At 37.5% G+C, this 117182-nt stretch overlaps 11 protein-coding genes, 1 non-coding gene and 1 pseudogene across 16 annotated transcripts; 7 read left to right on the plus strand and 6 right to left on the minus strand.

Moving 5' to 3' along the window:
- Nucleotides 1–2097: 2097 nt before the first annotated feature.
- LOC127971898 (sideroflexin-1) lies at nucleotides 2098–10344 on the plus strand. The gene is made up of 11 exons (XM_052575226.1): nucleotides 2098–2241; nucleotides 4968–5143; nucleotides 5240–5410; nucleotides 5547–5645; nucleotides 5755–5830; nucleotides 5985–6070; nucleotides 6459–6586; nucleotides 6833–6882; nucleotides 7079–7128; nucleotides 7229–7276; nucleotides 7378–10344. The coding sequence occupies exons 2-11, from the start codon at nucleotides 4974–4976 to the stop codon at nucleotides 7472–7474; spliced, it is 975 nt and encodes a 324-aa protein (XP_052431186.1). The 5' UTR covers nucleotides 2098–2241; nucleotides 4968–4973; the 3' UTR covers nucleotides 7475–10344.
- A 4397-nt stretch (nucleotides 10345–14741) lies between these two features.
- Nucleotides 14742–21103, plus strand: LOC127971897 (septin-8-B). Of its 2 annotated transcripts, none has more exons than XM_052575224.1 (10): nucleotides 14742–14880; nucleotides 17040–17154; nucleotides 17239–17434; nucleotides 17519–17705; nucleotides 17781–17942; nucleotides 18078–18174; nucleotides 18566–18734; nucleotides 18856–18988; nucleotides 19777–19955; nucleotides 20416–21103. In XM_052575224.1, exons 1-10 carry the CDS (start codon nucleotides 14851–14853, stop codon nucleotides 20417–20419), a joined length of 1272 nt encoding a protein of 423 aa, XP_052431184.1. In that variant the 5' UTR covers nucleotides 14742–14850; the 3' UTR covers nucleotides 20420–21103. The 2 variants fall into 2 exon arrangements, with proteins under 2 accessions (XP_052431184.1, XP_052431185.1); XM_052575225.1 differs by having other exon boundaries at nucleotides 14863–14880; nucleotides 17040–17150.
- Nucleotides 21104–22892: 1789 nt separating this feature from the next.
- LOC127971652 (palmitoyltransferase ZDHHC5-B) lies at nucleotides 22893–34002 on the minus strand. 3 transcript variants are annotated; one of them, XM_052574828.1, is made up of 13 exons: nucleotides 33603–34002; nucleotides 30963–32208; nucleotides 30759–30880; nucleotides 29732–29889; nucleotides 29460–29632; nucleotides 29258–29360; nucleotides 29048–29139; nucleotides 28841–28955; nucleotides 28479–28587; nucleotides 27848–27969; nucleotides 25563–26311; nucleotides 25222–25244; nucleotides 22893–24795 (listed from the first exon to the last, which is right to left on the minus strand). In XM_052574828.1, the coding sequence occupies exons 2-12, from the start codon at nucleotides 31097–31099 to the stop codon at nucleotides 25223–25225; spliced, it is 1902 nt and encodes a 633-aa protein (XP_052430788.1). In that variant the 5' UTR covers nucleotides 31100–32208; nucleotides 33603–34002; the 3' UTR covers nucleotides 22893–24795; nucleotide 25222. The 3 variants fall into 3 exon arrangements, with proteins under 3 accessions (XP_052430788.1, XP_052430786.1, XP_052430787.1); XM_052574826.1 differs by lacking the exon at nucleotides 25222–25244 and having other exon boundaries at nucleotides 33603–34001; XM_052574827.1 differs by lacking the exon at nucleotides 25222–25244 and having other exon boundaries at nucleotides 27848–27954; nucleotides 33603–33999.
- Nucleotides 34003–34083: 81 nt separating this feature from the next.
- LOC127971714 (polyribonucleotide 5'-hydroxyl-kinase Clp1-like) lies at nucleotides 34084–37229 on the minus strand (annotated as a pseudogene).
- A 571-nt stretch (nucleotides 37230–37800) lies between these two features.
- On the plus strand, nucleotides 37801–39327 carry selenoh (selenoprotein H). The gene is made up of 5 exons (XM_052574923.1): nucleotides 37801–37962; nucleotides 38300–38426; nucleotides 38575–38717; nucleotides 38824–38947; nucleotides 39033–39327. The coding sequence occupies exons 1-4, from the start codon at nucleotides 37941–37943 to the stop codon at nucleotides 38925–38927; spliced, it is 396 nt and encodes a 131-aa protein (XP_052430883.1). The 5' UTR covers nucleotides 37801–37940; the 3' UTR covers nucleotides 38928–38947; nucleotides 39033–39327.
- A 453-nt stretch (nucleotides 39328–39780) lies between these two features.
- LOC127971716 (macrophage migration inhibitory factor) lies at nucleotides 39781–41717 on the minus strand. Its single transcript, XM_052574924.1, has 3 exons — nucleotides 41492–41717; nucleotides 40254–40426; nucleotides 39781–40047 (listed from the first exon to the last, which is right to left on the minus strand). The coding sequence occupies exons 1-3, from the start codon at nucleotides 41597–41599 to the stop codon at nucleotides 39981–39983; spliced, it is 348 nt and encodes a 115-aa protein (XP_052430884.1). The 5' UTR covers nucleotides 41600–41717; the 3' UTR covers nucleotides 39781–39980.
- Nucleotides 41718–42030: 313 nt separating this feature from the next.
- LOC127971713 (zinc finger protein 2-like) lies at nucleotides 42031–47509 on the plus strand. The gene is made up of 4 exons (XM_052574922.1): nucleotides 42031–42735; nucleotides 42940–43124; nucleotides 44059–44155; nucleotides 45905–47509. Exons 1-4 carry the CDS (start codon nucleotides 42441–42443, stop codon nucleotides 46774–46776), a joined length of 1449 nt encoding a protein of 482 aa, XP_052430882.1. The 5' UTR covers nucleotides 42031–42440; the 3' UTR covers nucleotides 46777–47509.
- Nucleotides 47510–48005: 496 nt separating this feature from the next.
- On the plus strand, nucleotides 48006–50385 carry LOC127971666 (short coiled-coil protein B-like). The gene is made up of 4 exons (XM_052574850.1): nucleotides 48006–48096; nucleotides 48514–48617; nucleotides 49089–49169; nucleotides 49289–50385. Exons 2-4 carry the CDS (start codon nucleotides 48599–48601, stop codon nucleotides 49429–49431), a joined length of 243 nt encoding a protein of 80 aa, XP_052430810.1. The 5' UTR covers nucleotides 48006–48096; nucleotides 48514–48598; the 3' UTR covers nucleotides 49432–50385.
- Nucleotides 50386–50726: 341 nt separating this feature from the next.
- On the minus strand, nucleotides 50727–63493 carry LOC127971665 (alpha-1,3-mannosyl-glycoprotein 4-beta-N-acetylglucosaminyltransferase B). The gene is made up of 15 exons (XM_052574849.1): nucleotides 62904–63493; nucleotides 62316–62468; nucleotides 62111–62242; nucleotides 61343–61476; nucleotides 60545–60591; nucleotides 60340–60453; nucleotides 60185–60260; nucleotides 59988–60102; nucleotides 59425–59555; nucleotides 59214–59321; nucleotides 57832–58025; nucleotides 56802–56880; nucleotides 55371–55446; nucleotides 52587–52699; nucleotides 50727–51317 (listed from the first exon to the last, which is right to left on the minus strand). The coding sequence occupies exons 1-15, from the start codon at nucleotides 62986–62988 to the stop codon at nucleotides 51300–51302; spliced, it is 1575 nt and encodes a 524-aa protein (XP_052430809.1). The 5' UTR covers nucleotides 62989–63493; the 3' UTR covers nucleotides 50727–51299.
- Nucleotides 63494–66153: 2660 nt separating this feature from the next.
- Nucleotides 66154–89691, minus strand: LOC127971664 (matrix metalloproteinase-17-like). Its single transcript, XM_052574848.1, has 18 exons — nucleotides 89608–89691; nucleotides 87966–88309; nucleotides 86849–86981; nucleotides 86602–86755; nucleotides 86359–86467; nucleotides 86093–86270; nucleotides 85304–85480; nucleotides 85089–85215; nucleotides 84586–84656; nucleotides 84199–84348; nucleotides 83348–83608; nucleotides 82788–83227; nucleotides 81810–81970; nucleotides 81551–81693; nucleotides 81389–81453; nucleotides 81197–81307; nucleotides 66579–66683; nucleotides 66154–66314 (listed from the first exon to the last, which is right to left on the minus strand). The coding sequence occupies exons 2-12, from the start codon at nucleotides 88131–88133 to the stop codon at nucleotides 82881–82883; spliced, it is 1875 nt and encodes a 624-aa protein (XP_052430808.1). The 5' UTR covers nucleotides 88134–88309; nucleotides 89608–89691; the 3' UTR covers nucleotides 66154–66314; nucleotides 66579–66683; nucleotides 81197–81307; nucleotides 81389–81453; nucleotides 81551–81693; nucleotides 81810–81970; nucleotides 82788–82880.
- A 2132-nt stretch (nucleotides 89692–91823) lies between these two features.
- On the minus strand, nucleotides 91824–91895 carry trnaa-ugc (transfer RNA alanine (anticodon UGC)). The gene has a single exon. It is a non-coding gene; the product is annotated as a tRNA-Ala (tRNA).
- Nucleotides 91896–92102: 207 nt separating this feature from the next.
- Nucleotides 92103–99575, plus strand: LOC127971958 (SUMO-interacting motif-containing protein 1-like). Its single transcript, XM_052575304.1, has 10 exons — nucleotides 92103–92454; nucleotides 94988–96220; nucleotides 97266–97516; nucleotides 97743–97812; nucleotides 97921–98084; nucleotides 98218–98310; nucleotides 98495–98626; nucleotides 98771–98915; nucleotides 99014–99098; nucleotides 99227–99575. Exons 1-10 carry the CDS (start codon nucleotides 92326–92328, stop codon nucleotides 99448–99450), a joined length of 2526 nt encoding a protein of 841 aa, XP_052431264.1. The 5' UTR covers nucleotides 92103–92325; the 3' UTR covers nucleotides 99451–99575.
- A 2788-nt stretch (nucleotides 99576–102363) lies between these two features.
- LOC127971659 (CCR4-NOT transcription complex subunit 6-like) lies at nucleotides 102364–113213 on the plus strand. 2 transcript variants are annotated; one of them, XM_052574836.1, is made up of 12 exons: nucleotides 102364–102531; nucleotides 103561–103682; nucleotides 103804–103990; nucleotides 104712–104797; nucleotides 104880–104984; nucleotides 105795–105863; nucleotides 105948–106105; nucleotides 106502–106656; nucleotides 106784–106938; nucleotides 108273–108506; nucleotides 108920–109122; nucleotides 109462–113213. In XM_052574836.1, exons 2-12 carry the CDS (start codon nucleotides 103571–103573, stop codon nucleotides 109672–109674), a joined length of 1677 nt encoding a protein of 558 aa, XP_052430796.1. In that variant the 5' UTR covers nucleotides 102364–102531; nucleotides 103561–103570; the 3' UTR covers nucleotides 109675–113213. The 2 variants fall into 2 exon arrangements, with proteins under 2 accessions (XP_052430796.1, XP_052430797.1); XM_052574837.1 differs by having other exon boundaries at nucleotides 108276–108506.
- Nucleotides 113214–117182: the final 3969 nt, after the last annotated feature.

The raw sequence follows: 117182 nt of genomic DNA on the forward strand, positions 1-117182 counted from the left end.
ATTTTTTAAGCTTGCTAATATTGTTTTATGAGTCTCCTAAAAAAAGGTTTACATGCATGCAGGGTCAAAAAAAAAACATTAGTTTTCTCAAAAATAGATTTAACTTTACCTAATTTTTAAATGATTCGTAAAGGACTGGTGCGAAGCAGTTCAAAGAATCAGTCTCTCTCTGAGCCCTCACTGCTGTGATTGGTCAGATGGCGCAGTCCTTTGTGATTGGTCCAGATTCAGATAGATTGGCTCTGGATTGGTCTACCGCGTACAGCGCGTCTTTTTTTTTTCACTCAAACTTGACATTTTACAGTAATCAGGGGGTGAACACAAATGAAAAGAGATACAAAATTACAATGAAACAGAGAGCAAAGAAACAATTTTTATTACATAAAAAGTTGAAATGTTTACATACATTAATGCACTTAACAGTTTTCTTTTTTTTTTTCAAACTGTAAATAGACTTTAGGTATTGTTTTTAAAAATGACTAACAATGGTTTATAATTGCTGTACTTGCATTTATGTATACTAAACTTTGCCAACAAAAGTAAAAAAATAATCAAATAATATTCCTTATGGAATGACATGTCATAACTGAAAAAAATAAATAAAATAAAACATTTTCAATACAAAGTTGAAAGCTGGGAATGATATGATCCATAACAACTGAGCAGAAATTGATTGCGTAAGGACAACTCCAAAAAAGAAAAAAAAAGAAAAACATTTCTGTAGGTAGACCACAAAATGTAGGATACATAGTCTATTGATATAACCGTTAAATCTGTTTACAAGGAAATAGTTACTGGGGTAATATTTATAAAAGAGTCTAAAATAAATTTCTTTGTGATTAAATATTTATGAGGTAATTTCCAGATTTTATGCCATATCAAACCATCAACACAGCTATTCCAGAAATTTACAATAGAAGGTCTAGAGACAACATCCCGTTGTCATCCCAATGTCTATCATTGTGTTTAACAGAGGAAGAAAAAACTCAAACTCGTCCAACAGCAGAGCCAACAGCATAAAAAACAATGTAGAAAACAGCTCACAGCGCGTGTCAGAAACTAAACGGCCATTGCAATGACGGTATGACAGCTCTGGAGCCTTTCATAGACTGTGATCAATGCATAGAAAAGATGGTATCGATTATATTCTTCCAATTCGAGCCGGAGTCTGATGATAAAACAGTTGAACTGGCTGAATGACAAGAGACTGATTTGTCAGCAGGATTGGAGCAGGACGTTCTCAGTGGTGATCAATGTCAAGTTTTAACAAGTTTGTGGTGATTATACATCAACATAATGTTAACCACACAGAAATGTTTCTGTTTGTAGGCGGGCAAGTTGGTGAAGTTGAACATGGGCAGACATTATGCAAATGTGTTACTTTGTGACGTAGAGCCGTAACATAATTTATCGTCCACTGTCTCCATCACAATTTATATGGTTTATGTTCACACACAGCTACATGACACATTGCATGAAAGGTTATATTTGAAAAGGCATAATGGGGCACTTAAACTCTAATTGTACAAATGAATACCCTTAAAGAGACTTTGATTGTAGCTAGCCTATTGATGAATCTATCAATCACCCTCCTCGATTAAAAAGAGTTTCATTAGCTCCAAGAAATAATTGGCATTTCAAAAAGGTCTTTGTTTTCTTTCTCTCTGTCTTTCTTTAGAGATTTAATAAAACATTTTTTTAAGTGTTCATTACAATCCCTCTGTATGACATACAAAATACACGTAAGAGCATTTATTTATTTGGTGAACACAAAATTCCCACAGGTAGACAATTAAATAAAAATGAATGTCATAAAAACTGAAGACTGAAGCTCATTAAATTTCATAAATCTATAAATTAGCATTCCTTTGATTTCATGACAAAATCTTTCGTTGACTGACTAATTGATTTATTATATATATATATATATATATATATATATATATATATATATATATATATATATATATATATATATATATATATATATATATATATATATATATATATATATATATATATGACTCGAATGTTACCATGTCACAAATATTTTCCAGCTATTGAAAACTTTTATTTTGAATTATCATCAGCGTCTCTGGTTGGCTGGGAGAAGAGGGTGGCCTTTACTGCAGCGTTCTTCACCTTCATTCGTAAATACCAAATTAGCCTCAGTGCGCGAGACTGATATCTGCTGCGGTGTGCTGTGATTTGGTCTGACGGCGAGCTTTGCACTGTTGCACTGTAAGTAACATTATAGATCTCCACGGATGCCATTGTCAAGATATGTTTTTTCTGCCTTTTTGCTGGCTGTATTAGTATGTAAAAGCTTATGCTGCCAGTAAGTGGATTTGTGATGTGGCATCCAGAGGTTGATAAAGAGGTGCACATCTGGAGTTGTACAGATCGTTTTAAAGAAAAAACTAACATTGATTGAGATGTTCATCACATGGAGCTATATTTGTTAACATGATATTTAAGCATAACATAATTCATATTTGGATTTATGACATATTGAAAACCCCAGTGGAAGCCACCTAACCGGTACTGACTGGTTTTGAACCATTCTTTGCCATTGAGCTATAGTGATGAAATTCTTACAATTGATTTTAAAACGAGACACCATATAAATCATGCCATTTATACTACAGTGTTTGCTCTTTAAACAGCATCACCGTTTTAACACATAAAATATTGCCTATGAATTAAGATGTGTGCATGTATAATATTACAATGCTATTGAAAAAACACAGAATATTATATATTATCATTAATGCATAGAATTGGCCAAGAAATGGGCTGTTTGGGGAAAGTGTCATAAACACGGTTTCTCTGTTCAAAGTTCAGTTCAGATCAAGAGGCTCGTGCACCGGTCAGTGTCTTATCACTGCAATCCTTATTAGTGTGCACGCGCTGTTCTGCTGTTTTCATTGTAGGAAAACGTAAAATGTAGTCGCTTTGTTGCGATGTCCGAACCGTGAATCAATTGTTCTTTTGAGTCGGCTCTTTGTTTTAGCGGATCTGTTGAGTCTGTACCATACAGTCTATTGTCTGTACACGCAAGCAGTTTGAAAGATCGTTCACAAAAATGACTGAACGATTCGTTGACGGATCGAATTGAATCCGCCAGAATCATAGACAGTAAAAGGGTCGGAATCAACTGACTCAGTGAACCGATAATCATCTCTTCTCTTGTCAAATAAAAACTTATTGGCAAATAGAAGAAAACGTTACATAAAACGTAAATCGATTTTTTTTTTAGCATTTTACGTTGGTTTCACTTAAATGCTTGTTATGGAAATACGCTACGATAATAAATATAAATTGAATTAATATAAATAAATATAAATAATATAAATAAATAAATAAATATACATTGAATTACATAAATACCATATTTAATACAACAAAATCGAATTAAAACGTTATATAAAACCATGGCTACATATCTAAACGTTTCTGGGCATTTAAATTGTCACAGTCTGGGATGTATGGCTGAATTCCTGAATTATTTTCGAACCGGTTCTTTGAAATGAACTCGGCACGGACTCGCCTGAGAATCAACTGAGTCGAGCTTCCCATCACCATTGAAACGCTCCGAAAAGCCAAAGCATCAAGTGATATGAACATGATTTGATTTAAAAAGACACGGGCCCATTTTGTAGCTGTCAGCAGAGAAAAGCCTTATTTATATTCGTCGCTATATCCGTCGTTGGTGCATTGTCAAGATAAAACGTCACCAAGCTGCAAGCGCGTGATTTATTTCATTTATTCAATTATGTCAATGTGAATGCTTTTAATTGCCAAATGAACATGCAAATAAATGGTTAAATTCCGTTATCTAAACTCAACCTTTAGTTGGTTTTCTAATCGTTATTGGAAAGGCATGGTTCAAAAATAGTAACTTCATATAATTTAAAACCATGTGATTTTCTTTCTTTAATGGAAAACAAAAATTGCAGTCTCAGCCTCAGTAATCTTGATATTCATTGTACGGAAAATAATGCAATCAACGTGAATGTTGACAAAGACTGTCAGAACTTCACACAAACTCTGTCTAACATATTTTGTCTTTCACAGAAGATGAGAAAAAATGAGAATGAGTAACTGATGACATTATTTTGAGAGAACAAAATATTTATCAGGATGAATCCCCTTCCCTGAGACTCAGTTCATACTCTGGCATTTTAGTCAGTTCTGTACAGAAACAAAGGACATGTACTGTATACAGAGGCGCTGTTTTATATGGGGACTAGCAGCACCTTATGTCGTTTTCTCTGGTTGGCTGGTCATCTGTGTCTTTAGTTACATGCTTATTCAGCGGTGGTTAAATCAGTAGAGGAATGTCATGTGCAAGCTTTATTCAGTTGTTTCTGTGGGGGGAAAAATTCTAAAAATGACTTTTGATTCACTAGATGTTATTTCACTATATTGTTTTTACCATATAATAAATATATAAAATATAATATATATAAAAAATATAGTAAAACTGAATGTTTGACCAGAGATTACAATTCTGTTTACATTACCGTTCAAATGTTTTAGAAATTACTTTTATTCAGTAAAGATTCATCAATGATTTAACTCTCTATTCATCAAATAACCTTGACAAAAAATTAAGCAGCACCACTGTTTTCAACATTAATAATAACAAGAAATGTTTCATTTTAGAATGATTTCTGAAGGATCATGTGACACTGAGTAATGACAGTAATGGAGTAATGACAATTGAAAATTCAGTTTTGATCACACGCATAAGTTACATTTTAAAATGTATTCAAATATAAAGCAGTTTTTTTAATATTTTTTATTCTTATGATATTTTACAATATTACTGTTTTATTGTATCTTGAAACAAGTAAATATCTTTCCATGCCCAAACTTTTGAACAGTACTGTACTTCCCTTCAAAAATACCTTTTGTGTTAAAAGATCAAGAAAAGTGTTTTTAACAGTATAATATCTTCACAGTGTACCATGGCAGCTGAGTGTACCATCTCCACCTCCATTAACATTAAAGAGCCACGCTGGGATCAGGGAACATTTGTGGGTCGAGCAAAGCATTTCTTCACTGTCACAGACCCGAGAAACATCCTCCTGTCCAATGAACAATTAGAAAAAGCGCGTCATATTATTCTGGATTACAAGTAAGATTCTAATCTGCATTCATGTGCTTTTCGATAGCATTCATGCTACAAAGTTTTTAAAAAAAATAGTAATCTTCCATTTTCCTCTCATTGAAGAAAAGGGGTGGTAACACCAGGTCTCACAGAAGACGAGCTATGGAGGGCCAAGTATGTTTTCGACTCAGCATTCCATCCAGACACTGGCGAGAAAATGCTCCTGATTGGTCGCATGTCTGCTCAGGTCCCCATGAACATGACCATCACTGGATGCATGATGACGTTCTACAGGTAAATTTGGTGGTTGGCTGGTTTGCTGTGTAATCCAAGCACTCTTGTACAGTAGCTATAGGACTTCTTTTGAACAGTAATTGATTTGCCTACATGTGATGCTGAATATTTATAAAAAAGAATTCTTGCTTTTTAGAACGACTCCAGCGGTTCTGTTTTGGCAGTGGATCAATCAGTCTTTTAATGCAATAGTCAACTACACCAACAGGAGCGGAGATGCCCCCATCACAGTAAAGTATGAGGACTTCAGATCATGCATATCAACATATTTTGCATTTATCTTGTGCTCTACTTTGAACTGTTTTGCAATATCCCTAAATTCCTAATACATTGTGTTCTTGCAGCCAGCTTGGCACAGCATATGTATCAGCCACTACTGGAGCCGTGGCTACTGCGTTAGGACTTAATGCATTAGCAAAGGTAATGGTCTTGGTTTCTAAAGTTTATGGACTGTAACTCTTTCACTGCAAAGTAATAAATAGAGTGTTTACTGCTCAGTGCTCACTCTTTGTGTTCATGTAATAATCCATATTCATGTTTAAACTAAAAATGATTTAATCCCACTGTCTTTCAGCATGTGTCTCCGCTCATAGGACGCTTTGTTCCTTTTGCTGCTGTAGCTGCTGCTAACTGTATTAATATTCCACTCATGAGACAACGGTAAATAATTACCTAAAACAAATCATGCATAAAGAGCTTTGAGCTGATTTCACTAGGGCTGCTCAGAATTGGTTTGTTCGTTAGTCATGAAATACTGGAATTACACAAAATGTGTATGTGAATATTCTATATATAGTTCAAACCTTTTGAATGTTTTTGAAAGAACTCTTATGCTCACCAATTTATTTGATCAAAAATATAGTAAAACGTTGTGAAATATTACTCGAATCGCTTTATTTTTCATGATTTTTTGATGAATATAATGGTCAAAAGAATGTTTTTTTTTTTTTAAATCTGCTGACCCCAAATATTTGACCAGTAGCGTATACTGTGTGCACAGTATAACAGACATGAATTGATGTGAGCTACGTTGTTATGTTTCAATCAGGGAACTCAAACATGGCATTCCAGTAACAGATGAGAACGACAACCGGTTAGGAGAATCTTCAAAGGCAGCTCAACAGGCCATCACACAAGTGGTGGTTTCCAGAATCCTCATGGCCTCTCCGGGAATGGGTTCGTTTATTACAGTACAACGGACTTCGCAACTATATTTATCAAATTATGCATGTACAGTGACCTCCAAAAGTCTGAGACCACACTCTGGAATCTATTTTAAACCTAGAAATAATGTTTAGGAATTAAGTCCCTCTCTGTAGGTTTTATGCAAATGCAATATGTTCATTCATCAAAGTGCATATTTGTTAAGGACACTGTAATTACAAATAAATAATCGATAATTCTAATTATTTCTTCCTATAGCAATCCCTCCATTTTTAATGAACTCTTTGGAAAAGAAGGCCTTCCTCAAGGTAATTTCAAACTTACATTATACATATTTTGTTAGCATGGCTGAAAATCGCAATGAAAGCTATTTAGCCTTAAGCAGAGAACATATACACCCGACAACAGTGTCCGGTCTGCTTGAATGCATTAGCCCTTAAAATGGCCCCATAGAATCAAGGGCTTTGTTGCCAGGTTGATTTTCTCCCCTTTCATTTTTCTCAGAGGTTTCCGTGGATGAGTGCACCCATTCAAGTTGGCTTGGTTGGGTTTTGGTGAGTTGCCAAAGATAGACTGATGGTCTAATAAACAGTTATTTCCTGAAAGGGATTCCAGAATTTGTGACCCACTCTTTTGTACATTCTTTCTTCTTAGCCTTGTGTTTGCAACCCCATTGTGCTGTGCGTTATTCCCACAAAAGAGGTGAGAACATTTTCTAAACAGTTTGAATCTTTTCTGAATAACTCTATTGGTTTTATGAATCATTCTGTTGCGTTTCATAATGAAATGCATCATCCATGCAGTTCAATGGCAGTGAGCCGTTTGGAAGCCGAGCTGCAGGAGAAGATTCGAGCCAGTCATCCTGGAGTAGAGACAGTCTACTTCAACAAAGGACTGTAAAAACAAACGTTGGTGAATCTGCTCTCTACTGTAATGGTTTCACGTCCATCTAAAACATCTCTTTGTTTGCCAAAGTTCACCCGTTCCTTTCCAGGACGTCCCAACTCATTTGTCATTTTGTAAGATGTTTTTACAGTTTTGACTGTTTTTGCTGATCTTTGCCAATCTTTTCGTCTGACGTGTATGACGGTGCACACTACTCTACATACATGTAGCATTGTTGTTGTTTTTTTCTCAATATTTGAAATAATTTGGTTTGCTGCCAGATTATTCCATGTGCCATTCAATGTCATTTTCAGTAAGGATCAAAGATGGCTGGTGTTGATCTTGTTTTTCTTTTCCTTGAGTCTGTATTGCATTGTTATTGTCAGTATTTTGTCTTTATCTCTTCATGAGGGTTTGCAGTTTATGCGTTACTGCCAAATTACATTTCAGATGCAAGCAAAATCAAGGGACCTCTTAATGACAACAGTGCAATCCGTTGAAAACGTTGCCAAATACAAACCTCTGCTGCGCATTTCCTTATACGCAGGTTTAATAAACCACAGCATGGGTTTTAAGAAGAGTTTGATCTATTTTACTATCCTCAGTTTTTGAGTTTAACTAGGGTGTTATACATGAATAGTGTGTATGTTCGTGTAAGTTCTTCTGCCTGCTGACAGTGCATGAACAAATTTTGTAAGTGAAAATAGAGTGAGTTTCAAGTTCAGTGTGTTCTCATTGACTGTTCCAAAGTCCACTCCTCTGGCAGTTCAAGGTAACACATTGCTTTTCAATGCAAACTTATCAAACCTGCATCTGTTTTCTGTTTTATGAAAGGCCATTTACTTCAGTCTTTTCCATATTGCCATATTTTGTTACGTTTAAGGTAACACAAGGATCTCCATTAAACCTACAGGAATAATATGTAACAGTATATAGGTTAATGACTAATGGAAGGTAATGTGTCATTTTCTTTATCTTTTAAAGAAAAGACACAATCCAATAGTATTTTTTCTTTTTTTTAAGCTAGTATGATTTTTTCCTTTAATGAAGTGCTACACAGCCTTTTACGTAAATCCTGTTCTTGTTTGCCATCTACACTACATGACCAAAGGACATGGACAGTTCTTTTGAATTAACATGTTTGGCTATTTCAGTATTTAATGCAACTGCAAAAAGACACTCTATCTAGAAATTTTTATTTTAATAATCTAAATTATTCCATCAATTCATGTCTTGTGAAGTGAAAAGCTGCATGTTTTTAACTAAACCATTGCTTCAGGATGACTTTTTCACTTGAGAAAGCATTATTATGGATAAAGACTATTACAAACACACAGATTTTGGCTTCACAAGACGTAAATGGATGTACTGGAGTCATTTGGATTACTTGTGCATTATTGTGGTGTTTTTATCAGCTCTCATTCTGACGGCACCCATTCACTGCAGAGGTTCCTTTGGTGAGCGAGTGATAATGCAAAAGTTTTCCAAATCTGTTCCAATGAAGAAACAAACTACATCTTGAATGGCCTGAGGAGGAGCAAATGTTCATTTTTGGGTGAACTATTCCTTTAATTGAACTGCATACAGTGATATTCTAGTATGTTCAACTTTATGCTCAAAGTCCATAAAGAACTGACTTGCCACCTTTTTTGAAACAAGATGATTGGCCTACACAAAGCCTCGTCCTTTAGGATGAACTAGAACATAGACAGTTCCCATCACAGCGTCCATGTTCCAAAAGCCAAGGTTGTCCTAGAAGAGTTTGGAGCAAATGGATCAAATCAAATAATGCTTTTAGTTTAAAGTGACATATGGTTATGTGTTTGGATGCCCATGTATTTTTTGCTATTTTTATGTATTTTTAGATTTATTGATGTTCATCTTTGTTAATTTTCTGTTTAATTGAATAAGTCTCCATGTGGTGAAGTATTTAAATATGTTTAATATGTAACCTATTCAACAGGTTAGGTGTCTGTTGAGCGCTCTGTTCTTTGTTGTTGATGTGCCACATTTGTTCAGTTCATGAATGTAGTGTTGGCAGTAATGAAATCAAACTGAAATATGTATATTTCCGTGGATAGACCGCTGGTTCTGTTGGTTGCCACTCTTTGTTTTTGTTTTAATTGTGACAAAAGCACAACAGTCCTTGTTCTTCGAGATTCCCTGAAGGTTTTCAATATTATGTTTCATGTATCTTTGTGAAAGATGATGGGTCGTGGGATGTGTTTATAATAATGTGTTTAATGTGTCCCAAATACATCACTAACATTTGCAGGGCCTGGGACAAATGTTTGTTGTCCCCCTCAGTGAAGGCTCTTGGTGCTCAGATCTTTGATCATTCCTATTCCATTTGAGATCTGTGATAGTTAAAGGATCTTATATAATTGAACTGAATTCATAACTGATGTTTCAAACATCTGCTGGTTTGTTCAGGGGAATCACAACAGCAATGTAGCCACAAGGATCTTTAGAAAGGAATTTACAGCACATCTCTTATTTGTAATCATTATAAGGTAGACTTTATTATTATTGGCTACAAAGTGTAATACAGTGTTGTCCTGGACAAGAAAACAGTCCCTTTTGCGTTGAATACATCAGCATAATACTGTTTGTTTCCTGATCCCATATTATGTTATCAATCAATATAGCTCAAGGCATCTGTATACTTGGAACAAAATAGCAATATTCTGACTCAATGGTCTGCTCTTCACATGAACAAGTCGCTCTGATTTGTATAATGATTTGTTTACAGTGAATACGATGGGTGTATGATTTTCAAGATGAATATTTAAAAAATGTTTCTTCTTTTACAGTGCAGCCTTCTGTTTAGATTACACTGTACTCTGTGGATTACCTAAATGAAATAAAGAGTATTAAGCAATGGATCGATTTTGTGGCCTGTCCTCTTAACTATATTGTTTGGTGTATCACACTAGAGGGTTGCTCAGTTTCCTCAGTATGAATGAACAGAAATGCATTCAGTTCCCTTCAACTGGTTGTTGTGCCATTCATCATATTCTGCGCTTATGTCACGCTTCAAAATAAATGTCATTGCATGACCATATATATATATAAGTTTAAATCAAATCATAAAATAATATACTAGTTGGCTTCGAACAGTAGTTCATGTGATGAACCTCTTTTAACTTGAGGGAAACCAACATGCCTCTTTTTATTCGCAAACATTTTTGGAAGAAAGAAAGGTAGTTAGAAAAGTTTTAAAATCTTTTATCTGAAGGTTCTGCTATATCTTTGTCTTTAAAATTCATAACTTTTAAATATGACCCAAGTGTCTTCTGTTACTAATTATAGGTAAGGGGTAGGCCTATAAATAACAAGGGGGAAGGGCGACACATACTGGACATACTTGGAACTCAGCCCTTCTGCTGTGTACTGTAGACACAACATTAGACTAACACAGAATCTGAAGATGATAATTGTTTGAACCATTTCGAAGCCTCTGTGTTTAACACACACAAACACGATAATATATATCATATAATTAATATATAAATATATTTAATAAAAATGAAACAATCATGTGAAATTGAAGTGCAGACTTTAAGTTTTAATTCAAGGGGTTGAACAAAAACATCACATAAAACGCTTAGGAATTACAATAATTTTTTTTTTTTTTTTTTTTTTTTTTACTGTCTTAAGTCAAGGACATCAATCACCAGGCTTCATTTTTACTTCAGCTGACTTCAGTTATTGATTGTTTGTGGATCTTTCTTCCTTTAGTTTTGTCTTCAGCATGTGAAATTCAGGGTTGAGACTGTGAAAGAGTTTTTCTTTCCCATGGTCACATTGTCCTCTATGGAAATGCAGCCCTTTTTAAGTTGCAATGCTCTCCAATCCAACTGTTGATTTGACCGCTCTGAATGTTCCTGCTATCTCTCTGATGGATTTGTTTTGTTTTTGAAGCCTAACAATTGTCTTTCACCTGCAAGGAGAGCTCCTTTGACTCCATTATGTGGGTTCACAGCAGCAGCTTCCAAATGCAAATAGCAAAGAATCAACTCCAGACCTCCTACCTACTTAACTGATTCAGAAATAACGAAGAAATAGCGCATCTATAAAATGGCTTTTGAGTCAACTGTCCAATTACTTAAGGTTCTTTGAAAAAGGGGAGAGGTAAAGAGCTGTAATTCCTTAAAGGGGGGGTGAAATGCTATTTCATGCATACTGAGTTTTTTACACTGTTAAAGAGTTGGATTCCCATGCTAAACATGGACAAATTTTCAAAAATTAAGTTGTACGTTTGAAAGAGTATTTTTGTTCCAAAAATACTCCTTCCGGTTTGTCACAAGTTTCGGCAAGTTTTTTTCGAGTATGGCTCTGTGTGACGTTAGATGGAGCGGAATTTCCTTATATGGGTCCTGAGGGCACTTCTCCCAGAAGAGCGCGCGCTCCTGTATAGCAGCGCACTGAGAGCACAACAGACGTTCACTGATCAGAGCGAGAGCGTTGCGAAATGTCACAAAAGGAGTGTGTTTTTGGTTGCCAGGGCAAGACAACCCTGCACAGATTACCAAAAAAAAAAAAAAAAAACTGCATTAAGGGACCAGTGGATGGAGTTTATTTTAACAGAGCATCGATGGAGTTGTGCAAGTGTTTTTGTTTGTTCCCTGCATTTCGAAGATGCTTGTTTTACAAACAAGGCCCAATTTGATGCCGGATTTGCATATAATTTATTTCTTAAGGATAATGCAGTCCCAACGAAAAAGGGTCACAATCGTGTGTTGGAACCGCAGGCGGTGAGTAAAACTGCTTCAAATATCTCTGTGTTGTTAACTTAGCTATCGGCGGATAAGCACATCAAGTAAACAACATACGATGTTGTCATCAAACTGCACTTTCCACATGTACAGCTTAAAAAAAAAAAAAAGACGACATAAAGTGGAACTTAGTCATTTTCCAAAACCGCTAAGCAAATATATACAGTTTCAGTACATACCACATAGAGACATCGTTGCTGATGCTGCTCTTGTTAAATTTCCAGAGATGTATAAAGTACTAGAGAACATACTTGAGTAAAAGTACAAGTGCTCTATCAAAAAAGTGACTTGAGTAGAAGTAGAAGTGCTCTTTAAGCACCACACTTAAGTAGAAGTACTAAAGTATTCAACATTTTTTGTACTTAAGTATTGCAAGTAGTCTATTTTAAAATTTACTACTCAAGTACTGAAAGTAAAAGTAGAAGTATTGTGTTATGTAGCTTTTAAAGAAAATAGTCAAAAGTTTGAACACATTGTTTTTACTATTTCAAATGATTAACCTAAAGGACAATAACAATTCCTTTGACTGTAACTTCTTGTAAACAAAAAACGGTTACTAGGGTTAGTTAGCCCAAAATTATGTCATTAATAACTTACCCTCATGTTGTTTCAAACCCCTAAGACATCAGAGGGTCATTTAGAATTTTTTGAAGCATCGAAAATACATTTTGGTCCAAAAATAGCAAAAACTACGACTTTATTCAGCATTGTCTTCTCTTCTGTGTCTGTTGTAAGACAGTTAAAAAACAAAGCAGTTTGTGATATCTGGTTCGCGAACGAATCATTCGATGTAACCGGATCTTTTTGAAACAGTCCACCAAATCGAACTGAATCGTTTTAAACAGTTCGCGTCTCCAATACGCATTAATCCACAGATGAATTAAGCTGTTAACTTGTTTAATGTGTCTGACACTCCCTCTGAGTTAAAACAAACCAATATCCCGGAGTAATTCATTGACTCAAACAGTACACTGACTGAACTGATGTGAAGAGAGAACTGAAGATGAACACCGAGCCGAGCCAGATAATGACTCGTTCACGAGTCAAGAACCGTTTCTGTCAGACGCGTCCGATTCGTGAACCGAGGAGCTGATGATACTGCGCATGTGTGATTTAGCGTGAAGCAAACCGACACACAGAGCGTCTGAACCGAACTGTTTTCTTTTGGTGATTGATTCTGAACTGATTCTGTGTTAATGTTATGAGCCCAAGTGCAGTCAACGCCAGTGACGCCATTGCATCGAGCGCAAAAGAATCGGTGAACTGTTTTCTTCAACTGGTTTATTGAATCGAACTGTCAGAAAGAACTAACGTTACTGGTCATCCGAAAACCGATGCAACCGGTTCTTGACTCGTGAACGAGTCATTATCTGGCTCGGCTCGGTGTTCATCTCTCTCTTCACAGGCAGTTCAGTCAGCACGCGCAGTCTCGCTTGATTCGCTCAATGATGTGCCAGCTTCATCAAACCTGCCATCTACAGTTCTGGCAGTGGTTTGTAATGGAATGATTCGTAACATTTTTATAATTGTAACGAGTAACGATGCAGCACATAAAAAAAAATATCGGAGTAAAAGTATTAAACTCAGCGAAAATATGTACCGAAGTAAAAGTGGAAGTAGGAGAAAAAAATAATACTCTAGTAAAGTACAGATACCGCCTTTTAGTACTTAAGTACAGTAGTGAAGTAGTTCTACTTCGTTACTATACATCTCTGTAAATTTCAGCCTCTGGATCTAATTCTGGATCATAAATAAACGGCTGAATCTGACTGTTAGCCATGGTTTGTTTTGGATGATGGTTTTTTCCTCACGGTAATGTCACTCAGACGCTCTCAACGCAAAAGCCTACTAGCCCTCGTGATTCTTTAGCTCCGCCCACACGTCACGCCTCCTGCCGCTCATGTTTTTCCGGGAAAAGTCGGTACAGACTATCTTTCTCTTATGAATATAATAAAACTAAAGACTTTTTGGAGTTATGAAGGATGCAGTACTACTCTATAGGTACTCAAGATTAACAGGATATTGAGTGAAAACGAGCATTTCACCCCCCTTTTAACCTTTTATTTTGCAATTGTTATAAGAATACTCTCAAATTAAAGTTTAGAGTGTGCACTTTAAGCCCATATTCATTATATAACTGTAACTTGAATTATGTTTTGGTCAACAGCTAAAATAATAAAATTGTGCCTGTGTCATAGATATAAGATTATTGATAATATAATAATACATATTAAATTAAATACATTTATTTTCATTAGTTGGTTAGTTTAAAATGAAGAAACAGGTAGTTTAGGTAACTACATCTACTGAGAACCTTGTCCAGCACTGAGATGTAGGCTACTTGATTTGACACTTGAGAGAGACACTAAACCCGAAGAAGTCTTTTCTGAATCAAGTGTGTTTGTAAGTGTAGGAGGAGGAGTGAACGTACGTGGGCAACCCGGACAGCACTTTAATTCAGCCAGAGGGTGTTTCCATCAAGTGGCCATATTAGAATTAGAGAGAGAGAGAGAGAGAGAGAGAGAGAGAGAGAGAGAGAGAGAGAGAGCGCGCACGGACGTCAGCGCAATAAATGAAAGCATACTGTCAGTGCTTTCTATCGCATTAATCTGCATGGCTGCCACAGATGTAAACATATATCCTGTAAGTTTTTTTGCCTTTTATATTTACTGCATATTATTTTTCTAAATATGGTATGCATATTCTTAATAAAGTTGCAATGTGAGCAGCAAGAGGTAGGAAGACTGGATTAGTTGGTCAGAGATGATTCAAACTTTTGCATATTTCATAATTTGCCTGTATTTATGTGCTAATATGTGCAGTAAATTTGTTGATTGCAATGGATTTTTTTGTGTGTGTGTGCATATGCTTGTAATTTATATTTATAGTTTAACATTGGGGTCTTTCTCTGGTTAAATCCACTGTCAAAGTCATTTCAAGCTGATTAGCTCTTGTAAGTAGATCAGCTTTGGTTCTTCAGGTCTTCTTCAGTCAACATGCATTCCATGTCTGTAACGTTTTTACATTTGTGCTAGATTATCATCCTAATACTGTTCATTTACGATTTTAAAATGCCTTTTAACTTGTTGCATTTGTAAACCCGTCCCTTAAAGGATGTTTCCTAGGGCAAAAGCAGTGGAAGCCTTCAGTTAGTGAGAAACACAGGCTGCATAAAGAGTCCTTTGTGCCCCAGTGTGTGTGTTAAGAATACTGGGGCAGTGGAACAGATGAAGGCTGTGTGAAACACTTCCTTGTGTTTGTACAGAGTGAGGAGCTCTGAATACCTCAGCATGCTGCTTTTCTCTGTGATCGAGACTCAAACCCGGGTTCATGCATACCAATATGCTCAGTTACTTTCAAACTGACATGGATCAGCTTTTCCGCTTTGATGATCAGTATCTCCCATGAACTAATAGACACACTGGACTTATATTTGTGACGGAGCACTGAAAATATTTTGAAATATTATTACAATTTAAAAACAAACATTTTCATTTGAATATATTTTAAAATGCAATTCATTTGTGTGATGGCAAACTGAATTTTTAAAAAGCACTCTTAAAAATAAAGGTGCTTCATTATGCAAGTGGCAAAAGAAGATTTCTTTTAGATTATAAAAAGTTAAGAAGGAGATGGTTCTTTAAAGAACCTTTGTCTTAATGGTTCTTTGTCGAACCAAAAATGTTTCTTCTGTGGCATCGCTGTGAAGGACCCTTTTTTTAAGAGTGAGTCTTCAGTTTCACACGATTCTTCAGAAATCATTCTAATATGCTGATTTGATATTTCTATCCATGTTGACAATAGTTGTGCTGTGTGATATTTTTGTGAAAACTGAGATACATTATATTTACAGGATTCTTTGATCAATAAAAAGTTCAAAAGAACATAATCCATTTAAATAGAAATCTTATGAAATTACAAATGTCTTTATCTGCCAATATCTCTAAAACAAATTATTCCAACTGCAAAAATTTGAACACTAGAAAATATGTGATATATTATTAGATTTAATATTAAATATAATTGTACTGTTAAGGAACTTACTTAGGCAAACTTCAATACGTGTATATATTTACTGTTTAATTGATTATTAATAGGGGTGCTCCGATCACGATCGGCCGATCGTTATGCGCATCTCGTCAGTAAAGCCGGTTTTCTAATGAGCCGTTAATTCCATCAGGTGCGTGATTTCACATAGAGTAGCTGTTACTACACAGAGCCGTTGTTAATAGAGAAGATGCGCAAATCCACTTCATTTTCAGCGTTTTTTGGTGCATCTTCTCTATTAACAACGGCTCTGTGTAGTAACAGCTACTCTATGAGAAACCACGCACCTGATGCAATTAACCGCTGATTAGAAAACCGGCTTTACTGACGAGATGCGCATTAACGATCGGCCGATCGTGATCGGAGCACCCCTAATTATTAAATAATACAATGAATAATACTTTAAAAAGACAGAATTTAACTGCACTTTAACTTAAAGGAATACTCCACCACAAAATGAAAATTTTGTCATTAATCACTTACCCCCATGTCGTTCCAAACCCGTAAAAGCTTCGTTCACCTTCGCAACACAATTCAAGATTTTTTGGATGAAAACCGGGAGGCTTGTGACTGTCCCATAGACTTTTTAAGTGTTTTTGCAAACAAGTTTAGGCCTAAATGTTTTTGATAAAAAATTTAATCCACTATAATATAATTTTGTACATTGAACATTTTTACAAAGGCACTTGTAATGACACGCTCAAAAAGTCCTGCTATGTCATGTCAAACTTGTTTTCGCTGTTGTCATTTCTCAGAGTGAGGAGATGAGGACTCTCTCTCTCAGCGGTCATGTGGGTTTTGACAGTCTTCCTGATCAGCTGGTCAGCAAATCAGTGAGCCAAGGATTCAGCTTCAACATTCTCTGCGTAGGTGAGGATAAAGTGCTTTTAAGCTTCTGCAGACCTGGTAGGTAAATAATCAAATCGATACAAAAGACTGTGCCCTCTCTTACAGGTGAAACTGGCATAGGCAAATCTACATTAATGAACACACTATTTAACACAACGTTTGAGAACGAAGAGGCCAGTCACTTCAAGAATGGTGTGCATTTGCGCCCCAGAACATACACCCTGCAGGAAAGCAATGTGGATTTACAGCTAACAATTGTAGACACTGTGGGATTTGGCGACCAGGTTAATAAAGAAGAAAGGTAATACTTGAAACTCAAGTTAAATATAATGAGTAACCCGCTGACATTGATAATGAAATACTAAAGCTTCTTGTTTCTCTGCAGTTATAAACCCATTGTGGACTACATTGATGCTCAGTTTGAAAACTTCCTTGAAGAAGAACTTAAAATTAAACGTTCCCTTTATAACTATCACGATTCACGCATCCACATCTGCCTCTATTTCATTGCTCCCACCGGTCACTCGCTGAAATCTCTGGACTTAGTTACCATGAAGAAGCTGGACAGCAAGGTACAGTGTTCACAAAGTTTATGTTATATATAATCTACCTCATCGTATTCATCCATATTTTTCCTTCCCAAACAGGTCAACATTATTCCCATCGTAGCGAAGGCAGACACTATATCCAAGAGCGAGCTTCAGAAATTTAAGATCAAGATCATGAGCGAACTGGTCAGCAATGGTGTTCAGATCTACCAGTTCCCAACAGATGATGAAGCTGTGGCTGAAATAAACTCTTCTATGAATGTAAGAGAAGCTTGAGTAAAAATAGATGAATTAATATCAGATATGATGTTTTGCTATTGATCCGAACAGACACACACTACAGTATATGCTCTTACACTGGCATCTTTAATGTTGCACCATTGACTTGTGTTGCAGGCACATCTCCCTTTTGCTGTGATTGGAAGCAGTGAAGAGGTTCAAATTGGGAACAAAATGGTGCGGGCCAGACAGTACCCATGGGGAGTGGTGCAGGGTAGGTATTGCTGCTAATAGTACATAGTACATAGAATAAATTTTTTTCTTTTCTTCAGTTGTTGGTCCCCATTGACTTTCATAGGGAAAGAAATTCTATGGAAGTCAATGGGGTCCATCAACTGTTTGATTACCAGCATTCTTCAAAATATCATATTTTATGTTCAGCATAAGATAGAAACCTATACAGATTTTGAATGAGATGAGGTTGAGTAAATGATGACAACATTTTCAAACAAAACTATTCTTATAAGAACACAGTATTTCTGTTTAGACAGTGCCTCCTGTAGTTTAACATTAGCGCAAAACAAGCAGCAAACTGTATCTCGATTACATCATGAGAACTACACCAGATTATTGGGGAAGGTATGATTTCTGGGCTTTGTCCTCAGTGGAGAACGAGAGTCACTGTGACTTTGTAAAGCTGAGAGAGATGCTAATTCGTGTCAACATGTTGGACCTGAGAGAACAGACCCACGCCAGACACTATGAGCTGTACCGCCGCTGCAAACTGGAGGAGATGGGCTTCAAAGACACCGACCCTGACAGCGAACCCTTCAGGTACTGCGACGACTTCTCAACAAGAACATGTAATAAAACAGGAAGTCAATTCATATGAAAAATTGCATAGTCGTCACAGTCATGGCATCAAGTGAGCGGAAACATCTGTCCTCACATACAGTCTGCAGGAGACATACGTGGCCAAGAGGAGGGAATTCATTGGTGAGTTACAACTCAAGGAGGAGCAGATGAGACAGATGTTTGTCAACAAAGTGAAGGAGACAGAAGCTGAACTAAAAGAGAAGGAGAGAGAGGTAAGAACCACTATTTATTTTTTTATGGAAATACATTTTCAAGGCATAATTTCAAGACAGTATGTAATTTGTACTAGCCTTAATCTAATAGAAATGGTCATGTAAAACTACATTATATCTGCCTGTAATGCAGACATTGCTTTAGGTTGAAATAATAATAAAAAAGTAATATTTGTCAGTTTTCATTAAATAAATTTAATTTTGTCCCCTTTGATTGACAAAATATTTAAAAACTTGTGCATTTTATTTAAAAGTAAATATTTAAATACTTGTCACTTTTTATTAAAATTTGAAATAAAAACACTTACATACAAAACATACTTTTTAATTAAATAAACTAAAAAAAAATAATAGTTCAATAGTAAGTTTTTTACTTTAACAGTAACAAAATCTATTTAAAAATGTTTTTATTAACTTGAAATGAATTCACTTTATTTGAATAATAAAATATTTAATTAAATACTTGTCACTTATTATAAAAAAAATAATATTTAAATATAGCATTTTAGTAAATAATAAAATCGAAAACAAAACGGATAAAAACATGTCACCTTTTATTTAAATATGCTTAAAATATTTTTTAAATATACAATAAACCCTTTATGATTAAAGTAAATACAGTGGCAAGTATTTCAGCACTTGTGTTGATCGTTTAAATAATAATGGAATTAAAATATTAAAATAATTAAAACAAGTATTTCAGCACTTGTGTTAATCGGTTAAATAATATTGGAATAAAAATAAATCAAATGAAATAAAATACTGAGTATCTTGTTCTGTATTCCCAGCTGCATGAGAGATTTGAGATGTTGAAACGTACACATCAGGAGGAGAAGAGGAACCTGGAGGAGAAGCGTAGAGATTTAGAGGAGGAAATGAACACCTTCAACAGGAGGAAAGTGGCTGCTGAAACCCTACAGTCTCTTCAAGGCTCCTCTGCCCTCAAAAAAGACAAAGAGAAGAAAACGTAAGCCTTCTCCTCCTCCCTTTCCCCCCATTTCATCCTCTGAGACTATCTGTTCCCATCTCGGGTAGTCACCGTCTGTGTATGAGACTGATCTGTGTCTGCATTCACAAACGTCTGAGGTCTTTTTGTTTGTCTGAGTTTGGCTGACCGTCTTTGCTTCTTCTGGGCTCTGATGCCAGGGCAGAGGATACTGGGATAGAAGAGCTTCAGTGCTGTAATATTAAAGCACGCTAGACAGGATCTTGGCATGTTTAAGGAGAAAGAGATAGATGATGACACTAGTTGCCTGGTACCACCAGCTGCCAGATCAGCATGCATTTACGCCCCCTGTTTAAGTGTGTTTTTCATTTTTTTTGCACTCAGTTTGAATAAAATGAGTCTTTGATTGCTTGAAATATGTGTAAGCGCTCTTGGTTGGTAATATTATTTTTATAATCTAGCTGATTTGATTTCTTTTCAGTTAATTGGCGACCCATCAGCATCAGTAACTGCTTAGTCATTTTACATTGACACCAGCTTGCCATGCCTTCAGGTGATGGTTACAGGTAAAACGAGCTCAGTTCAGACTGTGATGATCCACTGATGTGTACTTGATTCTTCTGGATTTACTTTTTTATTAAAGGGATAGCGGTTCATCCTAAAAATGACATTGTTATAAATGATTCACCGTCATATTGTTCCAAACTCGCATGACTTTCTTTCATCTGTTTGTTGAACATAAAATATTTTGTGAAGATATTTTTGTCTATAAAATGGACCTTAATGATATGCAGAGGAAAAACAAGTTGAAATTGCATGCAGGTGAATAACTGATGACATAAATGTAATTTTTTTGCATGACGTGTTTTTAAATAATATTGTATTGTAGTGGTTTGAATAACTTTGTCATTGTCTTAAATTAATACGGAACTTGACTATGATAACTGGACTTTTAACATATAATTTAGACTTTTATAAATGAATGTATTTTCCTCTAAGCAGTTTTACCAGATTGAAAAGCCTGTATATAATGAATCGTTTTGTATTAACCAGAATAATTATGATATTTTTAAATGATAAATATCTTTGCTGATGTTATGGCTTGCCTCTGCTACACAAATACAAATGTACATTTTTCAGTTGAAAATTAAAAATGCTTTTAAAGTTTATTTCGTTTTTTGTATTACTCACTTGCTGTCTTCTAGAAATAAATATGGAAATAAATACATGTGAGAATAAAATGTAAAAATGGCTACATATAACAAGTATAACATATAACACATACATATAACAAGAAATATCGATTTCTTTATTTCCCTATTATTACATTTATGCAGGTTTGGGCTTCCATCTAAAATAACCACTTAATAATGTTTCCCCTACAATCAATTTAATTAAAGCGGAGGGTGAAATGCTATTTCATGCATACTGAGTTTTTTACAATGTTAAAGAGTTGGATTCCCATGCTAAACATGGACAAAGTTTCAAAAATTAAGTTGTACGTTTGAAGGAATATTTCTGTTGAAAAAATACTCCTTCCGGTTTGTCACAAGTTTCAGAAAGTTTTTTTCGAGTATGGGTCTGTGTGACGTTAGATGGAGTGGAATTTCCTTATATGGGTCCTAAGGGCACGTCTGCCGGAAGAGCGTGCGCTCCTGTAGAGCAGAGCACTGAGAGCACAACAGACTTCACTGATCAGAGCGAGAGCGTCGCGAAATGTCACAAAAGGAGTGTGTTTTTGGTTGCCAGGGCAAGACAACCCAGCACAGATTACCAAAAAAAACAGCATTAAGGGACCAGTGGATGGTTTATTTTTACAGAGCATCGATGGAGTTGTGCAAGTGTTTTTGTTTGTTCCCTGCATTTTGAAGATGCTTGTTTTACAAACAAGGCCCAATTTGATGCTCTGGATTTGCATATAATTTATTTCTTAAGGAAAATGCACTCCCAACGAAAAAGGGTGACGATCGTGTGTTGGAACCGCATGCGGTGAGTAAAACTGCTTCAAATATCTCTGTGTTGTTAACTTAGCTATCGGCGCGTAAGCACATCAAGTAAACAACTTGCGATGTTGTCATCAAACTGCACTTTCCACATGTACAGCTTAAAAAAAAAAAAAAAAAAAAAAAAGACGACATGAAGTGGAACTTAGTCATTTTCCAAAACCGCTAAGCAAATATACACAGTTTCAGTATACCACATAGAGACGTCATTGCTGCTGCTGCTCTTGTTAAATTTCAGCCTCTGGATCTGATTCTGGATCATAAATAAACGGCTGAATCTGACTGTTAGCCATGGTTTGTTTTGGATGATGGTTTTTTCCTCATGGTAATGTCGGTACAGCTTCCAGACGCTCTCAACGCAAAAGCCTACTCGCGCTTGTGATTCTTTAGCTCCGCCCACACGTCACGCCTCCAGACACTCGTGTTTTTCCGGGAAAAATCGGTACAGACTATCTTTCTCTTATGAATATAATAAAACTAAAGACTTTTTGGAGTTATAAAGGATGCAGTACTACTCTATAGGTACTCAAGATTAAGAGGATATTGAGTGAAAACGAGCATTTCACCCCCCCTTTAAGAGTAAATATTTGAAAGAATCAGAAAAGAAAAAAAAAATCATTCTTTTTGAAACCAGTGCCTGGTGCCTCCTTATGGTGTGGTTTTTGCTTTAGTTCATTTCTTGAGGCCTCTGTCTGCATATTGCTTGACCTCAGAAAGGTACAGAAGCAGAAGATTTGGATCAGCCTTAGTGGCTTTTGCCAAAGGATTACCATGTGTACTTAACCAAATCCCAAAAGTACTTAAACCACAAGTTGCTGATGTCGTTTGCAGATGGTGCTTGATATGACTTAAACAGGTGCCTGTACTGAACGTTTAATTTACACTTGAAACAGCCTCTGATTATCAGACACATCAGGACAAAATAGTACCGAAATAAAGAATGAGGAAACTCAGCTCATGTTCATTCTGTTGTTTATTGTTCTGTTGAAAACGTGTTGCTCATGTGACTCAGAGTCAGCGGCATTAAAGGAATACAGAAGGGTTAAACGAGTCTGCATTCTTACCCAACACAACAATCCTCTATCTGTCATCTCTAGGAGCAACTATGCAGACTGAAACACCCTTGAAAACAGTTAAAAGGCATCATAAGGCCATGGTGGAAATGATGAAAGATATAAAATAAAATAATAAAAAAAACGTTTATCTTACACTGACCGGTCCTCAGATCTCAAAAAGCAGACAAAAGACGTGACCGACCTCTGATCTGAAACAAGCGGATAGTTGGAATGTGCTCTTGTACAAAAGTCAGGTAAGTTCAAATAAAATTTCATACTCATTCTCTCACATTGAAAAATACAATCAAACTTATATATCTATGAGGAGACAATCACTGTACTCTGGCTGTTTATTTGAACCAATGTCCAGTAAAAAAAAAAAAAAAAAAGTTAAAACAAAAGACAATTTTTAAAATCGATGTCCCCATCTATATGATGGTGAATCCAGCATGTACTTGCACTGGCTAAATAAATAAACTCTCTTGTGATTGGCTGACCATTTGTCAAGAGGGTGTGGCTCTTGATTGGTGGACACGCCGACACATTGTTACAATTTGCATACAATATATTCAGTACTTAATGTAAATAATCTTTCGCTTAATATTTTGTGCTCTAGTAACTTGTGTCTTTAGACACATTCACTCCTACTTGACGAGTGTGCTATCTGTCAAACAGACCGAGTTTCTTTGGCTGACAACTTCATCTGGCTGATGCAGCCATATAAATCTGACAAACACTATCCAACCTAAAACAAACATCATATATGCCTGCATCTTAATATTATCTTCTTTATCAAACTTAATACTTATATATCTGTACCTGTATAAAATAATAATAGCAAAAAAGAAGAAAACGTTCACCCAAAAATGAAAGTTATGTGATCAGCAGCACACATGAACGTTTTCAAACTTGTCACAACAACTGTTGCATTTTGCATCTATCAGCTGTCATATGACTTTACAACATTTTATTTTCTTATTTTAAACCATTTTAAGTCATGTTTCCCCAAAGTGGTTGAGAACCACTGTTTTAGAAGACTTTCGAAGTTCTATTGACCAGATTTATGGCCTTTTTTTGGAGCAGGAAAGTATGTGGACACAATTGTCTGTAAAAGAGCAGCATTAACATTCATTAAAAAATCTAGTCAGTAATATGGGTTTGGAAAACGATGACAGAATTTTCATTTTTGTTGAACGGTCTCTTTAGGGGTTTGAAAAAGCGTGCTATGGAATATGCAAGACTGAACAGTGATTCATGTAGTCATATTTTCAAATACTTATTGGCTGACAGCTGAGAGGCTTGTGGTTTCTGTTGACGTTATTCTGAACGAGGCATCAGTGTGTCTCACATGGTCCCGCCTGCTAAGGCTGAATGGTCATTGATCATTGGACAGTCATGCATAAAAATCGGAAGGGAATACATTGAAGTACCAAATGATTCTTTAAATAACTAAGAAAGTCTTAGGGATTTGTGTACCATATCGATATTCAGAAAACGGATAAAAGAAGATTTGTCTTCACTGGTCCATGTTCTCAGTGTACGTCCTTCATAGTGACTGATGAAGCTTGACTGGGAAACACGATTTCTTCTTGTAGTCTTTTTTGCATGTTTGGTTGAGCAGCTTTACATCCGTCTGGCTGAAGCTCAAAAGGGCAAAAACTGCAGAATGAATCCTGATTCTCTTTTGTCAGTCACACTGAAATCCCATAGGTCGTTCCTCCAACACCAGTCACTTTCTTCACCCCTCCTACAGGTTTGTGTGAGGGGGTGTTATGATTGGCCACATTTTGTTTAATAGTCGAGCTGAATGTTTGAGGGGAAAAAACAGATAGAAATAGGTTAACCTAAATACGATGCATGTGAAAAAGGTGGATGCATTGAAAGTGTTCTAGGAATTATACAGTTTGTTTAAATGCAACAGACACAACCCAAGCAAGACATGCGCAAACTAAGTTTGAAGTCAATATGAATCGACATACACAAGCCATTTTATTTCCATAATGTCATGAAATGATTTTATCTGGATATGTTTGGAAGCTCAAAGTTAATGCGTGTGTTAAGCTACATTTACAGTGACTTTTTCCTTCAGATGACTTTTAAAACTACAAATTTATTTTGTCGTCTTAGCTTCCTAATTTTTTTTCACGTGCACTTATGTAAATCTAGTAATGCGATTAAAATAATGTATATATCAGTTTCATGTTGACTTTAAAACAAAATGAGACAAACCTTAGCACAGAGACAGAGTCATCCTTATGGCCACAAGGCAGGAGGAGGGGAGGGCAGAAGAAAGCAGATGAACGTAAAGAAAGAGAACAGAGAAGGAAAAAGAACAGAAAGATGGAGGGTGTGTACAGAAATTCAAGGGACAGCAGAGTGGCCATGGGTTGCAGGAAGAAAGAGACAGTGTTACTGAACAAAGAGAAGAAGAGAGACCAAATCAAATGAATACAAACACGAACACTGGACCTCAATGTTCTACTTGACCATATCACACACACACACACAGGCGTGCAGGTTTTTCTGATGGGGGAAGAGAGAGACGGCTAAAATCTGCAGGCATTACTCACTTCTGCATCGGAGTCCCGCCCCCTGAGCTAGAGGGGCGGTGCTGTAATTCGGCGCCACCTGCATAGGACAATGATTTGCCCAAAGGTGTATGGCCAGGGGCGGGCCCAGGAGGAGGGGAGCCCAATGAGCGAGCCCGAGGAGAAAGGGGCGGAGCCCGAGAAGGGGGTGAGCTTGTTGGGCGCAGGAAAGCTCTGTTGGGGGAGGGTCTTAGGGGGGCAGGGCAGGCCTGGAGAGAGCCCTCCCTCTGCTGAGCTGACAGGAAAGGGGACGTGTACCCTGAAATAGGCGGGGCCCCCGCTGCTGTGCTAAGAGAGTGCGGAGGGTGTGGTCTGGGCGGGGACAACTCGTGAGCAGCAGACTCAAACTCCGGGCTTTCGGAGTGTGTCAGCAGACTTTCGTATGACAAGCTGCCGTTGCGTGTCTGATTGGCTAAACTCTTGTAGCTAGTGGAGGTCGTACCCTCAGAGATGAGAGGCCCGAGGGCATTGTGGGCTGTATGGGCGGAGCGAAGACTTGAGGAGCAAGAGGCTGCTGCTGATTGGAGTAGGGTGTCGGTAAAAGATGGGTAGGATCGCCCACCGAATGTAGAGGCCCCACCCAGGCCCCCCGAGCCTGCTTTACCTCCCTCCCCTCCCCCACGGCACCCTGCACCCCCTCGGCTTGACAAACTGGGGTCTGAGCGGTAGCTGGGCTGCCCAGTGGTGACGGGGACAGAGGGAGACTCGGTCATACTGTTCCCTCGACTCATCTGAGAGGAAAAAGAGAGAAAGAAACGTTCCCAGGAGCTGAGGCATCACCACAGACATGAAAGATGGAACACAACTTAAAGTTTGAGGAAACCACACCGTATAAAGGGACGTATGGAGTTCCTAAGGGGACATGGTGATGGACAAAATATAAGATTGGTGGACAAACTATATTTCAATGCTTCTGCATTCACTTCCAAAACTTTTTTGTTTGCTCGCAAAAATTATCATGGAAAAACTATCAAAACTATCACTGCATTCCTAATAAGACAAATCCACGACAAGAACAATCATGGCCGCCATATTGAAGAGCAGTTCCAATCCAAAGAGCTCACACTGGTCAGGGCCCAGCTGAATGAAGGATTTCGAAACCTTTGCTGCCATCACTCTTTGCACAGGTTTAACTGTGCAACTATGGCACCTCCTAAATTGGCTCTGCAAGATGATACAGAACTGCATTCCAAGCAACAGATTTTTGGTATCCTTCCTCCTTTTAAAGCTGTAACTCTGGAGGGTAAACCCTATGAACCTTCAATACTATGACTGAGGTGAGACCCTTGAGCAAGGCACCAAACTCCCAACTACGCCCCAGGTGCCGCAGCACTGGCTGCACACTGCTCTGGGTGTGTGTTCACTGTGTGTGTGTGTGTGTGTGTTCACTTCTCACTGTTGTGTGTGTGCACTTTGATGGATTAAATGCAAAGTACAAATTTCAAGTATACTTGGCCACCATACTTGGCCACACGTCACGTTCCTTCCCTTACCTCAAGAGTATTTGTGAGCAAATGCAAAGGTTTTTGGTCGAATGCAAACGTGAATGCAAAAGCAGCAAAATGTAATTTTTCCACTATTTTTTTATTTTTCTGACATTTAAAAAAAATATTTAATACAGTTTCTAAAAAACTTTTTTTTCCCCACTTACCATACAAACCTCCAAAAACTGGAAAGTGTGGTGAACGACTGCAACAGTTTTGCTAGGAAACTCAAAAGTTTCTTGGGGGAGTGCAAAAGCATTGCAAATAAAAAAAAAAATGTGAATGAACAAAAACTTTGAAACATTTTTTTCTCATATTTTCTCCCATCTCATATTTTTTCCATCACCATGTCCCCTTAGGGGGCTCAGTAGGACTGTATGAATGCACATAAATTATGCTTAAAACATCAAGGAGAATTTGACACTAAATTCATGCCATTTTTACAGAATGGATGAAGGAAAGGGAAGGATTCAAGTTATGCTTCAGAACGAGAGGAAAACAGCAACAGGAAAGAGTCCAGCTTGAATCAAACGCAACAACTGCAGAGTCAAAATGACGAAACACAAGAGCAAGGTGCAAAACACACCATAACAATGGATATTTCACATTTAAACTTACTCGCTCACTGACTGCCAGTGATTTCAGATATTCAAGAAAAATAATAAAAGGATTCAATGCAAAAAGAAAAAAATGCAATGCAAACCTCAAGTGCAGTAGATTACGGTTGTATACGTTTCAGTACCTGACCTTGCCTGTATTTGTGGATACTGCACTCAGACTTACCTTGCTGGAATGTGTTGAGGCCGTGTGGTTTTTTCCTGGACTGCTGTAGGCCGGCCTGTATTTATACAATGAAGGTGTGGGTGGAGCCTCGGTCAGCAAGCTGCACTCTGATTGGAAGAAAGCTAAATATTTATTTGAATATTTATAATATGGCCCATATAGATTAAAAATTCTTTTAGAAATTATAAAATGAATACAACTACACTGAATTTCTTTTAAAGATATTTGCTTTGCATTGCTCATTTGTAGTTACTTTAAGGTATTTTTTTTATTACCTTATGTCCAAAACTGTAATTTTACAAACATAAATAATATATATATATATATATATTTTTTACACCTTGTTGCAATATTTTACAAAAAAATAAATATTGAATTTATTTGGTAAAAATCCCATGTTATAAAAGATGAAGTGCTATGCAGGCTATTTAAGACAATACTGGCTGGTTAGAAGGCAATGCTGAAATAAAATGCAAAATGTTTGCCCTCTATCTTTACCGTACCCACATCTCAGACCTCAAATACATAAAATATGACCATTTAAGATGACCTTAGCATCTATATGCTTCATAACAGCCCAAAAATGCTGTAAATGATCTGACAGTTATAAAATGTCTGTGTATGCACTAACCTTCATTTTGTGTGTGAGGCATCCCAGGGTATCTGTGCTCTGGTTTAGGTGGTGGAGGGGGATCAGCATCAGTGGACTGACTCTCCATTATCTCCAAACTACTTTTAGACTGAAGTGTACACGCACACAAACACACACACACAGAGCAACTCTTAAAATAGCCTACTCATCTAAAGGGATTTTACAAACCTACTCTTATCTGAGATATTTCACATATATGTTAACAAATTGCAATTTTTTTTTTTTTTTTTTTTTTTGTGCTGTGTAAATGGTATTACAAACCTAATCCACTTGGACAGTTCTGCCACTGCCAACCATGACAGTTAGCATAAAAAACTAAGTGTATGATAATGTGTTTGTACCTGTTGGATGCCATTATCCACAGCTTTAGCTTCTAGTTGGGCTTCTGACAGAGGGGGCCGCAGGAATGGTGGCTGGACCTCAACAGAATGAGGCTTTCGCAAGCGACCAAGATACCTGTACAAAAACGTGCGTATAGAATTAGAACTTTAAATCCAAACCGATCTCCAAAACACATCTTTATGGGTTATGAAGTAAGATTTGTGAACCTGGGAGCCTGTGAACCACACAGCACGTGTGCAATGTTTTTTAAGCACCCGTGTGTGAAGGGGTTAACGCCACCCCTGAACTTCCCAGTGACCTGAGGGTGAAGAGAGAACATTTGAGAACACACCCTTAGAAATCAGGCAGACCAATTAACATCATTCTGTTTGACCAAACACATACAATGTGGACAAGGGACACACCCGAACACACACCTGTTCGTTGGTTGTTCTCCCTCTGGCAACAAGCACAATGTGGAACCCAGTGAGTCCCGCAACCGGGACGAAAAACAGACCAGACACACACATCACCGCCATACTGAGTAGTGCATTAAGGATACCAGAGAACAATGAAGAGGTTGATGTGCATCCATGAGATTACATGCATATATGAGTGCGTTATGTACGTAAAGGATACGTGACTCCAGAGTCCACCTGGTCCAGATGTTTAGTGTGATGGAGGATGTACAGCAGACTGAAGCCAAACACATTCATAATGTGAGTAGTGAGCGAGAGCAGGAACAGAAAGAAATAACGATAATTCCTTCTGCCAATGCAGTTATTCACCCATGGGCAGTGGTGGTCAAACTCCTAAACACAAACACACATGCGTGACAAAAGAGGTCAAGGCTCAAATCGAAACACTTAAAGGGTTTGTTTAGTGTGAACCTATGACGAATGTGCATGTACCTCCACACAGTTGTCACACACGGAGCAGTGTGAACAGCGCGGTGGTCTGTAAAAGCGACATGTAGAGCACCACTTCATCCGCACCTGAATGCCCCTCACCTCCACCGTCTTATAAAGCGGAGCCCGGAAATCATCCTCTTTGTCCTCATCTTCTTCAGCTGCGAAACATACAATCTCATAAAAACTGCACATTATACTGTACAGCACCACAAAAATATAAGAAAAGTATATTGTGCATTTAAGAAAATTAAGTCTAATTTGAGCACCAATGAGGTTTCATTTATATGATACTTACGACATGTGAAAGTAATGTTTATTTTAATGAATATTTTAACGTGCATAAAAATGTAATTGGAAAATATGCTACTGATCAAACGTTTGGGGTCTGTAAAATTTGTAATGTTTTCATTACGGTGACGGTGTAAAATATTACAATTTAAAACATTTTATTTTTCTTTATGTAATACATTTATTTGATGGCAAAGCTGAATTCTTCAGTGTCACATGATCCTTCAGAAATCAATACGCTGATTTGTTCCTCAAGAAACATCATCAGTGTTGAAAACCGTTGTGCTGTTAATATTTTTTTGGAAGCCATGATACATTTAAGATTCTTAATAAATATCTTCATAAATAAGCATGGCATTTATATGAAATAGAAATCTTTAGCAACATTATAAATGTCTTTTCTGTCACTTCTGATCCATTTAATCTGTCCTTGATTCATTTCCGAAAAAAGTTTTTCCTGACTCTTAACTTTTAAACAGCGGTGTACATTTGATCATACTGTTTTTACTGATAATAGGAAAACACTTTTTGGGTAATAACTATGATAACTGCTATTAGTAAATTAATATAACATAAATACTGATATAGATCTATCAGAGGAAACTTAATTATCATTAAACTAATTTCGCAATCTTTAAGATCGTGTATAAAGGATATTTCTCCTCAGCCCCCTTCAAAAAACGAAGTAGGATTTACTCACGTTTTCCCAGTCTAAACTTCATAAAACATAAGTGTGTACCTCTAGGAAAGATACCGGGGTCCATGAATGTGGCCATACAGAAATTGGCCAGTGTGAAGAGGAAGACCACAACATTATAGAGCGGAATGGAGGAGGAGAACCGCTCTGCCAGCCACGGACATCTGCACAGAGATGCCTCACATCACACTTACAAATATATATATTTATTCGACTTCTGTTTTAATGTATTTAGGTTCTACTCACGTGAAACAAAGAAACAGCGTCGAGGCCCCCACAAGGAAGGCGGTTGCTGCGGACACAGGCACATAGTGACTGGGGCGGAACGGGCGGGATGGGGAGGGGTATCCCAGAGCCCCGTCCACACTGAGACCCACAGGCATTTGGAGGCGTCAAAAAAAAAAACTGGGGACCAGGGGGAGGCGTCAGAGAGCGAAGGAAAGTCGTCTCCCACCTGAGTGAGGATGGTGTGTAGCCATGGATTTAGTGAAACAGATTATGTTCTCATAAATCAAGGTGCAATTCTTTCCAAAAAACAAACGTTAACATACAATAGTGCAGATGTCTTTTTGTATACGTCTGTGCTGATACATAAAAAATATATGACTAAATAGATACACATAATACGCGATTCTATGACTTTACTGTAATACAAAAATATCTCTAGTTTGATTAAAAATAAGTTCATATGGCTTGAATGTAACAAGATTTGGTCAATAAAAAGGAAAATCAAGTGCCAGCAAAGCTCTTTTAGTGCAAATCTCCGGGAAGCCCCATGTTAGATCAGAAAGAACTCAAAGGAAGCAGCAACTTGAGTTGAGGCAGTCACACAGTACTCGCTCAGAGACCGGTCTCCAATCTCTCAAAGCATCACAGCAGATGAGTGCATGCGAGCATGACGTCAGACTACAGAAAGAAAAAGAAAAAAAAATCTGTTTTGATGGGAGGTGAAAAAAAAGTATAAGGAGAAAAAAAAAAAAAAAACTACAAGACAAACTATACGACTCTCTTTCTACAGTCTCAGTGGAGTCTGGATTCCCTCCGGAACATTCAGTCTAAGAAAAGATCGTAATTACGAGTACAAAATATGAAACGGAGCTCTTGATGTCCTTGTGTCCTAAATGAGAGCTCATTCTCCACTCTGAGGTGATCTACGCTCACACTTTGATGAGAGACAAACTGGCAGAAAAACACGGTTCACAAAGTCACATGAATCTTGCAAGTGCAGATATCCACATGATAACTTGTGTTTCAGACGTCCATGTGTGAAAAATGTACGCCCATGCCAGAGTACGTGTCCACCATCACAACTGCACACGATCTGTTTGTGTCCGTGGTTGAAAACTTCTGGTTGTGGTAACTCATGAGTGTGCAAAAACATTTTAACCCTGCATAGCGTCCCATGAGGCCTTTCTTCCTCACAAGGATGAGATTGACGCGTCTAAAATGCCGCCCTCCTCTGTTCTGATTCCTTAACAGGCCTGATCAGTATCTGTAAGAAGAAAAGATAATTAAAGATGTATAGAAGCACTCATGACCTGATCTTACACATTCTTTAAGTTCTCCATACTGGTTCCAAGCAGCCCATATCATACGAATGATCACATGAACTAGGGCGAAACAAAGCAATGAATTGTGAAACCTTCATCTGTGTACACACACATCGTGTTGAAACCCGATCATGCTTTTGCTGCCCTGTCACAACTTCTCACTCACCAGGAAAGGGTGTGCCTCTTTTTTTTTTTTACTGTATCCTCCACCAGGTTTTGTGTATACAATACAACCCCATCTTCCATTTACAATCCCATTTTCTCCTTGGGTTTGCAGTCACAATGACCACACAGTGACCTTGAGGCTCGCATACACAAGCCGTATTACACCACTCGTAATCTCCTTTTCTTGTAGCTACTCCTGCTCTCTTCATTCACAGTGCCAACCTGAAAACTAATTCACTTCACATGGGAATTATATATAGATTTGGTCAATTCATAAACATGTTCAATCATATCTGAACATCAACTTTTAATCAATGATGAACTGGATGATGGATGTCAGATGATATCTGATTGGACCAAATAATCAGTAACAATCTGTAAATGATGCTAGTATGTCACTGAACCACAATTGTCATTTTAACAATTTAATAAGATAATAAAAAGTGACTTTATTGCTTTTAGTTGTCGTTTTTTTTTTTTCAAAGGAAAAAATCTCGCGATGGTGTTTATAAGTCAAGTTAAGTTATATAGATGAATACAGTGTATTTTGAGGAAGAATAAATCAACATTTAAAAGCCTTGTGAGATGCTTATCTACACAGACAGCATTTCAAGGCATCATATGTGGATTGCACGCACTACAATGGCCAAAGATTATGTCTAAGAAGGCAACTCATTAGGTGACAGCAATTCACTACAGCAAAAACACAAACCAAACGGGTTAGCTGAATATCAAAGAATAAACGATTTAAGACAAAAAGGCAAAATGTGAGTCAAAACCACTACGTTTGTGTCCGATTTTTGTTGTTAGCTTATCATCTCAGGTATTAATATCGTCCTCCAAAACACTCCCTAACGAGGTAAAACATGACGATTTGGATTACAAAAAAAAAACAAGAATGCTGCATATTGATTAATAAGTAGCAAAATTACCTTATAAACCACACCAAAATAACATATTTTAACTTTTCCCTTAGTGTATTCCGTTCCATCTTACTAGGCCGCATCGTGAAGCCTCGGACACCAATTGTTAGAGCGTCCACTGAAGTAATCTCAAATGCGGCCAAATCGATTCGATGCCGAAACAGAGCAAAACCAAACAGCGACCTGCCTAAACGCATTTACACAAACAACACCTCTATTATGAATGTCATCCACTTGTATATACTCACTCAGTATCGGTTATCCCGAATGTTTACGTGCTTTAAATGGCTGGCGTTTATTCACACATCCTGCGATTTTGAAACTCGGTGTGTTTTCTGCATCCCGGCCCGGGGCAGCGGTATTATCTGATGGGAGAGGAGATTCAGCTCTCTCTATCCTCTCTCTCCCTTAATCTCCATGTCTTTCCACGGCCTGGGAAACGGCTTTTGATCTGTGTACGCCCGGGGCTGAAAACTCCCCAAGTCGTTTATCCGATGCAGAGTCTGATAAGCCAAAAATAAACCCTTAACGAGGCATCATCATCATGTTATTCGACCGCAGCATCGTTTCAGGACACCGGTATAAGACATGCAGAAAAAGATCCGGAATAGATTCTTGTCTACACAATATATAGCGTGCCAAAATAATTAATTGCGCAATTTGTTTGATCAAAGGAAGTAATTTAAATTGAAAGAAAAAAAATGGCATGCAGAATGACTTGTAGTCAAACAGGTTTCAGTTTGTTTTATTGTTTGTTCAGAAGGACAGATGAAATTTCAGTTGAATTTATATATAAAATAAATAAATAAATAAATAAATACAGAAGCTTTTACTTATATACATAATAATTAAAATGTGTCCTTTAAAATATTATACACACCTATAAATATTTTGTAAGAACTTAACAAATGTGAAAAGATATGTCCGTTTGAGCAGAGATCTCTGCTAGACTTATATGCGTCTATTTAAGGTCGATGAAACGAATGTCCATAATGAGCAGAGTGTGTCGCGGCAGGGGTCTGGGCGCTGGTGAGAGTACAGTCATCACCTGAGTTTGTGTGTCCACCGCTGTCACAACTACGAAGCCACACACAGGACTCTCTAAAATCCCCCTGCTCTGTCCTGCACCCACCTCGGCATCATCATCCACTGAACTCACACTGAGCACATGGTGGGTTAAATCCCTGCCAGGGCTGACTGGGACGAGTTTGAGCTGGGTGTCATCCTGGGACATACCCAGAGGGAGACAGGAGTCTGGAATTGAGGGTGCACCGATCTTGTAAATACGCACATCTGAAAAGCGCACATCAAAAGCATGAGGATAAAAGGAAGATCCACGGAAGCCGTAGAAGTATTCCCGGATCTTTTCATCCCGTGACTCTCGGCGGCAGTCCTTGGAGTGCTCCACCACGCCAGACTTTGGCAGGAGGACGACACGTACGAAGTGTGCAGGTCACGTTTAAGCTCATTATAGAGACGCTCCTGGTCCAGGACTATAACAACATCCACCTGGAAAGCTGAGGCGCAGTGGACCAGAGCCTGGTAGCCTGAACCTTTGACCCAGCCACAGGTGTTGATTATACAGCCACCCACACTAGCCTTGCGGTTCACCTCACAGCGCTGAGAAAACACTTCTGCAAGACTGGAAGTCAGCTACACACCCAAAGAGAATAGAAGAGACTCATTATTACACATTTTATCAATATGTCTGGATGATTCATACTGAACCAATTAAAGTCAACATGAAACAGCATTCACAACCCAGTTTACATCTGTAATCTAACATACACAAATTTCTTAGGCTCAGCAAGGCTGCATAATTGTAAAAAAACAAAACAAAAAAAACAAACAGTGAAGTATTATTACAAATTAAAATGACTAATAATAAATATTTATTCATGTGATGCCAAAGCTGTATTTTTAGCAGTAATTACTATAATGTTTCAGAATCATTCTTACATGATAATACAGTTCTCAAGAAATGTATTAGCAATGTCAATGTTGAAAACAGTTATGCTGCATAATATTTTAGGGAAAACTATGATGCAGTTTTTATTTTCAGGATTATTTGAACTATTGGATTATTAAAAAAAAAGCAACATTTATTTGAAATTATTATTATAAATTATTTTATTTTAGCGCAGCAGTGTTAGTCTTTAGTGTCGATTTTGATCAATTTAATTCATCTTTGCAGAATAAAAGTATTATTTCGTAAAAATTAAAAATTAGGAAAAGCACAAAAGCTGCACAAAATATTGAAGGTTTGACCAAAAAAAAAAAAAAAAAAAAATCACACTAAAAAAAACAACAACAACAAAACAATAGAAATGGTAATATTAAAAAAGTTACTAATGTTTTATTATGCATGAATACTGAAAGTCCATTTCATTTTTTTTAAATTTAGAATGACATGCACTGATGGACCAAGAATATACATGAAGTGTAAACACTTTCACTCTAGTAATACCAATACCATCGGTGTCATGTCATCATGCAACTGGTGAGTATTACTTCTTCAGTTCCTGCTACATAAAGTGACTTTATTGTTTTAGTGTTAACAATTGCAGAAGAACAAGACATTAGAGCTGCATTAAGAAAAGATTAATGCATCTGCTCCTACTTATTGATTAAACAGTGCCAGGATAGTTTGGAACTTTCAATTTTGTGCCAAGCTCAATCTGTTCAAATAATTTATAGGCCAAAGCTCAGTTTATCATTGAAGTGTAAAGCCAACACTCCCTTAAGCGCAATTTTGTCATTACCTTGTTGTAAAGTTTGATGTTTGTTCCTGGTGTGGTAGAGCCAAAGTGAAAGACAAGCGGAGCCTGCACAGAGAAACCTTCTTCTACATCAGCAGGACGCTCGATGCACAGAGCTGACATAGTTCCAGGCACAGAGACCTATAGACCAGAACAATTAAACATGCATATAACGCATCATGGCTCACAAGCCTGTAATGTTTAGCCGATGTTGCATTGATCATCCAGGCCTAATTTACTTACGCTACTCTGGCCGACATCCAGTTCGACCAGCGTAGGCCTTCGGCCCAGTCGCACAGCATAGTTCAGCAACACTCGACATACTGTTGACTTTCCCACATCAGTTGGTCCAACAACCATTACCTACGACAACAAAACATGTTTAATTTGTTATATTAAATATACATTACTGTTCAAAAGTTCATAAGGAGTTTGTAAAATATTTTTAATGTTTAATTTATTATCTTACACTCACCATGGCTATATTTATATTATATTATTATGATATTTTTTTTTATTCCTGTGAGGGCAAAGCTGAATTTTACAAGCCATTACTCCAGTCTTCAGTGTCACATCCTTGAGAAATCATCCTAAATACTCTGATTTGTTGCTGGAGTGTTTTTTGTGTGTGTGTCTTCAAAACAGTTGTGCTTAATATTTTTGTAGAAAGTGTGATTTTTTTTTTACGATTATTTAATGAATAAAATGTTAAGAGAACAGCATTTATTTCAAATGGTTATATTTTATAACTTTAAAAATATATTTTTACTGTAATTTTTTGTTCAATTGAATGCATAGTTGTTATAGCTAAGTAAAAGTTTTTTTTTGTTTGAATTGATTTAGCATTCCATGCCATTATATACATCCACTGTCACTGTTAACCTCCCTCACCTCCGTCTTGCCTGACAGAGACACACTGCAGCCTTGCCAGGTGAACACAGCAATCTTAGAGCCTGGCCCAAAAGTGTACCTCTTATTTCGGTTCAATTCGGATCCGAACACCTCTGCCAGACCGGACAACAGCTCGAGCTGGACTCGTTCTCCTGCTTCGACCTCAAAACGCAGTTCTGTCTCTTTCTCCAGGTCAAACCGCGTACCTGAGGTGCCAGTGGTGCCCGACGAGCTCATGCCCTCCTCCGCTGACTTTTCTGAAGCTTCTGCAGTCATGGCTGTGATAGACAGAGAACTAGGATGTTCAGAAACGGGAATATAGATAGGTACTTGTATTCTTTAAGATGAGAAAATAATAAATTATGTACTTTACCTGTTTTAATTCGCTCCCTTTGTAATTTACCTCGGCAAATAACTGTTACCGTGTTTTATTTAGATGACCGGTGTGTTAAATAAGTTCAGATAATATTATCTTGTTGACGTTGGCCTGCTTAATATATAATTGGAGGTCGGACGTTGCAAATAATATTATTAAATATACCATAACATGCCTAGAAATTTAAACTAAGTTATGCCCTTTTATATGGGAAATTATTCCTCCTTTCTTCACACAGTAGTAATGCTGTCGTCGTGTCGCGTGTAGATGATGTCATGTAGGGGTTCACCAATGACCAACAAGATCTATGGTTTTGACTCTGAAGTTGTATCTGTGATTATTTTAACTATATAACAGCGATTACAAAATGTATGTGCTGTTTTGACGTTTTTATTACTGAGTTTTCCCCCTGTCTGTGTTTTTGTTTAAAAGATTAGTTTAATGATCTGGTACAGATTACAGACAAGAATCTTTCCACACCAAAAGGTGGCAGTGTTTTGTCTCACTTTTTTTCTTTTAATAAAACCCGCCAAACTCTCTTCACGTCATGTGTTGCAGAAATGGCGACTCGAGCCAAATCAGGTGCGTTGCACGTTTGGAAACTTTTGTGTAGTACTCTATAACGGAACGAGTTTCTGTTAACTAAGTTAGTTATTATTAAATATCCTCAGTAGCCTTATATATAAATATGTTGCATTATGAGTTTTCGTATTTGTTCCGTTATGTGTCTTCAGTGGGAGTCAAGCTGCTTGTTTATGGTCATGCCTTTCAGTTTGTGATTTATACATTTCAAATTAGGAGGCTATGTCTTTTATAAAATCCTTGAAATGCAAAAACAACCAAATAAATACCCTCTCCCCCTGGTTATATATCATCCTATATATGCAAAACTACAACTCTGATGCACTTTAATATGCAGGTCGTGGTAGGAAACGGAAGAGTGACGTGGATGCAGAAGCAGCTGCAGTGGTGGAGAAGAAAGAAAAACTTGATGGAGATGACAAAAAAGATGAAGAAATGGGACAAAGGATCGTCATTGAGCATTGGTGAGGACACACTGAAAATGTGTTCATGCACGGTTTGTTTAACAATTTTTGTGAATTATTTAGATTTTTTTTATAACAACAACATTTAAAGAGGTAAAAATGTAGTTACATAAATATGAGACTCACTTATAATTGAATCATTTTACAGCAAAAGCTGACGGGTCTATGGGCGGAATGCTGAAGGTGTGCGTGAGGCACTTGCAGCTTCGCACCCTGAACTTTGTGTGGTGCTCAATCCTCAGAAACCTCGGAGGAACAGCTTTGAGATCATGCTGATGGAGGGAGACAAAGGTTAGACTGCCATGGAAAGAAACCCAACCGAGTAACACGATTCAATTTATGGTTGTCTGAAGAATTATTTATGTATACTGCTTCTGTATTTCTTTCTCTTGAGCAGAGGTTGTTTTGTGGTCTGGCATTAAGAAGGGTCCACCACGCAAACTAAAGTTTCCCGATCCCGCTGAAGTGGTTTCTGCTCTGAAGGAAGCGTTGAAGAGCTAGTAGAGGTTATAAGGAGACGGGTGAGTCTGTTGTTCCTTAACTTATAGGCTAATAGCTTTGTAAATGGCAGTAAAATTAATCTTCCTAATTATTTTCTCCCTCTAGTCAGTCATCTTTGTTCCTGGACACTGGATGCATAATGATGTAAATGGACTAATGGGAAAATGTCCCCGTCTGTTTTCTGATGATCAGCTCTGTTGTTCCAGACCGGATATTTGATCTCGCCTTGTTTCTTCTGTTAAACTCTCCAAGTGTTTTTCATGTTCTTTTCTGACATGATTACTTTTACATTTCTAGTTCCTGTCTCTGTACTCGCTGTTAATGTTTGGTTAATCACTTTTATACTGTTTATGTGCATTATTATGATGCTTAGTCAAAAATAAAGTCTAGAGTATAGTTACATGTTGTGGCTAAAGTTTTTATCAATTCAAACAGATTTGTGGTCTGTCTGCCTCTCTCTTTATTTATATATTTATATAGAATCACCACTGTGCCTTTTAGTAATTTTACTTTCAAAATGCATTTGCTTTTTGTGCGGATTTCTCAATGTTTTTGCTAGGCTGGTTATAAAATCAAAGTATAGAAACAGGTCAGTATTGTACCTTGGTGTGACCGTAGTCTTAATAGCACATAAATTATGACTTCAATATTAAGTTAAGCCTAAAACAAGACTTTCCAAATTTACCATTTTGCCTCATCTAATATTAAGCTACGTCATTTGCCCAGTATGTTATGGTATCCTTTAGTTTTGCATATTTTAATTTTATAGGCTGTAACCAATACAATTTCAGCATTATGATTTCCTAAACATGTGCTTTAAAGAGGAATGTATATCAAAACCTTAACACCTCAATAACAGTTGAAAGAAAACTTTATTGTCAAAGCAAGAGGTTGTCTGCTGTAAGCAGTAAGTGCTGTGTGTTAAGATTTAACTGATAGCATTATGCTTTGTACACTTTGTATGACTAATAGCATTATGCTTCCAAAAGCTTTTCTCTGAATAGAGCTGGAATAGAAACGGCAGCCTTATATCAGGCCATAAATCCATACTCTTTATCCAAAGGTGGTGCTGTTCCAAGCCACATTGGCTGCATCCATATCAACAAAGTTTATATAGATCCTGAAAAACAATACAAGGTTTTACTTAAATAGACATTTGACACACACAAAACATAATATGAAGAGTATATCTTAATATGTATGCATGCATATGCATATTAACAACTAAAATATAATTCAAAATTGATTTGCGAACTGAAACTTAATTGGTAAAAAATATTCTGGTAAATGCAAAACAATGTAGCCAGGTGTAATGTATGGGTTAACCTGTCGGGTGAAATCCCAAGGTGTTTGTTGAGCAGGCCCATAAGAAGTTTGGAATATTTCTTATTTTGTGCCCCCCCAATCTTTCCAATGCTGGTGAGAGAGCAGAGTGCGCATGGATCTCCTTTGCCCCCAAACATCATCATCTGATCTGGGTTGATGTGTATGGCTATGTACTGTCACAAAGAAATACAAAGAGACTCACACAAGGGTCCATAATTAAATTTATGCATTTAGCAGATGCTTTTATCCAAAGCGACTTACAGTGTATTCAGGCTATCAATTTTTACCTATCATGTGTTCCCGGAGAATCAAACCCCCAACCTTGTGCTTGATAGCGCAGTGCTCTACCAATTTAGCTACAGGAGCACAATTACAATTAATCTGAACAGGATTTTTATTTAGATTTATTCACAAATCTGACCGAGTTGTTCTGAGTGCCTTCTAGAGTCAACTAACAGACCCATTTTCACACTAAAAATTATTTCAGTATGGTGTAATGGAAGTGCAGATTTGGTTTATTACAGGGTTCCTCCAATCATGTCACGGAGGGCCAATGCTCTGCAGAGTTCAGCTCCAACACTGATCAAACCTACCTACCTGTGAATTTCTTTGGATCCTAAAGACATTGATTAGCATGCTCGGTATGTTTGATTAGGGTAAGAGCTAAACTATACTGGAAAGTGGATCTCGTGGGCCAGATTTGAGAATACCTGGTTTATTATAAGCTTCCAAATGACTTGTTTTTTTTTATGAATCAACACGGCTCCAAAACACTGAACTGAAATACACATTACTGTAATACTTAATAAAATGCAAAGGGTGCCAGCAAATTGATTTTTTTGAACGTTTTAGACTCAAATATAATGTCACACGTGTGATCTGGGATAACGCGGTCACGTAATTGCGTCATGACGTAAAGGAATCACTGAATCGTTTTTGAACTGGTCTGTGGTTGAAAAGCATGTTTCACGGAAATGAGTCTGTCTTCCCAGCACTATTAAGCTTAAACCGAGACAAATAATAATGATGATGTATATTTGCTGCCTAGATCTCTTTACGTTTAAGACAATGAAAAATCCAAACTTAAGCTACAGCTAAAAGGATAACTGTAGATTAAGTCTCATGTATGAATCATTAAACTGAGATTAATAATTTACGGTTTCATTTCCATATTCTATGCAGACTAATATAAAAAGTCATACGATTTGTAGTAAATGTGAGAGATGCAGTGTGCTCACCTGCGCGGGTTTCCCCATCGCTTTGGCGAGCTCCTGCGTGGCCTCCGAGAGCAGCTCAGCAGGAACCGCGTCCTTAGACACGTTTGTGTTCACCACGAACATCGGCATGACTGCAACGGAGAAGATCGCTCTTACTGTAAAACAGCGTAAACTGGAAGGATCAGACGTGAGCTCGGGTTGAATAAGGTAAGTAACGGCGGTGCCACTGTGCCAGTACTACTTCTATGCTACCGTAAAACACCATATGACAGTACAGCCCTGTTAGCAGACCACAGTTGCTCGGCTTGAGGCAGAAGCATTGCACAACCAGAGACCGTTCCCAGAGCCTTAAATATATATATATATATATATATATATATATATATATATATATATATATATATATATATATATATATATATATATATATATATATAATCTACCAGCAGGGTAGCCAAAGCTAGCTAGGCAAACCTTTTGTAAGTCTACTTTTACGGTAATTACGGTATCTCTGCGCATGCGCAGAAAGCGACATCCGGAAATAATATTGTAGGCGAGAATTAAAACCTCTTGAGTTGAGAGGGGTGGTCGCGACTCGGAAAAAACTGTGCCGCTATTAGCGCATAAACACTCCGAAAACATGAGCACGGAGCATTTTTAGCCGTCGACTAGATTTATGCAGTAATCTAGAGTGGAATTTCATCTTTTAAGGGTTTGATTTGTGTGATCGCGAGCGATAGAGGAACAGGGTTCATTCCATTGGCTTTGTACAAAGTTGGGTTACTTCGGGTGACAGCCGTTGCCATAGTTGATGTCAGGTTATAACCATATGCGCAATAAAATTATGTTTTGTTATTGCACAGCGGATGCGTAAAACCATGAAGTGTGTCTGGTGTTGATATATGGCGTAACATAGTGTTATCGGGGACAACTTTATGTATTATTTGTGCGACTGAAAACTAGTGAAACCATGGCGGAATCGGTCAAGACCTTTCAAGCGCACCTGACTGCTGTCATGGACAGTTTGGTCCGCGCATCAGTGTGCGAGATCACCAAACTCTTCCAGGACACAGTGAACGACTACCTGGTGGAAATCTCGCTGAACAGAAAAGAGAACGAAGCGTTGAAATTGAGACTGAGGCTGACTGAGAATAAACTGAGAAACGAGCGCAAATATGGCATGGGCTGGGCGGCCAGTCGGCGCGCGGCTGGTCTGCTCGGCGCGGACGATACGGTGCGCAAAGCGCGCAGAACGGATCTCCAAAGTAAGCGCACTCTCCAACTTGCATTCAGTGTATGACGCTGTTATTTTATCGTGCATTTTTCCTGCCTTTGAGTGGGAAACCATAATGGCGACCTGCTCCTCAGTTCTCAGGTTTCTTTTTCCTTCCTCTCCTCCTCTTTTGCATTCCTCCCTCCCCCTCCTGTTCTCCTCTCTCCTCTCCCCCCCTCCCATTTTTCTCTCTCAGGAGGCAAGCAGGGGAAGGAGTGGAGTGCTGATGCGTGGGAGGAGGGGACTGGAGGAGTGAGAGATGACAGGAGGGACATGTTCCGTGTCCATCTGCCAACTGGAGGAGGTGGAGGTGGGGAGGAGGAGGAGGAAAGGATCTGCGTCTCTGGGGAGAGGAATGAGGTGGCCAGCATTAAAGAAGAGGTGAGTAGCCAATCGGATGTGAGGAAACAGCTGCAGGGAGCAGAGGGGAGAGAGGAGATGCAGAAGGGCTACGGACAGGAGAAGGACCTGAAAAGAAAAAACCCTTTATGCAAAAGCAAACTGATTTGAAAGTATATTTTGGTAGATCAAACATCAAACATTACAACTCAAGTGTTATATCAATTACAATTCACTTTTTTTCACTCTTTCCCTCTATATTGACATTATGATATATAAAAGGATTGTTCACCCAAAATTAAAAATGTCATCATTCATCCACCCTCAAGTTGTTCCATACCGGTGCAAATGCCTTTTTTCTGCTGAACACTGAAGAAAATAATTTAAAGAATGTGGGTAACCAATCATTTGATAGTAAAAAACAGTAGACATCTATGGCTACCATCAACTGTTTGATTACCTACATTCTTCAAAATATATTCTTCAACAACATCTAGAGGGTGAATAATTGATGACAGGTGAATTGATTTTCATTTTTGGGTGAACTATACCTTTAAGAGTATTTCATAAAATACGCATGTCCTTGTTGACTTGTAATACTGTAAGAATACATTTACTTCTAATTTCAACACTTTTATGGTGATCAGATCACAAGTGGACAGTGTTCATTACCAGTGTAAACCAGGTCAATGCATTTTATAATTTAGTTGCTCAAATCACAATTAGTCAAAAACACATAAGTTTGCATCACTAAAGAACTACCTGCTTACTTGTCAATCAAAATAAACCCCTTTATTGCATTAAAAAAAGTTTAGATTTTATAAAAACAGCACATATGTAACATAAGGTTACGATCACCTCAGGTCTGCCTAAAATGTTTATGTGTTTTAAAATAAATATTTTAATGTTAGCAAGGAGAATTTATTTTACACCTTATGTTCTCGTTCTTTCTGCTTCTGTGGGCTGATGGATAAAGGTGGAAGGCTACAGATCAGACTCCCTGAGGCTGTTGCAAGAGGCTCTTCAGATGAACCAAACTGAAAGCAGCCCTCCCTCCCCCGGTCCCACCCACGGTGAGCACTGCAGTGCTTTGTTCAGGAAAACAGCTAATCATTTCTTTGTGATTGTGAGCATCAACAGTTAAAGGAATAGTTAACTTAAAGAGCATAATTCTGTCATTAGTTCCTCAACTTTGTGTTGTTTTTTTCAGTGAAACGCAAGGAGAATTTTTGAAAACTGTACTCAGTTTTTCATACATATACAGTACATTGGACCCACGACTGTCAAGTTCCAAAAGAGGTGACTAGTTTTACATTAAAGGAATAGTTCACACACAAATGAAAATTGTTATTCACTCACCATCACATCGTTCCAAACCTGTGTGACTTTTCTTCTGTGGAACATGAAAGAAGATATTGTGAACAATGTTGAAGTCAGTGGGAACTGAAACCATTTGCTTACTAACATTATTAAAAATGTCTTTGAAGTTCTGCAAAAAAAAAAAAAAGAGTAACCAGTTTGGAAGGGTTGATGAATTAAAGGGGGGGTGAAATGCTCGTTTTCACTCAATATCATGTTAATCTTGAGTACCTATAGAGTAGTACTGCATCCTTCATAACTCCAAAAAGTATTTAGTTTTATTATATTCATAAGAGAAAGATAGTCTGTACCGATTTTTCCCGGAAAAACACGAGCGCCTGGAGGCGTGACGTGTGGGCGGAGCTAAAGAATCACGAGCGCGAGTTGCGTTGACAGCGTTTGGAAGCTGTGACAGCTGTGAAGGCTGAAACTGAACAAGAGCAGCAGCAGCAAGGACTCGCTCCGAGCGGGGCTCGAACCCGGGTCTCCGATGGGAGGCGGACGCACTAACAAGGAGGCAGAGATATTTTAAGCAGTTTTACTCACCGCCTGTGGTTCCAACACACAATCGTGACCCTTTTTCGTTGGGATTGCATCATCCTTAAGAAATAAACGATACGCAAATCCGTCGTCAAACTGGGCTTTGTTTGTAAAACAAGCATTTTAGAAATGCAGGGAACAAACACAAACACTTGCACAACTCCGTTGATGCTCTGTAAAATTAAACTCCATCCACTGGTCCCTTAATGCTGTTTTTTCTTTGGTAATCTGTGCAGGGTTGTCTTGCCCTGGCAACCAAAAACACACTTCTTTTGTGACATTTCGCGACGCTCTCGCTCTGATCAGTGAAATCTGTTGTGCTCTCAGTGCTCTGCTATACGGGAGCGCGCGCTCTTCCGGGAGAAGTGCCTCAGGACCCATATAAGGAAATTCCGCTCCATCTAACGTCACACAGAGCCATACTCGAAAAAAACTTTCCGAAACTTGTGACAAACCGGAAGGAGTATTTTTGGAACAGAAATACTCCTTCAAACGTACAACTTAATTTTTGAAACTTTGTCCATGTTTAGCATGGGAATCCAACTCTTTAACAGTGTAAAAAAACTCTGTATGCATGAAATAGCATTTCACCCCCCCTTTAAGTTTTCGTTTTGCACACAAAGCCATTGTATTGATACTGTTCTTGTATGTTTTTGGGAGCTTGACAGCTGTGGCCTCTATGAACTGCTAATGTAAAACAAAAGTGTGTAATTTCAGCTTTGCGCACCAATAAATTACATTTTGAAAAATCTTCCAAGCAGAAAGCTGTAGTAATGATATTTCACAATATTAATGTTTTTACTGTATATCTGAACAAATAAATCCAGCCTTGGTGAACTTAAGAGACTTCTAAGCATTTCTAGCATTTTAATTGTAAGGTAAAAATTAAGTTCTTTTATCTGATGTCTAATTACTGTTTGCAGGAGAAATGGGCCCTGCTTCTGCTGGTCCTGAATCCGCTGCTGCTGAGGTGTGGGAGGAGCAGCCGGCCTTGTCAGAGGAGCCAGTGACCGGTGGAGACGAGCTCAGCGGACTTGAGACGGCCCTCAAGGCGGAGCGTGAACGTGAGGAGGCGGAGTCTGGCCTGGGTAGCCCGTCTCAGGAGACGTGTGGATCTGAAGGTGTGGCATTCATCGGACTAGACGGTTTATGTAGCTCTCAGCAGGCAATGTCGTCCTCGTCACATAGAGCAGACCCTGCTGAACTACAACTCCCATCAGCCCCTGCAAACAAGGAAGAGGAGTCAGGAGGAGAGAGCGGGGACATGCTGCACTTCTGCACACGCTGCGGCAGCGGCTTCAGTTCCACATCTGACCTCATGAAACACTCTTGCCCTGCAGTCGAGGAGCAGCCCTATCAGTGCTCCGTGTGCGGGAGAGCATTCAGCCACGCCTGGAGCCTTAAGAGCCACGAATGCATCCAGGCGGGCGAGCAGCTGCACCACTGTGAACTCTGCGGCAAACGCTTCACGCACTCACGGTCCCTCGAGCGCCATCAGCTGGTTCACACAGGAGAGCGGCCCCACAGGTGTCCGCAGTGCGGCCGCAGCTTCAGTCGTCTCGGGAACCTGGAGAGGCACCAGCGCATCCACACTGGTGAAAGACCGTATGAGTGCGGCACATGTGGGAAACGTTTCAGTCGAGTGGAATACCTCAAACGACATCAGCACACCCACATTAGCGATATGATGATGAAACTCCCACCGCTGCGAAACTCTCACCACTGCTCTCAGTGCAACCAAACATTCAGTGATCCTGAGCAGTTCAAGCAGCATCAATGTCCATACAACACATAATGTTATTCAGTGTTCATGAGAATCTCCTAGACCCTAACTAGAACCCACAGCACTCGAAAGACCTCATTCTTCATAATTCTTAACTTTTTGTATTTTCTTTTAGCATCTCACCACATGCTTTTGCCTTCAATGAACCCAAAATCACTGACTTGCACCAAGAACTTCAAAGCAATGCCCATGCTGTGCAATATTTTAAAGTGAAATTTAATATTTATTATTATTATTTAGAAATGGTCTACTCATTATTCACAGTGAATATATATAAATCACCTCCGTTTCAATTCCAACAGTTTATCAACGCAGGTAACTCTATTTTTGTTATGCCAGGCTCCTTTATAACAGGCTGTGAATTTTTTTTTTTTTTTGAGAGCAAAGACATTTACAGAAGCTTGTTGTTTTTAATAAATGACAAATACTTATTCATGCATTCTTTTTCCTCTCATAGTGTTGTTTTCACTCATTTTTTTAATTCAAAAAAGAAGTGAGATATAAGTTGTCATGAGAATTGCCTTTTTGTCTTGTTGTTTTCAATTTACTCAGTGATTACATTCTGTGTTGTAACATTAATAAATCCCTTCCAGATGCATACTCTTATAGCTTGTCTTTATACCTTTGTATGTTTATTTGTTTGTTCATGATAAACTTAAGTTTAAAATTATATTTATAATATCATAATTTGGATCTATGCTGTAAGTTATTATCATGCAGAGATAATGGAATATTTGCAAGAAATATGAATAAATGAAATAAAATACAGATGAAAGGCGTTTGTAAAAGCTTATTGATATTTTATGTTAGTGGATTTTATGTTGTTAGCTCTACCAGTACGCTCTAAAAACTAAGGATTGTCTTCAATTCTGTTCCGACTGATTAAAAAAAAGAAATTGAACAAACCGTTCAGTCTAATTCAGAGGTGCTCGCGATGATTTTTAGAAAACGCAGCTCCAAACTTGTTGCGCACCAGTACAGCTTTTTCATTGAAAGAATACAAACTTGACAACTAAATAAATAAAAATAATAATCAGACGAATAAACAAACAGAAATAAGTGGTCAAATCCAGTACAAAAAGTGTCGAGTGTTTTCATAGCTTTCTTTTTATATTTTACTGAGGTCATATATTCAAGTAATTTTACATTTCAAGTTCACTTTTAATTATATTCCTAGCTTATGAATATAATTCAATGTGTAATAAAACATACATTTCTTTTGTGGGATCTAAAGGGTTAATGCACAATCCATGACGTCAGACTAGAGAAGACGTCTCTTTAGAGTGGGACATCTTCTGCCGGTGTTCTGTGGTCTGATTTCTCATTGCAGAGGTTTGGATGCTTTTTATACGATTTATTTTTATTTAATGGATTTATACATGTATAATTTAAAGCGAAGGACACGAACTGTGCTTCAGCTGGGAGTGTAATGGGCAGTGTATTGGTTTGTTTACCTCATCAGCTGTGTCAGCTAACCGCAGCTGAACTGAGTAACGTTAACGTTAGCATCTGTTTAAAGATAAGATATGAAACTATTTCGCACTTTATTCTGCTTACTTTGACTTAGGCCAGCTACAAATTTACGTAATACTGTCATGTTATATAAGATATACAATCACAGTGCACAGTAACAGTTACAATGAGCATTCTATCCAGTCAAAAGTGTAGCCCCCAGCATTGCAGCACCAATGAAGACTCCACATTATGAATGGAAACCTCTCTGCAAACTCCCGGTCTGTGTCTTTACAGTTTCCATCAGGCCTTGCCCTGATCCCGAAGTGTGTTCACAAGAGTCGCAGCCCTGCATTTCAAACCAGAAGACGAGTATTTCGCCATGAACTCTGACATGGATGGTGAGACACTGGAATCTGCAGCACACAGCACATCTGCAGATTGTCTTTGTGAAACTGACAGTTGATAAGTAACGTTACAGACTGATTCAAAAATACATTATTTAACATAATAGATAACTTGTGGAGACCCCCCCCCCCCCTCCTTCCGAAAGCAAGTTTTAAATACATAATATTTTGCAATGTACAGCATTAATAGTGAAATAGAAATAGTTGTGTATGATCACCCTCAAATTGTTTTATTTTATATTCCATGGTGATTAAATGCCAAGTATAGCTAACCACTTTGCTATGTTCGATGAACAGGCAACAACAAAAAGGCAAAACCAAAATAAATGTATAATGTCTTGTTATCTGAACACACGCCTTTTCCAACATTAGTCATTACTTTCTTTCTTATTAATAATAAGCGTTAAGGACTTTTTCAGTAACTCTGAGATTGCACAGTGTGTAACTCTTAAGTTCATCTTCCAGGTGACATTGAAAACCAGGTGGAGTTAGAGGAGAAGACCAGACTTATAAACCAGGTCCTTGAGTTGCAAAATACTCTTGAGGGTAAGTAACCCATGCTGCATGTTTTGTCACATAATGTTAACTTATGCTGGGTTCTTTAACCTTTTATTATATTATATACTAAGCATTCATTTCTGTCTTTCTCTTTCTTGCTTTGACAGATCTCTCAGCTCGGGTGGACGCAGTAAAAGAAGAAAATCTGAAGTTAAAATCAGAGAATCAGGTTCTTGGGCAGTACATTGAGAACCTCATGTCGGCATCTAGCGTGTTTCAGACCACTGACTCCAAGAGCAAACGGAAGTGAGAGGGCATCCTCTCTCTCAGAATCCCTCGTGTAGACGCCATCCCCACGCAGATAAACCGTTGCTCATTTAAACGTTTTTGTTCCTTATGCCACTAAAATTATAAGTGTTTACATTTATTTTATTTATCAGTATTAATGTTCTTTAACGTTTCATCTTCAATTTTATTAAACATATTACATACCAAATCATTTTAGAAAGATATTAACTTGTTAAACTAAAGGCCCGTTCACACCAAGCACGATAACTATATAGATAACGATAAAGATATAGTTCTAAAAATCGTTCTCAATATTAAAAGATTAGCAGAGTCCACACTTCAATTATAACGATAAAGGCATAGAGAAACGGTATCGTTGGAATCATTTTCAGAATGATTTTTTTCCCAGCTGATGAACGATATAAATATTCACATCCAATCAGAATCCATCCTGATGTAACGAGCTCGAGGATTTAAAGCGGCAGTCGTACGTGCACTCAGAATAAACAGACGATATCGTTCGCTTGTGTGGACGCTAATATCGTTATCTTTATAGTTATCGTTCTTGGTGTGAACGGGGCCTTGTTTTTTTAATGTTCAGACAGGGTATGAAATTAATATTATTTGTAATATTTTAACAATTGTTTTGTCTCACTAAACAAATTGATAATTGATCAAATATGTATTTAATATTTTTGCTTTTTAGATGAGGGTAGGGCTGTGATGCCATGACAGTTGCAGTTTGTCTGTATCAGTACCGATTATACTCCTGTTGAGAGAGAATATTTCAGGGCATTCTGATCTGGGAATGAAATTTCGACCCTTTCCTTGGTGCTATCAACAGAAGGGAGTTCTCTGGCATGTGTCACATCTGTGCCTCTGAATATCTCAATGCATTTGTTGTGTTTGAATGTGTAGAATCTTACCATTGTGTGGCATCACAAATGCCAGGTTGAATTAAACAAATCTAATTTGCTGTGCTGCGAGTCAGTCTTTAGGCCCCTGTGGTGGTTTGCTTCTCTGGGATTCAAGTCTACACGTATTCCACCGGAGTTTGGAGGATTGCTCCAGCTGCTCTCGTGAGAGGAGTGAGGAATGGAGTCTCATAGAGTAGCATTGCCTTTTTCTCCTCCACTATTGCTTTAAATTGTGAATCTGCATCTGAATGTGTGTCTCCGTCTTTCACAGGGTTACCAGAGGTGTTCGGAAAGACAAACCAACTAGTGTTTAAGCATGCAGTAAGAGTAAACAAACCCAGAATTAAAGCTGAAATGTGTTCATTTTTATGTTAAACATTTTCTATTCTGGCTTGATTCATTGGCAGGCTGATGTTCTTAGTAAGAGGGAACATTAGTGTGCTCAAGTCTTGATTATCTGTTTGTCTGACCATAGAAAGCTGAGGTGAGTTCTTTTTTTTTATTATTATTAAAATTAATTTTGCTATTCCACTTGATGCTAGGTATGAAGAAATAAAAACAACATGATATAGGCAGAAAACAACATAATTATGATGTCATGACAAGTTGTTACTAACATGTATTGATTTACTGACAAAGTCAAATATTTTCAGTATATGAAACATTGTCAAATCCCATATGTGTGGTCCTTTTTTGCAACATAACACAATAATTTAAATAATTTAGAAAAAATTTAAAACATCAAAACATTCATGGGCCACAATAAACAATCGTGTAAACACTTTCCGCTCTCACATTGATGAGGGAACATGCTGTAATTCAGTATTAAGTTACACCTGAAGATAACACAACAATGGCACTCCTTCAAGAATAAGGAACTTCCTCTTCACACCAGCAGCATGCACTGTTGTCCACCACAGGAGGAATTAACATGTTACCATGTGGATCAAATTTCTCCTCTCTCCTCAGCTCATCAAACTTTAATAAAGATCTGTCAGAGAAAGAGACGTGACTTTTAAGCAAACCTTTAGATATTGTGTCACAGCTGCAAACAAGGCTATTGAAGACTATCAGTGGTTTACAGGATTCACAAAAAGGCTGTTCCTCAAAAAGGCTATTTCATGTGTAGACAAACAATCCTGAAAGATATTTTTGTAGTTACACAGAAATAATCAATAAGATGGTGACTGATAGTGACTACAATGAAAAACATACCGTTTCCCGATGTGCATACTATCCACCCTATCTGCCCTAAATAGTACTGAAAATTACTTATGTCAAATAGAATTTAGGATGGATAGTGTGGCACACAGGCATAGTGATGGTAACTTAATGTCATCTAGTGAAATACTCTGAATGAATTTCCAGGAATTTTGCTGAACATATTCAAATTAGATATAGCTGATGACAGACACACTTTGCCCTTTCATTGTTAAGCATAGCTGGGTTGATCTCTAAAATATATATTTTTTTGCACTGTACACACATTTAAAATTTTTAAGTAAATAGATGTTAAAATAAAGTATTGACTTTTGTCTATTCACCTGCACTGTTATTATTTATGAATTTAATAATCAAAATAATTAAATTAACAGATTTAAGAAATAAAAATTCAAATTTAGAATCTACAATTTGGACTAACTCTTAAAGACCTAAAGCAAGTTGCTGATTTAGCAAACTGAAAAGTGACATAAAAAAAAAAAACATAAAAAGTTTTCTGAATAATACTAAAAAAATTCAATAAGAAAGACTAACAAAAATTGTGGACTAAAAGAAAATGTTTAGAGGCCATTTCTGCCGAAGTGTTGTTGATAATGACAATCTACCAAAACATATGCTGCAATAAAATCCTTGATTTATAACAATGTGAAATGTAAGATAATGTTTTACATGAAGGAAAATGTGTTAAATGTTTATTGGCGAATGCTAACCTAGCTTAATAAAACACAAAATAAACCACCTTAACAAGCCCTACGAGTGCTTTACCGGTTTTGTTTGTCATACAGAGGCCTGATTCAACTGAAAAAATTTACATATGTGCTAATAAACCATTTTCCTGTTTGTATTCCCTGGAGATATGACAACAAAATTGGGTTGGGTGTGTTTTTTGTTTTCATATATACATTGCATTTCTGTGAATTACATCTTACTCATGACAGCATAGCTTTCTCTGAATTAAGTGACTTTTATATCAAGCCCTCCCCCATTAGGTGAGGCCTGTTTCTAAATGTTATTTATAGATGATATGAATGTGGTTCACCTCACTGAGAAGGACCCAGACCTCAGAATCAGAATGAACCAGGAGTCGCATGGCCGCTATTTCTCCTAATGCTCCATCTACTTCCCCCTCAGCCACTCCATTCTTGAAAGAACCTAAGAAAACAGACGTGTGTGACATCACAAATTAAACAGAAACCACGTGACCTCTTTCATTCATCAGATTGCATGACAGGCGCTTTAAACCGTGTTTTGATGCTGGTTTTCTCACACACTCACACATCCTGGTCTCAGACAATGGCCAAGCACATTCATGTTTTTACATAACCACTTTTGAGCTCAAGTTTCTTACTGTGGTTTGTCCAAAGGTAGTAAAACAAAGAGAGAGTGTGTATTACAGACACGCACATGCATACTTGCTCAGAGTCTGATAACCTTGTTTGATCATTAACGTCCTTAAAATACAATGTCATGGCTGTTGTGCCATTCAGTTAGATCCGCAAATCAGTAATGCTTGTTTAAAATTACAGTGGTCGTTTCTAAGACCAGATACATTTCCCGATTGTAAATAAATGCAATACAGTTTAGATTTCTATTTCTTCCAATATCGAGTCCTATAAAGTCTTTTAGAGAATAAAACAGTCTCTTAAACTCACCAAATGGCACTTACTTGATTAAAATCACAATAAAAACATTAACATTGTGAAATATTATTACCATTATTATATTTTAATATATTTTAAAACAATTATTCATTCGATGGAAAAGCTGAACCTTCTCAACCATTACTCGCAGTAGCCCCTCACTGCAGTACACAAGATCTATCCAGGGGTGGAGATGGGTTTAGGGATCAGAGGTTGGCGACGGGAAGCTTTAGGGATATGTAAGGTGGACCGAGTTCTGGGAAGTGGGACCAGTTCAAATGAAAGCATGTGACAATGAGAAAAACAAACAAACAAAACTATTTTGCCAGGTGCTATAGATTTGGTATTGGTTCAAGATGCATGCTGTCATAGTTTCACTAGTCGTACGTATGAGGCCGTTTGACCGAAATGTCAAACAACCAATCACAGTTCGTTATGTTCATCGTCATGTTTTGAGGAGTGGAAACATCGCCACAATAACAGACCGGTGTGTAAAACTCTCTGACATATTTTAAAGATTTAATGCTGCAAACTTTAAATATTTCACATACTTTCGAAAATCCAACATTTAGTCCTGATAAGTGCTTGACATCACAGTTGTAAACACGGTGGTTTTCTTCTTTCAGGAGGGGGTTTGGTGCTACGTTATTTTGTTTCCAGGTGGATCATTAAAGACACATGTCTCGAGGAAATCCTGTATAATCCTGTATAATTCAACCAATCCGATGATGACTTCAAGACTCCTGAATTGTTTCCACTTTTGTGTCCCATATCCATCATGCGTAATTTTTCCTATTTGACCGTTCTCTCTCTCTCTCTCTCTCTCTCTCACACACACATACACATTATATGTGTGTATATAAATCCTTTTTTATTTACCATGCTTTTAATTTCCTATAAGGTATTTGATTGGCTTAGAATGATAAAAACTGTTTAACTCTTTCCAGTTACAGTGATTGTTGTCCTATTTAAGAGGCAGTTTGAATGTTGATTTTAATGTATCAAACATGGAATCACAACCAAGAAGGGCGAGAAAGCCAAAGTGGACAGAGGAACAGTGTTTACTGTTAGCCCAGTTAGTGGATGAACACAAGGCCATTCTTAAAGGAATATTCGGGCCGGGTGTCACAGCAAGGGACAAGACGCAGACATGGGAGCGTATAGCACAAACTATTAACGGTTCATTCAACGGTTCATATACACAATAAGATGTTCTGAAAGTGCTGTAATTGTGTGATCACTCTGCTTACAGAAGGTTGTGACAGACCCAAATCATCACTATTGCATTGTTGCATTTTCCCAGTTGCCAAATATCGTAATGTAGTGATTACTTTAATTACTGGCACTATGGTATTTCTGCGCTGTGTTGGAGATGTTAGCACGTCTCTATTAAGATCAGTCACAAACATGTTCCCTGCACGATCTAATCTATAGCGTCTTATTAACTTGCTGTCATCCATTGTCTGCAACACATTTCTTCTGCCTCTTCGTCTTTCTGCCATTTTCTCCTCTGCTAAATAAACTCTTAAGCCTCTTAAAAGTCCTCGCCTGTGCTCCTAACAAGTTTGACCTTAAGACCTCTTTAAAGGGTTAAGATGCTTTCTGAATTACTTTTTTCTTTAACTTTAAGAGTAAATGCCCACATTTCTAAGAATTTTCTTAGAATTTTGTCACTAGGAGCTACTTTTTGCATTGAGATTATTTATGAATACGGGCCCAGACGTTTAGTCAACGGTCCATGGGCGTGACGTCTGAGGCGGAGACTATAGTTTCACTACACTCAGTGCTCCACACTAATGGGAAAAAGCAGCCATTCAAGAACTGTCAACTGACGTCGTAAAAATCATTCAGCTCTTTAATGGAAAAAACCAAACCAGTTACGAACCGGTTTTTGATACTCAAACCTATAACATGTGTTAACAGACATGTGTTCACAAGCCTAGCTAGAGTTTCCTGTAATAATCATGATTATCATCACAGCTAGTTTCACGAAAACTCATATCTAACTAATATCATCACATAGTTTTTTATGATGCAACAAAGTATCATATACAGTACTTGAAATTCATAGTCCACTGACCATCAAATGATTGCACTTCATCTACGTGTATTAATGCAAAATCTTACAAATGTGTGACAGAAAAGGAAAGACAAGAAAAAGGAAATCAATGATGGTTGATTACCTATCTGAACAAAGCCATCGGATGAGGCTTTACAGCAGGCCAATTCTCCTCTAGTGACCTTCTCTTTCACAGAGTTCTGTAAAACACAGACATGCACCTTTTAGCACTTTATACTTCAATGCGAATGAAACAAAAAGAAAAAAACATCAGGAAGTATGTACAAAAATCCTCGTCTAACAGGTTTGAGGTAAAGTCTGAACTAAAACACGATCTCAAAGGCTGCAAAGAACACAAATGTGGTTTTAGGTTTCAGTTTTCTGTTGTCTTAGAAGTGTTTACATGGCTAGCATGCACAGGAGCAAGGCCCCATCGCGACAAGCAAATTAATACAAATGTACACTTAGAAAAAGGGTGTAGTCACATACTTTCTAAGATACAATGCAATGTCTAAAGCTATGACAATTCCAACATACTGACACAAACTAAATCTGCCCATTTTTTTTGTGCATCTTTGGTTCTGGAAGTATTTAAGGGATTTCAAGTATTTAAGACATTGAAGCGCTGAAGGGGTTAAAAAATTTAACTTTAAATTAAAACAAAGAAATTAAACAAAGAGTCATGAAGCAAACCAACCAGTTCTGGGATGAACAACAATAAAAAGAAAAGTGAGATTAAAAAGTGCGCTTATTAAATAAAGGAATGAATTACAGCCCCATATATCTTAACAAATGCCACAATCAAACAAGAAATACCAACACAATATAAAACTATAAGGGAGTGTACTAAGTAAGGAGACTAAATCACGTCATTTACAATGTTTCATAGGTCAGCGTGGTCACCACTGAGCTAACTGATTTGTTGTGATTCTCTGATTGGTGGATCATTCTCTTCAGGTTTCATGGGTAGTGTAGTCCTTCACCTGACATTTGGCTGTTAAAGTTTTTTTTTACTGATTCTTTAACAGAACCTCATGGTCTGTCTTCAAAGGTTTCATTCCCATTCAAATATTCAAACATTCAAATGTCAAGAGTCAAAATACTTTTGTTCAACCAGGATCCAATAAGTTGATCAAAAGTGATAATACAGACATTTTCAAAGTTTTGAACACTGAAAATTATATGATGTTATTAAATGTTTGGGCACCAAATCAGCATGTCAAAATGATCATGTGACAATGAAGACTGGACTAATGGCTGCTGAAAATTCGGCTTTGCCATCACAGAAATAAAATTACATTTTAAAATACATTCAAATAGAAAACTGTTATCTTAAATGTAATACAGATTTCAGACTATTACTGTTTTTACTGTATTTTCGATCAAATTAATGTAGCTTTGGTAAGCAAACTTCATTCAAAAACAATAAAAACTCATTCTGCTCTCCCAATCTTTTGATCGCTAGTGTACATAAAACTTATTTCACTGTACACAGTTATTTCACTGAAAGCGGATTTGTCACTTTTGAGTGCTATGATTTTTTTTGATCACTTACATTATTAGGAAGCACCTCCACTGTTGTGTTGTAAAACCGGTCACCATTTGTCTCAATATTGCCAGATCGAAAAAGGTACCTAGAAGTGAGTGGAACAAAAATGTAAAAAATGAAATCAGTCAATGGACGTTTCACTATACGTCTATTCATGTCAACACATTGTACTTGCTATCGGAGTGGAAATGTTTCTAATGCCACAGATGCAGTTGATAGTTACAAAAATGAATAGGTAGCATCAGTGGAATTTATTTATCAAGTCAAAAAGTAGGTCGAGGAATTTCTCTGGGCTCATTACATCACTCTTTATCAAGCGACAGATTAACGGTCACTTCATGAAGACAGTACTGAGAAAGTAAAGATTTCTTTACAACACCTTCCTCAAATGTCAGATAAACACACTTAGTTTTTGGGAAGCTGTAAAATGAAATCAAATCATCTCCTATATGTGTGCTTAAAGGGAATTTAGAAAGATTGCTGTCACCATGTATTCAGCTCCTAAATAAACATGGCCACTGGCCAGTATAAAATATCCTGCTCAGGGGAACTGAAACAGAAGCCACTGGTTCATATTCTTTTATCAGGGCAATATAAGAGCACACAAGCAGACAGCTGTGTACATTTACATGGCCTTTGGGTTTTTACTTCTATTTATATATCCATGTTAAGAGATATTTACAATGCATAATATAAGTAAACTCCCCTAAATATATCAAGCCATATTGAATTTACTTTTACAGATAAAGGGATAGGTTTCCCAAAAATATGCATGTGTGACTTTCAGCAGAACACTAAAGAAGATTTTAAACAACACTGGACTACACTGAATAAAAATGTTAACGCTGTTCAAAATATCCTGATTTTGAGTTCTGCAAAAGAAATGAAGTCACAGTTTTTTAACGACATGAGGGTAAATGATGACTGAATTTTCATTTTCTATCGATACACAAACTGGATATAAATGCAACTTTAACAAGAGTGCCTGTTAAACTTTCTATACTCATCAAATGAATGTCCTGCACTGGCGTCTCACCCTTTGACAGCTTGAGGCGTGGTAAAAGTAATAAGGACGTAATCTCCTCTTTTAGGTGTGAGGCCCCAGAAGAAGTCTTCTCCGATGTAAGCTCTCTCCAGAGTGTGAGACATGTATTTCTCCAGACTGGTGCTGAGTTCTGCAGACGGGTTATGGTGGGCTTTGAACAGCACTTGATTTCCAAAGTCTTTATCCTGTTATCACATAAAGACACAGATATATACACATAAGTACCTAGTGAGCGGACCTGCTCTATATTGTCTAAACAGATTTCTAACTGAAATACTTCAGTTCAGTTGGTCTGAATGTTGATTTAGTGACCGGATACGGTGTTGTATTGTCCTTTCTTGTCCTTGTGTGAGTGATAGAGCTCAGGGATTGTTCATTCGTTTGTATATGTATTGTGTTTGGGGCTTGGTGTCTGGATCCTGAAAATCCTGTCTACTTTGGTTTCAGTCCTGGGATCCTGACATTCAGGCTCCGGGCACTTTCACCTGCGTCATGTCTTGTTTTCTGTAGTGCACACGCTTATGTTTATATTCATTTGCTGTGTGCTCTTCTGTCTTGAGATTGTGTTTGGTGGTTTTTATGTTGACTTTAAATTTTTCTGTTAAAAAGACGTTTTGAGTACGGTTTAGATGTTCTGCATTTGGTTAGCCAAATTTTAGTTAGCCTTTAATTTTAGCATTCTGAACACACTGGGAACTTTGTTTTGTAGCACTTTTAATGGGACTGTTTCTTTAAAGGTGAAGTGTGTAATTATCTTGGACATTAAAATCTTTTCTCATTGCCCTATTTATTTTTCAGAGGGAACTACATGTAACCCTCAAAAACTAAAAATAAATAATGGTGACATTAGTACACCAGAATTGAGGCACTGCACCTTTAAAACGAATGAAATGAGTTGTGTCATCATGAATTTGTAAGTCATTATGGAAATAGAACGTGCTAATATAAATAATGTACATTTCCTGTTTGCAATGTAGATCAGCTCTTGTCTGCCCTACAGACCTATTACACTATTGGAGAGTTTAGCTGGCCACTATTCTACTAGATTTCTACTTTTCATTTTTTTATTCCCCATATTCATTTTAAATGCAGTTAAAGTATTAAGTTTGTTGTGTTTTTTAATAGGTTTATTTTTCAAATTTAATTTTTATAAACGTTTTCAATTTTAATTTTTATTATGATTTATCATTCATCGAGTTAAACTAAATGAAAATGTTTTATTTGTGAATTTGTTTTTTGTTTCAGTTAATGTATTTTATTTCAAGTAACATTGTTTTTATGGATTCAGTTTAAGTTTTATTTAACTGAAATGAGACCTTAGCACATACACCTTTAAAAAAATCTTCATACAAGGAAGAGGAAGTTTGTATTACCTTTAGGTTTTGAATTTTACCGGTGAGTGAGGAATGCAAACCGACGTGCTGAAACAGGGAGGGTTTGTAAGTTCTCTTCAGTTGGGCCTTCTCATTACTGCAGTGTTTCTAAGTGCAATGAATTACAACAATAAACAATCAAATATCTTCACAAACAAAATAAATAAATAACAAGCAACCAAAAATAAGTAAATATTCTATTTAAACTTACTAAATCTTTCTCTGGGTTACACACTTTAACCCACAGGATGTGATCGAGCAGCCAATCGATTGGCTTGTCTTTGTGAAACATCAGGAAGAACTCCACAATCATTGGCAGATCTGATGTGCGGAAAAGCTTGCCTAGAATATAAAAAATGAATGATATACTCAATTTCATGCTAGGGCACAACTAGATTTGCTCATAGTTAACAGTATCTATGGGAGCTTTGAGACACTGACAATGTTCTGTGAAATCTGATGCTACTCTGAGAAAACCTGGGTGATCATTTGAATAATCAAGAGGATCTGAACTGAATCTTTTTAAAGGCTTATGTAAATAAGCAAATGCTAGCAGAAGGTGCGTTTGTTTCTTTAACAGATAGGGCTCATGTTTCCTTACTTTTTATTTCTGATCCTCTTGACACGGACTACTAAAAGATATCTCACCGCTATTGTTAAAAGGTGTACAAATAAGAAAACAGCAGACAAATGAAACAAATGGCCAAACAGAAATGGTGGGAGAGTTTAGAAGAAAGACAGGAAATCAATGAACGGAGAGGACAAGACACTGACCAATGAATCCCAGCTGGGAAAACTCCAGGAAAAGCCACTCCTCGGAAAGCACCTGCTCTATATGTGTTTTCATGGACTCAAAGAATCCTTGCTTTGCTACAATATCATCCTCAAGCTGAAACACATATGCACAGACTGATAAAGACAATGAAACATATAGCTAACAATGAGTTGTAGGACAGTGTCTTTGGCATTACCTGGACATAGTATGTGCCCTTAGACTGCGCATACAGCATGAGGAAACTGTAGTCAAGGTTCTGCTTGGTCCTCCATCTATGAGCAGTAAAACAGGCTTCACAATTAAGACACCATCTATTTCAAGTTTCATTAGCACAAGAGCTGAATCTCTAACCTGACTCGCTCCTTGGGGTCGCCAAATGTTTCCTTCAGGTTACTTAAGTCTGGGTAATAGTGAGGAGATGGAGAGATCACCTCTATCACTCCGGAACTGACGGCATCTGGGAGACTACACAGAGTCAAATACACAGTTACTAGCACAGCGAGCTTAAAGAAACACATCTTGCATGAAGCAGACGAGTAAATAATGAAACACTCACTTGGTCTGTACACTCTGGACAACTTCTTTCACAAATGTGGCATTTGTCTATGAGAAGAATGAAAATACTCAATGAAAATAACAAGATTAAGATATAATACATTTTTAAGATTAAGATACAATATGACAAGGGGTGTAGTAAGTAGATGTAGTTAATTAATATTACTTGGTACTTAAATGTATAAGTAAACTGTAACAAAGACACCTAAAATTAACCTAAGTGTAACCTAAATTAATACTTTTATTAAGCATGGATGCATTAAATCGATTACAAGTGACAGCAAATACATTTAAAAGCTACAATAGATTTATATTTCAAATAAGTGATGTACTTTCTATTCATCAAAGAACGGATTACAATTTGCACAAAAATATTAAGCATTTAAAGTAATTTTAATATGCAACGTTCAGCATCTTTGAGTGATATCTGATGGATCATATAGAACGATGAAAACTGGAGTAATGGCTTTATTTTTGGGTACAGTGTTTAAACTTCACGTCAAAAGTTTAAGATCAGTAGAACATTTACGCATATTGTGACACTTTTTTGCTGCAACTAATTGTATTTAATGAGCCCAAAGATTCGCATTAGTTCAGATCAGCCAGAGAAAATATGCCTACATGAAAACATGTAAACAAATCAGCTTCAATAACTCATAATATAAAATGGCTTGACAGGAAAGAATTAAGGAATGAACTGATATAGAACCATAAAGTTTGATGCAACCTTACAAGAGCAATAAAACAGATAAAGCCAGGAGAGATATGTGAGAACAAAAGAACACAAGTAAATGGTTACCTCAGCAACAAAGACTACAATGACAATATCTTTCTTCTCGGCAGTTGAAAGGTCATATAGGAGAGACTGGAGTGTGTTCACTAGATAACTCTGTTTCTGCCTGTGCACGGTTGGTACTCCTAACACCAGAGACACTGCGTAAACAGTTAAAACTGTGTGTCAGCTTGTCTTGCTATGGTGACCGCATTACTGTGGTTGTATGTAAAATATGTACAATTATTAGAAACTATCAAACTGACAAAGTAAATCAAACATTATGATAGCATATGATCAGTAATTATATAAAACATCATAATACAACGTATCTCATGTTAGATTTTCTAGAAAAATAATAATGTTATTGTTTCAGAGAAGGGGTTTTTAAGGGTTAATTAGGCTTTCTAATAACATTCTTCAGCTGGGATGCTTTGCTGCTTTCATGACTCTCAGCAGGTGCATGCACAATATTTGCAGTGTAGCAGCAGCTATAGCTGATTTAAGAGACACACGAAAGAAAAGAGCAAAATTGAGGATGCAAAGAGGTATAGAAAAGAAAGCCAGTCAAATTTCAGTATGTAAATATTGCAATGATATATTTGCTTGTGGTCACATTTTATGAATCTGAGATTTAGATCTTAGCTTCTTATGCAAAAGATAGACTTTTACACAGAATTTTAACACAGTAAGACATCAATATCATTATGACATGAATGTTTAAATCAAATTAAATTGCTACAACTGCAAGCACTTTAACGATACAATCACAAAAGGTGATAATGGGAGTCAGACCTCCAGTGCGTCGCTGTCCCAGATGAACGATGGGTTTCAGACTGTCCTTATGCTCCTTTAGGTGAGGCAGGTAGATGTAGGCATTAGGCTGCGAAGGCAACAAGCGCCGAAGGACCCTCTCTTCTAATAAAGCTAAAATTGCAGATAAAAGACTGAATAACTGTACAGACGCGAATATTACAGCAAGAAACGTGCTTGGACTCACCTGAGGAGTTACTGATTGTGAGATTCGATGGAGCAATGCTGCGGTTTTGAAGTTGACCAAGCACTTTAAGCAGCTCTTGGGATAAGACCTCTCCTCGTTGTTCTGCCCGCAGTAACCTCTCATAGACCAAATGGAGCTCCGACGGCAAGTTATCTGAAACACAGCATGAGTTTTTATATATTTACAGTAGGAAATGTACACAATATCTTCATTGAACTTAATAAACTAATGATTTTTGGCATAAATGTTTTATTTTGGGCTATTACTATAAATATACCTGTGCTACTTAAGACTGGTTTTGTGGTCAAGGGTCACATATGGAAAGAATTCCTGCAATACCAGTTTGTTTGGCGTACAGGAATCTGGCATTACAGGTCTGACAGGTTGACAACCGACTGAAGACTAACAAAAGAACTAACTAACTAAACATGTCATGTTTGAATCTCTCAAAAATTCATCTCTTAACAACTCATTCATGTCCAAAGAGTCAGTACATAAATTGACAAACAATATAAACTAGAAAACTGTTCATAAATTCAAATTCCGTATAATCAATCAGATGATTTCATACAGGCTGGTTGCGCTCACCTGACTTGGATGTGCGCCAGGAGGTTAACATCAACACACATAAAAAACCCGCGAAGAAGAACAGTTTGCCATGCCAGGACCTCATCTCAGTCCACAGAAATACCAGGATCCTAGGCTACTATTGAGGACAAGTCAAAATCCTCAAGATACAACAATTAACAAAGGTTAGTTGCTGCTTCTTCCCCGCGATGAACTGGGAAAAAAAGTCACAATTTGACGAAAATCCGTTTGAAATGCATCCTACTTTGCGAGACCAGGCCAGCTCCACGAATTGTCACGAATAGAGGAACTTGGCAGTGATCTGCTCACACCTGTAGTCCCATCCTCCACCTGTCCTGCTCATGAATATTCATCCCGTCGATGCATATTCACGACGACGCGGCTGACATGAGTGTAGTAAACATCTTCACACATTGCGTTTAAACGTCTCTCAGATTAGTTTCCCCCATCTCTATCTGTTTGTCTCAGATTTTGATATAATGTATAGGCTATCTGCTTCAATTTAGGCAAAAGTAGTTTAAAACTACCCCAATGAACTGTAATTAATGTCTATTCAATCTAGGCCTAACCTTACCTAAATAAAACACCTGTTCTTAAGATGTTCTTCTGACTCGGTGCAGGATTGTGTGGAAAAAGTGACACCTAGGGGTGCAATCCCTAACAACACTGAAAACCTGAACCTCTCATAGTTTTGCATTAGTAGGTTTGGTCGTATTCTAGTTAGCATTAGTCATGTATAATGGCTGGAGGTATCTCTTAATACTTGTTTTAGTGTTGATGTAAGCATAACAGCTTTCTTCATTCCTTCCATTCAATTTTAAACATCCGCTGATACAAATTATGCACTTGATTTGTCATGTGAAATGGATGGGTAAGTCTATTCAAAAGAGAAGATATAAATTATCAGACGCTTTTTGTTTTTGTTGTTGTGGCTATTTAACTAAGATGTGGGTGAAATAATAATTGCAAAATAGGTATAAAGTTGTGGAAGTGTTGAATGTGACATTTCCTTTTTTATTGTCACAATATTTCTCTTTTTAATCATATTAGTGCATCTTCATTAATTGACTTCTGCTCAGATGATCTGTCCATAGTCACACGATATGGTTCTGCAGTGAGAATAAGAAGGAAATAAATAATTAGAAATTTAAAAATACCTTTAATGTAACTTAATATTTTGGAGGTGTGCTTATTTCTTTATTTTTGCAGCTACAATTAAATTATATTGATGCTCACATAATATTTAAAGAGATTCTGTAGAATATTGATCATCACATGATGTTAATATAATTCAAGTCCTTCAAGCCTATAAAATGTAATACATATATATTTAGAGTGTGTGTGTGTGTGTGTGTGTGTGTGTGTGTGTGTGTGTGTGTGTGTGTGTGTGGTGTTTTTTTATTTTTTTATTTTTTTTTTTTTTCTCTCAGACTGGGTTCTCTGACCTGTCACTTCATCATAGGAGTACTGGGTTTCTCTTTTGATTGTCAGACTCTGTTGGGTTGATCTCGCTTTCTGCGGGTTCAAATGAGAAAAATCCTATTATTATTTTATAATAATAATATAGTGCTATTTTATTAATAGTTTAAATGCTCAAAATGCTCATTGTTGTATATTTATTTTACTGGTACTTGTCTTCATTTCCTTGTAGGCAAGAATCCAAAAAACTGTCAATAAATCCACCAGTCATTCACCTTTACAACGACTTGCATAGCATGGTACAAACAACAGTATACTCTTTGGCCTAGCATATATAGTGGTCAAAAAACTGAGCACCTTCCATTCCGCAGCAGTGACATGCACAGACCTTTTGAGGGGCAGGGCTAAAGCGGGGGAAAAAGGCACCTCTCATATATATATATATATATATATATATATATATATATATATATATATATATATATATATATATAACAAAATGTTAAATATATCAGGGTCATGTGATGTTTACAAAAAAAAAAAAAATTCTGGGATTTTATTGATCAAGATAATTAGGGGATATTTTGCTGAGTGTGTTATTGAGCAGATATTTTAAGGTCTACTGTGGCAGCTGAACTGTGTGTTCACTGCTGTGTGTGTGTGTGCGCTTCGGATGGGTTTAATGCAGAGCACACTTTTGTCACATTTTGAATATTTAACCTGCAGTTACAAACACATTAATACGGTTTTAATATTTTAAACCTAAAACTATATTTGAAATAAAACAAAAAATGTAAAGCTATTTTAAGTGTGAAATTAAATCCACCAGTAGGTGGCAGCAAGTTACTGTTGTTAATAAGTGAGTCATTACGACTGAACCAAATCATTCAAACGGTTGATTCTTTCAGGAACGAAACACCCTAATGTTGCTCAGAGATGCATATTGGTATTATTTTTTTTCTTAGCGAAATGGAGCAAAAACATTCAATATTGTGTATCAAACGTACAAGTCGTAATATTCAATTATTTTTTTATTTAACTGCTGTATTAAACCAATATCACATTTGTAATCATGCTGCTTTTTGATCGCGTGATATTGGTTTACTGTATTAAATGATATAAATATTTACATTTCTGCCCCCAAATCTTGATTATTATTATTTTTTTAAATCATTCTAAATGCGTTTTAATAAATCATGCAGTAAAACTGAATCATGCAGTAAAAAAAGACTTCCTATTGCCTTAGCTAAACTTTAGCTGACTTACTACGTTAGCTCTCATTAGTCATGGATGTTAGCAGCAGAACAAATTAACTATAAATGTATTTTGGATAATTAGCTGTCAATTCGAGGCACAGGCAGCTTTAGTCTTTTGTTCATCACCTCTCATCTCCACACCAAGACAAACACAACTGGAAAGAGAGGGAGGGCTTCACTTCTGCGGCTCTTTGGCTGTCAGTGATGCACATGCGTCGATCCATATGTGCTATATAACCCTTCAGAAGAGGATTTCAGGTAATTTTGCTGAGCGGATCAAGTAAATATCCAGGTATGTAGTACTGTTTTTCCCCGGAAGTGATGCAACAGGTTCTTTGAATTCTGTGTAATAGGGCAAAACTCTGGACTTTGGGCAACTAGGAAACGCCCTTGTCAGAATGACCAGGAGCTTTTAGAAATGAGGACAATCCCAAAAATACTGAACATAACCACACAGTCATATTTACAATAGTTAGTTTTCTGATTTAAAGCATGTAATCGGTGTGAATGTGGTCTTTTTTTTTTCTTTTTTTTTTTTTGTTATTGATGAACACACACATATATATACAATAATCAATAACAAATATTCTTTATTCAATTTCACTTTCACATGTTGTTTTTCTTGTCACGGTGGTCCTTACGAATTTAGTTTGCATAAAAATGTTTAATGTATGCATGCATTAATGATCTGATTTGTCCAAACTTGGCTTCTGGTGAGATGAACGGTCACAATGTTCTGCAATAACAGAAGAAGAAAAAACAACAACTTTTTCTTAATGTGCAATCTTTTTGCAATTAATTCAGTGTCAATTAATTCTGATTTCTTTTTTGATTTGGTGGTTAATTATGACATGGACTTGTTTTCTTACAGATTTGCCTGTAAAATCATGTTTTATACATATGTGATACTGAATCTCACATGACCAGGAGCTGTTTTCTCGCAATCATTACTAATTTATGTTGCTTTTCAAATGAAAACATACTTGAAACCCAAACTGACCTGTCACTCCATCATAGGAGTACTGGGTTTCTCTTTTGAATCCAAGACACTCAGCTTGCTTCCAGTAGGTGTCCATGTCAGACTCTGTTGGGTTGCTCTCTCTCTCTGCGGAGCGAAGTAGTAGTGGTAGTAGTAGTAGTAGTAAACAGAATGTCATGGTATACATAATTTAACAGGATGTAATCTATGGATTTTGTGACTTACTGAAAAAGTACAGAGACTTTATGGTCTCATTTTTGAATTGGCTGATGAAGCTCATGGTGGTACAGTCAGGACAGGATGGCAAGAATTTGCATTCTGATATTGTGCCATTCTCTGTGGATCAAATACCAGCATAACATTCATTAGTGCTCAGAACCTGTGAGTTTTAGCTGAAATAAGCTTTTGTTAACTTACCATTAACATGAAAAGTATTATCTTTAACAGTTCCGTTGAAGTTGCTAAATTCACACTTTCCTTTTCTGAGAGGGAGAGAGATACCAGATTCAGAATGCTGGCCATCATAATGAGGAAATTCATTCAGATTAGCAAAACATGGAATAAACAGGAAAGTCTTACAGCATGTTTCCTTGACTGAGGGTTAAAGTATTTGCAAGAGTGCTGGGGCCAAACTCTACCCATGAGCTGTTCACCGTTTTCAAGATATCTGTAAATAACTGGTGATCAGCTATGCCTTCAAGGAAGATCCATTTACCCATGATCTATTTAGAAAAGAAATTGTGAAATATAAGCCCTTTATATCATTTCTAGTAGTGTTAATTTGCTGTAAAAGAATACATGCACTAAATAAAATATTAATATAATGCACTTACACTTTTATAGTCATCCTCCAGGGTTAGTGGTGTTATAAGATCCTTACAGTCTGGCAGAGATGCCTGACTCAAACAAAACAGGCCCAAAAGAGCAATCAAGACCACCGAAGACGACATTGTAGCACTCCAGAAGAGGATTTCAGATTATACTGCTGCATCACCTGGAGAACAAGTACTTTATATAGAACAGCTTATCACATATCATCATCTGGATGTCCTGAAGTGATGCAACAGTTTGCTTTTTTGTGAAGCCACTGCCAGTAAATCGAAATGAGTAAAATGGGTAAAATTGTGGACTTTATGGAACAGGTAAATCCTGAGGTTACACATTATGCAAATAACTGTGAAATAAAGTGATGTTCTTATTTTTCTTTTTATTGGTATAATCTTTAAGTACATGTTAAAAAAAAGAACATTTAGGAAATTGATAAACAAATAGCATTTTAAAAATATATTATTAATTATAGTATCCATAAAATATATTAAATCAAATTTACATTGCATTTTCATTTTTATTTAATTACAATAGAGTTTGTTCTGTAAATGACACTTTACTGATCTTCACAGATCCTTCCATCCATCAGTCCATTAAAAAAAAAAAAAAAAAAATTATGAATAAATCATATTTTGGAACCCAGTGGATCATTTTATGAGATTTGCTCTCTGCATCTTCACAATGAAAATACCATATTAATGTATCAACACTTCTAAATTCTAGCACAATATTATAATATTATAGTTGACAGACTCTGAACTGTAAATCATTAACATCAGTTCAGTTGTTGTTGTTTGTTTCATACTACATGGGGTTTTGAAGATAGCATTAAAAGGAGTTTTAGCAACTAAAACAGGAATGAGCAGAGATGGAAAATAAGTTGTTTGGTAAAAATGTATGTAACAACCCTATAAAGTTTTTTCATCTCGGAATTGAATCTCAGTACAATAGTTGTTATAAATCTTCTTACCAACTATTTAGTCACTTCCTTTGGTCAGAGATATGAAAGTCATGGAAAAAGTAATTTTGGGGTATGAGTGTGTAAATTTGGATGTGGAAAATATTAAAGTGATGGATAAGTTCCAGTAATCAGAAATAAAATGGGCAGTAGTAAAATAGGTCCGCTTTGAGTCACTGCACTGTTTAGACATGGACAGTCCAAGCGAAGAGGTTTATCTCTTTCGTTTTTTTCTTTGTGAATGATCTGGTCGATTGTTCTTTGCCCTTTCTGCTCACGAAGCTCCTGTTGACCGTAGTGAGAGATCAGAGAGATGTCACCGGGGCTGTAAGAGGACGGCTGAGGGCAGTCCAACCAATCAGTGGCCAGAAGCCAAGGGTATCCCTCTTCAGGGGCGGAGCCTGGGTGAGTAAATTTCCAGTAGGAATTGCCTTTGAAAACGTAGGTTGAACCTGATTTATATAAAGAATTAAAAAATCAGTAGTGCTTTAAAAACCTGCCACATACACACACACTCACAATACAGCATCATATGTATATTTTAACTACAGGTCTTGAAGCAACACACCCTTAAAGTCTGCAGCTTGTCTTGCTATGGTGACCGCATTACTGTGGTTGTGTGTAAAATATGTACAATTATTAGAAGCTATCAAACTGACAAAGTAAATCAAACATTATGATAGCGTATGTTCAGTCATTAAATAAAACATCATAATACAACATATATCATGTTAGATTTGCTAGAAAAATAGTAGTGTTATTGTTTCAGAGAAGGGGTTTTTACAGGTTAATTAGGCTTTCAAATAACATTCTTCAGCTGGGATGCTTTGCTGCTTTCATGACACTCAGCAGGTGCATGTGTGGCACCCAAGTGGTGGGTTTCGTTGTTCTAGACTCAATTACAACACCGACTACGTCACCCTGGGAATTTCACCCAGGGAATAATGGTCCAGTAAGGACGCAGGTTCGTTCCCACAAAGATAGAGCAGAGACGTGAATATAAAAAAAAATAACACTTTATTATAGCTAGCTAAAACTCCACACACGTCAATACACAAGGGGTTAATATGGCTCAAATCAAAAATAAAGTAAAAGAAAATAAAATAAATTATACAATCCAGAAAAAAAAAAGTTACTTGTTAGATGGCGAGGAGAAATAACAAACCTACCCAACTCCACTTCACTACACACTTCAAACGTACACTGATGTACTCACTGCACCACAAGCACACGTGCATTCAGGTGACGGAAAAGAAGAATTAAATCACTCAGTGAACAAGGGTACCCATTAACTTGGACCTAGAGTGGTCAGCACTCCTTCCTAGCCAATCCAACAAAAATTATACAAATTAACATCAAATTGTCACAAATAAAGTCAATAAAAAAAGGAAAGAGTCCAATATCAATTCAATACACACAAAAAATACAAAGTTAATCAAAGAGATACAAATAAACAAAACCACCAATTCAATCACCTACCCATAAACATTACACACACACACACACACACACACACTCCATAGGATCACACAAACTCACAACCATTCATACTTATTTCTCACACACACTTCCAACAATAAACGAACGCACTCACACAACTTACATCAGTTTATGTATTCATTCACACAATTCACTTATTCCATACAACCCCACAAACACAATCTCCCAGTTGAAACTGATTTGGCACCAATTTGCCACCTCAGCTGCTTCACCAGGCCAATAACATCGTTGCCGGACAAGTTCAAGGGTGCGTTCCACACCTTGATGGCCATGGTTTTGATGGAGTTGAGTCAGAACATCTTTCTTTAAAGTGGTTGGCAAAACCAACTGCAGTGCCTCCTCCTTACCATCGGGACGCATCACCCTTCTATACAAGACCCCATCTCGCTCTACCAAATGCTTCCACTGCCGTAAGAGGACCAAACCAGTTCTCGACAGCTTCCGTCGTTCTTCTGGACCAGGATATCTCCTGGATTTCCAAAATCTCATGACTTCGCTAATCACTGGGTCAGCAGCCTGTAAGGACACCAACTCCACAGGCGAATGGCCAGGGAACAGAGACATGGTACACTGGGTAGCTGCAGCTATAAGATCCACCCCCATTGCTCTCCTCAACACAGATGGTATCTTGGTGCCAGAGCCTAACCCCCCTACTGTCACTGGAGGATGCAACCTAGACAAGGCATCTGCATTTACATTACTCTTACCTGACCTATACTTAAGGTCGAAGTCAAAGGCAGCTAGTTGAGCAGCCCACCGCTGTTCCGTGGCACCCAGCTTAGCAGTGGCCAAGTGGCTGAGGGGATTATTGTCAGTGTACACTATACACCTATTCCCTAACAGATATTCTCTAAAGCGTTCGGTCATAGCCCACTTGAGTGCTAAAAACTCCAGTTTTCATGGAGCTGTAATTGGACAGGTTCCGCTTGTTAGGTCTAAGACTACGGCTGGCGTACGCAACAGGTCGCACCTTACCATCCTGTTCTTGCGAGAAGACTGCCCCGAGCCCTCCATGGCTCGCATCCACCTCGAGAACAAACGGTTTGGCAAAATCAGCGTATGCCAAAACGGGAGTCTTGGTAAGCCTACTCTTTAACACCTCAAAGTGGTCTTGACACTCTCTGGTCCAGGCACTAGAAAATGCCTCCTCTCACTGCCCTGGCCTATGCTTGCTTCCAGTCAATTCTCCTACTAGCCGATGTAGAGGGTAGTAGCTGACGAAGCCAAGAAATGAACGCAACTCTTTAATGGTAGAGGGTCGAGGCCACTGTATCACCGCCTCAATTTTACAAGGATCAGTCGCGATTCCTTCACTTGAAATAACATGGCCCAAATACTTTACCTCAGGCTGGAAAAAGGCACACTTCTCCAACTTCACCTTCAAATTCTCCCTCTCCAAACACCTGAACACTACTTCTAACTGCTCCAGGTAATGGCTAATAGAAGACGAAAATACTATGATGTCGTCCAAGTACAACAGAAGAGATTGACATTGTTGGTCTCCAAAGATCCGCTCCATTAGTCGCTGGAATGTAGAAGGAGCATTGCAGAGCCCGAATGGCATCAGATTCCACTCAAAGAGTCCAAACGGGGTGCAAAAAGCGGTCTTTGGCTGGTCTCCCTCACTGACGGGAACCTGATTGTAACCACTGGCCAAATCTAAAGTGGAGAACCAGCGGGCTCCCGACAGTGCATCCAGTGACTCCTCTATGCGGGGCAGTGGAAAAAGCATCTCTCCTGGTTTTAGCATTCAATTGACGGTAGTCAACGCATAAGCGTAGATTACCATCCTTCTTTTTCACCAGGACAATAGGGGACGCTTATGGGCTGCAACTCTCCCTAATGACCGGAGACTCCAGCAACTGGTTTATGTGTGCCCGGACTGTTTCATACTCTGAGGGGGGAATACGTCTGTGTCGCTGCCTCACAGGGGTATCATCTACAAACGGAATGTCGTGAGAGATGAGATTCGTACACCCCAAGTCACTTTCATTGACGGCAAAGATCGACTGATATTGCTGCAGCAAGACCCTAACCTTGCTCTGTTCCTCATCAGGTAATGAACCCAACTCAACCGCATCTATTTGTGCTTGCTCCACAGGGTGAGCAACTGGCAAACCTGCAGTAATTGTGTTAGACCGCACCTCTGTAACGCCTGCAGGTAAGCTAACCACATGTACACTACTTAAAGTGCCCAAAACCCTGCGTGGGAAAAGCACAACATTTAAAGTACCCACATTCACTATTGGTACATAAACTGTGCCTTTAACAATGCGAACCAATGCGGGCGAGACCAACAAATGTTCCGGTAAGCCAGACTCAGGGGGTTCAAGGAGTACTATTCCATCAGCAAATTGTTCTGAAAAGGTTGCCGCTATTAACGTATTAGTACCACCTATTACTCGCTGCATCCCAGGACCCCGCACCCTAACCCTCCCTGAACAACCAGAAGGATGAGTGTTTACTTGATGGCACTGTTGCAGGGCCTGCCTCACAAAAGGTACTCCAGCCACAGAGGGGAAATGAAAAAAAATGCGGTACCGTGCTGCCCAAACAACTGCTGATAACATCGCCCCAAGACATTCATCCCTAATATGCCAGGGGCTTGGACACAGATGCCTCCTGGGGGATCCTTAACCACCAAAATGCCACAGTTAGAAACCGCGTGCCCACATAATTCAACATCCAATTCCAAATAACCTATATATGGAATAGAAAGGCCATTTGCAGCACGCAATAGCAACCACTGGCAGGACTGCAAACGGTCTTGCCCCCATGGTTCAAAATGTCTACGGAAACAGGTTTCCGTAATCGTAGACACCATTGACCCAGTGTCTATTAAACAAGACACAACTAGACCACCTATATGTACATCTAAGTGGGGGCAAGAAGACACCAATTGTGGCAGATATCGTGAACTGTAATCTACCTTTGAGCCTAAAATGTAGCTCTAAAATGAGACCTACACCGACCCAACACATTCTCTGGCAATGTGTCCCGGTCTATGGCACCGCCTACATATAACAGGGCCACTACGAGCAGATTGAACACGAGATAAAGGTCCCTGCAACCTTGTGACGCTTTGAGTGAGCTGCTTCCGCTGTGCCCTAAACACAGCAGAGATGTGCCCAACACATTCTCTGGCAATGTGTCCCGGTCTATGGCATCGCCTACATATAACAGGGCCACTACGAGCAGATTGAACACGAGATAAAGGTCCCTGCAACCTTGTGACGCTTTGAGTGAGCTGCTTCTGCTGTGCCCTAAACATGTCTCTCAATTCACTCAATTCAGAGCATGGAGGTACACCACCAACCCCTGTACGTACACCTCCCTCCACCCCATACTGGAAGCCTTGAACCGATGGAACTGAATGGCTACGACCTCTAGCACCCCCTGGGGTCCCTTCTTGTTCCCATCGTATAGCTTCACTTTCCACTTCCAGTAAGGTGGAATTTGGCTGGCGACGAACGAGCTGCTTTAATTCTCGACGGAGGCTGCTCTCCTGTACATGTTCAACGAATTGATCCCGCAATAAAGAGTCAGAATTGGGAAGTCCATTGAGCGACTGCTGTTTAACCCTCTCTAGCAGACACATGAGTGCCAAAGAAAACTCCAATAGGGTTTCTCCCTCATCCTGTCTCCTAGAGAAAAATGCTTCTTGCAAAGCGACACAGGACTGGGAGCAACCGTACAATTCATGCAATGCAAAAATTATTTTCTCCGGGTCTTCCCGCTCTATCGCTGGGCGGTATCGAATTTCTTCCCGAGCTTCCCCTTCCAAATGATCAAATAAAAAGAAAGCACGATCGGCAGTGGACATATGACGAACCCTCATACAGGCCTCCGCTCATCAACCCATTCGTTTATACCCATTCCCGTTTTACCATTAAATTTGGGACACCTACGATCTCGTGGTATAAACACAAACCTCTCTGCAGCTGGAACCCCAGAATTTGCAAACGGAGGGTCAATCGGCAATGCTGGAAACGCATTTGATGGACCAGGTCTGGGTGCAGCTGCATCTGCGGTGGCCCGATCCTGCCTCAACTTCTCATTTTCAGCCTGCAACTGCAACACCTGATCTCGCAATTCACGTAATTTTTCATCCATACTTAAGGAATTAGTGAGACTTACCAAAAAACGGATGCCCGATGCACACCACCACCCTGCTTCAACAAAAAAAAAGGAGAAGAAAAGATATCACAACATTCACCCCACATAATACAGAAAAACAACCAACTTCACGTCTCAGCCCAAAAATCAATGTGGGACCCTGCCGACTACTCCAATAATGTGGCACCCAAGTGGTGGGTTTCGTTTTTCCAAGACTCACCCAGGGACTCACCCAGGGAATAATGGTCCAGTAAGGACAATATTTGCAGCAGCTATAGCTGATTTAAGAGACAAACGAAAGAAAAGAGCAAAACTGAGTATGCAAAGAAGTATAGAAAAGAAAGCCAATCAAATTTCAGTATGTAAATATTGCAGAGATATATTTGCTTTTGGTTACATTTTATGAATCGGAGATTTAGATCTTAGCTTCTTATGCAAAAGATAGACTTTTACAACGAGGTTTAGTGGGTTGTAACGAGTTACATTTACTTGAGTAATTTTTCGGGTAACTAATACTTTTCAGAGTATATTTAAAGATGGGTACTTTAGACTCTTACTTGAGTAAATTTTTGGGGAAAAATCTGTACTTTTACTTCGTTACTGTGAGCGACGCCCCTCGTTACTTTATCTTAATGCAATAAATGTTATAAATGCTTCAGTTTATTCCAAACCCGCCGTGTACTTTTCTCTGGGCAATGAGCGATGCCCATTCGCAAATGATTCATTCTTTTGAGTCTATTCTGTTCAAAGGCTTGATCAAACCAATTGGCAAACGAGTGAATTGGTTCATGAATCAGTTTGAATGATTTGTTCAGTTCCCTGCCGCACGCGCTGAGCGTCTGAAGCGGTTCACTCAGAGTTGTAACGTTTAAGAGCATCAGCAGCGTTTAAAACGGGGCTATGGAACTGCACTGAATTGACAGCAAATCTGCAAAGGCTATTATTTGCTTGTGATGAAGATCCTTATTAGATGAACGCGTGTGCTGTCTACTGTTTAACAGGTAATAACTTGGGCTACATTCGATACCTGTACAAGATACCACTATGACATTAGTTTGTTGTACGTGTGTGACAGAGGGGAGTCAAGTTGAATACAGCTTCCAAAAGACAAAAAATAGCCGATTAAGATTTTATTAATTTTAATACAATCACACCGATGCGAGTATGTTCAGCAAGTCATATCATCAGCTTCTAAATTCAGATCTGTGATCGCTTGCTGGCGCTGAGCCAGAGACAGACGCGTTTTTACAGCGCTGCGCATTAACCAATCACACACAGTTCTGTTGAGCTTTTGAATGCAATGGCCAATCAGAGGTGTTCCGATGAGTCATCGCTAAAACGCCGGTGCTTCCTTCACTCGCTCATTGACTGAATAACTCTTTCTGGCGAATTCTCTCGTCGGAAACAACGATGTGCAGATGTGTGTACGAATCTATAATTAAGATATTGATTCCACAGTGTTAACAGTTTCAGTGATTTTAATGGGAGTTTCTGAGAGTGATTAAAATCTAGACTATTAAAGATCATTTTCACTGACAATTTAAATGTTATTTGCTCTCTTTCTGAACAATGAAAGATAAGTAGCAATATTTATATCACATTAACATTCAATGTTAAATTCACATTTAATATAAAGTCAGTCATATTAAAAATGTTATGGCATGAGACCTATATTTGTTACTTAAGTAAAAAGACAGGATTTTATAATAAATTAAAATAGTACTAAATAAAAATAGGCTCCGTATATATGACCCAAAGTAACTAGTAACTAACTACTTGAGTAGATTTTTTATCCAATACTTTTTTACTCTTACTCAAGTAACTATTCAAGACTAGTACTTTTACTTTTACTTGAGTAAATATTTCTAGAATTACTTTTATTTTACTTGAGTAAGGTTTTGGGGTACTCTATCCACCTCTGGGTTTAACACAGTAAGACATCAATATTACTTATGACATGAATGTTGCAAGCACTTTAACGATACAATCACAAAAGATGATAATGGGAGTCAGACCTCCAGTGCGTCGCTGTCCCAGATGAACGATGGGTTTCAGACTGTCCTTATGCTCCTTTAGGTGAGGCAGGTAGATGTAGGCATTAGGCTGTGAAGGCAACAAGCGCCGAAGGACCCTCTCTTCTAATAAAGCTAAAATTGCAGATAAAATACTGAATAACTGTACAGACGCGAATATTACAGCAAGAAACGTGCTTGGACTCACCTGAGGAGTTACTGATTGTGAGATTCGATGGAGCAATGCTGCGGTTTTGAAGTTGACCAAGCACTTTAAGCAGCTCTTGGGATAAGACCTCTCCTCGTTGTTCTGCCCGCAGTAACCTCTCGTTAGGGCTGCTCCGATCACGATCGGCCGATCGTTATGCTCATCTCGTCAGTAAAGCCGGTTCTCTAATCAGCGGTAAATTCCATCAGGTGCGTGATTTCACATAGAGCAGCTGTTACTACACAGAGCCGTTGTTAACTGAGAAGATGCGCAAATAAACGCTGAAAATGAACGTGGATTTGCGCATCTTCTCGATCAATATGTGCTATATAACCCCTCAGAACTTCAAAAGAGGATTTCAGGTAATTTTGCTGAGCGGATCAAATAAATATGTAGTAGGGGAGAACCGGGGCGAAAGTAACATGGGACGAAAGTAACAAAGCGATTTTCTCCAAACCTCTTTCTGCATTTGCATTCCCAGCTATGACAGCATATTCAGCATGCAATCCTTGACGGAGCTGAGAAATATCATGTGATTTCCTCATCGTTTCCCGAAGTTAGGTCCGTAAAACTGTTTTCGAGTACAAAAAGTAAATTGTTGAAGCTGTATTTTTTTTTTTTTTTATTAGTCGTGTTGTTTTTCTTGTTTCATGTGTCAAAGTAATGATCAATCTACAGGTTATTTAGTGCTTCAACACATCCGAAAGTTTGCATTTTAAATTTTTTTAAATATAAAATTAAATCGAGTTTAAATGTCAGGAGTTCCTGTCGGGACGAAAGTAATTACTTTTGTTGTTACTTTTGTCCCGCGACAGTCACAAAAAGTATTTATTTTGTTCCAGTGCAAGCTATATTGTGAATTTCTGTGTCTTGCATCATTTCTTACAAATGTTAATGTCATATTATACCTAAAGAATATGTCTTTTATCCAGATGTTTTTGAGGGGTGTTTCTGGACATAGACGAACATCTCTCTCTGGGCAGCTGCTACGTCACATTTATATTTAGGTTTTAACCATATCTTAGCTTTTACACCTCCACCTGTGAATTTGCAGTGTTTCCAGATGTTTTAATGCACATTTTCAATTTATGCATAAAAAAAACTGGATGGAAACATAAATAGTCCTTTTTATGTTTAGTCCTTATTATGCTAATGTGATAAAAATTTTATATTGTGTATTCTGTAGAATTTTTTTATTATTATATAAAAAATACATTGAAATTTACAAAAAAAAATACAGTCAGGTTTTAAGACATTTGATGAAACTTAAACTTAAATTTTAAATGAAAATATGAAAATGTAATTTAATAATTTTTTTGCAAAGATAAAGGACAAAATTTGTTTGCAGTTATTTATCAACAAGGTCACAATCATGTATACTTAAGAAAAATAAGACTAACAGAAAAAAATCTAGCTTATATTGTTGTTACTTTTGACCCACCTGTGTGTTACTTTCGTCCCAACCGATGGGGTCGAAAGTAACAATATTCAACTTATGTTCAAAGTGAAAGTCTTTCTACATTTCTACAAAATACCACCTGGTATTGTTAGACCACACCTCTGAGTTACTGGCCACAGCAGAAATATATCTCTGTATACAACATTATCTTTTAAAATGAAGTCCATCCATCCATCATCTTCCGCTTATCCGGGGCCTGGTCGCGGGGGCAACAGTCTAAGCAGAGACACCCAGACTTCCCTCTCCCTAGCCACTTCTTCCAGCTCTTCCGGGAGGACCCCGAGGCGTTCCCAGGCCAGCCGGGAGACATAGTCCCTCCAGCGTGTCCTAGGTCTTCCCCGGGGCCTCCTCCCGGTGAGACGTGCCTGGAACACCTCCCTGGGAAGGCGTCCAGGAGGCATCCGAAATAGATGCCAGAGCCACCTCAGCTGGCTCCTCTCGATGTGGAGGAGCAACGGCTCTACTCTGAGCTCCTCCCGAGTGACCGAGCTTCTCACCCTATCTCTAAGGGAGCGCCCAGCCACCCGACGGAGAAAGCTCATTTCGGCCGCCTGTATCCGGGATCTTGTCCTTTCGGTCATGACCCACAGCTCATGACCATAGGTGAGAGTAGGAACGTAGATTGACCGGTAAATCGAGAGCTTTGCCTTACAGCTCAGCTCCTTCTTCACCACGACAGACCGGTACAGCGACCGCATTACTGCAGAAGCTGCACCGATCCGTCTGTCAATCTCATGTTCCATCCGTCCCTCACTCGTGAACAAGACCCCAAGATACCTGAACTCCTCCACTTGAGGCAGGAACTCTCCACCAACCTGAAGTGAGCAATCCACCCTTTTCCGACTGAGAACCATGGCCTCGGACTTGGAGGTGCTGATTCTCATCCCAGCCGATTCACACTCGGCTGCAAACCGTCCCAGTGCACGCTGAAGGTCCTGGTCTGAGGAGGCCAACACGACAACATCATCCGCAAAAAGCAGCAACGAAATCGTATGGTCCCCAAACCGGACACTCTCCGGCCCTTGGCTGCGCCTAGAAATTCTGTCCATAAAAATTATGAACAGAACCGGTGACAAAGGGCAGCCCTGCCGGAGTCCAACATGCACCGGGAACAGGTCTGACTTACTGCCGGCAATGCGAACCAAGCTCTTGCTCCGGTCGTACAGGGACCGAACAGCCCTAAATAGGGAGCCGCCGACCCCATACTCCCGGAGCACCCTCCACAGGATGTCGCGAGGAACACGGTCGAATGCCTTCTCCAAGTCCACAAAACACATGTGGACTGGTTGGGCAAACTCCCATGAACCCTCAAGCACCCTGGAAAGGGTATAGAGCTGGTCCAGTGTTCCACGACCGGGACGAAAACCACACTGTTCTTCCTGAATCCGAGGTTCCACTATCGGCCGAATTCCGGTCTGCCAGTCCAGATGTACTGTCCCCAACCGCCATGCAATGTTGCAGAGACGTGTCAGCCAAGACAGCCCCACAACATCCAGCGACTTGAGGTACTCGGGGCGGATCTCATCCACCCCCGGTGCCTTGCCACCAAGGAGCTTTTTAACCACCTTGATGACTTCAGCCTGGGTGATGGACGAGTGCCCCTCCGAGTCTCCAGCCACTGCTTCCTCAACGGAACACAAGTCGGTGGGATTGAGGAGATCCTCGAAGTATTCCTTCCACCGCCCGACGATATCCCCAGTTGAGGTCAACAGGTGCCCATCTCTACTGTAAACAGTGTTGGTAGGGCACTGCTTCCCCCTCCTGAGGCGTCGAACAGTTTGCCAGAATCTCTTCGAGGCCAACCGATAGTCTTTCTCCATGGCCTCACCGAACTCCTCCCAGGCCCGAGTTTTTGCCTCCACGACTACCCGTGCTGCAGTCCGCTTGGCCTGCCAGTACCTGTCGGCTGTCTCAGGAGTACCACAAGCCATCCAGGCCCGATAGGACTCCTTCTTCAGCTTGACAGCATCCCTTACTTCCGGTGTCCACCACCGGGTTCGGGGATTGCCGCCTCGACAGGCACCGGAGACCTTACGGCCACAGCTCCGAGCAGGCGCAGCAACAATGGAGGTGGAGAACATGGTCCACTCGGACTCAATATCTCCAAACTCCCTCGGGATCTGGTCGAAGCTCTGCCGGAGGTGGGAGTTGAAGATCTCTCTGACAGGGGGCTCGGCCAAACGTTCCCAACAGACCCTCACAGTACGTTTGGGTCTGCCGAGTCTGTCCAGCTTCCTCCCCCGCCATCGGATCCAACTCACCACCAGGTGGTGATCAGTTGACAGCTCCGCCCCTCTCTTCACCCGACGGCCCCACGTCACTCCTTCGGGCTGAGCCCGGCCGGACCCCATGGGGGAAGGCCCGGCCACCAGGCGCTCGCATACGAGCCCCAACCCCGGGCCTGGCTCCAGGGTGGGGCCCCGGCTGCGCCATGCCGGGCGACGTCACGGTCCTTGATTTAAGTTTCGGCATAAGGGGTTTTGTGAACTGTTCTTAGTCTGGCCCGTCACCAAGGACCTGTTTGCCTTGGGAGACCCTACCAGGAGCATATAGCCCCAGACAACATAGCTCCCAGGATCATTCGGGTACTCAAACCTCTCCACCACGATAAGGTGACAGTTCAAGGAGAGGTTAAAATGAAGTTTTTCAGAAAAATGGTACTTTCGCCCCTGCTCTCCCCTACTGTTTTTCCCCTGAAGTGATGCAACAGGTTCTTTGAATTCTGTGTAATAGGGCAAAACTTTGGGCAACTAGGAAACGCCCTTGTCAGAATGACCAGGAGCTTTTAGAAATGAGGACAATCCCAAAGATACTGAACATAACCACACAGTCATATTTACAATAATTAGTTTTCTGATTTAAAGCATGTAACAGGTGTGGATGTGATATATATATATATTTTTTTGGTTATTATTGAACACACACACACATACAATAATGAATAACAAATATTCTTTATTCAATTTCACTTTCACATGTTGTTTTTCTTGTCACGGTGGTCCTTACGAATTTAGTTTGCATAAAAATGTTTAATGTATGCATGCATTAATGATCTGATTTGTCCAAACTTGGCTTCTGGTGAGATGAACGGTCACAATGTTCTGCAATAACAGAAGAAGAAAAAACAACAACTTTTTCTTAATGTGCAATGTTTTTGCAATTAATTCAGTGTGAATTCATTCTGATTTCTTTTTTGATTTGGTGGTTAATTATGACATGGACTTGTTTTCTTACAGATTTGCCTGTAAAATCATGTTTTATACATATGTGATACTGAATCTCACATGACTAGGAGCTGTTTTCTCGCAATCATTACTAATTTATGTTGCTTTTCAAATGAAAACATACTTGAAACCCAAACTGACCTGTCACTCCATCATAGGAGTACTGGGTTTCTCTTTTGAATCCAAGACACTCAGCTTGCTTCCAGTAGGTGTCCATGTCAGACTCTGTTGGGTTGCTCTCTCTCTCTGCGGAGCAAAGAAGTAGAATAAGTAAATAGAATGTCATGGTATACATAATTTTAAGAGGATGTAATCTATTGATTTTGTGACTTACTGAAAAAGTACAGAGACTTTATGGTCTCATTTTTTAATTGGCTGATGAAGCTCATGGTGGTACAGTCAGGACAGGATGGCAAGAACTTGCCATCTGTTATTGTGCCATTCTCTGTGGATTAAATACCAGCATAACATTCATTAGTGCTCAGAACCTGTGAGTTTTAGCTGAAATAAGCTTTTGTTAACTTACCATTAACATGAAAAGTATTATCTTTAACAGTTCCGTTGAAGTTGCTAAATTCACACTTTCCTTTTCTGAGAGGGAGAGAGATACCAGATTCAGAATGCTGGCCATCATAATGAGGAAATTCATTCAGATTAGCAAAACATGGAATAAACAGGAAAGTCTTACAGCATGTTTCCTTGACTGAGGGTTAAAGTATTTGCAAGAGTGCTGGGGCCAAACTCTACCCATGAGCTGTTCACCGTTTTCAAGATATCTGTAAATAACTGGTGATCAGCTATGCCTTCAAGGAAGATCCATTTACCCATGATCTATTTAGAAGACAAAAGAAATTGTGAAATATAAGCCCTTTATATCATTTCTAGTAGTGTTAATTTGCTGTAAAAGAATACATGCACTAAATAAAATATTAATATAATGCACTTACACTTTTATAGTCATCCTCCAGGGTTAGTGGTGTTATAAGATCCTTACAGTCTGGCAGAGATGCCTGACTCAAACAAAACAGGCCCAAAAGAGCAATCAAGACCACCGAAGACGACATTGTAGCACTCCAGAAGAGGATTTCAGATTATACTGCTGCATCACCTGGAGAACAAGTACTTTATATAGAACAGCTTATCACATATCATCATCTGGATGTCCTGAAGTGATGCAACAGTTTGCTTTTTTGTGAAGCCACTGCCAGTAAATCGAAATGAGTAAAATGGGTAAAATTGTGGACTTTATGGAACAGGTAATTCCTGAGGTTACACAATATGCAAATAATTGTGAAAATAAAGTAATGTTCTTATTTTTCTTTTTATTGGTATAATATTTAGGTACATGTAAAAAAAAAAAAGAAAGAAAATTGAGGAAATTGATAAACAAAAATTGCGTTTTTAAAATATATTATTAATAATAATAGTATCCATAAAATATATTAAATCAAATTTACATTGCATTTTCATTTTTATTTAATTACAATACAGTTTGTTCTGTAAATGACACTTTACTGATCTTCACAGATCCTTCCATCCATCCGTCCATTTTTTTTAAAGCAAATAAAACTACAAATAAATCATATTTTGGAACCCAGTGGATCATTTTATGAGATTTGCTCTCTGCATCTTCACAATGAAAATACCATATTAATGTATCAACACTTCTAAATTCTAGCACAATATTATAAAATTATAGCTGACAGACTCTGAACTGTAAATCATTAACATCAGTTCAGTTGTTGTTGTTTGTTTTATACTACATGGGGTTTTGAAGATAGCAATAAAAGGAGTTTTAGCAACTAAAACAGGAATGAGCAGAGATGGAAAATAAGTTGTTTGGTAAAACCGTATGTAACAACCCTATAAAGTTTTTTCATCTCGGAATTGAATCTCAGTACAATAGTTGTTATAAATCTTTTTACCAACTATTTAGTCACTTCCTTTGGTCAGAGATATGAAAGTCAAGGAAAAAGTAATTTTGGGGTATGAGTGTGTAAATTTGGATGTGGAAAATATTAAAGTGATGGATAAGTTCCAGTAATCAGAAATAAAATGGGCAGTAGTAAAATAGGTCCGCTTTGAGTCACTGCACTGTTTAGACATGGACAGTCCAAGCGAAGAGGTTTATCTCTTTCGTTTTTTTCTTTGTGAATGATCTGGTCGATTGTTCTTTGCCCTTTCTGCTCACGAAGCTCCTGTTGACCGTAGTGAGAGATCAGAGAGATGTCACCGGGGCTGTAAGAGGACGGCTGAGGGCAGTCCAACCAATCAGTGGCCAGAAGCCGAGGGTATCCCTCTTCAGGGGCGGAGCCTGGGTGAGTAAATTTCCAGTAGGAATTGCCTTTGAAAACGTAGGTTGAACCTGATTGATATAAAGAATTAAAAAATCAGTAGTGCTTTAAAAACCTGCCACATACACATATTCACAATACAGCATCATATATATATATATTTTTTAACTAAAGGTCTTGATGCAACACACCCTTAAAGTCTGCGGTCCTTTCTCTATCGTTCTCATTCTCCATGATAATCCCATTCACTCCTTCTTCAATGAGCTCTCTCCAGACTTTGCTTTCCTCTCCTTTCTTTTCATCTTCTCTCACAGACCCCCACACCACACCCTGCTTTGGGTCCCAGTGCAATCCTTGCCCCATTCCTTCTGTGTCCTCAGAAGCCAGAGTAGACAGAGGCTGAGGGAAACCCTCTTGGAGTGACAGATCCTTAAACAGCCAAACCTGGGAACCTGCACATGTATGTTGAGTAGAGTGGTGTCAAGTCTTTGGTGTAACTGATGAAAACTTGCAAATAAAATAGCAAGGATGTAAGTGAAATTATAAGTTTTTTTTTTTTACAGTTAAGTGCAAATAGCCCATCTTTGGTTGCAAAGGCTATTTAGTCTAGCTCTGCCTACCAGACAATATAACAAAAAAACCCATCTGGCAACAGGAATAGTTGTGTGGAAAGTAAGGATAGTGGATTTACTCGAGTTTGAATCCACTTTTATTGATCCAGTTCTTTGCATAACACAGATCCAAAGTTGGATGTTGTGTTTCCGTGTTGTACATGTGCTGTTTTATAACTGTACTATAATACATTATGGTGCAAATAGTATCCGCTTCTTAGTAACATCCAATACCATTTACACCAAGTGAAAAAAGGATCCTACTACTATTTACATGTTGTAATTTACTACTATTTACCCAGTTTACATTTAGACTGGTCATATTTTTATTTTCTGCACTGGGGCCAAGTAAAATAAATCTCTTCAAATTACATAACTTTCAAAAGTGTGGTGCTCAGTTGTTTGTGATGTGATTGTGCTGGGAAACTGACCACTGATAAAGAGGATGGCATGATCCGTGTGTCTTTCCAGAACCGCACGCAGTGGAGGAAGTGAAGAAGGAAGAGCTGACCAAAGTCTCTGTACAGGAACAGCCCTGAACGACACCAGACCACCTCTGCTCACCCTCCACATGTGCTGTCCTACAAAATCATTAAGGAAAGGTAAGATAGACATAAGAATTTAGAGAAATATATATATATATATATATATATATATATATATATATATATATATATATATCATTTGCATATATGGTGACACTGGCTGGATGGATAAAGATAGTTACAATAACAAGAGTACTTAGAAGATGGAAACACTAAAAGTGGAAGAAGTGTTAATATATTAAATAACTCTGTAATTTAGTTAAAAGTATCTACCTTTAAAGAAGAAGATCTCTCCACGAATCTTAGTAACTGCATCAAAACTGGTGTTACAGCGATCCACAGAACTTAAAACAAAGAGAGACATTTCATCAAATAAATGATTTTCTCTTCAGTTGCATGCATCGAACATCTTAACAAACTTGTTTTGATTAATAAAAAATAAAACAACAAAGAAACATGACTTTGAATATTTAAAGGTATAATTTACCCAATAAAGAAACAAACTTGGAAGTCTATGGCTATAGGCAACTGTTTTTCCATCATCCTTCCATATTATGACAGAAATGTTTTATTTTGGGGTTGTTAGTTTTCACGCTACGTGAAAGTCTAATCCTCGGTCATTTAGTTTAAAATTAGTTTCTCCAGTTATTCCTATAAAATCTGTCCAGATTTGTATGTGTATTCCCGCACTTGTCACAATAAAGAACATGCATTAGTATATAAGCTTGATTTTGAATTGATGTTCAATTCAAAAGGTTTAAGTGATCCTTTCTTACCTGTCCAAATGGCTTTGAGCGTGTCTGTACATATGTGTGAGTCTGTGTACACCTCCGTGTCGGTGACGCAGTTGAGCCTCCGTCACAAGAAGAGGTTTCTCAGTTGGATCATGGTTTCCCCTCTTACCTGAATTCACAAACAGACACACACACAGAAGAGATACTTTGAGTAACTGCCAAACAGAGATTCCAACAAGACATTTAATGACAGTTACCATAAAGGGCTGTGATGTGTTGAAGGTCATGGTGTCCCAGGCTGAAGTGTAGCGGGTCTCCCAGGGGCCCCTGGTAGTATGGACGCATTACAGATTGGCGTGCGGATGAATGGGTCAGTCCGAGGGCATGACCAAGCTCGTGCACCAGCACTGTGAACAGATCTGTGCCCTCTGTTGCTGTGCACACATGCACACATTGAATTAGGCTATTGTCAATACTGTATTTGGAGATACAGAGTGAGAACTGATATGCATTTTACATAAGTAGTTAGCTATAAAGATCTCACTGATTACATGACAAGCTATCAGAATGTCATCTTCCTTTTTTTCCATAGATATATAATGAACTGCTCCAATTAGCATATTTTTTGTTCAGTTTTGGCCTCTTAATTAATACAAGCTCCATATTTTCCTTACGTATAGAATATGATACTCGACAAAAAGTATTCTAGTTTTTTCCATTTCTTAAATATATATTTTGTCTAACGCTTTAAGAACCTTTAATATACCATTATTTTTGTTTTTTATTTTTTACATCAAATGTCAGGCTACTAGGTTAATTTTGCTTATCTTCCCATATTTTACAACAAGAGAAGTAAGCTAATCTTTAGATAAAAAAAAAAAAAGACTTAATAAGTATGAACATTTGTCTTTAATATAAATTCGTAATACTTAAATTCACTTGTAGCAAAAAAAAAAAAAAGTTTTTATTTTTGGACATTGCATGAAAACTATTGGCCTGTACTGTCCTGATGGGTTTTACTTTAGCTGATTGTTTTGCAGAATTACCTGGTTGTCTGAAGGCCCATTCCTCCTCTGCATCCAAGTGAACTCCACCAGCCCTGTCTGGATCGGATGGAAAGAAGGCATGGCCAACAGATCCACCTGCTCCATCAAAGGGATATCCGTCTCCATGGGGACCGCGCAAGAAATCTATCTGGAGATCCGCCCCCTCTGGTCCTCGCACCTATTTGAAATAGTTCAAAACATAGTCTGTGAATTTACATGAACACAAAAGTATTCAAAAGCACCAGCTTTTACTAAGTAAGCAGAACCTCATGGAACTCAAGTAATGTTGGATCGGCCCACACTCTGAGTGCATAGTACACAAGGGAGCGAATCATTTCACGGGACAGTTTAGAGGATGCCGGGTAAGAACGCAGCCTGAGAAAAAACAAAGAATAAAGGTGTTTTTAATACTTTTCTTTGCTGTGATACTGTGTACTAACCATCAACTATGTGAAAGCAGGATGGAAAAGCAGGAAGAAAAACACAACTGGTAAAATAATCAGGCTAACCTCCAGTTGATATTTCTTCTTGTCCAGGTAGAAGCTGCTCTTTTCATTCTTTGATTTTGCATATCACTGTGTAGTGTCGATGTCTGAATGGTTTGGTCATCATCATCTGGAAGTGAGCAGCGGGGTGTCTGCATCAGTTGAACAGTCTCTTCATCTGTGACAGGAAGGTGAGGGTAAAGACAAAGGCACAACAGAAGAGAAATAAGATTTAGATTTAAAAGAGTGGGTGACATTATTGTTTTCATACCTAACACTCCTGTGTCATCCAAACCAGCAAACCTCTGCATTTTCTTCACTGCTTGAGTGACCGCAGTCCAGGCCTGTAACTGGCCTGTAGAGGGATCAGGGGGTGGGAGGTATCCATACTTTGTGAGCCAATCCTGCCAAACAGAACAACATGAATCCATAAAAGATATATTCAAATACACTACCATTGAACGTTTTGAAAGAAATGTATGCTTTATTCAGCAAGGATGCAATCGATTGATCATAAGTGACAATAAATATTTCTACACTGTTAAAAAAATAATTCTGTTCCAAATAAATGTTGACAAATTCAACTACTTTAACTCTGGGAAAAATCTATTTGACCATGGCGCAACTTTTTATCTTTTCAACACTGATAATAAGGTTGCTTGAGCACCTACGCAGCATATTCAGCTTTTCCATCAGAGTAATAAATTACATTTTAAAATATGCTCTATTAGAAAATTTTAATTTGATTTTAAATTGTTATAATATTTCACAATATTAATGGGATATTTCTGATTTTAAAAAATGCAGCCTTGGTAAGCATGCTCCTTTCAAAAACAATTTAAAAAGAACTGACCCCAGTCTTTTGAACAGTAGTTGCACATTCTGCATTTTTAATTATTAAAAATAAATTAATTTAGATTACAATATATATATATATATATATATATATATATATATATATATATATATATATATATATATATATATATATATATATATATATATTATTATATATTATTATTATTATTTTTTTTTTTTTTTTTAATTGCATTGAAAAGTGTTCAAATTAACCATGAAAGCAATATAAAAATGCCATTTGCAACCACGTTAAGTTCTATAACATGACAATTAAAACAAATTAGTGATAGGGAGTGTGATGTCCCCAAAAATGCAAACTCATTTCATGGGCAGAACAGATTATTATGTTTTTCTTAAAAATTATGTAAATAAACTTGAGGAAATGTGCACAAATGAATCATGCACATTAAGAAGCATATAGGGTATCATATAAGCAATTTCATATTGACCTTTAATGGAACACTACAACACTGAAAAATCTTTTCCAACTGCATGTAAACGTCATGTAAAACCTCCAAACACATTCTCACCACAAGTTTGATGCTCTCATCTTCTGTGGGTAAGACAGTGGGTAAAACAGTAGACGTAACCGTGCTCTCCAAAGTGGTTGGCAATGCATCTTTATCACCTGTTCCATAAACTTCCACTGTACGTCCACACATGCAGAAGACAACCGCTGTCCAAAACATCTCCATCATACTGAGAGTGTATATAATATCATATGCTTGGAAGAATAGAACTATGTAAAAATACAGCTGATAGAGATATGCAAATCCCGGTCCTCCTTAGTCAAGTGATTTCAATGACGTCATCTTTGCCGAATCAGAGATGGTGGCCTCTCTTGTGTTGAGGAATTGTGGGATTGATTCCAGCACTGTAAATGCAGTTTGCAGTGGTGATTATACAAGACTGTTTTCTAGAGTATTCTAACCAACAACAACAACTTTATATAAGAAGATAAATTAAATCACTAGCACAATCTCATAAATGTGAGACTAATTTACTTTGCTACACTGCCGACTGCTTTGGTTGTAAAGCTGCATGATTGAATTGCAGATGGCTAGTATCAAAGAGAAACAAATGAAGAGGTTACAGAGGTTTTATGTGTTTCATTTTAAAGGAAAAGCTGACAAGCACAACGGATGTGACTAGGATGTGAAGCTTTAATTAAATTGGCAGGTGCAATTTCATTAAAGGAATGAGACAACATGGGAGACGGCGGGTTAAAAGAGTAGGAGGGAAAGGGGAATGGGGCATGGAAAAGAAGAGTTATGGAATAATGGAATAATGGAATTAAAGGAAAACTGCCAGAGGACAAATACAGAGGACAGTGTACGAAGGGGAGGGAGACTGACGGGAAAAAGGGGAAGAGATCTCAATAAATTAGAATGTCGCGGAAAAGTTCATTTCAGTAATTCAACTCAAATTGTGAATCTCTTGTATTGACATCGGCATGTCATTTATGATATGCAATTCAATCTCTCAATCTTAACTTTTCAAAATTATTTTTTTTATTATTATTAGTAGTAGTATTAATAACAACAATATATTAAATTATTAACTGTTTTGGGGCGAAAAGTACTGTAACTGTTTCAGCATTATAATTTCATTTGTTTCATATTTATTTTCAATAACAACTTTGTTTTGCTCTGTTTACATGTGATTTTGTTTCATATTCAATATCAGCTTGTTTGTCTTGCTCTGTTTACATGTGATCTGAAGACATGTACTCAATACTCTGTACTCTATAATATGATGATATGTCTAGAATTTTAGAATGTTTTAAACTCCGTATAGACATCAATTACTAATCTGCATTATGTAGGCTACATGAAGTTATACTGTTATCATTTACAATTATTACATGATATGACTATAATACAGAAACAAGAACGAACAAGAAATAACAAGAAAGAAAAAACATCAGTCTTTGTACTTCTGGCTTAACTGTAAATGGATTTATGTTTTATTTGATGCAGGTAAAAGATTTCAAAAGCTTCAAGCTAAACATTTTCCAAAAACATGAGCAAACACGAAAAAGCATTACATGCCTGCATTCATTCAACAGTATAATTTTAATTCAGTTTTCAGTGTTCTACAACAATAAGAAAAACTTACAAAAAGTTACAGTTTATGTAATGAATGTTGCTATTCGTAATGGGACGTGCTTACCTTGCTTCACAACTTCGTTCCTGCTTTGCACTCGCCTGCTCTGTCCCGCTGCCTTCCTTCTCTGTTCCTGAACAGATGTGTTCCTCTCATCTCCTCAAATCCCCCCCCACCCCTTCTGCCTCTGCACTCACACAATAGACTTCTAATACCCCCTCAATAACGTACCCACCCTCCTCTGCTAAGTGCATCGGGCATTTGCTCACTCTTTCTCTGTGCTTGGAAGATACCAGTGTGAAAAATCCTCTTTATATCCAGCGAGGAGATTTAGAGACATACTTAGTTGCACATGTCCATTCACGCTCTGTCAAATTTCCTATACTTCATGCTCAAACCACTCAAATGTCTTATAGATTTCATCACCTGCTAATGGAGGAAACACTAATGTGATTCTGAATACAGTATGAACACTTACATATTTATATATGGATCCTTAAATGTGAGATCTAAGTCAACTACCGGATTAGGGTTTCACTTTATCTTTGGCCTTGTGTGTAGTTGTGGATATGTTGGGATTAAATCCTCTTAACGGAAGGATTAAAAAAAAATTAAAACGAAGATTTGAACAGATCTAGCTAAATGCATTGTGCTGTCTGGTCCTCTATATGTCATATCGGATTGAAATAGGCCTACACAACTTCTTTGTGACAATTTCTGTATTTAAATGTAAATGTTTGTTGGCACATATAAAAATTTATGAAATCCTGGGATTTTTGTGCAGGGGATAACTTGTTCATCATGGCAGAAAGCAAGAGGGAAAGCACATTTCCAGATGGCCTATCTGACTTTTTCGCTGGATAATACTGTGGGGAGTCCCAAGGGAATAGCCGGATTGGAAAAGCATACTTACAAGGGCAACTGAGGCGTGTGCTGAATGTTTATAGTGTAACTTGACCTCCTGATCTGGTAAACTTCTCAGAGTATAACTTGTCAACTGCAAAAACTGTATCACCTCAGTGCTCCCTCTTATTGAGATATAACCGCTATTAATAGCTTTAAAATTACTTATACTGGGCATTTTACTTATTTGACAAAAACTTTCCAGAGAGAGTGTTCAGCATGAGTAAAGGATGCATTATTGCCGTCTTGTCTGGTTGATGATTTTGACCCACCGGTCAAAGCGTGTGGCCCAGGGCAGATGTGTTCACTGTATTTTAAGAAAGATGCTCAAGGCAGGAAGTTTATCTGTGAATGGATGTATGTGTTCAACAAGAGAGTCATCAAGAGCCACAGAATACCTAATGAACTTCTTGGTCTCCAAGACAACTGAGATGCCTTTAGAGGAACTCTGCAATACAGATATTCATTGTGTGCCCATGACAGTGGTCTAAGCTTCACTCTCAAAAAGAATGATACTGGAATTACAATGGTCACCTCTGACTAATACCACAAAATACAGACTCCCCGTGAGTCACTCATCCTTCTGTTTAGAGAAAGGTTGCGCCCGGACCGGGGTCTGGGTTACTTTAGGGGTCCTGTACACATATAAGACATGGCCTAGAAAAATACATAGGCCTATAAGGCTCATGTGTAGCCTATTGTATAACTACACGTTTAATCAATGAAAAGATCACGATTTAAACTTACGCAATCTTATTCCTAAATGACGGTGATTCTGTTATGTCTATTAAACCTTTGAAATCACAATCACATCATTATATTTAAACCTGTTTTTGTGCAGCCGCTGATCAAGAGAGAGCAGCGCTTATCATGTAAAGTTTTATGTTGGAAACAACTTCACAAACAGGAACACAGCAGGCTCAGGCTACATCTCTGCGTTACAAACATTAAATAATAACGAAAGTATTGGGATAAAATGTATAGTCTGGATATATACTCTGATGTTGGGTCTTTGAAAGTAATGATACGCTGCAAATGATGATTGTATGTGTTGCACTATACCAGTAGGTGACGAAGTGACTGATAAATACAGTATTCGATGTCTGAATCATCAATTCAAAAGATTCAAAACGAAACTAGTCATTTATTCATTTCAAATAATTTATTTTACATAATTAAGCAATCTAACTAATACCATAAGTAGCCTATACTGTATGCTTTAAATATTGTCTCTTAAAATAAATTGCTTGTGTTGTCTGGAAAAATCTTTTCACAAATGGATAAATATGTCAATCAATTTGACAGAGTAATATAAAAATCTATGTGACTTTCGATAACAGTTATGTTTATATTGTAAACAATTGATTAAGCAAAAAAAGTGGAGATGCCGGGGATTGAACCCGGGGCCTCATACATGCAAAGCATGCGCTCTACCACTGAGCTACATCCCCATGTACAAAGATACTGAGACAAAACCAATATGATTATCAGGTAGCTTACTCCATAATAGAGTAGCTTATAAACAGATGTATCGTTGCCTGACGTCTATCTATGGCTGCGTACTGCACCAAAAGCATTTTGAGCTATAAACTAATCGCTGTGGACCGTAAATCCACTAAACCAACACACTTCCGCATTAACCGACAAATATTTCACTTGCGGAAGTTCCTCCTCCATAAACCAAAACATGTCCACCTCTGTGACACTGATATTGACATTTACCTACGTGTTTATTTGTTTTCGTAGAGGCTTGTTTGAAAGCAATAGCAAACACCAATAACTTCCCGATTCATGTTCTCTCCTGGACGAACTATTTTTGGTGTTCAAGACTGTGCTCTGTCAGCACAGACAATGACTAATGGGACAGGGTGAGGCAGGATTATGGAGGATATTATTTGTGTCAGCTCGGGCAGTGACGACGACTCTGATTTAGAGGTCGTAAGCAGTTATAATGAAGAGAAAGAAGATGCAGTTCCGTTCATTCGAGCACAATGGCTGCCAGTCACACCTGTAAGTTTATAATATTATTTCAAGAAGTTTTTTTCTGTATCAGGCTCACATTTTTTTGCTTTTTTTTTTTACCCGGTTGCACTTTTATTATTTCCTATGCAGAACATGAGTACATTCATATGTAAAAATAATATTTGTTTAAAGTGTACATAAACTTCCTCTTGTTTCCAACGGCACGTGGTTTTTGCTTTTTATACATGGCGCGCGAACCCGTGGCCGCAGCCTGCAGGAGACGTAGGCGCGCGCACAGGTGACGTAACCTCGAGATATTTCAAATAGATAAAATATATTCCTAGATATATATCACTTTACAGAGCACAACAACCTTCAAAAATAAAAATGTAATAAATATAATTTATACTTAGATACAAGTAAATAATATGATTGCATATTAGGCTTAGGGTGTCACGATATTAGATATATTAGCATAGTTAACATAGTTATTGTTAACTATGCAAAGTAATATAGAACTGCAATGCGGTCAGGAGAGCTGCCTGGAACTAAGTTCGCCGTGCGTTTCAAAGAAAATAATTGCACGCCTCAGAACGTTCGTCAGCCAATCAGATCCAAGCATTCGACGACCCCGTAGTACAACTAACATGAATTAACAATACATTTATTACACAATTTATTAATCTTTGTTAATGTTAATATAAATAGTCATTCATTGTTCATGTTAGTTCACAGTGCATTCATGTTTAGAAACATGTCATTTTAATAATGCCTAAGTAAATGCTGAAATTAACATGAACTAAGATTAAGAAATGCTGTGGAAATTGTTAATTGTGTTATTTATATATATTAACTAATGAACCATATTGAAGAATGACCACAGATGAGGCATTAAGTGCATGGCTCTTTGACAAATTTAACATTTTACAGAGTTTAAAAAGAAAAAGAAAGTCATGACATTTGCCAAGTACACTGTAATAAATTGCTGTAAAAATTACAGCATTATTTTACAGCCCCGGACTGTTTTTTAATAATACAGCATATTGCTGTAAACTGCAATGCATTCTGGGGTCACGTGTAGGTCTGACTCAAATTTACAGAATTTTGCTGTAAATTTCAAATCTTCAGAGCCGCATCGTTAGGTCTTCAACGGTCGAGGAGATTAACGTTAAAGGCAAGAGGAGTAATTTACAACTGTGGTAAGTGACTTCAGTTTTTTATATTTCCTGTTTGGTAGTTTATAGTATATGAATGCATCTACATTCGCGGATTATATTGGTAACCCCAGATTCAAGCATCATCCGTCCGCGGTGCGCGAGGCAGAATTGCGCGGGGTTTCAGTAGCGCGGTAGGATTTCACACATCCCCCGGCGCTATAGCGGCTATGGGCATGTAACCCATATTCAGAATTGGTGCTCTGCATTTAACCCATCCAAGTGCACACACACAGCAGTGAGAAGTGAACACACCGTGAACACACACCCAGAGCAGTGGGCAGCTATATATCCAGCACCCAGGGACCAACTGGGGGTTCTGTGCCTTGCTCAAGGGCACTTCAGCCATGGGATTGAGGTTGGAAGATAGCGCTGTTCATTCACCAATTTTGATATTAAAACTATGTTTATCGATAAATCGACTAATGTCCATTTAAAAGATTACATTGTTACATATAACCATAAAGCTTATATGCTTTCCATTGTGTTAGAAATAAATACCAAGCACGTATTGGTGAATAGTTTAGTGGAATATTTTGAGTTTCTTTTACTATTAGCCAGTTACACAGGCACGAGGCTATGTACATTTTATGACACGGCTCCCAGGAATAAGTGATTCTGATTGGCCAATCCTCAACCATCCTAGATTTAGATTTTAACAACTTTTGTATAGTGACTCAGATGATAAAAATGCACATATTTTCATCTAAATTATACAAAAACCATTGAGATGCTAGCCAGCCAAGCCACAGCTAGCCAGCCAAGCAGCACATTATCCTGAAGCTGGAGAAAGATGCCTAACAGTACAAACATCAAATGTGCATTTAAGTTTCTAGTTCCAATTGGTCAATAATAAATGCACATTTATGATACAGCATGATCTTATCTTGTATATATAATTGTTGTTCAGTTAGATACACTGTAAGAATTTTTTTTTGGAATAACTGAAAAGGTAGGCTAGTAGTAATTAGCAACACTGGAAACTGTGTTTTTCAGCTGAGCTCGCCTAGTGTTTGTTCTCTAAGCTAATAGAATTAGCTATAATAAGTAAGCTAATAGAATTATTTAAACTTCCATCAAAGTTTAATATCTATGTATGTATTTATTTGCATACAAAGCGGTGTAATACCTACGATAATGTAAAGCAGTCAGCCATTGTTGAAAAATAGGAACTCCTTCAAGGAGTATTGGTAACCGTTGTTATTATATTTAACCTTGATATTGTCTATTTGGTATCCATTACATATTGGCCATCAGTCACCTGCTCCATAGTTATCAGTACTGGCATAAGCCATAGAAATGTCCATATTCATCCATCACTATTTCTTTTGGTTTGACCTACTTTATTCATTATTTGTTGGTCCCAGGTCCTCATTGATATCACAGGCCACAACTTCATCTCTCCATGGCAAAGGTGCTCCAGAAAAGATACATGCTCCTCCGTAGACGTTATAGATCTGAGTGAAGATGATCCTTCTGATGATATTGATGTACAGAAACCATCGCCGACTTTGCCATCAGTAGAAAGCAGAGACATGAAAGTGCATGTAACACCGGCATCTTTTGGAAAAGCTCCAGAATCACAATCTCAAACCAGTGTTGGCAAAGATGTGGCTAGTTCAGGGTCACTCATTCAGGAGAAGACTCTCACAGACATGCTCCAAAGAACAGAAGATTATTTGCATCAGGGCACAAATTGTAATTCAAGTTTGCCGCCTGGGCAGCTGAGCTGGGATAAGTCTTTGGAGCATTGCAGGTCCAATGATAAAAGTAAAAATCTGTTCAAATATGAATCTCAAGTATTGAAAGACTTTATTGCAGATGTATCACAGAACACTAAAAACACGCAGCTTAGTACACCAGCTGTCTGCAGCACAGAAGCAGACCAAGAAGACAATCTTGACTCATTACAGAAATGGGAAGACACTGTTCTCTCTCCTTATCCTGACAGTCCATATTACTGTCCCAGTGAGGTAGATGCTTTTATATTCTCTGATTCATCCAATAAGTCTGAAGATAATAATCATCTGTTTACATACAACAGTCAACAGTCATTTCAAACTTCTGAGCTACCCTCTGCTACTCATACTGCATCAGTATCCAATGCACTTTCATTAAAAGAGGATGGTGAAACAATGAATATCAGCAAAAATGAGGACCTACATACTCAGGTTCATCCCAAGCCTTCGTCCCCCTCCATACCTACCTCATCTAGGGCATCGCACCCCTGGAGCCCTGAACTTTTGTCTAATCACAGTAAACCCAACAGTCCCACATCCACAGAGATTCTTGCCAGTGACACAGCAGCACATTCACCTGATCTGTCTACGCTGAGCTCACCAAGTAGCATTTTCATTTCTCAGCCTTCCTCACCAAACTTTCCAGAGAGAACAGAGCAAAAGAGAAATTATTTAGGTGATGGATCTCTAGAAAGCCCTCGCATCAGGCTTTGGGAGACGAGCAGCGATGACAGCAATGAAAATGAGCTGGATAATGTGCAGTCAGATCTTTCTGAAAACAACACAGAGGATAGACAACAAATCTGTCTGACTCAGTACAAAAAGCTGAATCAGTGCATGAGTGGAACGGTTCCACACATGGTAAGATGTTTTGATATGCACATTGACTTTTAAATAGACTGATTGAAAGGGATCCCCTAAAACACTCTCATCATTGACGCGTGCAGTTCCAGATGTTTGTTCGGTAACACTTTAGAATAAGGTTCCATTAGTTAATGTTAGTTAATGTATTAATTAACATGAACAAACAATGAATAATACATTTATTACTGTATTTATTCACCTTCGTTAATGTTAGTTAATGAAAATACAGTTATTCATTGTTAGTTCATGGTAATTCACAGTGCATTAACTAATGTTAACAAGCACAACTTTTGATTTAAATAATGCATTAGTAAATGTTGAAATTAACATGAACTAAGACTTATAAATGCTGTAGAAGGATTGTTCTTGCTTAGTTCATGTTAACGAAAGTAGTTAACTAACATTAACTAATGGAACCTTATTCTAAAGTGTTACCATTTGTTCTTCAGATGAACAGAAACAAGATTTTTAGAAAAACAAGCCATGTGAAACTCACGCGAGAAGAGATGCAAAAGCACTGTCACTTCTTGTGTTTCACAACATGCACACATCGGTTCTTACACAAAACTAACGTTTCACTTCAGAAGACATTGATTCATCAACTGGGGTAGTATAGATTATCATTGTCCACGTTCAAGTTCACGTTATGTGGTTTTTGCATCATTAACTTTGGGGGTCCCATATCTACTTTTAAGATATTTTAATATTTTTCAAAAAGTCTTCATGTTCATCTGAAGGGTAAAAAAGTAATATACTTCTGGAACGGCATGAGGATGAGTAAATTAATTACATTTTGGGGTGGAGTATCTGTTTAATAGACACATTATTGATAATGTGCTTGTCTTTAAATTCTTATACATAAAGTGTATACATAATTTTAACATGAATGATACAGTCTTTTGTGTTTACTTAAGCTCTTAGGACTAAAATTGCAGCAAGACACTCCCTTGAGTCTCACCCTGAACATATCATAGCATTTGTAAATATCCTACAATATCCATAGCAAAATAGATTTCAGTCAGTCATTTTCTGTTTTAAAAAGGATGATGATGAGGAAGATGAACACTATGGTCCCGCTGAGCCTCTATGCCGTCAGAGCCTTAGCTTGGTCTACAGCACCATTGAGGAGAATTACCCAGAAGGCACTCTTCAGCTGCTCTTTGACTTCATTCAGCCTCGGTTTTACCCACCGGTGGATATTACGACACATCTGCTCAGGGGGATACTCTTAAACCCACAAAGCCCTGATGTTTTTGCCGTAGAGGCTTTTAACCTATTGATGAAGACTCAGAGGTGAGTGAAATCACAGCTGTACTTAGCTTCTTGGTTCAAAACAGCTATGGGAGTATGAACAATTTAAGTTTTCATGAAAAAGTCACGTGTAAATCAGAAATGTAGCCTGGTAAGATGTGCATGTGCTCCAAAATGTGAAATATCCACCCGCTTCATAAAAAAAAATCAATGTGTGGAACTTACTATTCATGCTAACTTTTATAAGCTGTTTGTTTTGTATGTTAAGATACCACCCTGTGGATGCTTCCACAGTCCCATGGGATTGGGAACTGATGAAGTCAGTTATGAAAGAACAGGTAGATACATTTGGAACTTAAAAAGAAAAGCATTATAAAGTAATATTGAAAATGAAGTCATGCTTTAATTTTTTTCAATGTTCCACGTTTCATTATTCCTGTCTTAAGGATGACACTAATAGGTTGCGGACGGAGGTCCAGTACCTGCACCTCCAATACGTGTTGCAGGTTTTAGAAGATGATTTTCATTTTAAAGTCAGGAGTCAGTGTCTTCATCAGTCGGTTGCAAAGAAGATGCTTTCATGTGGCAATGAAACATTTGGGCAAGTCAAGTGAGTTACACCCTCTATTGCTGGAGCTTTTATTTAAACCGAAAACTTGCGATTGGTTTTTAATTTGGCACAATATTATTTATTTAACAATTATTTCATTTAATGTAATTATTATTGGTATTCTTGTTCTTAGGGATATAATAAGTTGGTTGATGAATGCTGCAAAGGAGTCAGTGAACCACTCAAAAGAAGTGGAATATCCAAAGAAGGAGGACAACTGTCTTAAGTAAATGAAGTGATAACTTTTTTTTATCATTATAAACTACCGTTCAAAAGTTTGGAGTCTTAATTAATCAGAGAAGTAATACTGTTATTTAGCAAGAATGCATTAACATTATCAATGTTACAAAAATACTTATATTGTTCATTCTGTCTTTGCTAAATAGTGACATTTACTTCATTTGTTACAGGATTGTATTATCTCTTCAGAGGATGTTAACATTGGCCCTGGAGGTGGACAAGAACCCCACCTACAATTCAGAAAAGATTTCAGTAGAACTCTTTAATTGTCTTAACACAATGCATTCCTGCAGGCAGATAAGGTAAAAAAAAAAAAAAACAGATTCAGTTTAATGAGTGCTTGCACTGTTTTACATATTGGAATCTTTAGAGCTTTATTGAATGAAGAGGATCTGCTGCTGTTTGTATGTCTAATTATGCTTTTTTTCTCTCGTTGTGTGTGCTAGACTTTTATTGTTGAGGACTCTGGATAGCAAGCTGCTGAGATGCGAGCTGTTGAAGCTGTTGCTGGATGAGACTTGTTCTCAGCCCGTGTCTCTAAACTTGCTGCTACACTACCTCAGAAGCTCCACTTTGGCCTCGGACCCCACTGTAAAGTGTCATTGCAATATTTTATTACAAATTAAAATTTTTCATTGTTATTCTACATAACAGCTAAACTCATGTGCTCTTCCTGCATGGTGTGCCAGGATGGAGCAGAGAAGTGGAGGAAATGGGATGAACTCCTTCAGCTTCTGTGGATGCTGATGCTCAGTTATGAAGAAGTTGTGACAGGTACAGTAGCAAACAAGTTCTAACACCGCTTTTTCAGATGTGACATAAGAAGACATAACAAAGAAGACAGGTAATAAGGTTAGCATTGTAGTTTTTAAATGACCTTTTTTAAAACTTTTGTTCCCCAGGTCATCTACGCTGCCCCATCACAAAGCGTTTTGATAAAAGAGATGCTCCGTTCTGGACACAGGAAGATCAGGTGAAATGCTCAGCAGTGCTAGAGGCAACAGGCGCCTTCGTGTCACGTGCAGTGGACGACATCGGCAGTGCTCTTCCTGTGGAAATGCAGGATTTACTATCCCAACTACAAGAACACATAAGTGACATGCCCAGTGTTACTTCAAGTCATTAAACCTTTTATAATAGCTTTGTTTTGATGGTGTTTTTTTTTTAATAAATTATTTTTTTCATACAATTTGTGTGTTTGTTTACTACACAAGCGAATCTAGAGCAGTAGTAGTATTAGTATTATGCTCTCCCAATGGATTTCCTATCATCTACAGGAGCACATAACTGTTACATAATATCCAGTGTTACTTCAAGTCATTAAACATTTAGTGTGTGTGTATATATTTATATATATTTTTGTGGCAGACAAAAAATAAGCCTTACATTAAAATAATTGTCTAACAAAAGTAGAATCCCAGAACCGGACACTGTCATAGCCTGCAAATTATATTTTAAAACAAGGTTTTAGTTATGCAACCTTCACTGGGAATTGCTTTTGAACATTGCATTGAAACATGAGTCACATACTGTATCAGTGTGTGGGATTTCTGTTAGACTGTTAAGATTTTCAAGAAGTTGTGTGGCATTTCATTTACATTTAGGAATAAAACAATGAAAGTTTTATATGGTTTTGTGTACAGAAAAGAATAGTTTGCCCAAATTCTGGGTACCCAAATAATAATTTATTTAATCCCATAACAGTAAGAAAATTAGGATTTTATTTATTTACTTATTTATTCACATATTTATTATTAAAGTGATGGCAAAATAATAGCTCAAAGCTGCTTTACAATAATACTAGAACAGAAATTTCCTGCACATTCAGTACAAAATGATCTCTTGCATACAAACAATACATCAGTTTGGTTTAAGAACATGTTGTTTCCAAAACTTATTAGACAACATTAGGAATTAATTGATAGGATAAGAATGACTGTGTCTCAAATCCTAAAGAGCTGCTTACCTAGATAACATTTCTGAGCACCACAGTTATTTTATCTCTTTATTTTATTCTTCCTGCTCTTTCTGTATCTGTATCTCTTGTAAAAGTATAAGTCAACAAGCCAAAGTGTTAACTGCTTTGAATATGAAATGAATCGAGCCAACCTCAGCTAGTTGTGCTGCAATTGTACCCATAATTGTAAATTCATATTTCATGTTACAGGCAGATTACAATTAATCATGGTCAATTCATTTCATAGACATTTGATTCCCAAAATATTCAGAAAACTTTAATAAACTTTAATAAATTAAATTATAGAATAGTTTTGAATGTTTTAATTCTGACATAAAATCAGAACAATAACAAGAACATTTAACAATGCATAACAAAGCTTTACGCCTTAACATGTACGAAGTCATAGGGTACAATTCTAAATTAAATTATAAAAGTCTGTTGAAACTGTCAAAATGGATGGATTTGCAACATGACTGTTTTGAAAGAGTTACCGTTCCAAATTAAACTTCTTGATTTATATAATTTTATAACTTGTGGAAAGAAATTGAATTAGGAACAGCGGGGTCACGGATTGATCTGCAGTTTGTACGTAATCAGCCTCATAATTCTGAAATAAATAGTATTTGCAGTATAAATAAACTAAAAAGAAATGTTGGTTGTTTCCAATGGTTGCATGTTATTACATACATCATCATTATCTGAACGCGTCATAGGAAGACTTAATACACAAGTCAAGCTCTGCTGTGACTGACATATACGAATAAATCGATCTTCTATGACAATTGGATTAAAAATTATATTCTAATGGTCTCACAACTGATGAATAATGAATTACTTACTGCCATATACTGAATTCTTAAACATATTTGGGATTCCAATAACTCCACGGGAGTATAGTATTGTCTTTGATGCAATTCCAGAAGGTTTATTGAGACTCTTGAGAGGTAGTAGTGAACCTCATAAGCAATCAATGGATAAAAAACAGGTTTTGTTAAACAGAGTTGATATAAAAGATAGTAAATGTAATAATAAGTTCTTCAGATGCTTGGTTCTCTGCCCTGCTACACCTAGAAATAAATATTTTTGGAACCAACATTTTGGAAATATTAATTGGAGATTGATTTGCACTTATACCAATAAATACTGTATTAATAACAACTTTTTGAAATATACTTTAAAATTATACATAATATTTACCCAACAAATGGGTTCCTAAAAAGATATAAAATGATCTTTCTGAATCCTGTACATTTTGTAAAAAGATACTGAAACTGTCTTACATCTTTTCTTTTTGTAGAAACATAATTTTCTGTAAAGTTGCTTTGTAACGATTTGTAAAGCGCTATACAAATAAACTTGAATTGAATTGAATTGAATTCTTTGAATGTATGTATGTGAAGTTTTTTTGGATTGATATTGATATGGAATATTTATTTAATATGTTGAGTGGAATTAAAATTGCATAGGGAATTGGAATTTTTTTTTTCTCATTAAGACAAAAAGAAAAGTCACAGTTTTATGTAAAATCTTATCTTATTACTTGGTAAGTTTTACATACATGAATGTAAATGGTCTGAAAGGATACCCAACATACCACTTTAAGGCTGACATGAAGATTTACTTTGAAACTTTCAAACTGCAAAGCAAAAAGAACTATGGACATCGTCAAATAATTAAATTTCTCTTCTTTATTTTTATTATACATGTATACCCCCTTTCCGTTATGTTTTTTTTTCTTTAATGTGTGAATCGAATGTTCTTTAATTTCATTGATATGAATGTTACCTTTAATGTTCTTCATATCTTATGATGCTTTATTATTCTAATAATTTAGAATAGTATTTGAGAAATATTTGTATATACTGTATTACTTTATATATAATTCTGGAAATAAAATAATAATAAAAAAGATCTGCTGTGACCCCTCTTTCATGTCCTCGATAAACAAAAACTGCTTGAAAAATATCTATATTTTCAAATATTTTCATTTATGTCACCCATCAGTCAAACCCTTATTTTATAAATCTAATATCTTATTGTGGTACCGCATCCAAGTGAATAATGATTATTCTACTATACTTTTTGAGAGACTGAGTCTATTCTGCTTCCATAGTTTTGGAGAGCAGCACAACACAGCAGCAGCAGCACAAACCCCTCCGCCATGATGCTGCACAGCCGACACGAACGAATAAATTAACGCCGAAGTGAGACAAACAGCTGACTTCAGGAGTTGTTATGCCATTGAAGGTCATTCTGAAACATTATTTCTAAAGATATATTACTGATCGGAGTCTCCGTTTGGGTTTGTTTCCAAGTTAGCTATAGCTAGCTACACCAGTTAGCCTCTCTTTGGTCATATGCAGATAATATTATGTAGAATCGTTATTATTTTTTAAATGTGTGGACAGTGTTTCCCAAATATCAATTCATATAACCCATATACAGGTGTTAATTAAGATATAAATCTTTTATAAGGCTGCATCTTCAGCAGCCTGTGGCTAACGCTGAGAGCTGTTGAAAAATATTACCTAGTAAACGGATGGATTGGATGCTTATCACGTTTTTAAAAGCATATGTATAACATGATATTTCATGTTATATCAATATGGAGGCCGCGTTTTAGGATATTGATGAGTTTATTTGGGTCATTGGCATAGCACAGAGCTAACGTAGTTGTTTATTAGCTTGCGCGTTTCGTTGCATTTCTACTTCCTGTTTCGTTTACAATGCACAATGTCGCAAATATATGGAGATTAAACATGATTAGACTTGTTTCTTTTCTAATTAGCGTTTAAGTGTGTGTGTAACAGGTGTGTTTTGGTCTTGTAAGGAGCGGTTAGTTGTCAAGTTACGTTTGTTTTGACAGTTCCAGTTAACAGGGTCATTTAGCTGCCTGTTTATTTTTACTTTTATCCTAATTATATGTTAGTATATATACATTAACTCATTTGTGACCATACACGGTAATGCATCAAAGTCCACACTAAAATATTTATTTGCAAAAACATTGATGATAATATATGTGAGCAAATAAAGTGATTCATAGATTTATATAATTTTTTTTATCTTTAAGGGGAAATTTTCTTGTAAGACAGCAGCAACAATACACAATATCCAGCAGATGCTATATAAGCCTAGTTTTCGCATTATGCACATTATTCATATTATATATAGGCGTAAATTGTTTTCTTGTTTGGATTGTAAACCAGCTAAATCATGACATACAGACATGTTTGTCTTATGCTATAAATCTGATTATGTATTTGTGCCCCCCAGTGGTCTAGGGATGCCCAAAGAGAAATACGACCCGCCTGATTCCAGGCGGATGTACACTATCATGTCCAGTGAGGAGGCAAACAGTGGGAAGAAATCCTTCTGGGATGGGCTTGAAATAACTGGTATGTCTCGAAGTAAACACTTTGATAAATATCTCAACTTCAGATCACTTCTGCAATGAAACTGAAACATTCCGAAGAATAAAAGAGAGTTTTTTTAAATTAATATTTATTTATGTCTCAGGTAATGTTCGGAGTCTCAGCTCGGGCCTTTGGTCGCTCACGCACCTCACTGCTCTGCACCTCAGTGAAAACTCCCTAACACGCATCCCACCTGAAATTGCCAAGCTAAACAACCTTGTGTTCTTGGATCTGTCGTCCAATAAGATCAGGAGCCTGCCAGCAGAGCTTGGCAACATGGTGTCTCTCAGGTGAGCTGCATTATTCTTTCCATGGGTCATTTGTTCCATTTAATGTGTTTGCAGTCCAGGTGGGAAAAATGGAAAAAGGTCCTTAATGTTCTCATGAGCGCACTTGATGAAAGCAAATCATTCCTTTCCATGGTCATGGAAATGTCAGGGAATTTTAAAGTTGTGATTTCCAGGCCTTATCTCAATGTTACAAATATCAATAAAAGGTTTACCCATTATGACCTAGAAATTGCTTTATGTTAGTTCAGTCATCATAAAATGATTTGTTAACAATTTTTAAATAGTTTCATTCTGTTTTTAATGACCATTAGTGTTGAACAGATGTATTTGTGATTTGAATTTGTAATTTCCTTTTCTAACATATTTATTTGTTTCCTTCTGTTATTGTATCTTTCTATATTATTTTTTTGTTTTTGACATTTTACAGCACATTGAAACACTCATTTTTAAAATATAACATTTTCAAGAATATTTTAAATATACTTTAATTTTATTTGAACTAAATTAGCAAAAATGACCAGCATTTATTAACTGTAATTTCAACAGTTTTCTCTGATACTTTTAAACTTAAGTGTTGTGTTGGATGTAAAATGTACCAAATATAAATAATTGTATTTGTAATAACTAACATTAGCAAAGATTAATAAATGATTTGATATGTAATCAATGCATTTGTAAGCATCAAACACACAGCTGATTGGTGTTTCATGGTTTTCTACAGGGAACTGCTTTTAAATAATAACCAGTTGCGGGTTCTGCCATTCGAATTGGGGAAATTGTTTCAGTTACAAACACTGGGGTTAAAAGGTGAGTGCTCAGTGTTCTGGTGATTGAGATCCTCAATATGTAGAGAATGTTTCCCACTGATTTTTTGGGTTTGTCTCTACAGGCAATCCACTCACTCAAGAAGTTATGAGCCTCTATCAGGAGCCAGATGGTACCCGGCGACTGCTAAGCTATCTTTTGGACAATCTTAACGGTGCTATCAAGCGCAGTAGGTATCAAATGCCAATTAACTGTCCATATCTGTATTTTTTTTCTATAGTGTCTACGGATGTAAGGATTCAATTAATTCACGATTTTTGATTTCTCAATTTGATTCACAATTTATTTATACATTTTTTACAAAATGAGATTATAAGACAAATTATAAATTAAATGTGTCTTTTTATTATTGCTTGGGCAAAATGCTGCATGTTTCTTTATGAAATTGAAATATAGCACTTGCACATTATTGCTCTTTTGTTGGTTTTGATTGCTTCTATTGTCATCATTTGTAAGTTGCTTTGGATAAAAGCTTCTGCTAAATAACAAAATGTAAATATAATGTAAATGTAAACAACAAAACCTAGTTGAAATCTTAATACAAGCCCCAAATTAAATTAGTAACACAAAATAAATCTCTTCATATAAACAAAATATATGAAAACATGCAACAAGAGCAGTTTTTTAATTTAAATTATATTGTATAATTTTGAAATTTGAAGCAAAACAGAATAGCTTGATTTCAGTTTCATGAAACTATACATAAAAATGCAGGAAACCAAAACAGCAGATGAGCTGAACGAAATGCAGATTCACTTTCTGCCAGCAGGTGGCACTTAAAGCGTTTCCATGGTTTCCGCTGTAAACAGAAAAGTGATGCACCTGTATTTAAGTTAATAATTGCAAGCACTGCTCACTGATCTATATATATGTGGAAAAGTTATTTATTTTGTGGTGACTCAATGCAAAATGTCCCAAGGATTGTGTAATTTGACTATTCAGATTATTAACCTGAAATACATATTATTTGCCTTCTCAGTCCCAACAGAGCCACCTCCACCCAGGTCCTGGATTGTGCTGCAGGAGCCTGAAAGGACAAGACCCACAGGTAGATGTTCTTTGGAAATAGTGGAACATAATTCTAAATCTAGGGACACTTTGGATGATCCTTCTTTTTCCTCTGCTATACCAGCCCTGTTAACTGTAATGTGCTACAACGTGTTGTGTGATAAGTACGCCACACGTCAGCTCTATGGCTACTGCCCATCCTGGGCCCTTAACTGGAGCTACAGGAAAAAGTCCATTATGCAGGAGATCCTCAGCGGCAATGCAGATATTATCAGCTTACAGGTAAAGAAAAATTAATGTAAGGATAAATGTTGTAGTAAAATTTTTATTTTACAGCAACAATGTGCAGTACCCAATTACAACAACATCTCAGACCAGCCAAAAATGCTTGTCTGCATTCAAAGTGCTTTAAAACGTATCATAACTGTAATACGTTTAATGAAATTTGATGTATATTTATTTTAAAATACTTATGTTTCCCATAATAATCCACTGATTACGTTTTGGCGTATTTGAGTATGTCTGTCCTCACAGATGAAGCATTCTCCTTGTTGTGTTCCTTTAAAGGTCACACTTTTTTAGTTCAGTGATGCACAACAGGTAGCCCTGAATAGTCAATGCATGTAATCCCATATAGCATTGTTCAGCAAGTCACTTAGTCTGCTGTGTCATGCACAGGAAGTGGAGACAGAGCAGTATTACACCTACTTCCTTGTGGAGCTGAGTAAACAGGGATACGATGGATTTTTCAGCCCAAAATCCCGGGCCAGAACCATGTCTGAATCGGATCGGAAACATGTAGATGGATGTGCAATATTCTACAAGACTGAAAAGTGAGTGAAGTGACACTCAAGGGTTGTGAAGTGTGGTGTCAGACTCTGTCTGGGAGGTTTAATTCAGTGTTATTTTGAATGAGTACATGGAACCAGAATTTAGTTTATTTTTATTTTTTGCTGTTAGGTTCAGCATGGTGCAGAAACACACAGTAGAGTTTAACCAGCTGGCTATGGCCAATTCAGAGGGCTCTGAGGCCATGTTGAATCGGGTCATGACCAAGGACAACATTGGGGTGGCTGTGTTGCTGGAGCTAAAGAAGGAGTTAATGGAGCTGTCATGTGAGTATTTGCACAATTCAAATTTGTTTTTCTATTGTGACATTATTGTGCTTTGTCAACACCAGAATAAGTTACATAAAAAGAATTGTAATATTTCACAATATTAATGTTTTGGTAAAATGCAGTCTTGGGATGGATTTCATATGAGACTTCTTTCAGAAACATAGGACTATTTATTCAGTGAAGTTTACTGCATTTCAAAGTAAATCTAATGAAATCTTCACTGATAATGTGGATTGCAAATTATAAAAAATTTAAGTATTTCCACCTTGCAGTAATGTGCGTGTATCACAAATATAGAAGTTCTCACACCATGTCCAAATTGCTGTGTAATTTATTTTAATATGCGTTAGGGCTGTCAGAATGGCTGAAAAACTAAATTAGAATTTTTACTTAAATATTATCAATATTGGAATTGTATTCGAATTTAAAAGGCATAATTTCAGTTGGGAAAAGAGCTTCTGGCTTCTCTCCTGAGAACATGAGGGCGCATCAAGCGAAATATCATGATTTTTCTTCAAAGCATAATAAAATAACAGAACTGCCTTTGTATAAAGTGCATAATGTTTAAAATAATGTTTATAAACCGTATATAATTCATGAAGTTGCTTGAACCATTAGAAACAAAACCGTATCATGCATATATGTATAGTTTAATACAGCAGTTCTCAAATCCAGTCCTCGCGCCCCCTGCTCTGCTCTGCACATTTTGTATGTCTCTCTTTGTTAACACACCTGATTCAGATAAACAGCTTATTAGAAGTGGGCTCCATGCATGAACTGTGTTCCGATTGACATGGTCCCTACACAGTGTTCATTGCTTCCTACTCCCTGAGCAGGGGAAATCTGTTGAAGTTTACTTCACTTCAGAAAATTAATTCAAGGATTTGCGCTGTGTGCCATCATATACCTCTGTAAGTAAATACAATTGAAATTTGCGTCTCATTAACTTCAATGCAATTTAAATGCAACATATACATTCACTTCCAACTAGAATCATGGTGGAGTATACTGTGATGTCTTCTGCGCAGGGCATTTACTGGATAGGCTAACAAAAGCATTAAAATGCAATGACACTTACATCATCGTCGCATTTCATGGGCCACTGATAAGGCTGCCTGACGCACACCTAAAATTCGAATGCAAAGTTTGTAGGTTTTTATTTTAAATTCAACGAATATTCGAAATTCTAAAAGTTTTTGAAAGCCCTAATATGTGTCATTTATAGTGTATTTCGCTAACGTGAAGGCTAAAGTATGCTCATTCAGTCAGATTTGATGTATTTAAAATCTGTTATTTGTCTTTATAAAACATTCCTTTCTATCTTTCTACAGCAGGTAAGTCTGTCCATGCTATGGAGAAGCAGCTCCTACTAGTGGCTAATGCTCACATGCACTGGGACCCAGAATATTCTGACGTGAAGCTGGTACAGACCATGATGTTCCTGTCAGAGGTGAAGAATATCATAGACAAAGCCTCCCGCAGTCTAAAGCTCTCCTCCGTGTCAGGAGAAACCAACAGCATCCCTTTGGTGCTTTGTGCTGACCTCAACTCACTCCCTGACTCGGGTAAGTCTTCTTAAAGTCACAGACATACGACATGTCCAGCTTTCAATTTTGTATTCATAGAGGTGCCTTGGAGTCTATGAACTACTTTGTTGCTCATTGTGACACGCTTCTGGTCATCCCAAACAATTGGGGAAAGCATTGTATTAAGTCATAAAAATGGAATTTACAGCTGAATGCTTATGTTGAATGTCACAGAATTTGGCCAAATTGGAATAAAATAAATTAAAAGTAAGCTGTAGAATTAATCAAATTTAATTGATTGGATTAGCAACTAATTAGGCATGAAGAATAACAACAGGAAGGCCAGAGAGGTCAAGTAAATCAGGTTGATTTTTGATTTTGTGTTGGCTCAGCTGCAGTAGATACAGGTATGTGTGCCAGACATGTTTAATGAGTTTCAAATCTGATTGTAGGTGTAGTGGAGTTCCTGAGCAAAGGTGGGGTGGACTGCACTCACAAAGACTTCAAGGAGCTGCGCTACAGTGACAGTCTGACAAACTTCAACTGCAACGGCAAAAATGGCACATCTAACGGGAGGATCACGCATGGTTTCAAGCTAAAGAGTGCCTACGAGAACGTGCTCATGCCTTACACCAATTACACTTTTGACTTCAGAGTAAGTACATTTGCGCTAAAAGTGCCAGCCATTGTTTGGAGTTTACAACTAGCCATGCCACTTTGGTTCAAGTTTTACAATGTAACATTTACAATGAGAATATTTCTATGTTATCAATAGTACCTATTTTTGTTCCTCAGTTGCAATGTCCACTTATAGTTATGACAGAAAATGACTTGACATAGTCCCAATTGTCAAAAACATGTCACATTGTGTTTTTTCTTGTTCTGCCATATACCATAACGTAACGATGAACCGATAGAATATAAACAGCTCTTGATCTCTTGTTGTGTGATTCAGTGATGTATGCTCACAACTCTCTTTTTAAACCCAATTTAGGGTGTCATTGATTACATCTTCTACTCCAGGCCACAACTGAACGTGCTGGGCGTCCTCGGGCCTTTGGACACAAGCTGGCTCTTTGAGAACAATATCATTGGTTGCCCACACCCTCACATCCCCTCAGATCACTTCTCCTTGTTTGCACAACTGGAGCTGGTCCTGCCTTATCCTCCCCTTCTCAATGGAGTCCACTTAGCTGGACACAGGTAGTGAGCCCTTCTGGCCACTGATGGCGCTGTGTCACAGTTCTTATAAGTTTTCTGAAAAACGATAAAACCTCTAAGCAATTTATATACCATATATATATATATATATATATATATATATATATATATATATAAAATATAAAAAATAGGTTTATTTTTAGGGTCCAACATATTCCTGTTTGTCAGGGAGTTTTTTTTCTATTTGTTAAGCTGTAGATCTTTTTTTTTTTTTTTTTTATTGTTGAGCATAGCTTGTGTGCATGAAATGTCCAAACTGTAAGAGGTGGTCCACTCACTTGGTCACACATTCAGAAGTATTGCAGACTGTTTTAATTCATTTTATTATCAGACCTTAATACTAATACAGAGAAGATGCTCAAATAAACGCTGAAAATTAATGTGGATTTGCGCAGCTTCTCTGTTAACAACGGCTCTGTGTAGTAACAGCTGCTCTTTGTGAAATCACACACCTGATGAAATTTACCGCTGATTAGAGAAACGGCTTTACTGACGAGATGCGCATAGTGATTTGTGCAGCCCTATTAGAAACCAGCCGTTGTTGCGATTCTGATCTTGCAAATACGCATTAACCTTTCTTCCTTTATGAATAAATTTCATTTTTATACACACTTACACAACTCCCCTTTGGATGAGTGACCAAAGTGTTTTATAGACCAAATTCAAGAAGTAAATCAGTCCCTAACTGGGAAGGAGAATGGATCCCTGAGAGCTTTTTCCACTTGTGTGGTGCTGGAACTCGCTTTACATCGGTGATGTTTTTATTCTCCCATCAATGGTGCAATATTCGGAACGTTTAAAACGTTCTAAGCGAGAGCACTGTTACACAATGTTTTTAACAAGCTTAGACAACATAACAAGCACTTATTTGTCTTTTCTCTCCCCTTTAGGTGGGAGTTGTGAGCTTAATCGTGCTAAATGTAAACCAAATTATTTTAGATGTCTCGATTCAGCGGCACTGCTTTTTGCACACTGTTTTAACCTGTTCTCTTTGTTTCTTTGTACAACAGGCTATGTGAATAATTTAAACTGCGCTTGATCTCACTGTGGTTATAAACAGGAGGTTTTTATTAGAAAGGCAGGTTTTCTATAAGACTAACCAGGGAGTCTTTTAACCAGCGATTTCTCACTTATTGAAAAGGATTTCACGTATCTTTTTATCCTCCCATTATACACATACACACATCCTGGAAAGATCTGTAGCACTGTTCTTAAGGCTAGTAATGTTCTGGTCTAGCCACAGCCACCTTCTATATCATATCAGAGGGGTTCTCCCAGGTCTTTGTATAAAATGTAATCAAATATATATATATATATATATGAACGGACAGATTTAGGCTTGATCTGATTGTATTTGAGTCACATGGAAGAATACCTTTTTTTATTTTATTTTTTAAATTAAAAAAAAATGTTTTCTATTTGTACTAAGAATAAATTATGATCCAAATCCAGAAACATAAGATTGTATTGTAAGCTACATTTTTCTCAAACTGAATCAAAACTTACCAGCTTGTATAAAAGACAAAGAGGTTGTTCCTGGTTCTCGCTGCCATACTTTTGCACTCATCGCTCATTTTGCACTCTTTTTTTTATTTACTGCAGTGATTTATTTTCTTTTGTAGAATCTCAGAGTACATGTTTTTCTTGTCTATCCAATCATTAATCTCTGTCGTATACATAAAGGGAGGGGAATCACGAAGCTCTGTACCATGCCATTTGTTTGTGAAGTCAAGCCATTCCTGTATATCATACAACCTGTTTTTCCCAAAACTCCCCGTTACCGTTTTATTATAAATTTTTTTAAATGGTGGATGCTCAGTAGTTTCTTTTTAGATTGCATTTTGCTATCAGTGTATCTTCATGTTTTAAGATCGAAGAATCTTAAGAAATCAGGTATTAGGGATGTTTTGATCTTTAGTTATCTAGTATGTTTGTTTTTTTCCGCAAAGTGTTCATAATTTTTGAAATGACACCAATCATTTTAAAGTCCAGACTGTGTATAATCTCTAATTTTCATATTCTTATTTCATGGCCATAATCTTTCCTGTGTAGTGCCAGTTTGATGTGTTGTTCTAAAGCCTTTTGTAAGAGTTAGATTTTCCTCTTCTGGTATTTCTGTGTGGGATTTACATTTTTAAAACCATCTCCATAATCTTTAATTCGGAGCCTTTGGACCAAATGATCATCTCTGTGACTTGTAAATGATGTCTGGCAGAGGTCTGTTTGTAGTTAGGTGTTCAACTCTTGATGTGTTTCGGTTCACTAAACTGATGACATCACACGTTCAACATCACAAGTCGGTTTCTTTCAGCTATGCAGCAGTATCGCTTTTACGTCTTGCTATGTTTTAGCAGTAAGATCCAGAACGGTCTTTTGTTATTTGGGGCCTCTTCACAATATTCTTCAGCATTTTTTTTGTCTTAAGTGACCATTAATTGTTTATGGTATTATAGTAGAAATTAGAAGTTTTTTGTAAAGTGTGAATAAAATATGTATTGCATTTTTCCTTTCTACAAAACCAATGTTGTGTGTGTATATATAAATAATTTTGCATTATCGGTGTCTATTTTTGTTTAATTATCTGTTTCATAATTTTTTACATTGATTATTGGGCCTAGGACATATCTGCTACTCTGACTGAACGGTAGAAGGATGCAAAGTCGGTGCCCACAGATTGATAATGCTGAATCTGTAGAGCGTCCTGCTTGTTAGTAGACTGGTTTTTGTGAAGTTTACTGTTATGATAGAGAGCTGTTTGACACCAGGTGTTGTCACAGATGGTGTCTTGCTTAAATGAAACTGTATGGTAAAGTATACGACTTGATATTGTGCGTTTCAAACCATAAGAAAGTAATGTTGGTAATGGAAACAAATTTGTTTTTAGATCCATCCTTCCCAGACAGAGACATGAAGTAAATAATGATAATAAAAAAAATCTTAATTTTAGTAGTGTACATCCATTCATGAGAATCCGTGGAACTAGTGGATCAAGTCTTTCTTTACTGTCCTTATATCTTTTATTTTTCTTTACCTCTTGCTTGCTCTATGCTTTACCCCTTTTATTATTACAAACTTTTCCAGCCTTGTTTTTTTTTTTTTTTTTTATACTGAAAACCTGCTGCAATAAAATTGATAGATTAGCTGGACCTTTTTATCTCTGAACACATCTCCGTTTTGTAGAGGCCATAGATGTTTGTAGTAGTTTCTCTGTGACTAACACTGTACATACCTTCATGAGCCATCATGTAGTAAATGGGATCAACTTGTGTTTACCATTTGAGATAAAGCCAGCAGAGATACAAATCCCCCCCAAAAAAAGGAAAAAAAAGTTTTTGCGATATTCAATGAATGTTTAATAAAATCCGAAAAAGGCAGCTCTTCAAAAAATCTCTGGAAAATAATGGTAAACAACTATTTTCTGTCTGTTCTCTGTATTCTTAGTTCTAGAGATCTGTACATAGAGGTTCTTTTACACTAATGTATTTTCCTATCTATGGTTGACAATAAATTCTTTCTGCTTCATGACCTGTTGTAATTTCTTTTAATTTGTTGGATCGTTTTAGACAACTCTGCAACTTTGAGTCTTTGTGGAATTGCAGAATGCGGTGTGCTACTTATAGCTCAGGCCACTTTCTTTCACTTAAAGTTTTAACAGTGTTAATCGTTTTCTTCTCCTTATGATGCTTAATGAGATCTTATCCACAAGGTGGTGCCATGTGAACAGAAGGATCACAGCAGGCCACAGTCACACAGCTGAGAAGACAAAATAATAGACCTTCAGCTTTAACAGCTAACAACACTTGAATGGAATCAACGTCCCTTCTTGTGATTTTACATTTGTTTTAGTAAAGTGTTTAATGACTTTTAGTTAACTTGTGCAAAATTAAAATGTCAAACTGTAAACCATTTAAGTAATTTTTATTAACATGCCTTAGAAAAAAAACATTACTGGTGTGCATCTTGAAACAAAATAAAGGCACTGATTTATTTTCAGATCAGTCAGTGCAAGTTTCTTTCAGTTAAAACAGCTCAGACTTACACTTTAGTCTGGGACTAAGTTCAATTATTCTCTGTGAAATGGGGAAAATCAAATAGACCCCCAGCTTAGCTCATGTCTGATCTGACCCACAGCACCATGTGACTTGGGACGCTTGTGGAGTAAAGAGCATATAATAACCCAGAATTACATACACTTAAACTGCCCTGACAGCAGCTTAATAATCATGAAGGTTAAAAAGAAAATCGGACATCATATCTAGCAAAGTAAACCGTATGATGAACACAAAGTTCTCATAGAAAATCACTTGTTTAACTCAAAATTTACTGCAATTAAACTCTGCTAAATGAAGCTCAGTGCTTTTGTAATTTTCATGATTGTTGGAGCCTAAATCTACTCTCAAGTAAAGGTATGTGATAGTTGATGCTTTGATTTCTCCTTGCAGACTTGTACGTCTTCTGTTTTGGCTGTGCTCTCCCAGGCCTCTCATCTCACAGCAGTAGATGGACGGAGAGTCCAGTGTTTGGGCCTGCTGGTTATTGCATTGACGTGGCAGAGTTCAGAATCTCGCTAAGTGTTAGCAGATGTGTCACGCTCGTTAGCATCCTTTCTCTTTCCTCGGATTACGACAACGCTATTGCACCTGACCACAGTTCATGCAAAGGCTTGTGGAAAACATGACTGACTTGCTTTATATGTGATTTACTGGTCTTAAAGAGCTGCTTTAGACATAAACCAAACAGCAAACAATTCCAGGAGGAATGAGAAGCCCAAACTAACTTAGCTTACCTTCAAATCACACTACTGTTTAAAAGTTGTTTTTAGTTTTTTTTTTTTTTTTAAAGGAATTAATAATACTTTTAGTTAGCAAGGGTGCATTAAACTGATTGACGACAGTAAAGACATTCTTAATGTTAAAAAATAAATCGTTTTCTCTTGATCAGTAAATCAGCAATATTAGAATGATTTCTGAAGGGTCATGTGACACTGAATACTAATGGCTGCTGAAAATGCAGCTTTGCCCATATAAATCCTAACATATTTTAAAATAGAAAAGCTATATTTTAAATTGAAATATTTTTCCATATTAATGTTTTAACTGTATTTTTAAAAATCAAATTAAGGCAAACTAGGTATATTGAGAAGGGTTTTAATTCAATCCTACTGTATCTAATTTTATTATTATAATTTTTTTTTGTTATTTTAGATATTTTAATTGAGCTTTCAAAAATTATCTGAAGAAATATCTTTTAAAATTGTTTTTTAATTGTGTCTTATGTTATTTCATTTTATGTTATGTTATTTTGTTTTGTTAATTTTTTTTTTACACAATTTACTTGCGCATATAATGTTTGCAGATTTAAAATGACTTATCAAAATGTTTTTTTTCTCCAAACAATATTTAAGAAATTATATATATTTGTTTACAGTACCTTTATACAAAGTGTCTTAAAATACTACTGAACAACTACCTGAAATGAACTATAGCTTCAATATTGTAATGAGCATCTCTGGGGTCACAAATGGCATTTGTCAGTGATGCTAATAAATGTTAGGCAGATGAAAGGGTCTTATTTTTAATTATCAGTGTTGAGGACGATGCCTTTCTCATGATGGCCCAGGTATGCTGTTGTCTTCGTAAGGAGGGCCACCTGAACTTTCAGGGATTAGCCGTTGTCAAGGGTGAGCCAGGCAGACTTGCTCTCCACAGCAACCATGAAATTAGATGTGAAATACAAGGGTTTAGGTAGCCTTGACGACCAAAAACAACAGCTGAGGCTTTAAGGGGCTTCCAGTGGCGCGATGCCTTTCCTCTAAGTGCTTAAATGTCTCATTTTTACCATGAGCCCCCTTCCATTTCTTCGTTATGACAGATAAGAGGCCCAGCGGTGGTCTTCAAGCTCACCAATAATTCATCTTTTGACTCATCATCACTTCACTTTTTTTCTGCTCATCCTCCTTAAAGGGAGAAAAAGGAGAATTCTGTCATTGACTCGCCCTCAGGACATTCTAAACCCATGAGACCTTTATCTTCAAAACACAAATGAAGGCGTTTTTAAAGAAATCTGAGAGATTTCTGTCCCTCCATTGACAGTCTATGCAACTACTTAATGAAAGTTAACTTGAGTCCAAGTTTTCTGAAGAGACTGGCTTGCTTTGTGGTAAACAGATTTAAAGGGATAGGTCACCCAAATATGAAAATGACCCCATCACTTACTCACCATCAAGCCATACTAGGTATACATGACTTAAATCTTTCAGACGAATCCAGTCAGAATTATATTTAAAAATGTCCTGGCTCATCCAAGCTTTATAATGGCAGTGAATGGCTGTTATTTTTCAATAGTCCAAAAGAAGTGCAATTAAGCACATCAATCCATAATAAATAATAAGCCTGCAACATAGATCTGTGGGGTGAATAAAGGCCTTCTACAGTGAATCGATGCATTTTTGTCAAAAAATAAATAAATAATAATATAAAAAATAAATAAAAAATAACCCATTCTCTGCCTTTATAAAGCTTGGAAGAGCTAGGACATTTTTAAATATAACTCCAATTGGATTCCAATTAGAAGAAAGTGATATACACTTAGGTGGCTTGAGGGTGAGTAAATCATGGGGTAATTTTCATCTTTAGGTGAACTATCCCTTTAATTTACACGTTTATTTAACTATTTACATTGATCAGCAAACATAAACAGAAATTCAACCATACTTGCTTAAGGCACAAAAACAAACACAACTGGTTCTTACAGAAACTCCAACGTGCTGCGTAACGCAAGAATGAACCTCATGGATTCTCATACATCAAACATGCTTGGGCTTCCATTAGCAAAAACATATGTGTGTGCTGATTAATGTTTATATGTGAAAAAAAGCCTACATTAAAGGCCTTTTCACGTCAAGGACAATAGCTATAAAGACAACGATAAAGATATAGTTCAAAAAATCTTTCTTAATATTAAAGAATAGGCTACACCACAGCTCTAACGATGAAGGCACAGAGAAAAATATCATTAGAATCAATTTTTAGAACATTTTTCTTCCAGCTGATGAACGATATAACATTGACATCCAATCAGAATCAATCCTGCTATAGCAAGCTCAAGAATTTAAAGCAGCAGACATGTGCTTAGAATAGATATCATCCGCTGGTGTGGATGCTTATATAGTAATCTTTATAGTTATCGTTCAAAATCTGTTAAATCAGGTCTCGCAGGAAATTTGGACTAAAACATAGCTTGATTGACATCCGATCTGATCAATCATAACACAGATTCTGCCATTTTGACTGACAAACAAATCAGAAGAAGAAGAAAAAAGAGTGCCGCTTGAACTGGGGCGTTAGAGTGATCTATCACGACACATTAAAGAGCCACAAAACTGAATGTATTATTTGACTAAAAAAACGACACACCTTGAAAGCTGAGTGACCTGCTCTGACTTGTCTGTTGCTGATTCCAGTTTAAAGTCATACAGTGTAAGCCAACGTGAGG

The sequence above is a fragment of the Carassius gibelio genome, chromosome B14, assembly GCF_023724105.1.
Source record: "Carassius gibelio isolate Cgi1373 ecotype wild population from Czech Republic chromosome B14, carGib1.2-hapl.c, whole genome shotgun sequence".
NCBI classification, from domain to species: Eukaryota; Metazoa; Chordata; class Actinopteri; order Cypriniformes; family Cyprinidae; genus Carassius; species Carassius gibelio.

Bases quoted from the DNA above. Each gene is read 5' to 3' on its own strand.
- LOC127971665 (XM_052574849.1), bottom strand. From the start codon at position 62,988: ATGAGGTCCTGGCATGGCAAACTGTTCTTCTTCGCGGGTTTTTTATGT. The intron at 62,243-62,315 runs GTGAGTCCAAGC...CTGCAATTTTAG, and splicing joins CACAATCAGTAACTCCTCAG to CTTTATTAGAAGAGAGGGTC. The intron at 59,322-59,424 runs GTAAGTTTAAAT...CATTGCACTTAG, and splicing joins GTAACCCAGAGAAAGATTTA to AAACACTGCAGTAATGAGAA.
- LOC127971713 (XM_052574922.1), top strand. From the start codon at position 42,441: ATGGCGGAATCGGTCAAGACCTTTCAAGCGCACCTGACTGCTGTCATG. The intron at 42,736-42,939 runs GTAAGCGCACTC...TTTCTCTCTCAG, and splicing joins GCGCAGAACGGATCTCCAAA to GAGGCAAGCAGGGGAAGGAG. The intron at 44,156-45,904 runs GTGAGCACTGCA...TACTGTTTGCAG, and splicing joins CTCCCCCGGTCCCACCCACG to GAGAAATGGGCCCTGCTTCT.
- LOC127971898 (XM_052575226.1), top strand. From the start codon at position 4,974: ATGGCAGCTGAGTGTACCATCTCCACCTCCATTAACATTAAAGAGCCA. The intron at 5,144-5,239 runs GTAAGATTCTAA...CTCTCATTGAAG, and splicing joins CATATTATTCTGGATTACAA to AAAAGGGGTGGTAACACCAG. The intron at 5,411-5,546 runs GTAAATTTGGTG...CTTGCTTTTTAG, and splicing joins TGCATGATGACGTTCTACAG to AACGACTCCAGCGGTTCTGT.
- LOC127971716 (XM_052574924.1), bottom strand. From the start codon at position 41,599: ATGCCGATGTTCGTGGTGAACACAAACGTGTCTAAGGACGCGGTTCCT. The intron at 40,427-41,491 runs GTGAGCACACTG...TCTTTGTGACAG, and splicing joins CGATGGGGAAACCCGCGCAG to TACATAGCCATACACATCAA. The intron at 40,048-40,253 runs GTTAACCCATAC...ATTGTTTTTCAG, and splicing joins CTTGGGATTTCACCCGACAG to GATCTATATAAACTTTGTTG.
- LOC127971659 (XM_052574836.1), top strand. From the start codon at position 103,571: ATGCCCAAAGAGAAATACGACCCGCCTGATTCCAGGCGGATGTACACT. The intron at 106,657-106,783 runs GTGAGTGAAGTG...TTTTGCTGTTAG, and splicing joins ATATTCTACAAGACTGAAAA to GTTCAGCATGGTGCAGAAAC. The intron at 108,507-108,919 runs GTAAGTCTTCTT...ATCTGATTGTAG, and splicing joins CAACTCACTCCCTGACTCGG to GTGTAGTGGAGTTCCTGAGC.
- LOC127971958 (XM_052575304.1), top strand. From the start codon at position 92,326: ATGGAGGATATTATTTGTGTCAGCTCGGGCAGTGACGACGACTCTGAT. The intron at 98,627-98,770 runs GTAAAAAAAAAA...TGTGTGTGCTAG, and splicing joins CATTCCTGCAGGCAGATAAG to ACTTTTATTGTTGAGGACTC. The intron at 99,099-99,226 runs GTACAGTAGCAA...TTTGTTCCCCAG, and splicing joins TTATGAAGAAGTTGTGACAG to GTCATCTACGCTGCCCCATC.
- LOC127971664 (XM_052574848.1), bottom strand. From the start codon at position 88,133: ATGATGGAGATGTTTTGGACAGCGGTTGTCTTCTGCATGTGTGGACGT. The intron at 86,982-87,965 runs GTGAGAATGTGT...TCTGTTTGGCAG, and splicing joins ATGAGAGCATCAAACTTGTG to GATTGGCTCACAAAGTATGG. The intron at 83,228-83,347 runs GTGTGTTGCATC...TATATCAATCAG, and splicing joins AAGGACCGCAGACTTTAAGG to GTTCAACCTACGTTTTCAAA.
- LOC127971666 (XM_052574850.1), top strand. The intron at 49,170-49,288 runs GTAAGTAACCCA...TTGCTTTGACAG, and splicing joins GTTGCAAAATACTCTTGAGG to ATCTCTCAGCTCGGGTGGAC.
- LOC127971652 (XM_052574826.1), bottom strand. From the start codon at position 31,099: ATGCCTGTGGGTCTCAGTGTGGACGGGGCTCTGGGATACCCCTCCCCA. The intron at 29,140-29,257 runs GTGTGTGTTCGG...CTTCACCCTCAG, and splicing joins GGAGAACAACCAACGAACAG to GTCACTGGGAAGTTCAGGGG. The intron at 28,956-29,047 runs GTTCACAAATCT...GTTTTTGTACAG, and splicing joins TGTGGTTCACAGGCTCCCAG to GTATCTTGGTCGCTTGCGAA.
- LOC127971897 (XM_052575224.1), top strand. From the start codon at position 14,851: ATGGCTGCCACAGATGTAAACATATATCCT. The intron at 17,435-17,518 runs GTAATACTTGAA...GTTTCTCTGCAG, and splicing joins CAGGTTAATAAAGAAGAAAG to TTATAAACCCATTGTGGACT. The intron at 18,735-18,855 runs GTACTGCGACGA...CCTCACATACAG, and splicing joins CCTGACAGCGAACCCTTCAG to TCTGCAGGAGACATACGTGG.